General features: G+C 33.1%; 6 protein-coding genes across 11 annotated transcripts in view; 2 read left to right on the plus strand and 4 right to left on the minus strand.

The window, feature by feature from the left end:
- The first annotated feature begins 1,200 nt into the window (after positions 1-1,200).
- Positions 1,201-16,727, plus strand: LOC132755229 (uncharacterized). 2 transcript variants are annotated; one of them, XM_060746048.1, is made up of 4 exons: positions 1,203-1,554; positions 9,614-10,490; positions 15,229-15,299; positions 16,522-16,727. In XM_060746048.1, exons 2-4 carry the CDS (start codon positions 9,625-9,627, stop codon positions 16,584-16,586), a joined length of 1,002 nt encoding a protein of 333 aa, XP_060602031.1. In that variant the 5' UTR covers positions 1,203-1,554; positions 9,614-9,624; the 3' UTR covers positions 16,587-16,727. The 2 variants fall into 2 exon arrangements, with proteins under 2 accessions (XP_060602032.1, XP_060602031.1); XM_060746049.1 differs by lacking the exon at positions 15,229-15,299 and having other exon boundaries at positions 1,201-1,554.
- Positions 16,728-24,393: 7,666 nt separating this feature from the next.
- LOC132755217 (protein CASC3-like) lies at positions 24,394-41,529 on the minus strand. Its single transcript, XM_060746031.1, has 14 exons — positions 41,451-41,529; positions 40,058-40,079; positions 39,506-39,558; positions 38,633-38,755; positions 37,878-38,020; positions 35,363-35,533; positions 34,511-34,716; positions 32,667-33,655; positions 30,756-30,810; positions 30,034-30,291; positions 28,645-28,722; positions 27,151-27,470; positions 26,428-26,601; positions 24,394-25,326 (listed from the first exon to the last, which is right to left on the minus strand). Exons 1-14 carry the CDS (start codon positions 41,484-41,486, stop codon positions 24,442-24,444), a joined length of 3,513 nt encoding a protein of 1,170 aa, XP_060602014.1. The 5' UTR covers positions 41,487-41,529; the 3' UTR covers positions 24,394-24,441.
- A 3,279-nt stretch (positions 41,530-44,808) lies between these two features.
- Positions 44,809-50,382, plus strand: LOC132755220 (uncharacterized). Its single transcript, XM_060746036.1, has 3 exons — positions 44,809-45,116; positions 46,139-46,271; positions 49,583-50,382. The coding sequence occupies exons 1-3, from the start codon at positions 45,099-45,101 to the stop codon at positions 49,780-49,782; spliced, it is 351 nt and encodes a 116-aa protein (XP_060602019.1). The 5' UTR covers positions 44,809-45,098; the 3' UTR covers positions 49,783-50,382.
- Positions 50,383-50,739: 357 nt separating this feature from the next.
- Positions 50,740-63,063, minus strand: LOC132755218 (uncharacterized). Of its 4 annotated transcripts, XM_060746032.1 has the most exons (8): positions 62,783-63,040; positions 59,394-59,720; positions 58,885-59,037; positions 55,789-55,974; positions 54,661-54,846; positions 51,910-52,065; positions 51,630-51,672; positions 50,740-51,282 (listed from the first exon to the last, which is right to left on the minus strand). In XM_060746032.1, the coding sequence occupies exons 1-8, from the start codon at positions 62,850-62,852 to the stop codon at positions 50,868-50,870; spliced, it is 1,536 nt and encodes a 511-aa protein (XP_060602015.1). In that variant the 5' UTR covers positions 62,853-63,040; the 3' UTR covers positions 50,740-50,867. The 4 variants fall into 4 exon arrangements, with proteins under 4 accessions (XP_060602015.1, XP_060602016.1, XP_060602018.1 ...); XM_060746033.1 differs by lacking the exon at positions 58,885-59,037 and having other exon boundaries at positions 62,783-63,063; XM_060746035.1 differs by lacking the exon at positions 55,789-55,974 and having other exon boundaries at positions 62,783-63,043.
- A 10,566-nt stretch (positions 63,064-73,629) lies between these two features.
- LOC132755230 (neurotrypsin-like) lies at positions 73,630-85,846 on the minus strand. The gene is made up of 7 exons (XM_060746051.1): positions 85,711-85,846; positions 81,778-81,948; positions 79,196-79,363; positions 78,673-78,814; positions 75,943-76,115; positions 74,598-74,745; positions 73,630-73,860 (listed from the first exon to the last, which is right to left on the minus strand). The coding sequence occupies exons 3-7, from the start codon at positions 79,275-79,277 to the stop codon at positions 73,695-73,697; spliced, it is 711 nt and encodes a 236-aa protein (XP_060602034.1). The 5' UTR covers positions 79,278-79,363; positions 81,778-81,948; positions 85,711-85,846; the 3' UTR covers positions 73,630-73,694.
- A 20,929-nt stretch (positions 85,847-106,775) lies between these two features.
- Positions 106,776-144,179, minus strand: part of LOC132755221 (carnosine synthase 1-like) — a 48,197-nt gene continuing 10,793 nt past the window's right edge. Inside the window, exons 1-14 of one of the 2 annotated variants that reach the window (XM_060746037.1) lie at positions 127,757-127,891; positions 126,934-127,065; positions 123,986-124,166; positions 122,618-122,856; positions 120,492-120,758; positions 119,854-120,028; positions 115,705-115,805; positions 113,487-113,718; positions 112,254-112,711; positions 111,403-111,619; positions 110,386-110,548; positions 109,234-109,517; positions 107,760-107,846; positions 106,776-107,454 (exon numbers count right to left, since the gene is read on the minus strand). In XM_060746037.1, coding sequence (XP_060602020.1) covers positions 106,973-107,454; positions 107,760-107,846; positions 109,234-109,517; positions 110,386-110,548; positions 111,403-111,619; positions 112,254-112,711; positions 113,487-113,718; positions 115,705-115,805; positions 119,854-120,028; positions 120,492-120,758; positions 122,618-122,856; positions 123,986-124,166; positions 126,934-127,065; positions 127,757-127,876 — 3,138 coding nt within the window. In that variant the 5' untranslated portion in view covers positions 127,877-127,891 and the 3' untranslated portion in view covers positions 106,776-106,972. Of the gene's footprint in view, positions 107,455-107,759; positions 107,847-109,233; positions 109,518-110,385; positions 110,549-111,402; positions 111,620-112,253; positions 112,712-113,486; positions 113,719-115,704; positions 115,806-119,853; positions 120,029-120,491; positions 120,759-122,617; positions 122,857-123,985; positions 124,167-126,933; positions 127,066-127,756; positions 127,892-144,179 lie in introns of those variants that run through there. The other variant, XM_060746039.1, reaches the window with a different exon arrangement.

Here is a 144,179-nt window from a genome sequence, read left to right on the forward strand (position 1 = left end):
ACGGTTTTCATGTTTGTACTATTCTTAGTTTTATTTAGGCTGCCAGGCAGCCTAGGCTGCTAGGCTGCTCAAATTTCGAAGAGGAAATTAAAAAAAAAAGCAAAGTTCAATATTTAAAAAAATAAAGTTCGCGATACTGAAAAAAGACGTGGAATAGTCTAAGTATGTGCTACCGACTCATTTCCGTCGGTTTTCATGTTTGTATTATCCGTAGTTTTCTTTAGGCTGTTAGGCTGCCAGGCTGCTAGGCTGCTAGGCTGCCAGGCTGCTAGGCTGCTAGGCTGCTAACTTCAAATTTCGAAGCGTCAGAATGAAAAAAATATGTTACGATAAAGTTCAACATCTTAAAAAATAAAGATCACGATATTGAAAAAGGCGTGGAATGATCTAAAGAAGTGCTACTAATGTATTTCAGACGGTTTTCATGTATGTACTATTCTTAGTTTTCTTTAGGCTGCTAGGCTGCTAGGCTGCCAGGCTGCCAGGCTGCTAGGCTGCTAGGCTGCCAACTTCAGGCTGCCAGGCTGCTAGGCTGCTAGGCTGCCAACTTCAGGCTGCTAGGCTGCTAGGCTGCTAGGCTGCCAACTTCACGAACATTAGTTATATTTTATCAATGTGAAATAAAACTTGTAATAACAAATAACATAGACACGTCATGGCATTTAGAGTTTTAGGTTCGACAAAACTTAAATAGGAGCCATGCGATGTTTGGCATGGCTTAGCTCTACACAAAGGTTCGACATAACCGTTTCCAACAGGATTTACATAATTCATGTAAAATTTGATACATGTATTCATTACGTACTAATGGCCTATTCGACAGAGATTTATATTAATGTTGACATAATATTTTGCGACATGTATTAAAATGATTTCCCTAATAAGTGTTTTGTCGGTATAAAAATACTTAAAAGATACATAAATACATTGTATGGTTAAAATTACCATTTACAAATGAGACGTTACAAATTCAAAACTAAGATGCGCAGTTTAAATATCGCGACAAAGAATATGATTTTATCAACAGACACTTCCAAAATATCACAATGGTATGACTGTGAAGCATCGGCGTTCTGAAAGATTTTTTCTTCTTTATTTTTTTCACGGCAAAAATGTCGATTTATACGTTGCAGGAAAACAAAGTACTATTTAAGATATAAACAGACGCTAAGTGGTAACGGAAATAGATGTTCAAGAGACATTAATTCTTCGATCGATTGAACGACAGCATACAATATCTCAGAGCCTGTCATCTCACGCACTTTGGGCAGTAATTTATACCGAACCTTTGATAATTTATTGACGATATCTCATTGGCCAGCAGACTGACATCAGCCCGCGCAAAAAGTAAAATTAGGAATAAACGGAATTCATATATAGCGCGAATGAATAATGATTTCGGTGTAGAATGATAAAAAGGGAGATTCAATAACGCTTATAACAAAACAAAAAAGTAAATTAAATAAAAAATAAGATAAAAATAAAACATAAAGCAGCGCATAAAAGACGAAAGCTCTATTATATTTTCGGATTTGTAAATCTACTTGGAGAAAGGTATGTTGTTGGTTTATTTTCGTGATTTAATTTCAAACATAAGTCTTAAGATTTGAAACGTTTTAAGGTAAGTGAAATATTTCATATTAAATTTCTGATTTACCTTTTATTTTATTTTTTTTTATATTATTTTTATTTTTGTAGTTAGATGGTTATTGAATAATAAATTAATAGTAAAATGCGTTGAAACTGGAATATTTTGAATTACTTTTATTTCTTATTAGTGAAGATGTATAAATATTTTTCATCTGTTTTGATTTTAACTTTGGTAGAAGATAAAGATTCAAACAATATCGAGGGGATAATAGTTTTTTTTTAATTTGGTAATTTGGAGAAAGAAAGACCATAGGTAGATATATCTATCAGTATTCTTAGACATATTTTCATTCTTGAGTTTTTCCCCTATCTTTTATGTTATTTCATCTTTTAGAATAAAGTTTTTAGAATCTCACGTGTATATATACATATTTTGTACAACTCTTTGATTTAATAGTTTAGTTTATCAAATTATCCTGTAACTTGAAAGAAGCTGCTGTAAGAAATGTAAAATTGCACGTTGAAGGTTAATTATTGTAAATTGATTTCCCGTATTATGTTCTGTTCTGTAATACATTTATTAATATATTATTTTGTATTATAATTATCATAACATTTGTTTATCATACGAACCGCAAATGTCAGTTTTTCCATAATTCTTGTTAAATTCAATGATCGAACGTCCTTAGTAATATAAATATCAATATCATTGTAACCATGATTATTATCACCGATTTCATCATTAGCGTCATCATCATCGTCATCATCATCATCATCAACAACAACATCATCATCACAAATAGTATCATTAGCATAATCATTATCATCATCATTATCAATATCATCATTAACGTTATCACCATTATTATCACACTATCACCAGTAAATATTACCATTATCATCACCATCACCATTATCATCATCATCACCATTATCATCATCATCAGTATCACCTTGCTTATCTTCAATCGTTATTTCGTCAAAATATCAAATTTCTGTTTTTACACAGCGATTGCATAATATATTATTACGTATTGTGGTATATTGTTGTTTATTGTTGTTTACTATGTAACAACACTTGCTTACTAACAGGTCCGAGTTCACCGATATCTTTTTATCATCAGTTTATAATTTTAATGATAAAGATAATTTTCTACTTTTTCTATTTCGGACGTCTGCATTAAACTTTATGTGTTGGTTATAGTGTTTATTAGTAAGCATTTACAAAATTAAATTGGTCAAGAACGATCCAGCCGTTCGATCAATTTAATTTATCAAACGCTTACTAAAAATCACCAAACAGTTTATTGTTTGAAATTGTTTTTGGATAAAACTATCGATTTACTAGACTGATTAAATTTAGCCGATTTACCAAAGCAAATGTGTTAGGGTTCATTTGAAATACTGCAATCTTATTGAACCAAAATGTAATTTTAAACATTAATGCAAGGTTAAATTGCGATATCAAACGATTTTGATGTTTATCGTGCGTAGTTATTGAACGGCAATGATTCTTATCAAAACTATTAAGGTCTAAGTATGTTTTGTAAAATAGAACGCATCGTGAAAGATCAGAGATTTAATTTTAGTTTAGAAAGAAAAAACAAACAAACAACAAAAACAACAACAGAAATATAGCTTGTATAAGAATATAGGTCTTTTAGATAATCATTATTTTTTATACCAACTATTTATGTGTATTTCTTGATCATTACGTGTTGTAATCAGATTAATGTAAAATCAATCAGTCAGTCAATCAATCAATCAATCAATCAATCAATCAATCAATCAATCAATCAATCAATCAATCAATTGAAATTACAAATACTTTATTGGAATATTAAGTTTAAAAGAGGAGTAAAACATTTGTTTCTTCCTTTGATGATTATATCGTTTCTAACCAAAGACACAGTCTTTTCCTAATTCTTTTGCACTTCCGGTGCCATTCTGGATTAATACATCATTTTTAAAATGGACTGATCTAAAATGCACACATTTTTAATACTTTATTTCAAATATTGATAAAAACAATAGAAATATATAATTTGGATATCCTTATAAAAATGCTTGGAAAAAAAAATAAACGTTGCCAAAGTTTTTAGCGGTTGAATATGATGCATAATAATATTATGTTCTTGAACATTTTATTATCTGCTATTATATAGTTTATATGTACTATCAGATCATGTATCTCATACTTATCAATAACATGAATGTAAAATGCTTTAATTGTTTGCTGTTATGTCTTATACTAAATACTATGAAAGTAATTTAATGTTAATTATTTATTAATTTATTGTATTTAAGACATTTCTTTATAAAGCAATGCACTTTAATAAGAAATAAATATGATAGAATTAAATACACACAATTTAATACACAACTCATCGTCTTACCTCAGAACTCAAATTTAGAGTTTCAAGTAACACATACTATATATGCATAATTATAAATAATTGATAAATAGTCTTTTTGAGAAAAATAAGAGCAAACTATAGACCGACAAAGTTTTGATTTAAACATGTGTAACATGCCTCAAGTACATGTTTTGTGTATATATGTTAGAAACATGCATGTATTCGGGAATACTAATTGATATATGACGTTTTAATCACGATCTGTGGATTTCCGCTAGAAAATTCTTAAAATTCTATGTCAGCTTAATGATCTGCTGTGAGTTATTGAAACATTATCCGAGCAAAATGAGCGATATAAAGGAATATAAATTTTAAGAAACACACTCCCACAAATTTTCAGCAACTACGTTATGCTATAGAAAAGGAAACAAAACAAAGAAGAAGAAAAAACGATAGAAAAGAAGCCAAACTTAAACTCATAAATTTATTAAAGTAAAGAAAACAAAACTTTCCTATAAAACAGTCACGTTACGCATTTTTTATGCCTTGGCTTGATAATAAATACAAAAAGAATGATAGACGATGAAAGGCAAGTTTTTTTTCCTTATCGCTTGGCTTTGAGATACTTAGTGTGTTAAAGCTATTTAAATAGCTATCTAATGCTGTTGTACTTTTCTTAACGTTAAAAAGACAAATATTTTTTATATAATTATATGAAAATCAAATGTTTAAATAAATATATCTGAATATGTATGTCTGTGTGTAGGAAGTGTTTATGCTTAATAAAACCCGCTAAAAATAAATTTCTGCTAGATTTCCGCGGCGGTACGGCTTATTTAAAGTCTGCTTGAATTTCGCGGTAGTACGGCTAGTTATAAAGGTCTGCTGGGTTTCCGCGTTAGTAAGGCTTATTGAAAGTGTGCTAGAATTCCAAGGTAGTAAGGCTTGTTTTAAAGGTATGCAGGCTTTCCACGGAAGTACGGCTGGTTGAAAGTCTGCTGGGTTTCTGCGGTAGTACGGCCTGTTGAAATTCTGCAGGATTTCTGCGGTAGTGCGGCTTGTTGAAATTCTGCAGGATTTCTGCGGTAGTTCGGCCTGTTGAAATTCTGCTGGATTTCTGCGGCAGTGCGGCTTGTTGAAATCCTGCAGGATTTCTGCGGTAGTGCGGCCTGTTGAAATTCTGCTGGATTTCCGCGGTAGTACGGCCTGTTGAAATTCTGCTGGATTTCTGCGGTAGTGCGGCTTGTTGAAATTCTGCTGGATTTCTGCGGTAGTACGACCTGTTGAAATTCTGCAGGATTTCTGCGGTAGTGCAAACCTGTTGAAATTTTGCAGGATTTTCTGCGGTAGTGCGGCCTGTTGAAATCCTGCTGGATTTCTGCGGTAGTGCGGCCTGTTGAAATTCTGCTGGATTTCTGCGGTAGTGCGGCTTGTTGAAATTCTGCAGGATTTCTGCGGTAGTACGGCCTGTTGAAATTCTGCAGGATTTCTGCGGTAGTGCGGCTTGTTGAAATTCTGCAGGATTTCTGCGGTAGTACGGCCTGTTGAAATTCTGTAGGATTTCTGCGGTAGTACGACCTGTTGAAATTCTGCAGGATTACTGCGGTAGTGCGGCTTGTTGAAATTCTGCTGGATTTCTGCGGTAGTACGGCTTGTTGAAATTCTGTAGGATTTCTGCGGTAGTACGGCTTGTTGAAATTCTGTAGGATTTCTGCGGTAGTGCGGCTTGTTGAAATTCTGCTGGATTTCTGCTGTAGTACGGCCTGTTGAAATTCTGCAGGATTTCTGCGGTAGTGCGGCCTGTTGAAATTCTGCAGGATTTCTGCGGTAGTACGGCTTGTTGAAATCCTGCAGGATTTCTGCGGTAGTGCGGCCTGTTGAAATTCTGCAGGATTTCTGCGGTAGTGCGGCTTGTTGAAATTCTGCAGGATTTCTGCGGTAGTACGGCCTGTTGAAATTCTGCAGGATTTCTGCGGTAGTGCGGCTTGTTGAAATTCTGCAGGATTTCTGCGGTAGTGCGGCTTGTTGAAATTCTGCAGGATTTTTGCGGTAGTACGGCTTGTTGAAATTCTGCTGGATTTCTGCGGTAGTACGGCTTGTTGAAATTCTGCAGGATTTCTGCGGTAGTGTGGCCTGTAAAAATTCTGCAGGATTTCTGCGGTAGTGCGGCTTGTTGAAATTCTGCTGGATTTCCGTGGTAGTGCGGCTTGTTGAAATTCTTCAGATTTCCGCGTAGTACGGCTTGTTGAAATTCTTCAGATTTCCGCGTAGTACGGCTTGTTGAAATTCTTCAGATTTCCGCGTAGTACGGCTTTTTAAAAGTCTGTTGGATTTCCGCGGTAGTATAGTTTATTTAAATTTCCTCTTCTTTTTGTCTTAACAAACAGTCTTATTATAGAAATTGGTAATACATTCATTATAATCATAAAAAGCTAATGGTTACCATGGTAACATTGCTAATTATATAATTAATAATTTTACTGTTATTTGCTCTTATTATTGATCCGTGATTATTGAAAATTATGATTAAACAAATTAAAACAATCAACATCGGTCACGTGATCGTAATAAAGCTTGACGAAATTCATTGATGATAATATATATTTATAAGAAATATGTACATAATGAAATGCCTGAAAAAATATTTTTTTTCTGAGAAGAAACGTAAGATTATATCAATTTCATCTTATTGCCTCTGCAAATGATCAATTGTTTAAATAGTATAAAAAAAGAACAACAACAGTTTTTACAATCATCATATGGTATAAGAGCGAGTTTTCTTATGTATGGTGGCTACTTTGTGTCAAGTCGTATATTCGTACCGCAGGGCGCCGGACTTATTTTCGTGTTTTCATCTAGCGCCCCGAAAATACGACACCATATATTCTTATGTGATTTGATATACACATATGTTATAGCACATTTTGTACACATGTATACCACTATATAATCATAATACTAATACAGCCCTTATGTGATCAAATTCTTGAAATTCTTAAAAAAGTTTCAGTTTACTTCTTATAAATATCTACATTTTATATATTCGTAAATACAAGAAGGATACTAGTGTATAGTCATTTTAGCTTAAGTAAAATCACTGCTTTAATTACAGCCTTGATAAAATGTAGACTATCTTAATTGGACTTGTCCAGTTTCAATCGTGCCAAAACTATTTATCATTTCTTTTTTAGTGAAAAATCTTTGAAAAAACTGACTGAATAGCAAACAGTGCAGACGACACGGCTGATTGCGGTCTCCACTGGTTCAGACACCGCCTGTTGGTCAATTCGACTGTTATATCTTGAAAATGTAAAGAAGTCAGACTGTTGTCTGTTTTAAGTGATATTTTACATATAATTTCGTGTCATATGAAAATGTGCCCATTGTAGAGCAATCCACTTTAAACCTAACAGATTTATATGCAATAACTTTAACTCCAAGGATAAAAGCGTTACCTTAAGCGGCATATTTTGAACAAGTTGGAAAAAATGACAGGGCATACTAATAATTTCAGCATTTGTCATTTCCAAAGCTTTTAAGTGGCACTGCTGCTGTTCTGTATCAGTATTTATTAAAGAAAACTGCTTCGCAATACTTGATTCCAATACTTTTAGTGTTAAGGATTTAAATACAAAAATTCTTCGACTAACGCGGAGTTTTGAGTAAGGCGATTTTGACTTATTGAGAGTCAACTGGTTTGGGGGGACTTTCATTATTACTCATTACTAGACTCAAATTTACTAGCTTTTAAAATTTGGATTTTTTACGATTGCTCTCATGGGGCATTCCTCATCTCCATTCCAGAATTTTAATTTACTTCACTTAATCTCAAAATCTAATTGGTTGCTCACTAGGTGGAGCGTTTCAGCGTCTCGTGGCGTGACGTGTAACGACTCCCACTGCTAATTTCTGCTATCGCTACGAGTTTGAATTCCGCTAGTTGAAGATTCTCAACACAATCTCCCTTTTCTCTCCTAAAATCCAAACATGGGTATTATATTTTGTTCCTTCCTTTTAATTCGCCCATCCCCCAAAAACATGTTGTAAAATGCACTGCTCTGACGTCACAAAAAGACAAATCTGAGCAATCAGGCATGTTGACTCGAAGATCTATATTTAATGAGATATAAGTCTCTGGTCCACTGGAATGAGACTAATTATCAATTATTAACTTTTCATTGCATGACTGATTATAGTTAAATATCATAAATGACCTACATTGAGAATCATTTAAATTAACGGAAATGTTCAAACATGTAAATAATTGACAACATGTTTAAATAAAAAATGAGCCAAACCCATTGCTTAGATTACCTCAAAGATTTTTTATGCTCAGGACGATATAAGATTTTTTTCTAACTCAAGCATCGATAAATTTAATCAAATTAAAAGCAATTAAAAACTGATGCATAATTCAAAACGTGGTTATTTTCAAACTACTTTTTCCAGCTTTATCTGCTCGTAACGGATCTATGACTTTTGTGTTTCGTCGACATGACTGTATTAATACAATAACGAATTTACAATTTTTCATGAACAGGGGAATTGAGGGTACAAGTTGCTGGTTCGGATCTGAATAAAGGAAGTTAGCTCTGAAAAGGGCTGTTCGTAACATTAGTGCCTTTGAAGTCATTTCTTTGTAAAAGGGTCACCTGCACCGAAGTACAGTTGCTCGTCGTACCTGCCAATCGTTAGGGCCACTCGAATCGGCTTTAGGCAGATCATCAGCTAACTTCAAATAAACTCAGATGAGCGCCTTCAACGTAACTCAAAGCTATATAAAGCATGCGATCTTGCCGTCTCAAGAACACGTAATGCCATCTGCCAATATCCCGTTTCGGTAGCTTTGCACAGAATTGGCATTACTTTTGCACAAGTCGGCGTTACTTTTGCACAGACTCGGCGTTGGCGTTACTTTTGCACAGATTCGGCGTTATTTCTAACCAATTCGTGCGTTACTTGATTGCATACTTGATACATGTTGCGATTGTGCATTTTAATCGAAAACATACGGAATTTCAAATGAATCGTAACACATTTACTTTAGTAAATCTAATAACGTTATCAGTCTATAGTAAATCGTTTATAAAAGTAATTTCAAACACTTAATAAGTAATTGCTGCACCGTTCCTGACCAATTTGATTTTGTAAATGTTAACTAATAAACACTAGCCTATACTTAAACTTTCTTATTGTGAATATTACATTTTTTGTCAAAATACAAAAAAAGATTAAAAGATTTTAAGGACAATGAATAAAAGAGATTTGATTGACATGCAGTTGCCAATAATGTTTAAGATCAGGAAACGGGTTTGTTTGCTACATATTTCTAAATATACACTGTAGCTTTAGTGGATAACAAATAAGTGTTTATCACTTTATAGTTATAGTCTGAATGTAGAATTTGAAATTCGAAAAAAATCCACAAAAAACATCGAAATTAGTGCAAAAAGAAACTGATTTTCTACTTTATGTAAAATACATTCGATTAGAAAAGTACATGTTACGATGAAACGTAACATTAGTCTTATATCAGGCCATTTAAAATTTTAAGGTTTCTTTGTATAAAAGACATTCTGTATACATGGATAAGTATATTTCATAGTAATTATTTTTTATTGAATCACCTATACATGTCACTAATCTTTTTATATTTAACTTTACAGAAATCCAGATCATGATGAAAATGTGGAACTCTATGAAATTAACAATTTATTACAGTATCTGTCTGACAATAGTAAATGGAAAAATGTTCTCCCACAAACAAAGGTCACTTCCATTTAATCGAATATCCGCCGGTGTACCGTCCGAAAATTATGAAACTTCAATTACTAATCCGGAGCAATCCGATTATGCCAGTCATTCGGATATATCTGATAAAACGGTTCTGTCGAATGGTGAAGATACAAATGTAAGAAGCAATTTATATGTCCACAGAAATGTTTTCAACACTAATGCGAATCGGCGAAACGACAATTATAAAAAGATTGTAAACTGGCCTAATGGTGGGCTAAATGAACCAATTATGAATAATGGAAAACAAATTGGATTAAAAAGCGGAACATCACTCATTTCGGATAGACAAAGTTCACGAGCGAATCGTCTCCGAAGAAGTGATAATTCTAGATTTTCTGATAAAAAATTATCGCCAAATGACATCATCCGACTTTTATCAGCGACTGAGCAACTAAATGACAGGATGGTGGACATTTCACCTTATGATATTGATAGCAACAGCGCTGAAACTATTCAAAGAGATACCGATGCTGACTTGGACTTTCCGTCGAATGAACCTTCTTTCCATCGGGACAGGAAGGGTTTCCGCTCATCAGTAGTTGATAGGGTCGCACATGGTTTCGGCAAGAGAACATCAACAAGCGGTCATGGCTTGAACCTTGGGCGCCTTCATGATATTTTGAGTCAGTCACAACTTGGCCGAGCCGGGGAACTACTTTCGGTCCAACCAGACGATTCAGAGGAATTAGACTCTTTGCTGGCTCTGTATGAAAACTTGAAAGCGAGGCTTCAGTCTTCACAAAGCAGGTATATTCCATTATCCAATTTATGCTATTACCATTAAAAGCATTTTCACAAAAGCCAATTTACAAAGCTGCTCAACGTTTCAATTAAAGGCCAGATCCATTACATTACAAATACCGCCATTAAACGTTTAGCTGTAAACTTAACTAGAAAATCATAACCTTCTCAAGTTGCAAGATACAATAGAAGAACACTTGTGATATTGATTTAAAATGGGCGTTTTGACACTTGACAAAAGTAAAACAAGAAAAAAAATCAGACAAAAAGAGATAGCGATCGATTTTTTTTATCTTTTTAATTCATTTAGTATGATAACTGTAAGATTAAAAAAGATTGTTCATAAACTAATAATAGAATTTCAGTATTTAAAAAGTATTTAAAAAGTATAACATATCAGCATAAAAGTACAAAATAGAATATTTAAACATAATATACATTTAGATGTTGCTTCATTAAAGTAATTATAATATGTTACATTTTATTAACTAAAATTATTAATTGTATAGAATGGACTTCATGAGATTCTATGCCCAAAAGCTATGCACATACTGGCGTTCGCATATTTGTTTATGAAATAAGTCGCATATAGTTTAATTATCAATTAATTCTATTACTTTATTTGCAACAAATAAATGCGTTTTAATTTTACTTTGCCAAGACTCTTTTGATTTTAATTAAATTTTCCATTCTGATAGAAAAGCTTTTTAAAATATTGATTTCGGCTATCCAGTTTCTCTTATCAATAAATTTACGATATACATAATCGAAGTCTTAACATTTCAACTTTGACGGAAGATCATTGATGAATATGATTTGATGAAACTACTCACGATTTATTAATTATATATTTGCCATTAAGTTTGATAAAATGATTTCCCCATATACTAATTAATAACCTGATTATGTATATCACTTAAAGATTTAAGTTTGAATGTATGACTTTAGTTAAATTGAGATTCAAACCATATGATAATTGAGCCGGGCCATGACGAAACGAACATAGTGCGTTTGCGACCAGCATGGGTCCAGACCAGCCTGCGCATGCGCGCAGTTTGATCAGGATCCATGATGTTAGCTATCAGTTTCTCTACTTGTAATAGGGTTTGTAAGCGAAAAGCATGGATCCTGATCAGACTGCGCGGATGCGCAGGCTGATCTGGATCCATGCTGGTCGCAAACGCACTATGTTGGTTTTGTCATGGCGCGGCTCATATCTATCATGATTTTGTAAAAAAGTCGGTATCTGAATTTCTGTTGATAGGAGTGATTTAAATGAGCCTAGATTCATATTGAAAATTAGTAGATTTTTCACATACTGATGTATAAATAAATTTGGTATAACACCCCAGTTAGCTTCACCAGCATTGTTTAACTTCTTCACTCATGCACTTTTCATTGTCTTTGAAAATATGTTTATATCTAATATGTCTACTGTGTGGTTAATGGTAATGGTTCCTAGGAAGCATTGAACTGGCATAACTTAACGCACAATGTGCTAGGTCCCAAAATGGGGTGTGCCATAAATGGGAAAATACAAATTATAGTAACTATCTAAATTTTCTTGATTTCAATAAATTTCTGCGATAAAAAGTATTTTACCTTGAGACGAGCATAGTATATCTTCTTAGTATAATTGCAGAGTGAATTAGTAATTAAATAATGACTTTCTTTCTCATTTGTGAAACCATACTTTTCTGTTATTTGTTTTGGTTTTTTGTTTTTCACTAAATATTTAATTAACTATAATCAAGCGATGACTATCATCCGTACTTATACTCCATGACGTGTGATCAGCATTTCATGACGGTATATATAGTAATTGAAAATGTTGATTATCAGAAAGATCTACCCCGTAATTTACTTTTTTCTAAAATGTATATGCATTAATAATGAAACTATATACATGTACATCAATTAGTACCATGCACGTGCTCTTCCAGCTGTTAAGTTTGCTAGTCAGCATGGCCGCAAAAATGCCAAATTAAATATTACTTTATGCTTTTAACATACCTTGCGTTACTATCACGTCTATGATTCATCCTTAATGACGTAATTAAATTGGGTAAAGACACAGAGCGTGCGCGCGTGTGCGCGTGCTTGTGGGTTTTGCTTGAAAATGGACTAACTCTTACACTGAGACAGAAAAAACAACTTATTTGTCATTTAAAATAGATAAAAAACCAAGAGAATTCTACTGAGATACCACCATAATGGATTTGTACACACTGCTGCAAGCTGACACAAGACGCTAGTATCGGAGTTTGATAATTTTGCATGCTTCTAAACGTTATGTTGGCTACTATAAATATCCCTAAAATTAAAAGGCTGATACATCGGACAAACATGTGTTATAACTATAATTTTTACATATCCATATTTTTTTCTTCAAATAAGGTATTGTTCAGTATTAAAAAGTTGTCATTTGTAACAGGTTATATGGCTAATATATGAACAGTTGTTTGCAATAAATCCCTTTTATTATTGTCTCAGGTTACTGGACATTTAGGTTCTGATTAGCCGCCGTACAGTGATCAACTTTTGGCTCAAAATTCATATCTTTGGCTAATACTCCGTGAAAATTGCATGGAGGTAAATTATCAACACTAAGTGTTTCAGAATTAAGCCAAGGGCATGACTGGTAACATGTCCGGGGTCCGTACTCGACAGCGAAAGCTGCTTTTTGTGATGGACCCTTATTAAACATAGACTACATACATACATACATGCCTGCCTGCTGCCTGCCTACCTACCTACCTACATAGCTACATACATACATACATACATACATATCGCTACTAGCGAATCGTGTTATATATTTTTTTACTTGCATGTACAACCTGTCAACATTTCTTTAGAACTGTGAACATACACATAGATCTGAGAAATCAAATGCAAACAATTTGCTTTAATATTTGATGCAAAAACGGATATATCTAACAATTTGGAAAATCATTTTACCTTATGTTACACGGATGATTCCAGGCATGCAAAGAAAACTCTTTTTTATTAATTGATTGTCTTCGAGCAAGCGTAAAATAAATATAAAGCAGGTATTAATTCATTAATGACTCGAAAATAATTTGATAATCGTGATATAAAAAAAAATCCAATTAATCAAATAGCATAATCATGGTTCTAAATAAATGATAAACGTATAACATTTATTTGTTGATAAAGCACCTTAGAGATTCTTTAACAACTTCAGGGTAGTCTCACAATCCTCACGAGTCTGTGTGTTTATTGTAACTCCTTACTTGCTCGGTTGATTACTCAAGGGAGGTAATTTTCTTTATCACCAAAGTGGCACACGAGTTATCCCCCTAGCAGTGGAAGCAAATGTTTTGAACTCCTCCAAAGGCTCATGATGTTACAGTCGAATGGTGATGATCATTTAGCATTTCTAAAACAAGCCTTGCGGACTTATTAATTCAAACAATAGGTTTCTGTTATGTGCAGGGTTTAATTTATTAAGACAGAAAATCATCAGACATGGAATAAAGTAGAAGTGCATTTATTCTTTACATATAATATGAAAGATAACATGTAAAGTATTTTTGTGTATTACAATATATTTAAACCCTCCAGTCATTTACCTTTATATTTAATTTGTTTATTAGTCGCTGCAGCTTTATCGTCTTGCAAAAGCTGGCGTAAACGGAAGTGCACGAACTGATAACGTTTACTTTCGGTTTACGCGATAAAAAATAGTTCTCCATTTTGCTTATTTCCATCTAATTTCTGTATAAGACTAAAATTATCAAAATTATTAAAAGAAACACGTATAATATGTAGTCCAATAACGGTAATTCAGAATAATAAAACGGAAGGTAACGTCAACACAGTCTACTGTCTTCATTTACTACCTGTATTAATATGTTTATCAAAGTCACAAGGACTTACATATGACGTATTTAAAGCAAGTTACAATTTTAAATATAGCTTTGAATTTGAGATTAGTACTTCAATAATATGTGAGTAAAAGTGATAACAATCTGTATCGATGGAATAAATGAAATGTTACAATTACGACAGAAACGTCATGTAAATACCATTCACGTGAAAGTTATTGAAAGAAAACTTGCAAATCTTAATTTGTGATAAAAGAATATGTATAATTACCCTTTATTATCAATTTTAAAGTATTTCAATAACAACATAATAAAGGCAGAATAGAAAAGTTGAAAAAACTTTTATATAATTTGTGTTATTTATTTTTTTCGTATAATCACCAAGGTTGGTACATGTTTATTGAAGAGTAGTCGCAGTGATAACACTATTGTACTCCAGCTAAATGATTGGCAATGTCTTTCGGATAAACCTTTCAAATCAGAGGTCCCATTGTAAAAGTGGTTTAATCTTTCACAATAAAAACAGTTATTTTTCTTAGTATGGAATAACTTTTTTTATCCGTTGCACTTTCCTGTAAAAAGTGCAAATCAATAACGTATAGTCTTTTGGAGTGAGTCGCTCTTGGCAACTATAAATAAATGTACATGTATATCACACACGCGAAGAAGTTCGAACCTAGAGATAGGAAATAACTTAGTGCTTTCAGCACTTTGATTAAGAATCACAAAAAATATCTACGGTAGAGTACATCAGCTTGCGTGTGTGAAAGATAAATGCTGTAATTTCAATTATATACTTTTGGATATTTACGATTTTTTATTTATTCTTGAAAACTTAAGAACATATCCATTTAAAAGCCTAGAAAATTCACTAATGTTGTGAGTTGTTACAGGTATGGGGACTTGATGGAAGATGAAGGGACATTTGGTGAAATCTATCGTAAATTACTCAACGAGATACAAGGTGTTTTGTTGTTGTATGCTTAACTTTTTAAGTGTAAACCACATTGGCCGAACACGGTGCTTTGAGTGGTGTAGAAATAGTATAAATGGTCGTTCTAAGAACAAATATTTTATGTCAATTTGTAGTCTATAGATAAACAAAAGTTTTGGTTTATTTTCAACTGATTATAAAGTCATGTTGCACAGTCGTTTTATCTTTATCTTCTTGTTTTTAGTTATCATTTTCACTTCCTATACACTGTTTTAGGTCATTTTTTTTAAAGACAGTGTTCTAATAATTCCTGGATCGATTGCATGAATGTGTTGTACATGATGACTACGTGTCGCATGCGAAAATTAGGTCTCTAGCTAAGGTCAAGGTTACGCTTGTATTCCTACAGACATAATGTGATTTTGAAAGTGTATTGATGTGTCTGATCAACAATCTTGTCATGATTGGATTGATTTTAAGATAACTTGACATTATGATGTCGTGTCGCCCATAGGAGTCAGGTCTCCAGTACAAGGGTCAAGGCCACACTTGTATGTCAAGCGTGATGATTGTTAATAGATTGTCTTCTTTTGTTCATACCTCTTTGTTATTCATGGTTGAACTTTAAAATAAATATGCATAGATAGTATCAAGATGAATTATATGAGGTTTATTTTTAAATGTTTATTAAAGTTTTTTTTTATGTATTCGTGTAACACCCTTTTTCATAGAAGCCACGCGTTTGTTGTAGGTCAAATGTCAAAGTGCCTTAAGTAGGCCCTGCTTAGATGACATTTGTAAATTTCCAACAACAGGTCTTGTCTTGATAGTACTTTTTAAACCAATAAATATTATTAGTACTAGCAGTATTAATCCCAAATGTACTTATTTCCTGATCATTCTTGTCATTTTTTAAACATTTATAAACACATTGTCAGTCATATTCACTTCATATTTACAGAGAACATTTTGTTGCCTGATTTTCCCCATACGCTACGAATTTATAACATAAAATTTACACTTTAGTTCATTATAAATATATTTTTATACTTTGATTTAAATAAGGTGATGGTCGACATTATTGCTATATTTAAAATGCAATATAGGGCAAGCATGTTTTATAAATACTTACTTTGTATTTGTAAGAAAGACAAATCGAAGCATTGCTAATAATATATACGTACTCAAATATGATTTCTATTTTTATATGTATTGCTTTTTCAATCGAATTTTTGTTTTCGATTATTTTCAGGTATCCAGAGCGATTCATCGATGCCTTATCGTGACGAGACATTCGGCGGTAGAAAATATCGATAGTACACGATTTGATCGATATGCAGACAATTAAACAAATTTTAAAGAGAACTGACATCTTCTCTATCTTAAAAAATATATAAAAGACTGCGTGTGTGTATTTAATTTACATAAGTATGTAAAAATATCAATAAATTTTCAATTCTTGTTTTCTAATTTTTGAAAGTTCCCTTGTCTTAATGCGAGTTTGCAAGAAGTCCGTCATAAAGATGACCATGTGACGTCCAAGCCCTTTACTATCGAAGAAAAACTTCATAGCAGCCCTGCAGTTATAACGTATGGACTTAAAAAAGATGCTTAATATGGAAAAGAATCAATAAAGATGCCGTTAATTAAACCATTCCTTCCAGAAACAGTACACACATCACTGGGTAACAAATACTCTAAAAAAGTCTATGCCAGATACTTTTTTTTATTAAAACTGTTAATAAAAACTGTTTAAAAAACACACAAATACCAGTAACTGTAACACAAGATCACACTGTTTATCAAACCACTTAAAATGTATGTCAAATACTGTATATTTAATCGCTTATGTCAAAAACTGTACATTAAACCGCTTATGTCAAATACTGGATATTTAACTACTTATGACAAATACTGGATGTAAACCCAGTAATGACAAATACTGTATATAAAAACCACTTATGTCAAATACTGTATATTAAACTGCTTATGACAAATACTGGATATTAAACTACTGATGTCACTTATGTAAAAAAAAAGTTATATTAAACCGCTTATAACAAATACTGGATATTAAACTACTTATGTCAAATACTGTATATTGAATCGCTTATGTCAAAAACTGTATATTAAACCGCTTATGACAAATACTAGATATTAAACTACTTATGACAAATACTGGATATAAACTCAGTCATGACAAATACTGTAAATAAAACCACTTATGTCAAATACTAATGTCAAATACTGGATAATAAACCGCTTATGTAAAAAAAAATTATATTAAACCGCTTATGACAAATACTGGATATTAAACTACTTATGTCAAATACTGTATATCAAATACCAGTAACTGTAACACAAGATCACACTGTTTATCAAACCACTTAAAATGTATGTCAAATACTGTATATTTAATCGCTTAAGTCAAAAACTGTACATTAAACCGCTTATGTCAAATACTGGATATTAAACTACTTATGACAAATACTGGATATAACCTCAGTCATGACAAATACTGTAAATAAAACCACTGATGTCAAATACTGGATAGAAAAAAAATACTTATGTCAAATACTGGATATAAAACTACTTATGACAAATACTGTATATAAAACCACTTATGTCAAATACTGGATAGAAAAAACTACTTATGTCAAACACTGGATATAAATCTACTTTTGCCAAATACTGTATATAAAACCACTAATGTCAAATACTGGATAGAAAAAACTACTTATGTCAAGTACTGGATATAAATCTACTAATGTAAAATACTGTATATTTAAACACTTATGTCAAAGTACTGGATATAAAACCACTTATGGCATAAAACAACTTGTATATCAAATACTGTATTTAAAACCACTTATGTCAAATATTGCATATAAAACACTTATGTCAAATACTTGATATAATAACACGAACGACAAGTATTGTACATTTAACCACTTATGTCAAATACTGTATATTAAACCGCTTATGTCAAATACTGGATATTAAACTACTTATGCCAAATACTGGATAGAAAAAAATACTTTTGTCAAATACTGTATATAAAACCATTCATGATAAATACTATTTACAAAACCTCTTAAACTGTATGTCAAATACTTGATTAAAAACTACTTATGTCAAATACTGGATATTAAACCGCTTATGACAAATACTGGATATTTAACCACTTATGTCAAATACTGGTTATTAAACCGCTTATGACAAATACTGGATATTAAACCACTTATGTCAAATACTGGATATTAAATCGCTTATGTCAAATACTGGATATTAAACTTCTTATGTCAAATACTGGGTATAAAACCACTTATGACAAATACTGTATACAAAACCACTCATGTCAAAAACTGGATAGAAAAACCACTTAAATCAAATACTGTATATAAAACCACTTATGTCAAATACTGGATAGAAAAAACTACTTTCGTCAAATACTGGATATAAAACTTCTTATGACAAATACTGTATATAAAACCACTTATGTCAAATACTGGATAGAAAAAAAATACTTTTGTCAAATACTGGATATAAAACTTCTTATGACAAATACTGTATATAAAACCAATTATGTCAAATACTGGATAGAAAAACCACTTAAATCAAATACTGTTTATAAAATCACTTGTGTCAAATACTGGATAGAAAAAAATACGTTTGTCAAATACTGGCTATAAAACTACTTATGACAAATACTGTATATAAAATCACTTATGTCAAATACTGCATGCTGCTTTAAAATAATCTATTAAAAGAATAATGGAATAGTTTATTTAAGGCATTTGTACAGTATTTTAATATACATTTGTTTGCTATACATTATTTGTTATAAAAAGTTTTATGTACATGTACATTACTTTTAAAGTGGTTTTATATACAGTATCATACAAAGTCCATTCCATTATTCTTTCAAAAGATTCTTTTTAAGCAGCATGACTTTAGCTTAATGCTATAATTTACACGAAAATTTTGCAAATGTATCACAAATAGTAAAACATTGTGAAGTGAACAAAGAAAGTAATTTCCTTATTGCAAACGGCACTTATAATCCACGTAAATCACCAAACAAGAGGTCAAAATATGCAAAAGTAGCCATTAATGCGTTAGTCAGGCAGTAGAAATTTGGTGAAAAATACTGCAGTCATTCATCGCACATCACATGTAAATTGTTACTTAAATAACGAATATTTTTACTTTTCTTAAAATCTTAGTACGTTTTTCTGTAGTTTGATTTATTTTTAAATATTTTTGGCTCATCTTGAGGCATGCGCGCAGCTTAAAATTGATCCGGAATTTTCACAAAACAATAATCATCCTGGTTAAGAAATACAACAAACATCGCCCTAACACAGTGGAAATAGCGGATCCTACTTACGGTTTTTAGACAAGACACTCTTCTTGTATTGCAGTTTCCAGCATTAGAGCTATGTGCGTTAATGACTGGCCAAGTAAAAATAAAAAAATGTTTCCACCTCAGCGATGTTTGTGTCAATAAAGTTTTGTGACCTTGGTTTAGTTTGTGAAAAATTGTCATATTATTATTCAAAATGTTACTCTATATAAATCTATGGTGTTAAAGGCCACGCTTGTAGACATATAGTTAGCTAAATCAGGATCGGAAAAAAACAAAGATAATGCTCATGAAAACATCATTAAAGTTTTGATCCGTGAAAGTTTGGCTTAAATGATGGAGTGTTTCTCGATATGTTACATTTGGGAAGGAAAAATAAATGAGCCAAACACCTCTCGGAGAAAAAAAGGAAATCACAAACGCATTTTTGAAAGGGCGGTTTGTGAAATTAACTCTGTGATACTCGTATCTTGGTTGAAAGTCTTTAATACTGCAGTAGGAAGTGTTCCTTTATTCAACCAGACACGTTAAACAATACATTGTAGGTAAATATGTTGTATTTATGTTTGAAATTGAATTGAGAAAAAAAAAGATTTTATTTTTACGCATATTTACTCTTCTGAAATCAAGTGTTTTTACAAAATATGCCAGATTTTTAAAGTAGTTCCGAACGTACATAATAACAATGCACGTGTAGCCACAATATACTGTTTATATCCATGATACAGCAGGGAAGGTGAAAATAACACCGAAATGAGCAACAATGTAAGTATGTTAAATTTAAAGAAATGAATTAGTGCAAACGGCTCACCATATGGAGAAAGGTTAATTAGTGAATATTTGGTTGTAATCCTTTGAGTTGTCATAGAAGTTAAGAACAGAAGTTTTCCTTTATAGTACATACAAATTTTCAAAACAAAAAAGCAAACAAAAGGCCATACAATTCTATTCTGACAAAAATGTTCAAGTCACCAAGATGTGATAGGGCACTAGGTGACAATCCGAGCATTCCACTTTTTTTAATTTTGTTGTTTTGGACGTCAATACTAAGGAAAATCTTAAGTGCGTTTCACAAAACTTTCGAAAGTTAGTTCTTTAACATAAGTTTGAATAGTTCTTGACTCTCCATTTAGAGGTTTAAACAACTTTTCAATAAAGAAGGCGTTGCGGGAATATCTGCCAAAACATACAAGTGTCGTCTGTCAAAATGGAAGTGTGAGCCAAAGGTTCTAGAAAGCTGAACTGGGCCTCTTCAGAAGTCAATGACACCACAAAATTCCTACCTGGAATTTCGTGGTGTCATTGACAGTCGACTTGATTTCTCGCAAAAGAACAAATGTGTCGGGAGATTCAAGAATGGTAGGCCTATGGTATATCGATGAAAACACATTATTTTGTAGACCTATGACCACGGCATGTAACTATTGTTGTTTTATTTTCGTAGATGTAGATGCATGCTTTATCCGTATGAGTACCGCATTTTTTTGTTTAAATATTTTGTTTGTCAATCATGGTTAGTAAAACGTTACTCCTGATTGATAATTGACTGGCACGTTACCAGTACATCATGAACTGGTTCCAACACTGATAGTGCTCCAACCCACAATCTCAGGGTCTCGGTTAAGAACCACAATTTCTTTCCCATTATACCAGTAAACTTCCTTTTACAACTTACATGAGGTTACATATGAAAACAAACAACTTTATTAGAATTTAGTTTTACTTTAAATCAAGACATAAAATAATAGTATTTAAACAAATTTTCTCAAAGTAATTTCTATTCACTAACATTTACAATTTATCAGAAAACAAAATTGCATATAAAAACCAAAAAGAAATAATTTCCTTTTTTTATTCACATAAAAGCTATACTTATTTTGCAGTGAAATTAATTATTACATCTCAACCAAAATCCTCAGCAGCATTTAAAACAGCAATAAAAAAAACTTGCAACACTAACTTAGATATTTATATACATCGTGTTATAAAAAAATTGCACAAAATTTCAAAAGCTGTGAGTTCAGACACCATACTTGACTATTTATTTCCTGTTCTTAAAGGAACTCCACTGAGGTTTTTTTATGTGACGGGACTGGAGATTAATGTTCCATTTGATTTAGGTCTAGACTAATAACTTGTGTGCAAAATTTCTAATCATTCACTCACTCTGTTTTTCCAAAGTAACTATTTTCATTGTGAAAATGACCCAAAATTGAAAGGCGTTGCAACGCTTTTCACTCAAATCGGTTAAGAATAGGACAAAAATATCTTAAATTTATTTCCAAGTGTTTTTCTAAATTATCTTAAGCATATTGTTTTGTTTAAAGTACCCCAGTTCAAAATTCAATGTTATTGGCGAATTTGACCTCAGTGGAGTTCCTTTAAACTTTAATGAAAATACAGGAATTGTCAAGGTTCACAAATGGATGTAATCCATGCAATATTCATAATGGGTCATTTTCAGTGACCAACAATTATGAACACAGGTGACATTTATTATGGTTTTTCAAGTGAATACCTGAAGGGGTTTTACAGAAAAGAAATTGCATTAATTTGAAACCTTTTGAAAAAAGTTAAACCAATGTTTGCATATTAGACATATACAAGATATTATTAGATTTTACCACCTAAATTGCCGAGTTTTACAAGAGAACCATTATGGCTCCATATCACTCACCTGAGAAAAGTCAAAATATTCAGTGTAAAAACCAAGTTCATTTGGTCACATTGGGACAGGGTCATAATTCAGACTTTATAAGAGTTTTACTTCAGGCAAAGCTACATGTCAAATATCTTTGCTCTAGGTTGTGTAGTTTCAAGACTTTTGAGTTTATCTGTTCTAAACTAGATGTAAACAAATTGACTTAGTATGATACAAAAATACAATATTCAATTTATTTTTGAGTATATTTCTTTGTTATCTTATTCGTATCTTTCTGTAATAAGTGCCCGAGCTGATCTGTGTAGGAAATTCTAATTTAAAGAAATTCTAATTTTAAGTTTTTGGGCTTTTGAACATCTGTGGAGTTCCTTTAAAGAGAGAGTTGCACAATACAAATGGAATATTTAATTCCTTGTAAAAAATACTTTCTTTCCAATTGATCAAGCTTTTTGGTTTTGCACTGGAATCAAAAGAACAATAATATACAATTTACAAGTGATTTATATTAACATTTATCTCAATACTAGTATGTCATTCATGCGTGTGTAATAATCCACTCAAACTAACTTCCAATGCATTATCACTCAATACAAAATTACTATTTTTCCACAATTCATTACACACAAGAGATATGTAAGCAAAGAGATGACAAACTTAAGTTCAAAAATATCTTTAAAGGGGCTGTAACTCATCAAGACCTAATAGAAAGACATTAAGAGTTATTTTTCCTTTGTCATTTTTACAGTTTTATTGTGTTATAACAAAATAAACACTTTCAAGTAAGGGATATGGGACAAAACATCAATCCAGTAGTTTACATCATTACATACACAAGGGAAGACAAAATTGCACATATTAAGCATTTGATAGTAGCCAATACAACATATACTTGGTACTGATTATGAAACTAACTTTCACTGGTTTTGCGACCAGCATGGATCCGGATCAACCTGCGCATCCGCGCAGTCTGATCAGGATCCATGCTGTTCGCTTATCAACTCTATTACAAGTAGAGAAACTGACATCGAACAGTATGGATCCTGATCAGACTGCGCGGATGCGCAGGCTGGTCTGGATCCATGCTGGTCGCAAACCCATTATGTTGGTTTTGTCATGACATGGCTCATATGAAGTTCATAACAACAGGCAACTAATTAAATTGACATTATGCCATTGCAAGGGCATTTCGTGAGTGAACAAAGAAAGTTTTTTATTCTGCCATAATAGACATTATCCGAAATTGGGTTTTTTCCAAGCATCAGTATGTACAAACAAACTTCTACAGTAACAGCTTTGGAAAAAAAAGCCAAACAGTTTGACTAATCTATTGTGATGGGTACTGCTTTAATGGTAAAAGTTTGTTTGTACCTATGGATTAGCTGGGAAAAACCCGCATTTGCCGAGTTCTGGACTATTCCTTTCAATTTTATAGTTTACTTTCTGGAAATACTTCCGACATATGAAAAATAAAACTTAATATTTTTCACTCACATCAAGATATATAGAGCATTATTTTTTTGTATAAATAAATCTTTTTAATTTTTTTTCATACACCAAATTTTAACAAGATGAAATTAATGGAAATATGTATCAATGTTTTAATGTGTAGCAATATACAATTAACCGTGTATAGCTGATATAGGACCAGTGCTATTAGATTACATACTTTAAAGCTGCATGTACCTAAATGAGCACATTTTAATAAAATCAAACTTGAGAAAAATATACAAGGATTTTAAAACAACTCATGTTCGATTAATGACCGATTTTGCTGTATTTATCACCATTTTTCTAAATTCTACTGAGTTTCTACTGCAAAAGGGGCTATTTTTGCATATTTTGCCCTCCATTTGGTAATTTACAATGTGTGAATTAGAAGAAAATCTACTTTCTTTGTTCATTTCACAATATTTTACTTTTTTATACACAAGGCACAAGTCAAAAGTACCAGCTTGATATTTTCAAATTATATAAGCTTTAACGATGACTTGGTGAAGCATTGAATTGTTGAATTTTTTGCATAAAATTATCATAAACTTTCCATTTTTCTAAAACTGATGTAAGCTATCATTTAAAAAGCTATGACTTGTTAAAATGGATAGGTCTTTATATTACAATAAAAAAACTAGCATAGGGAACAACACTTAGTTAACAGTCTCAACAGCATCTTCAAAACTGTCCACACTTTCATCAGCATTTTCTTCATTTGTTGCAGCAACATTCACTTCTTTGTTCTCTTCAGTCACAGAACCAGTTTCTTCATTGCTTTCAGTAACTTTCATTGCACTTGCATCCGCATGGGCTACATCTACCTCTGGTTTGTTTTCCGATTCAGTCAGTACAGTTTCCGGTTCACCAGAAGTATCTGCCTCTGGTATTACCGTGGACACAGATAATGTTGGTGTTAACACATCTGTCTTTACTACAAATGTTGAACTTCTGTTTTCGTCCTCTTCATTAGTTTGCGTACTTGATTTTTCTAAATTATTCGTATTTTCATTATCTTGTTCTATAGATTCTGCACTAGGTTCTTCTTTTGTAACAGTCTGTTCCCCGGTATTAGTATCCTCTTCAATTTCTTTTACACTTTCACTTATATTGTCTCTACCAGGATTTTCACTACTCACAACTTCTTCACTTACATCTGGTTCTGGAAGACCAGGGTCACCTGACTCAGCACTATTTTGTTCAGTTTCATAACTTTCTGTCCTAACCTTTTCAGAATCAGTATCATCAGTCCTTTCTTCAGATTTAATTTCAGATAACCTAGTTTCCATTTCCAAAGTGTTAGATTTTTCTTCATTATCTACTTCTTGTCCAATATCTGTATGATCTGGCTCTTGAAATTCATCTTGGGTTGATTCAGTTTTAATTTCTTGTACAGGTGCTTCAGTTGTGGTGAATTCTTCTTCGTAATCGTCCAGATTATCATTGTCTACTTCTCCTGACTCATCTCTAAGTTCTTCTTGATATGGGTCTTCACTTTCATCCCCTTCCAAATCTTTATGTTCTGATGATTTTTTCACTTCCTTAAATTTAAAAGTTTATTTTTTAACTTATCTAATATGTCAAATAATAAAGAAATTTAAATTAAAAAAAAATATATCATTAAGAAAGATATCTCTGCTCCCCTCTTTCAATCCAATGTCAGTTTTGGTAGGGTAGGAAGGTAGATAAATATTGATCATAAGTTACGGTCAGAGACCACTTGATTTTTTGACAACCTGATTTTTGAAGAAGCTGTTCCATAGACCACTTAATTTTTCAGGCAAAATGTATCTTTTTTCAATTAAAATGAGAAATCTCTTCAATTTGATACATATGGTGTGTAATATTTTTAAAATCGTTCTGGAAACATTAAAATAATAATTATCAAGAAGATGTGATTTATAAAAATATATATATGATTCATCAGCGAGAGACAAATGACCACTAGTCTTTATATCCAAAATGAGCTGTAATGCCATTTCATCATGACTAAATTGTTCTCTATTCAGTAAGTACCAATTTTTAATTATTCCTAACATATCATGGACTTTTTTACCAAAATTGAAAGATAAACATGTCTACCGTTTAACATATTTTGTATAGTAAGGATTAATATTGCTTTTTTGTTGGGTTTAATGTCACACCAACACAATATAGGTCATTTGGCGACTTTCCAGCTTTACTGGTGAAGGACGACCCCAGGTGCCCATCTGTACATCATTTCAGTCATCAAAAGGCATCCTATGTAGAAGCACTGTCATTTCGTAAACTAGCTGAATAGCTTTCTCACATGAAGTATCCAATGATATTGCTTTTTGTAAGGGATCTTGGTTGTCTATATCTTAAATGTTTTGTTTTTGTTGTTTTTGATTGGGTTATACGTCACACCAACATAGTATAGGTCATATGGTGAGTAGAGCCATCGACGTTTCGTACGCTAGCTCGATAGCTTCCTCACATGAAAGAATTCAAAGTCCCTGTCAGGATTCGAAGAACCCACAGCGGTGAGGGGCAAGTGGTTTGAAGTCAACAACCTTAACCACTCGACCTCAGAAGCCCCATCTTAAATGGTGGAACAAACAATCTCTGGTTAGAGAAGCAGACTTATTCAGCATTAAGCTTCCTTTCGTCATAATACTTACCTCTGGATTGACAATTGGCAATGGAACTTTTGGTCTTCGAACTTGAACCCGGTTTAGTTTGGCTAGCTGCATTTCAGGAGAATAATAAGTGGTACCAGCGCTTGCTGACCCTCCCCCAGAAGTCTGGGAGTAGTAAGTTGTCCCTCCTCGAACTGTCTCGCCAGGATTGTGTGTCTAATAACAAAAACACAATAAAATAAATCAAATTTTTACACTCTTCACACCATTCCCCTTTCAAACAAATAGGACAAACAAGTGCATTATTACAAGATATATGCACAGCATACAAAAAGGAATGCTTATGTGTCATATGACATCAGAAATGATGTCACTAAACCAAATGATGTTAGGAAAATTTCTTTTTTGCTCGCTCGATGTAGTTCAACATATTTTTTTTTAACATCTCTTTATATTAACATGTTATAATGGAAATAGATAATAATTTTCTTGCATTATAGTATCATAATGCACAGTTTATCGTTCAAATGCCTTGTAATTCATCACCAAGGCCTATTGGCCTTCGTCATTGTATTCCTACACATTTGAACTTGAGCTGTGCATTTTAATACAACAATGCACTCAAAATCAACATTTTGTTTTACAATATGTGTAACTAAATATTTAAAGAACTATCAAAGCTTTTTTGGTACAGTGAATTGTCCGAAAACCCCTTACGCCAAATGTTTTTTGTTAGGAACATGTTCAAATTTCATGACACTTTACCTGTGGTGAGGCTGGAGGGAACTGAGGTACAGGAACCTGATATGCTGGGGGTGGTGCGGCATAAACTATGCCTGCAGGACTTATCAACGGTGCTGCTATCACGGACACAGCCGGCATGGCACTGGTTGGCAGGGTACCCGGTGGAAATACCGGTGGTGGTGCAACAATACCCTGGGGATTTGGACCTGCAGGTGGTGGTGGTCTTGGAGGTCTGACCTGTGGGGGTGGTACTTGGCCAGTGACTGGTATCATATTCTGGGGTGGAGGGCCACGAGGTATGACGAGCGTCGGGCTACCAACTGTCTGTTGTTGAGGTGGTGCTGAAATTAAAGTAGTTAAAATGTGAAATTCAAATACAACAATTCAATGCTAAAAGAATTTCTTCTAACAATCTATCTACAAATGTGTATTGTTATATAACATCATATCGTACACATACAGATCGAATAAAAAACATAACAGTTTAAACTTCTCTCTATCAATCTATAATGCAAGGCAGAGGTACTGTTCTTTGCACTGCACTTCTACTCAATGAGTTCTATCTACTTGACTTTGTTTCTTGTTGAAACTTTTTGTTGTTTTGGAGATACATTCAGACAAGAAATGCAGACAGACGGACAAAGCGGTGACTATATGCTCACCCTTTGGGAAGCATAAAAATTTTAAGTAAAAAACAGGCATAACTCCAAAAATATAGCTTTCAGAATTATGTTGATTGTCTTACAACTGCCTCTTGGTATGATAAGCAAGTATTTCTTTCATATAAGTTTCTCTAAAATTGTTTGAGTAATGGGCTATATTGAAAGTTTTTAACACAATGACAACTAAGCTACTGCTGCCAATCATCATAAAAGCCTGATTTTTTCTTCAAAACAGACGAGCTCAAAATAATACACAGAAAGCTTATTACTCTTCAAGATTCCCCCCCCCCCCCCCCCCCCCCCCCCCCCCCCGCTTTGATTGGATATTGATCCGCTGAAAGAAATTGATACTACTGAGTCAGAAAGGTAATTATACATATTAAATTTCCCCTTTCTGTACCCTACATTGTAAACATGCTCCGTGACAAGAGGTATCCTACAGGGAATCTTGTTTCAACATTTAAAACAGCAATGCTTTATTCTAAAACCATCTTATTTAACTCAATACAGGGTTGGAGCAGTACCTCTAGACGCTTGCAGAAATCATGATCACAAAATAGTCAATTTCCCCCCCCCCCCCCCCCAAGGCAAGATTTTAGCATTTTATCATTCAAGCGCCTTGTCTGGTATATACCAGAATACGGTATATAGTGTGGTGCTCCAATCCTTTTTTTAGTCTCACTCAAAACTGTCTTACTTAGCATGGGAAGGGTAGTCAAATTATCATTTTGGTTGTGGAGAGATATATGTGGATATATCACCTGTCAAGACAGAATATTGGCAGGTAATATATCCACATATATCACTCCAAAACCAAAAAAACATATAATATAACAAAGAATATCCCACTCACCAGTCATTGGAGGAACTATATTAGGTCTTACTATAACCGATTGTTGAATACTTCCCGCTGGTTTGGGTGGACTGAAGTCTGAAATTCAAATATCTGATTACACAAAGTACACTTTCATAGCAGTTTTCCATGGCACATTCTTTTTTGCATATTTTCAAAACGTCTTCTTTTTTTAACTAGTAGATGAAAATAGTAAAACAATATTAATTTACATTCTGAATTGAGCACCCCAATAAGTATAGGCCTAACATAGGCATAATTCAGCAGAATGTTGCTGAAAACATTACAAAAATAATGATTGTAAGGGACTGTAAAGCACAAAATCTTAAGTATGTTCATCTTTTGTTCTGTTTCAGAATGTTTAAGTTAACAACAACTGTCAATCTTTACCATATGTATACCTCTATCTGCTATTTCAGGCACTAGAGTAAATCCACTAACATTTCATAAGTTTGATAGATAACTTCCAGACATGAAAGAGTCTAAACCCATAAGCTGAATTCAAAACGACATTAGTTACGGGGAACTAATTCTATATAAGCAACCTTTAATTCTCAGCTCAACTGAGAGTTTGATATAATATTGTACAATTTTGAAGTATTTAAGACCCAACTTGACAGCAGCAAGGGGGAACTTCTGCCCCCCCTTAAAAATAACAGCAAGGGGGACTTCTGCCAGTCTTTAAAATAACAGCAAGGAGGACTTCTGCCACCCTTCAAAATAACAGCAAGGAGGACTTCTGCCAGTCTTTAAAATAACAGCAAGGAGGACTTCTGCCACCCTTCAAAATAACAGCAAGGAGGACTTCTGCAACCCTTAAGAATAACAGCAAGGGGACTTCAGCCATCCTTAAGAATAAGGGCAAGGGGGAACTCTGCCACCCTCAAAAATAACAGCAAGGAGGACTTCTGCAACCCTTAAAAATAACAGCAAGGGGGACTTCTGCCAGTCTTTAAAATAACAGCAAGGAGGACTTCTGCCACCCTTCAAAATAACAGCAAGGGGGACTTCTGCCAGTCTTTAAAATAACAGCAAGGAGGACTTCTGCCACCCTTCAAAATAACAGCAAGGAGGACTTCTGCAACCCTTAAGAATAACAGCAAGGGGACTTCAGCCATCCTTAAGAATAAGGGCAAGGGGGAACTCTGCCACCCTCAAAAATAACAGCAAGGAGGACTTCTGCAACCCTTAAGAATAACAGCAAGGGGACTTCAGCCATCCTTAAGAATAACAGCAAGGGAGAGTTCTGCCATCCTTAAGAATAACAGCAGGGGGGAGTTCTGCCATCCTTAAGAATAACAGCAAGGATGACTTCTGCCACTCTTAAGAATAACAGCAAAGGGGGAACTCTGCAACCATTAAGAACTGATCAAGATTTTTTCAACTCACTTGGTTGAAACTGCTGCTGTAAAGGTGCTGTGACAATCTGCTGTGGTGGTTGTGAAATCTGGGGCTCTGAAAATACCGGTCCTTCTGGTGCAGCTCTTTGTCTCTGTGACGAGTAACGCTTGTTTGATCTCCCTTGACCGCCATCCTGTTTATCTACCATGGGTTGTTGTTGTTGTTTTTGTCGTTTACGCTCTTGCTGTTGTTGTTGCTGCTGCAGACGAGGTGGCAATGTAGGCTGATGTTTAGAACTTGGAGGACCTACAAAAGATAAAAAGTTTTTTCGTACTTCTTAATCTTTTATCTGTCTATATATAGGAACACCCTCAAATTTTCAAGTATCACAGATGAAAATAAAGTGAAGGGTGATTTAAAATAATTTATCAATCAATTCATTCCCAGCATAAATTTTGAAGAATCTTTAAGAACTAAGGACAGGAAAGATCTAAGAGAAACCACACGTCACCACCTAGTAGGTTAAGACGATTTATTAAAGTTAACTGGTTTTGATCATAACAATGATCTTCATCAGGACAGAGTCTTAAAGAAATAAGTAAAACTCTAATACAGTTATTTCCTTCTAACTTTTACATTACTTCACTACAAGAAAAGAGATAAGCCTTTTATTTAATATAGAATAAGGTACATAGAAATTTAATAGTTTTAATTAAAATTTAATCATTTTAACTGGCTTTGATAACAGGGAAATATATGGACTAATTTACCATGAGAAGGGCCTGCATCTCGCCTATCTTCTACAGAACTTTGCTGCACATAATCCTGAAAGAAAAGTTTGTTTTAAGCTATTATAGATTCACAATATTCAAGGTGGAATTTATTTTAAGGAAAACAAATTATGTTAATAAATTGTCACCTCAGTGCAATAACAACTAGACCTATCACTGAAGGTGATTAATACCCCCACCAGCAACTTTTTGAAAAATAAGTAGTCTGAAGAAAAATTTCAACACAAACTATCAACTGTGTACAAAGAAATATTTCAACTAATTGTAATCCAAACTGGGGTCTCCAAATAAGCTTGCTTTCCACAAAGTTTGATTACAATATCTCATTCCTAACTCTAGTTATTGTCTGGAAACCATTTTTCTATTTTTAGTAATGGTGACCTTGACCCCAGGGGGTCCAAATGCAATACCAACTGGGGTCTTCATATAAGCTTGCTATACACCAAGTTTGATTACAATATCTCATTCCTAACTCTAGTTATTGTCCGGAAACCATTTTTCTATTTTTAGTAATGGTGACCTTGACCCCAGGGGGTCCAAATGCAATACCAACCTGGGGTCTTCATATAAGCTTGCTATACACCAAGTTTGATTACAATATCTCATTCCTAACTCTAGTTATTGTCCGGAAACCATTTTTCTATTTTTATTAACCATGACCTTGACCTTGACCCCAGGGGGCCTAAATGCAATACCAACCCAGGTCTTCATATAAGCTTGTTATACGCAAAGTTTGATAACAATATCTCATTCCTAACTCTAGTTATTGTCCGGAAACCATTTTTCTATTTTTAGTAACGGTGACCTTGACCTTGACCCCAGGGGGTCCAAATGCAATACCAACCGGAGTTTCCACATAAGGTTGCTATATACCAAGTTTGATTACAATACCTCATTCCAAACTGTAGTTATCGTCCGGAAACCATGATGTGGACCGACCGACGGACAGACGGACGGACGGACGGACCGACCAACCGACCGACAAGCTGACTCCTATACACCCCCCCTAAACTTCGTTTGTGGGGGTATAATTAAACTTCTATAAAATCATAGGAGTTAACCCATTATTGCACCAAGGTGACGATATGTTTATCAAACATATCCTATAAACAAAACTGCACAAGATGTTAAAACTAAATCAAAAATATTTTTTTAACCCATTCTTATTAATAAAGATATTTGAGGTACTGATTCTAGACATTCATCACAGAAGACATTCATAATTTGTCTCACCATCTTTAAAAGATGCTACCGTCTGACGTTATTTCAGGATAAAGTGTTGGTTAAGAATAAATGATCTAAGGATCATGGCTGCATGGTTCAAACCCCGTCCAGGACAAGCCACTCTTTCCTTGAGCAAGAAACTTTACACTCATTGCTTAGTACTGGTTGGTTCCAGGAACTGATTCGAGAGCTTATAGGTTCCAACACAATCAAACTTAAATGAATTTGTATAAACTATTTCAGGTTAATGACATCATATCCATCATATTAAAAATGTCTAAAGCCAAGATAAAATCCACAAGCAATATCAAGATACCCTTACAATGATCTAAATGTAGTGTAGACAATATACTTGACAAATATACTTGATTTCGTGGCAAACGATCAAAATGTGTGACCCTGACATTTTAGGTAGTGACAATCGTCTTGGACAGATGAACAGTACGATTTTAATATGCTACCCTTTTGAGGGCATGAAAAATCTCTAAGTACCGGTATGTTTAAATATGTCTAAAGCGAAAATGAATATGATGATATTACATGAAAATATTGGGTTAACTGTTACAATGCGACTTGTAGAAAAATCCATGCAAGCTAAATACAAGTTACAATATCATGATACTGTTAAACAATGATCTACATGTAGTATATGAAAAATAACCGTACCTGCGATCGAGGCAGACGAGGCCGATCCTTATTAAATGACCTTCTTTCACCAGTAACAGTAACATTAATATCTTGTACCGTCCCTCCTTTAGCAGGCGCAGAATATTCCGGTTCCTCCATTTCACCGAGTTTTTCATCATCTGTGACCGAGAGGGTGTAGTATGACTTAGGTGTTGGTTTTTCAAATGACCTCGGTGCCGGTCTTTCCGTAACATCGCTGCCTCTAAACCTGGTGTTTTCTTGCTGAGGTGAATCCGGTTCGTTCCACGACTGTCTGTTACTACCCTGTCTCCTGAACTGGTTTTCAGAATCCCGTCCACCGCTATTTTGACGTTCGTAATTTTGCCCATCTCTTCCCCCACTATACTGCCTGTCATATCTTGCATGGTCACGATTTGATCGGCCACTTTGTTGGTCAACATTGTCTCGATTACCAATGTCTCGCCTATTTTCTCTCCTGTTATCTTTGTAGCCCCCTCTTCCCCTCCCCCTAAAACCACCCCTACTTTCTGAACGATCTTGAAAGTCCTTACCCCCTCTCCCTTGGGAACTTTCATTATACTGCCCCTTATTTCCATAATTATCTTTGTCCCTATTTCCATAATTTTCTCTATCTCTATTTCCATAATTATCCCTATTTTCATAATTTTCTCTGTCCCTATTTCCATAATTATCTTTGTCCCTATTTCCATAATTTTGTCTATCCCTATTTCCATAATTTTGTCTATCCCTATTTCCATAATTTTCTCTGTCCCTATTTCTGTAATTGTCCCTATCCCTATTCCCGTAATTGTCCCTATCCCTATTTCCATAATTGTCCCTATTTCCATAGTTTTCGTTGTCAATATTTCCGTAACCCTCTCGTTTTCCATAGTTATCCCTGTTTCTATAGTCACCATCCCTGGAATCTCTCCCTCTGTCCGAAAAACCTTTATTCCTAGGAGATCTGTCCTCCTTTAAATCAGAGTACCCTCTTCTAGGGGCGCCACCTACAATAAATATGTGTACCAGATTAAATTTTCACATCTAAAAAAGCATTATGACCAATGGAAACAGGATGGCGGTCAAGGTCGATACAACAATGGTTCCACCCACTTCATTTACAAATTACAAGTCTAATTATTTTTGTGATGGAAAAATATCAATAACCAAACTCTTAAGTCAAAGTTATGTTCCATTGCCTACAAGTATAGGTGTAGGCCATTGTACAAGCATTTAAACTAAAGGTTGAAAAGCAACATTTAAATCGTTTCATGATTAAGAGGGTGGGGGGGGGGGGAATACGAAACTTGACAAAAGAGTTCCACATTTTCCTTAACAGTTAATATCTCAAAAAGCAGAAAGGTGCTTAAAGGTGATCAAAATTCCCTATCCTCAAATTCCAGTTTGTCTACACAATATTTATGTAACAACCTAAGTTTTTAACAGCAACATTTCTATATAGAAATTTTGAATGACAAAACTATTTAAAGCAGCATGCCTCCAGATTCATGCTTATTGTCAAGAAAATTTTGAAAATGTATTTAAAAGTATAATATTGTGAAATAACCAAAAGGAAAAACATATTACCAGTGATGCTTGCAATCCATGTAAATTACCAAAAAGAGGTCAAAATATGCAAAAATAGCACTTATTGCAGTAGAAATTTAGTTATAAAAACTGAAAAATCAATCATTTACTTCACATAACATTTACTGCACATAACATGGAAAATATTATTTGAATCTTGAATTCCTTTACTTTTCCTAATATCTTAGTACATTTTTCTCAAGTTTGACTTTTAGAAACAAATATTTTGCTCATCTGGAGGCATGTAGCTTTAAAACATTCTTTAAATGACTGACCTTCTGAGCGTCTTTGCCCTCTCCTCCCTCGGCCACCCCTATTGTGTGTTGTATCAGAGCTAGACTGACGGGGAACTCTATCATCGTACGTCTCTTCAATGTACTGGTCATTGTTAGACCGATAGTTAGGACCTCCTTTATCGTCGTCTGGTAGAAAATCTTGAAACTGAGGCTTACGATCCCTCCGCCCGCCACCACCACCACGCCTGTAAAGTACCAGACAGGTACAAGAAAACTTTGAATTATTCCTGTTTCAAATAAGTATTAGTCATTCAAACAATTTAAATATTCAAATTTGAAAATAAATCAGTTTTTAATCCTTCTTGGCTTTTTAATACAGATAGTAAGATTATAATTCAAGTGTCTATAAATACTATTGAAGCCCCTTTCAAATTCACCTTGATCCCCTTCTATACTAACGTTGAAGCCTTTAACAAACCCACCTTGATCATCTTCCAATCTCACCTAGACCAACTAGACATGCATAGACTCCAGTTGTTTGAACCTATTTAGTTGCCTCTTATGATTGCACAGGAATAAACGGTGGCTGATATACTTATGCCTCAATAATTAAAGGCAACGCTTAAGCTACAAAAGGCTTAACTCACCTTGACCCTCTTCAAATCTCACCTTAACACTCTTCCAAATTCACCTTGATCCACTTCACAAACTCTTGACCCCCTTCACAAACTCACCATGACCATTTTCCAAACTCACCTTGATCCACTTCGCAAACTCACCTTGGCCTCCTTCACAAATTCACCTTGACCCCCTTCATAAACTCACCTTGACCCTTTTTTAAACTCATCTTGACCCTTTTTCAAATTCACCTTGACCCAATTTTAGACTCACCTTGACCCTCTTCCAAACATTTTCGGAGGTTCATCAGGAGGCTGGTCATGTTGTGTGATGTCATAGCCATACATGGCAATCAGTTCTTGTCTAGACTTTGGCTTTTGATCAAACTGGTCAAATTTATCATGTGCCCATTTAGAGTCATCCTTCCACAGCTTACCTTTACCTCTGAAATGTCAAGGTCAAATATTTAAAACTTTTGAAACTTGTTTCAATTAATTGAGGTCCAAAAGCCTTAAAGTAGCATCCCTCCAGATTTATTCTAATTTTCATGAACATTTTAAAAATGTATCTAAAAAATAAAATATTGCAAAGTGAACAAAGAAAGTAATTTACATACATGTATTGCAAATGGCACTTACAGTCCACGTAAATTACCAACAAGAGCACCGCCAGGCGGAGCATTATATGCCCGAAAGTGTTTTTTTTTTAGTAAAGATGAAGCATTTGTAAGACATGGAACTAAAATAAAGTATTACCTCCTTCAAATAACAATCCTCCTTTGAAGTTTCAATATTGTGGTCCAAATGGAACTTTAAGTTATGTCCCAGAAACTGTTTTCAATTCTAAGGTAAAAGTGACCTTGACCTTTGACCTTGTGACCCCAAAATCATTAGGGGTCTTTTACCCAATATGGACAATCATACTATGAAGTTTAAACACAGTAGGCCAAATGATACTTCAGTTATATTCCGAAAACTGTTTTCAGTTTTAAGGTAATAGTGACCTTGACCTTGTGACCCCAAAATCAATAGGGGTCTTCTACCCAATATGGACAATCATCCTATGAAGTTTGAATATTGTGGGCTAAATGGAACTAAAGTTATGCTCAAGAAACTGTTTTCAATTTCTAAGTAATAGTGACCTTGACCTTTGACCTTGTGACCCCAAAATCAATAGGGGTCTTTTACCCAATATGGACAATCATCCTATGAAGTTTGAACACTGTGGGCCAAATAGAACTTAAGTTATGCTCCGGAAACTGTTTTCAGTTCTAAGGTAAAAGTGACCTTGACCTTTGACCTTGTGACCCCAAAATCAATAGGGGTCTTCTACCCAATATCGTCAATCATCCTATGAAGTTTGAACACTGTGTGCCAAATGGAACTTAAGTTATTCTCCGGAAACTGTTTTCAGTTTTAAGGTCATAGTGACCTTGACCTTTGACCTGTGACCCCAAAATCTAAAGGGGTCTTCTACCAAATATGGACAATCATCCTATGAAGTTTGAACACAGTAGGACAAATGGAACTTAAGTTTTGCTCCGGAAACTGTTTTCAGTTTTAAGGTCATAGTGACCTTGACCTTTGACCTTGTGACCCCAAAATCAATAGGGGTCTTCTACCAAATATGGACAATCATCCTAAGAAGTTTGAACACTGTGGGCCAAATGGAACTTAAGTTATGCTCCGGAAACTGTTTTCAGTTTTAAGGTCATAGTGACCTTGACCTTTGACCTTATGACCCCAAAATCAATAGGGGTCTTCTACCCAATATGGACAATCATCATATGAAGTTTGAATATTGTGGGCCAAATGGAACTTAAGTTATGCTCCGGAAACCAAATTGCTAACGTTTTCAGTTTTAAGGTCATAGTGACCTTGACCGTTGACCTTATGACCCCAAAATCAATAGGGGTCTTCTACCCAATATGGACCATCATCCTATGAAGTTTGAATATTGTGGGCCAAATGGAACTTAAGTTATGCTCTGGAAACCAAATTGCTAACGGACGGACGGACAGACGGACGGACGGACGGACGGACGGACGGACGCCAGGGGGTTTAACATAATATGTCCGAAATTCTTTCGGGCATATAAAATGGTGTCGAAATATGTAAAAAATAGCCCTAACTGCGTTAGTAACCAAGTAGAAATATGGTGATAAATACCGTAATCGCACATAAGATATAAATTATTACTTGAATCTTGAATCTATTTACTTTTCTTACAATGTTAGTTCATTTTCTCAAAGTTTTATTTTCTTGAAATATTTTGGCTCATCTGGAGACATAAGGAATGCAGTAGTTTGTGAAGACTAAAACCCTGAACTGTGCAACAATTTTCATTTTACAGTTCTTAATGACAAAACATAAGTTGCTCCTGAACATTTACTTAGGCAAAACTGATTTTGTTTGTTTGGTTTCGTTTTACAATGCACCAAGGCAATATAGGTCCTATGGCGCCAAAATAGGAAAGATGATTTTGGCTAAACTCAGGTGTTAAAAACTTTAAAGTAACATAACGGGTCATAACATTTACCTGCTAGAGCTAAAAGATGCATATACTCGCTAAGAGATTCATATAAACCAGGAATTCGAACCTATTTAATCGCCTCTTACAATCATGCATGGATAAACGGTGGCTGCAATTCTGATGCCTCAACCTTTAAAGGCAAACCCTCAATAACAAGGGGGAAGCAAAACTGGTCACCCAAGAAGAAAGCAGCCACTTGTAAAACCAAGCTAACACAACAACTAACAAGATACCAACAAAGTCAAAAACTACACACCTTCTCTCCTCCCTTTGCTGATCACCCCCTTCCTTTCCCACGTCATCTGGATCCAATCGCAAGTCATGCTCGTAAAACGCACCTCGTTTAGGAATATAAGCTGGATTCTGCCTATCCTCATCAATGTCTAGTTTTGGCTGCTCCTGTAAATCGCATGAATTGTCAGTTTGCTGTTCAACTTTGTCATGTTCACATTTCACACTATTAGCTTTTTTCTAAAAAAATTATTTTCAGTTCGAAGTTGGAAAATTAATTTAAACACTTAAAACTACTGTCAAAGAAACTATATATCAAATTCTTTATTGATATGCATTTTCATTTTTCATCTAAAATATTTTTAAACAGACTTGAAATTACTTTTTGTATATAAACAATAAGATAATTTCATTTTGTGTTTTAAATTCTGATTCGTCAAATCAGAATTGGCAAAATGAAGTGTTTACATTTCACACACACTTACTCTATACTCAAGAATTTATTTTCAGCGAGAAGTTGGAAGACTAACTTAAATACTTTAAATTGCTGTTAAAGAAACAGGTCTGAATCATCATCATGACTCAGATTGGTTAAATAGGTAGGAATACACAGTCCTAATCAGAAAGTAAAATTAAGAACGTGAACCTCTCCTTCACCACTAAGAACACTAAAACAATCTTTATTTCAATTTGTAATTCATGTCTGATATCATGAATCGGATTTCCGCCGAGGCCGGGAATACTCAGCCGTAATCAGAAAGAAGAATTTAGAACGCAAACCTCTCCGTCGCCACTCTGCCGCTCTCCGTCAATATCTTTTTTCTTATCACCAGTCTCATCTTCTTCTTCCTCAGCGGTTTCCTCGTCTTCTGTCACATAATCATCACTGTCTTCTTCTGTCTCCTGTACCAACAATTAAATCACTGAGTGAGACTACAAAAAGTGTTAGAGCACCACACTAAAGTGAACCATATTTCGATTCATACCTGTCCTTATAACTTAAACATTAGCTGCTGTATATTGCATATTAGCAGGCTGCAATGACACATGGATTTTGAATTTCTATGCGAATAAGGGACTGAGGATCAGATATTTTAAGCGTCCTTTTGCAAAAAGTACCCATAAAAATATGCTCAAATAAAAATTTCCGAGGCTCTGCACACAAGGTGCTTGAATGATTGAATGCTAAAATCTCGTCTTTTAACACGTAACAATGCTCTTTAAGACACCTACTTCATCTGTTTACACCGAAAAAAGCGTTGTTTTTCAACTTTGGAAACATAATTTCTGAAAGTGTCTAGAGGTATTGCTCCAACACTATTGTCCTAAATTAATAACTAAGAAAAGGGTTAAAATTTGCATGAAAAGCATTAGAATAATAATCTAGGGGTAATCTAGTTAAATCCTTGAGTGAGGCGAAATTTTTTCGTGACAAATGATGTTGAACATTGAATCAAATGGTCATTTGTCTCCCATCTTGGTTAATATCATTTCAGATTATAAATGATAAATTTAGCCAGAATATAATCTATCCAATTATAAATCAAGCCAGGTTATAAATCAATACAGATTATAAATCAATAAGGACTATAAATCAATTTAGAATATACATCATACAAGGATATAAATTAAACAAGGATATAAATTACATACCTCAACATCCCTGCTATCATCTGCTGTACTTTCATATTCTGATAACACAGGCTCTGAAGAGCAAAAATTTAAATATATTACTTAATCTATCGGTATTGTAAGACATAAAAACAGCAAGCTTGAAACTTAAATAATCTTCATCAGGGTTTTCACTTTTATCTGAGGCAACACATGCTCCAAAGAAAATAACCGATTTTGCCAAGGGTGATATACTTTAATAAACAGGCTTAAAATACAACTGATTTTAACAGCATTTTAACCAATGGTTTGGATCGCCAATAGGCTAATAATGAAAACCCTGTTCACTTATTCATTTGGAAATAATTGGGGGAAAAACAGTAATAAATTATAAAATTGTAGCATATACACAGTAACAAACTTTGTAATGTTAGAAAATTAACTTTTAACATGGGCTGCTTTATTTTATCTGGTGGAAGACTATCTATTCTTGAATCAGAATTCTATCAAGTTTATGTAAATTATTTATAAACTCTTAAAAAAGATTAACAACATGTGCAGACCATTTTTTATGACTAATTGATTAAAACATACCTGCATGTTCTGATTCACTTTCCTGAAACAAAAAATAAATAATTTAATATCAAAAATGCTCACTTAAAGTTTGTTAGTCCTTAGAACACTTTCTTTGTTAGCATGAAAACATGAGGAATTTACAAAAAAAAATGCTATAAACATATATATAGGTCACAAAGGTATAAAAGAAGCCATTTAGAAAACATATGCAGGCATCGACAAATCTTGCTCTCCTAATTTGGTTGGATGAGAAAAAAATTACCAAACTCGCCCGGCAAGATTCTCCCGATCCAATTAATAATTCTCTAAACATTTATAAATGAAGTTATATGTCAAACAATCAAACTGCAGACGCCTTTTCAATCATATATATATCTGTCAAATGAAAACCGGAAATCAATCTCATGGCCAAGTACAAAGTTTTACTGAATCGATTAACACCTCCTCCTTCGGTATCGACAGCAGCATTCGACAATGTTGTAAACATTCGCATTCCCTAAAATTTTATACTTATCCATAAGGCTGATTCCGTTAGAATTGAATAAAATAAGTAAACAGACTATGTTGAAGATTATATTATATGAAAAAGTATGAAAAGTATTATAAACATTGTGTAATTAAATAATGTAGTTAAATAAAGTCTGACGTATACATATATACAGATATAGACCGGTAAATAGTAAATTTTTATGTGTTTTTGGTTTTAACTATTTATGTTTGTCAAAATGCAGGGCGAGTACATTTTGTTAAGGGTGAGTAAATTATATTGTAGGGCAAGTGACCCTTGAAAAATTCTTTGGGGACTGATTCTGATTAATCCCTATGTAGAAACATTAAAAATGGAAGAGTTCTGAAAAGACCAGGGGCAGGCCAAAACACCAGGCCGTGTCAGTGAAACATCAAATCACCGACAAAGTGTAACTTCAATAACGACAGAAATGCTTTTGCTTTTAAAACTTAAAACAAACAAAAATTTAAGATTTTACTTGATAACAAATAGATGCAAATCAAAGTTTTACATTTCACTCACACTGCAAAAAATATCTATCATTCTCAATAAATTGTGAACATATCCCGGTGATGTAGACATGAAAAGTGAAAATACATCACCTATGTTCGGGCTAGAAACTGCTTAATATTTATTATCTTAAATATATTTCACTCTACTACCGGTAAAAATGACGATGGACAATTCCAGAAAAGTTGCCATATATATCCGGTCATTAACTTGTATCGCGAAAACTAATGACACACTTTCAGACAGGAATAAAATCGGTGCATTTGTAAGCCCTTTTTCATAAAATTTTAAAAAGTTAATGTATACAAATAGTTTACAATGTCAGTTATCTAATATATCGATAATTTCGAATGCAAATTATCTAAATAAAGGTTAATTCATGTTTATACTCACACATTCCGTACTTCGCCTTCGCCGTCTCTCCGCCATTTTGTATGTTAGTTTATAGTGCGACACTATGCGGTTCCATCTGGTTCTACTATTAACTCTGAAAAAAAATCAAGATAAATCTGTTTTCGTGTTATAAACTAGCAATTATATTCAAACTTCTTTTCAAATTCTATTCTCCCTTCATGTCATTTATATCAAATTAAAAAAAACCTGATCGAGCAACCCACATACCCTAAATACGAACGACTATTGCCGCCCCCCCCCCCCCGCCCCCATCCAAACCCAGCACTATCCGTTTTACAAGAAAGGCATAAAAACAAAACCAAGCTATGACAGGCCAGTCTCACTTACCTATATTGTGTCTTAAATTCATTATGGACCATATTGTGGTCTCCAGCTCACTGAATTATTATGATAAATGTAGTATACTAAGCCCCTTCCACCATCCAACAATTTTAGGTCAAAGAGAAGCAACTATAGCTAGTAAGCTTTTGCCAAGAAGTTTATGAGTTTATGACAGCTTAAAGAAAAAGTTTACAGACTGTGCGATGTTATTATAGTAATGGACTTCTCGAAAGCATCTGATAATTAAGGTAGACCACCATAAATTCATATGTTAACTATTAACATACAATGTTATTATTGTATTAAACTCCGAAACAATAAACAGGGTTATGTAATTTTTTCTTCACCGCTCTCAAAGAGTAGCCCTTAAACAACAAACTTGAAAATGTTGCAGTCTCGGTTTGAGCCTCTTCATAGACGATACTGGAAAATGAAAATTACCATCCACGCCCTAGCACCGGCTTATGCAAAATTCAGCATTTAAACATGACAAAATGATGAAAATTTTAATTTGGAGATATCCACACATGTGTACATACGTGCACCTGTCAAAGGAACTTCCCATTCTCGATCTCTTCTGTACCCTACCCCTGTTCCTTTCATACATCAACGGCTAAGAGTAAGGCTCATGACGTGATATGATGAAACCATAGTTTACGTAAAAATTCTTCTCAGCCAGATTCTCAACTCTTACAAAATGGGCCGTGGAATTTAACCCCGATATATGCAAAATACTAAGAATACCCCAATTCGATCCTTAGATAATACAAAATTAAAAAGCATCAAATTCTTCTAAATACGTCGGGGTGACAATCTCCAAAAATTTAAACGGGACGTACCCAGCATATCAAATTAATCCGACATCCAAAGCAACCGCTTTATTAAATGAAACACAAGAAACATCAAATAAAACTGTTCAGGAGGTTCCATATTCAACTTTTGTAAGATCACAAGTAGAACATCGTTCTATTAATATATTGTAGGAAAGCTGCGGCCAGGTATGTCTGAAACTACAACTATGATTTCGCCAGTTGGATCACCAGTATGTTAAACTACTTTATAACAAAGAAGGGTTTCACTAATATTTTTATATAAAATGTGCAAACATCAGCTAGTCTTTGTTGGTCTCATTCATTTAGTTTCAACTAGAAATTCAATTTTTCTCATACGCCAGTATCGTACCCAATATCACCTGAACCCCTTCTTTTCTAGAACGGTCTTGTTTACGGTGATTGTCGCTCTCCTTTGTTAACTTTTATCTATTTATATTGTCATATTCAAAGTAATGTAACAATTTGGAAAAGGAAAATAATGCATACATGTATGTTAAAATACTTTCTTCATATAATGTTTATATGAAGGAATTCATATGCTTATGATTCCGACAAACGGAGATTTTTTAAATTTCATTTTCTCACATTTATTTTTGAAAGAAGAACATTTTTAGTTTTCGCTATAAATTTTAAGTCTATTTTAAAAAACGAACAGACACTTATCAAAAGATATGGTCCTTAAAACGAATATTTTGCAAGATGGATAGTTGGCTTCGAAATTAATATACAAAATTGTCTCCTTGAGAAAATCGGCTAGCCGGAGTAGCCGGAACACCCGGACGAGACAAAAAATTGTTCCGGCTGTCTGGCTAACTTCACGAACATGGGACAAGTTGACCAAAAAGGTGACGAGTTGACCGCGGGACGAGTTGACTCGTATTCGTTTAAACTTTGTCAAACTTTTGTTAGCATTTGATATTTTTCTGAGATGAGGTGACACCATTATTTTACGTATTGGAATGGGGTAACAATCTTGTTTTGTCCATTTTTGATTGACCAATATGCTTGTTGTGTTTGGAAATCTGTATATTAGACAAACCGTGATTCACGTGGTATGCGAGCAACAATCCACTTCTTTAGTAAAAAAATGAAGTTGTATAATCAGTTTTTCTCTCCATAAAATCTAGACAAAAATGCCTGCAATGGCTTAAAGCAACGCCCAATACGTTCAAAAAATTCAGTAATGAAGATACACGAAAATAATATTCTATTTATCACATAGCAAAATGAAGTCTGTTCAAAGTGCAAAAGTATCATTTTTCATTGACGCGCCTATCGTGTAAAGCTAACATTTAGCCGTCTTTACATATTATGGTGGCTGATTTGGTACACTTTGCGCGTTGCGTTGTCGATAGCGACAACACAACGTATATCGTTATCGCCTTTTTGTGTTGTCGTCTTGTCACTAGCAAAACTCCAAACGGCGCGTTGTCGCACCGTCGTCTTGTAGTCCTGTCGCTAGCGAAGCACGCCAAGTTCTGCGCGTTGTCGCTTGTCGTTTGGCTTATATATACATGTATACAAAAAGCCAACCCTTAAGCCGAGCGACAATGTGACATCGCGACAACACGCCGCACGACAACGCACCGTTTGGCGTGCATCGTCAGCGACAGGACGACAGCGTGCCGTTTGACGTTTTGTCGTGCTGTCGATAGCGACAACACGGCACAAAAAGAGTTCCAAATCAGCCACCATAGTATATCGCAAATGACGTCACGTCAAAATATATGCACGGCCATGCAATACCATTTTTACGGAGTCGCAAAATCGGCACAGGTATGTGATAAAATCACGTATTGCGCCATGTGAAACAAGCATTTAACGTGATAAATAACATGTACACATGTTAATATAAATACATTTGTAGAATTAAGTTCCACCGTTAAGCAAGTATGGTTCCGCATGTAATACAAAATTATTAAATGTCTACTATATATTGATCCAGTATTTATTTTCAATGGATCATTGATCGTTTTACCAATATAATAGATATTATGTAACGTTATACACGTTCGTTTGTAGGGTAGCCAAATATTCCGAACCATTTAAAGCTTCCCTATAACAATTAGTTAAATTTTTTCACCTTCGATATATAGCTTTATAAATGAAAACCAAGCGTCTAAAGTACAGATCAAATCTGATTAAGGTTGAATAAATTTCCGCATTTGTTGAGCTACCAGACCTACCCGGTCAATAACAGTAGTTTGTCATTAATATAGAAGTTTGGAGTGTCTTTAAACATGTTATTTTACATCCTAGTTTGACCGGATTCATTAAAGGAAGAATGAACTGGCAGAATAAAGCTGTGAACAATAGACGCGTAGATTAACTAATTGATTGATTAACTGATTGACGAATTGATTGTTTAATTTAAAGGTTCTACAAGGCGACACAATATCAAATACTTATTTTTTTTATTGTTAACGTTTTGTATTGTGTGCGGCAGGAATTAAAGTTTGGGATTTTAACAAGTATGGCGGCGAGTTACCGTGTAAGTAATGCAATATATAAATATTTGTTTTGTTTTATTGATAATTACATTTTTAAATCTATATTAAATAATTGATTTAAATCTGCATGAAACATGCAAGGTTTTATCTACAATAATACACTTTGAATACAACTTTATAGACGAAAATATGTTTGTAATCAAATAAATATAATTGAAAGAACCCAAATCAAATGAATTGAAAGAACCTATACAGCCGATCTGTTGACAATGGTTATCTTTTAATTGACTGGCTATAATTTATTTTGACAACTGTAAGCACATAACAAGGAAGTTTAAATAACTCGAAAATACCAAATATGCTTTATGCTGATAACATTGAACTACTGATAGAAGTACAGATAAATATTTAGGATGAATATTATTATCATTGTATTATAGTAAACTAACACATTCATTGAACTAACTCCTACTAAGCACTTGACAGAAGCTCCTTAGCATCATGTACATCAAAGTATCATACTGATGCAGAATTGAGCATATTATGACATTATAATATTATTATTACATTAATGTAAAGTTAGAATTACTCCAGGTGTAGTAAAAGCGTGAAAAGTAATGCTCAAGCTATCAAATTCACTGAATGGCGATAGTTAAAAGTCTTTTTATAAGTGAACCTCATTTATGCACGTTTATTCTGTTAGCATGCACAGACACTTTATAATAACACATTATTATAGATGTTGAAATATGATTTTTTTTCAAAACGGCTTATATTAAGTTTTTTTGATATATATGATCAGTACATGTGCTGGGATTGACAAATATGCATTTTATTTGGATTTTAAAGGCGTTTTGAGCTCCAAACCCCAAGTGTCTGTGTTAGCATGGTTAACATCTACCTTACAACATATACATAATGTATGTAGCTTAATGTGGAAAAAGAATCTACTGTATATCTAAAAAAATTAAGTATACAAATATTAAGTGTTATTTAAAATACACATGTATCTTTATTTATTGAACACGACTGATGGTCTATTTTGACTATCTTTTATTTCCAGGTCGGAGCTTGGTCACATGACCTTTTTGGATGTTTTGATGACGTCAGCACGTGCCTGTCTACCTTGATTTGTCCTTGTATAATGTTTGGACGGACGGCAGAAACAATTGGCTCTGGAAATTGCGTAATTTGTGGTAAAACTTATACATATAGCTAATTTGAAACAAAATAATACGTAAATTTTATGCAAAACTGTATATAAAATTATTCAGTGCAAATGCTACACTAACGTCTTTAAAACTATGTAAAACCGCACGCTTTTTTGTAAGTGATTTTAACAGTTAAAATATCAGAGAAAATGTATAGATCTAGATCAATGTATTCCAATATAGATCGTTTTACAATACGATATTTCCATTGAAACGGAAGTATAATTCCGCGCATGCGCATTCTGCGCAGCACTAAAAGGCAATCATTTTACGAGTATTCAACAATTTCATAAACAATTTCACCGTAGGGAACGTGTTACAGTATCGCGTTTTCCGGTTACAGTATAGAATTTTAAAGATGGAGGATTATTTGTTGGGAGGACAGGTAGGTGATTTTTATTCCGGTCCATACTACAAGTAGTTTAGTTTCTAAAAGATGTTTTTGTACTTTGCTCTTAAGGAACAGAATCCGGTATCTAGTCATATATTTCTTCAGACTCTTAACCGCAGATTTATCGCTATATTGTCTCATAAATATGCAGGTTTGACAGTTTGAAAATTTGAATCGAGAGACCAGCCCATTTTTCTTCAATTTCGACATTATTTATGCATGCCTAGAAAAAGTAAATCTGCAAAAAGTTAGTCCTTTATGTTAGGAAATGTATATAAAAGTAAATGACCAGTTTGAACCTTTTTTCTGTTCGTTAAATGCGTTGAAAAAATAAACAATGTTAAGTATAGAGCGAAGGTGATTTTGTGTGGGGTTACAGCATAGACCTAGCGCTTTTTATCCGAAATTTTGTTACAGTTTATAACCCAGAATTTCGGTTACAGTTAGACTTCGATATTTTCTATATATACTAGGTACATGTATGCATGTTACATATATAGACTTTTTAAATCTCTGTGAGCGTATTGGGCCGATGGCTATTCGTCCGTCTGTCGTACACATGTGCGTGCAATCTCATCGCTCAGTAAGTACTTGACTAAATGTGATGAAAATTTACATGACTGTCTACCAATTAATTTGTTCAAATGGCCCTTCGGTTGCAATCGGGGATACGAAACCCAAAACATAGATTTTTGAAAAAAGCAATGTCTAAAAAAGACCCTTTCTCATCTCGAACCAAAAAAAGCAATTTAAATCAAATCATGACCATGGCGTCATTTCGAATGCTTCTTTTGTTGATGTTACGATTATTTTTGTCATTATTAAATTAAAAGTCGTTTTCTTTTCAGACATCCTGTATAGCATTTTCATGTTACTGAAAAAAGAAAATAATATTGAAAGTTAAAGAGTATAAATTAAGGTCAGACAATTACAATATCTTCCTCTAGTGGAGCCTGATGGAGCGGTACATAATATAGTGGCAGAGTCGGGATATAGGCCGTCGACTTCAAATCCATCTTTCATTTACTGCTGTAGTTGTGAAATCCAATCACAACTTTTGGATTCTTTGTATATGAGGAAATCCTATCAAGCTAATTTACGGAAGGTCGGTGTTTCTAGTCAGGTGCCCGCTCGTGTCTGAAATGTTTCACAAAGGGGTATCTTGGTCTTTCTCTACACTAAAGCAGGAATGTTTTCACATGACCTTCAATGTCGTTTAAAAACTTTAAAATCCAAGAAAGCCAAACGTAACAAACCATTTTAAATACCTACAAAATACATTATTTGGTAGATTTGGAAATTCCAACTTAAAAAATAAAATTTAAGGTTGCAGTATTGCTTCACTTTAAATACTTTTTAAATCATTCTTAGGGGTATTGCCTTGCTTGTTCATTGTGTCTTATGATAGCTTATCTAATGGTATGCAGGCTTCATAAACCTCCGATCCCCTCTCAAAAAATTCATTTTATTTAGTTTCACTCATTTGTATTCTCGTTTAAGGCACACGCAATTTTAAACCTGGGGGTAATATCCGCTTTTAATAGAATGGCAATAACGTGCCACATTGAATGTTCCATGATAACCGCCATATGAACACACCACAGATGTTAAAAAATCTAAAGTGTACCAGTTTATGTTTAATGTGAATTCTGCTGAAGCCGGTGCTAGGAGGCGTGGACGGTAGCTTGCAGTTACCAATACCGTCCATGAACAAGTTAAGTCAAACTGAGCCTGCAACATTTTCATGTTTTCCGTGTTGGACTTCTGTTAAGAATTCTTTTTTCTCTATTTTATTACTAATAGGCATTATTATAATGTGTAATAATCTTTCTTCTCTCAATACAATTCGATAACAGTTACTGTTGTTGTCGTGAAAACAGTCCTTACTTAGGACATTGCTTATTCTGCAAAAAGTTTCAATCTGAAACTTAAAGTAAGAAAAATAGCAAACTATAACTTTTTTTCTGCTGAAGAAAAAAAGTAATACAACCTTTCAAGTATGTATAGAAAAGTATGAGTTATTTCATAAAAATAATGGATACACGAACTTTGTTTGCAATTTTGCAAGTATCTAAACTGTAACCGACATTTGGGTATAAACTGTAACAAAATTGGATCAAAGTCGCTAGGTCTATGCTGTACCCTTAAAATAAACCTCGCTCTATACTGTAACATTGTTTATTTTTTTCAAAAAGCATTTTACCAACAGGAAAATAGGTTCAACTGGTCATTTATTTTTTATAAACGTTTCTAAACACAAAGGACTAACGTTTTGTAGATTTACTTTTATCTAGGCATGCTTAAATAATGTCGAAAATGGGAAAATGCGTTGATCTCTCGATTCAAATTTTAAACCGTCAAATCTGCACCACATTTATGAGACAATATCGAGATAAATCTACGGTGCAGGGTCTGAAGAAATATATGACTAGATACCGGATTCTGTTCCTTACAAGCAAAGCACAAAACATCTTTTAGAAACTAAACTTCTAGTAGTATGAACCTGAATAAAAATCACCTACCTCTCTTACCATAAATAATCCTCCATCTTGAAAATTCTATACTGTAACCGAAAAACGCGATACTGTAACACGTTCCCTACGGTGAATTTGATGTAATCTGAATGATTAACCATTAGTTTACAATAGATTATTTTGATAAATAACCGAACATAACGAAGAATCTAAAGAAGAGGTTCTATTCTCATATTTACTTCCATCTTCTAGGCTTGACATTGACTTTGAGGTGCACACGTATATTACAGTAATTTATTTCATTGTAACTGCTTTGCTTTGTCCGAAATACTTATTAAAGCAGCAAGAGATGTTCCAAGTAGTAAAATGCGGGTTTGTAATAATGAAAGTCTCTAGTCAAACAATTGTTGTACAAAACAATATTTTTGAAGGTTTATCACTGATGTTGCCGCCTCTCAATCTGGTGAGCAGAATGGTTGTGCGTGGCCGGATACGGGACAGCAAAGGGATTGACGGAAGTGGCGTGAATGACTTCCTCCTGATTGTTTGCTGCCCAATCTGCTCTCTAGTCCAGGAGGTACAAGAGTGCCAGGATATGACGCCGTGTGCACAGAGCATGTGCAGAGACTAACCGGAAGAGGATTTTGTACCGGGAGACAATTTTGTGACTTTACAGGAAATGACCTTTATCAGGGTTTTGTAGGAAGCTTTCAGTTGACTGTTGATACATTAAATTCACTCATTATGTTACGTATACAATTTTATACTCATCCATTAGTTTAAATGACAAATCATTTCAGTCAGTCACTGTACGTAGAACAAACACAAACAATGTTCTGTTCTATATTATACATGTATATATTGTAATCTATAATGCAAATGCATGTATAATCAATTTCCATTTTTGATGGTGTTAATTTAAATGATATCTTTCTTTACAAGAAACCATGTTTGGGAAAACTAAACTCCAAAGTTTACCTTAGGTAAACATATTTGTTCATATTCATCCGTTTTCACTCCACAGTTATATGATAGATGTCCACAGTTAATGTCTGTTACCAATTGTCTATCATGTAGAAAGTTCCCCGCTTGTTTTGTGTATGGGAATCTTTGAATTGTTATGTATCAATGTTGATACATATGTAAAATTATGTAATATTATATGTGTGATGTTTTGTTGAGCCAAACGCTAATTTACTATATCATCTCAATATAAAAATATTGTTCTGTTGTTGGTGTTTTTTTTATATATATTTTGTCCCTAATTTCATTGTATTACATACCATAAATATTCATTTGTTTGACAACTACATGAAATTGTAAAATAAGATGAAAATTTCAATCTGCATAGCTTAAATTTCTCTTTTGCACTTGTCCGATGCTGAATAATGTAGGAACTGTAATGTTAACTCTAAAAATCAATTGGCAATTCCATACACGTATTGCATTTAATATTCGAAATTATAATTTTCAGGCATAGCAAACCCAAAGAGATTGCCCTTTTATTACAATATTTATCTTTCTTATGTGTGTCAGCCACACGATCTATTGTGGTGATTGGCTTCAAATACAATCGGAACACCTCGGCTATTATTCATTATAACGTTTTTATCCGAAGTTTGACGGAAAGGGCCGAGAAGATGCGATTTCGTCAATTTCATTCACATTTTACACCGGAAGTAACAGTTACGAGGTGAGTTTGAAACTTCCGGTTAATTATTTTTCTTTGGAATATTTTTTGTTGCGTCTCGCTTGCGCCCGCTCCATTGTGGTTCCCGGCATTAGATACCCAGTACTATCTACAGACATATGTCTAGGGACCGTCAATTTATTACTGTCAAACTGATCCGGGTTACTTTCAGTATTCTGATATGCGCATGATGCCTTTCGGTTTTCGGACTGTCCTCCTATTCCACTGTTATCAAATAAAAACACATTTTCCTCAATATTACAATATGTGACCGCGTTATTTCTTGTAGCATGCTGTCCCCTTGGTGATTTCGGCAGTGTGACGTAAGGGTTATCAATTGTGACAACAGACATTCTCTGTGATTTGGCGTCGTCTATTTCGTCATACACGTGAACACCACTGATACCCTGACTTGAAAATGAAATAATTGACTCCTTCTTTCTGAAATAGATTTTGAAAAACCAAACAATATTTTACAAACTTTGATTATTACATCTTAAAATCGCGAGAAATATATACGTCACAGATTAAATTTATAATATATAATCAGCTGGCATCATGCCAACATCAATGCCGTCTGATCATGGTCTGCACTGTTTATTTTTTCATTGAAATTATTCGTTAAATTCTATGAATGATTTTATCCGGATTGAAAGACAAACCAGTGCATTTAACATAGTTTTCAAAACAAACTACTTTTGAAGATCAAAATCTGCTGGCGCATTTTTCTTTTTGATGATTAATTTAAAAACTTTAAATAATTGTATTTAAGAAATTTATAAACTCACGGTATGTTTGCCTTTTTTGATGGTTTACCTCTTTTAAAAGAATCTAAAAAATGAAAAGAAATAGCAGATTAGTAAAATAAATGCATTTCTTCCGTACTTTGTGGTACTTTATAATTTGAAAATTCGAACTCCGTGACCTCTTATCTACAATTTTGTAACTTTGAATATCTTTTTAAAGAAATTTGTAAAGAAGTTGAAATATCACGGATGGGTATCACGTGATTTTTATGGTTACGCAAAGAAAATATATAGAGTCTCTAATTAATCTGCAAAACTTTACCTCTCTTTTTAAGTTGCATCACCAGCACGCATATGACAATAATCAGAATGAGAATAAATACACCCGCACCGGCTCCAACAATGCTATATAACGGAAGTTGTACGACCTTTTCGTCTGCTCCTAAATTACCACTTCCGGGACTGGTTTCGTCAATGTCTGAAATTTAAAAATCGTGTGTCCGTCACTTTTTGCATATTACTCACAACGTGATTTATTCTATTAGCTTTGAATGACAGTGCTAGTTGCTGACTTAGAAGATTTAAAAGGTTATATGATAAACGCATCTATATCCTTAAGATTTTCTTTGAATCCTGTCTCCGACTAGCCAAATTCTAGGCTACTCGCTTAAGGTGACAACGGAGTCAATTATCACTGAAAATACCTAAAATGAGATATTTTGCTAAGTAGATTTATCAACCTTTTCTGAACACATTTGTGATTTAATTTTGGAAGCAGTTAGTCCAAAAAATGTGTTTTTAAACGTTTTTAAACGGTACCTATACTATTTGTATCGGCTATTCGCGTAACCTGTCAATTATCGATAACGCTCCGCCCCCTGTTGAGGCATCAATGAGGGAAATCGGTAGTTCCATATATCCGTGAATTACAGGTCCATACTGGTCCATACTTCTCGTAATACATGTATCGTACAACTACCGTACATCTTTTATGAATATCTCAACATTTAGCCTTTTTTATAAATTAAGAAATTGTCGGCCAATGTACGTAACATAATGTATGAAACATAAATATTTAAGCATAGCGGCAAATCGCACGACCACGGGGTTGGTTAAAAATGTAGCTAAAATATCCATAATGTGTGAAAATAATTTGTCTGTCCCGTTAATCTGATAGATATTACATTGAGTTGATAGACTTTTGTACGGATTCAAGGGCGTACTTTACATTCAACCTCGTTTTCTAACAATGTCAAGTAAAACAACAACAAAAACAGACAACATTTTTTATGTGAACGCCTATATGACTTGTGGTAAGGTGTCCCTGACAAATTTCTAAACCATTTTAGATTGTCTAAGGATGATTATTTCTCTATGAATTAAAAAAAGATATTAAAATATATTCTCAGTGAAAATAAATTGTTCGCTAGTAAATCGGACACAGTACTACAAAGTATGACATATTATTGTCTATCCCGGTAGAAAACTGGATCTCTATGCCGTGCATAGATGATATTCATAATAGAAGTCCAAGAAGGCCAGATCATAATGATCGAGTAATACTTTTTATTTCTATTAAAATATGTGAGCCTTATCAATTTGGTGGAAAAAATATATAATATCCCGTTCTTATTTGTACATCTACCATGGACTTTAAAAGACTGTCAGAAGCTCAGTTTTTTGTTATTTTTATTTTATATTTTTAACGGAATATTATACACGAATACACAGGCAGAGTGACACTGGTATAATACAATAATAATGCTGATGATAATAATAATAAACTTCAAAAAGGAAACAATTAAATACCCCGCTAGCCGGTGCGCAAATGCGTCCATTTCCCCCACTGAGTGCCTCAAATTTTACCGATAGTCACGTGACATGTGCGACAGATACCAGACGGAGAGTAAATCACGTTAAGAATTGAAGAATTTTCGGCTATAAACTGATATAAATCAGCAGCTTTTTAATTGGTCAGATGTCACTGGGTCATAAAATGTTGTAAGAGTATGTTACCGCAACTTGTGACCCTCTCTGGTGCGATATTTGTGTATTATGCAATTAATTATTTAGCGTGAAACGTAGGGGTCCGAGAGAGAACAGCCGATTTATGACACTTCGTTTGATGCGGGTCGGACTAACTTAGAATCGGCATAACTTTTTTAATAATCAAGCAATTAAACATGCGGTTTAAAGCACATGACAGGAAATTCATTACGGAGGAACCGTGTCAGGGATTTTTGTTTGCTCAATCAGCGACTTAATGATCTTTAATTACGTAATATGTATGGTGAAAAAAGTCGCCTAAAATGTTTGACGTTACGTAATATTTTTTTGAGAAAAAGATAGAAAAATTTGAGACACGGTTCCCCAGATAATATAAGTATGGTTATTTTCCAAAAAGTTTGATGACAAAAAAATAAAAAATGACTTTGATATGACGATTTAAAATTTTAGGATTTTTATTCAAAATCAATCATTTACAAAGGCATTTTTTTCAAATATGTTATTTTTTATGATGATCAACGACATTTAATGCACAAAGATTAAATAAATAACAATTATTACTAAAATAACTTTGTTTAAATGACATTTATGTGAGTACCACGGAAAGTGTCTGTTGTCACCTTAAAGGGGCTCCACTGAGGTTTTGACATGGCGGTGCTGATAATATTTTTCCCAAGATTTGTTTGCTAATCAATTATGTCTTATCCAATAACTTGTGCTCATTCCCTTATCCTGCTTCATCAGAACAATCATTTTTATTGTGAAAAATAGCCCCAAAACGAAAAGCGTTGCAACGCTTTTCTCTCAAACATTCGGCTAGTAATCACTTATAAAATCGATTAAAAATTTTTTCAGTCCAATATATCATTTGTTATCTTTTTTTCTTCAGATTTTTCGTTTTATGTGCTTCACTTGATATTTGTAAGATTTTCAAATTATATGTTTAAATTATGCCTTTAGACCACAGTGGAGTTTCTTTAAGGATTCTTTTTACACTTTACTTTATTATAACAGATATTTAAAATAAATCAAAAGTTAAATACACAGTGTAATATAAAGGCATTACGTTCACACTCAGAGATCGAACAGGTTGTGTTTTCTTTTGAACTTCCGGTACATCTCTGGTCTTCAATAATAGCTTCATTATCATGACACTGTCTTTCACGAGTCATCACTCCATATCCGCATGTTACACTGCAAGCTCCCCATGACTGCCAGGTTGTCCATTGATTAGCCATTGATCCTACTGTGGCTAAATTAAGGATAAATGACATATATGTATTGTTTGATTTTATTACTAGTAACCTGTCAACAGTCAATGTACATAATATGTTAATCTTCGATTGATTTCCGGCAAGTTTCGTATTGATTTCCGGCAAGTTTCGTATTGATTTCCGGCAAGTTTCGTATTGATTTCCGGCAAGTTTCGTCAGTTGTACGCTGTAAGATGTGATGAAATCTATTTTTATTTTTGTGTCTATAAAATGATTGTACTGATCGTTATAACGCAATAGGGTAAACTTCGTGTTTATAATTACTAAATGAAATGCCCTATGTCTGGTAAGATTGACACAGCGTAGTTCCATGTTTTTTCATCTTGATATTTTCAACATTATTGAAGCTATGATTGTCCTTTATGTTCGTTTTGTTTTAATATGTTTTTATACAAATCGGGACAGTGTTTCTAAGTTGCTTCATATCCGTGTAGACAATTTTGCAAGCGCTAGGCCATTTCCATTAAAATATACAGCAATAATAGGGAAAGAGTAGGTCTAAAGCAATGGCAACAGTGGCGATCGAACCACATACCTCTAACATATCAGGCAATCACTCAACAGAATGTGCTACTGCACAAAGCTGGTGTGACATTTCAAAAACATTTGTTACATGCTCAACATTAATTCTCGTAAACTACACGGACAGAACCGAAGTGGCGACGAATATATTCGAATGAGTGCTACAGTGTATTCATAATTGACAGGTCAATAAAATCAAACTGTAAAACATCAGATTTTATTCAGCATAACCACACATTATCAGTTTTTCAAAACCAGCTTACATTTAACCAATCTTTCTTAAAATTTTCATCAAATTCTATCTCCGACTGGTCAAAATCAAATATACTTGGTTAAAGCAAGCCGTTGTAACACATCACTTTATTTGACAATTTTTAAATATATCATAATGGTATTACGTTCACACTCGGAGATCGAACATGTTCTGTTTTCTTTGGAACTTCCGGTACATCTCCGGTCTTCAATAATAGCTTTATCATCATGACACTGTCTTACACGAGTCATCACTCCATATCCGCATGTTACACTGCAAGCTCCCCATGACTGCCAGTCTGTCCATTGATAAGCCATTGATCCAACTGTGGCTATATTAATGGATAAATGACATGCGTGTAAAACATTAGTTTTTAGTATAGGTACGTATTTACAAAAATTAAATTGGTCAGGCGCGGCGCAATCCTATTGGACAGTACTAATTTCAAACACTAATTCTGTTTAAATACACAAAATCAGTTTTTAGAGCCAACTTTTACCAGATATTACCTATCGTTCTTGGTAAATTTATCGGATAAAATATAATCGTCATATACGCTGTGCTGTTATTATCAAAACCATGATAAAATATGTTTTATTTCAATTCCGAATTGACATTTACAAATTGCACGAATAATTTAATTTTATCTGACATCATTAAATATTTTGGCAATAAATTTAGAGGTGTTTGTTTTAAAAGCACAACTGCTGATGTATACAATGGTACACTACTAGATGTTTGTACAACGTTATACCAGAAAATGTTTGCACAACGCTATACCAGTAGATGTTTGTACATCGTTGTACCAGCAGATGTTTGTACTACCAGTAGATGTTTGTACAACGTTATACCAATGGATGTTTGTACAACGGTATACCAGCAGATGTTTGTACTACCAGTAGATGTTTGTACAACGTTATACCAGTAGATGTTTGTACAACGGTATACCAGTAGATGTTTGTACCAGGTTATACCAGCAGATGTTTGTACCAGGTTATACCAGCAGTTGTGTGTACTACCAGTAGATGTTTGCACAACATTATACCAGTAGATGTTTGTACAACGTTATACCAGCAAATGTTTGTACCAGGTTATACCAGCAGATGTTTTACTACCAGTAGATGTTTGCACAACGGTATACCAGTAGATGTTTGCACAACGTTATACCAGTAGATGTTTGCACAACGGTATACCAGCAGATGTTTGTACTACCAGTAGATGTTTGTACAACGTTATACCAGCAGATGTTTGTACTACCAGTAGACGTTTGCACAACGGTATACCAGTAGATGTTTGCACAACATTATACCAGCAGATTATTGCACAACGGTATACCAGCAGATGTTTGTACTACCAGTAGATGTTTGTACAACGTTATACCAGTAGATGTTTGTACAACGTTATACCAGTAGATGTTTGTACAACGTTATACCAGTAGATGTTTGTACAACGTTATACCAGTAGATGTTTGTACAACGGTATACCAGTAGATTATTGCACAATGGTATACCAGCAGATGTTTGAACTACCAGTAGATGTTTGTACAACGGTATACCAGTAGATGTTTGTACAACGTTATACCAGTAGATGTTTGCACAACGGTGTACCAAGAGATGTTTGCACAACAGTATACCAGTAGATGTTTGTACCAGGTTATACCAGCAGATGTTTGTACTACCAGTAGATGTTTGTACAACGTTATACCAGTAGATGTTTGTACAACGTTATACCAGTAGATGTTTGTACAACGTTATACCAGTAGATGCTTGTACAACGGTATACCAGTAGATGTTTGTAAAACGTTATACCAGTAGATGTTTGTACAACGGTATACCAGTGGATGTTTGCACCTCGGTATACCAGTAGATGCTTGTACAACGGTATACCAGTAGATGTTTGTACAACGGTATACCAGTAGATGTTTGTACAACGGTATACCAGTAGATGCTTGTACAACGGTATACCAGTAGATGTTTGTACAACGGTATACCAGTAGATGTTTGTACAACGGTATCCAGTAGATGTTGTACAACGGTATACCAGTAGATGTTTGTACAACGGTATACCAGTAGATGCTTGTTACAAACAGTATACCAGTAAGATGCTTGTACAACGTATACCAGTAGATTATTGCACAATGGTATACCAGCAGATGTTTGTACAACGGTATACCAGTAGATGTTTGTACAACAGTATACCAGTAGATGTTTGTACAACGGTTCACCAGTAAATGTTTTGTACAACGGTATACCAGTAGATGTTGTACAACAGTATACCAGTAGATGCTTGTACAACAGTATACCAGTAGATGCTCGTACATCGTTATAACAGTAGATTATTGCACAATGGTATACCAGCAGATGTTTGTACAACGGTATACCAGTAGATGTTTGTACAACAGTATACCAGTAGATGTTTGTACAACGGTACACCAGTAAATGTTTGTACAACGGTATACCAGTAGATGTTTGTACAACAGTATACCAGTAGATGTTTGTACAACGGTACACCAGTAAATGTTTGTACAACGGTATACCAGTAGATGTTTGTATAACGGTATACCAGTAGATGCTTGTACAACGGTATACCAGTAGATGCTTGTGCAACAGTATAGCAGTAGATGCTTGTACAACGTTATGCCAGTAGATGTTTGTACAACGGTATACCAGTAGGTGTTTGTACAACGGTATACCAGTAGATGTTTGTACAACGGTATACCAGTAGATGTTTGTACAATGGTATACCAGTAGATGTTTGTACAACGGTATACCAGTAGGTGTTTGCACAATGCTATACCAGTAGATGTTTGTACAACGGTATACCAGTAGATGTTTGTACAACGGTATACCAGTAGATGTTTGTACAACGGTATACCAGTAGGTGTTTGTACAACGGTATACCAGTAGATGTTTGTACAACGGTATACCAGTAGATGTTTGTACAACGGTATACCAGTAGATGTTTGTACAACGGTATACCAGTAGATGCTTGTACAACGGTATACCAGTAGATGCTTGTACAACGTTAAACCAACAGATGTTTGTACTAACCAGTAGATGTTTGCACAACGGTAAACCAGGAGATGTTTGTACTACCGGTAAAATTTAAAACATTGAATATTTTCGCATCTGTATTTCTAAAATATCATAAAAGTTACATGATTTTCTAATTAATTTTGTCTGCTGTAGTTTATCATTGGTGTATAATACTTTATTTCAAAATGAAAGTGTGTTTAATTTACCGAAAACATCACATTGTTGGATGCCTTCACATATGGCTGTTTCTACCTTGTCTCCAAGCAAACACGTGGGTCGTATGCATTGTCTCGTGCGCGTTCTTTTTCCGGGACCGCAAGACATGTCGCAGGCAGACCATGCGCTCCACAACGTCCAGTCTGTAAATGTTAACATTTTTATCAGACTTTAAAGCATGTACTTGATATCAGGTCAGTGTTTGTTCTCAACCAAATTCAAGTGTGCGAATAGTTATGTGATAATGCATTGTTTTTCATTGGTATTGTTTGCCACACGTCTTATGCAGTATTTTTAGGGGAATGGGCGAGGTTAGGCCAAAACCGACACTGTAAAAAACATGGGGGACTTTTTTAAAAAAATTTTTTTTCACGATTTAGTAAGACATGTGATGCCACTCAATTGCGCGACCGGCCACCTGGTGGAGGTGGGGTGGGGGACTACCGACCTTCCATATAATCAAATAAAATACAAAGCCAAATAATTAAAAATAACTCACGAATATCATAGGTTGTCAACACATATATTCTCCAGCACAAATCCGGACTTTGCCCACTACTAGGCTTTATCAGAAATGTTCCATTATCACTCTGTAGAATGTTGTGCAAGGTGAGCACCCAAGTTCCGTTATCGAGCCGTCCTATAATACTTCTATCCACGTACTTTCTGTCGGTTTCTGTGTATGACATATTGTATACAGTGACAATAATATTGTCGAAAGGGTCGGTTAAGACGAATTTGGCACATTTTGACACGTCAGGAAGATGAAAATTCACGGCTGCACCAATCCTTACGTTGTAATGAGTTTGTGTTCCTGTAGCTGCAACTAATTTTAAAGATTCAATTTTCATTTTTTTCATATGTTATAAAAAAATAAACTTCATTTAACTGATATTACTTAAAAGTACGGTATCTGAAAAAGCGTTGTAATATATGAAGTAAAGTTCATATATTTATAAAGTTGTAGTCAGATACACAATGCAACTTTGTAGTTTTCGTTAGATATACAATGTATGTAGTTTTCCTAAAATATATTAGTTGTGGTAAGATATATGTAGTTTTCGTCAAATATATTACTTGTGGTTAGATATATGTAGATTTCGTAAGATATATATGTTGTGGTAAGATATATGTGGTTTTTGTAAGATATATTACTTGTGGTTAGGTATATGTGGTTTTCGTAAAATATATTAGTTGAGGTAAGATATATGTAGTTTTCATCAGGTATATTTAATTCTGGCAAGATATATTATATTGTCGTAAAATATTTATAGTTTTCGTAAGATAGATTAAGTTTTGTTAAGATATTTAGCTTTCGTTACAGAAACTAAGTTGGGTGTACGGACATAATCCCCTTCGGACAAAATCCCCTTCATGTATTTTTGTATATCTCGACATAATCCCCTCCATGGGTGGCCATAATCCCCTTCATGTGTGAAATTTTGAAGTGGACAAAATCCCCTTCATAAAATTGCTACCTAGGACAAAATCCCCCTCGAATGAATTTTCTTTAAAAGTGTTTATAAAGTTATAAAGTGGGTATTAGAGCGATATACTGCATTATGCTGTGTGGTAAATATCTTAATGTATAAATAAGTAGAAAATATTTCAGCAGAAAAGCACATTCAATTAGCACATTTTGTTCACATTAAAATTGCTTTGTTAAAGCATTCATAATCAATCAAGTATTGCAGTGATCTTGGTTTGATTCATTATTCATCAATTTTTTAGGGAGTATAATAATACATTAGAAACCTATGAAACAAGGGGATTTTGTTCGGGTAGTGAAGGGGATTTTGTCCAGCCTTGCAAAAACATGAAGGGGATTATGTCCACCCATGAAGGGGATTTTGTCCGGGTATGCGAAGGGGATTTTGTCCGAAGGGGATTATGTCTGACATTCACGAAGTTGTGGTAAGATATAAGTAGTTAAAGTAAGAGTTACCTCATTGTTGTAAGAACCAAACATAGTTTCTGCAATATGTATTTAGTAATGGTAAGATATATGTAGTTTTTGTAAAATATATTAAGTTATTGTAAAATGAATGTAGTTTTGTTAAGATATACTAAGTTATTGTAAAACAAATGTAGTTTTGGTAAATTATATTATGTTGTGGTAAAATATATGTATTTTTCGTAAACTATATAAAGTTGTGGTATATGTATGTAGTTTTCGTAAAAAAACATTAAGTTGTGGTAAAAATATATTTATTTTTCGTAAACTATATGAAGTTGTGCTAAAATATTTGTGGTTTTCGTAAAAAATATAAAGTTGTGGTAAAATATATGTAGTTTTGTAAGATATATTAAGTTGTGTTAAAATATATTTAGTTTTGTAGGATATATTAAGTTGTGTTAAAATATATGTAGTGTTGTAAGTTATATTAAGTTGTGTTAAAATATATGTAGTTTTGTAAGATATATTAAGTTGTGGTAAAATATATGTAGTTTTGTAAGATATATTAAGTTGTGGTAAATATATATGTAGTTTTGTAAATTATATTAAGTTGAAGTAAGATATATGTAGTTTTCGTAAAATATATTAAATTGTGTTAAAATATATGTAGTTTTGTAAGTTATATTAAGTTGTGGTAAAATATATGTAGTCTTGTAAGTTATATTAAGTTGTGGTAAAATATATGTAGTGTTGTAAGTTATATTAAGTTGTGGTAAAATATATGCAGTGTTGTAAGACATATTAAGTTGTGGTAAAATATAATTATGTAACTTCCGTAAAATATGTTAAGTCGTCGTGAGATATAAGTAGATTTCGTGGGATAGTTGTGGTAAGATATAAGTAGTTTTCGTAAGATATATTTAAAGCTGGTAAGATATAATTATGTAGTTTTCGTAAGATATATTTAGTTGTGGTAAGATATATGCAATTTTGTTGGATGTTTAAGTTTTGGTAAGAGAAATGTAGTTATTGTAACATATTTTTAGTTATGATAAGATAAATGTAATAATGTAGTTTTCGTAAAATATATCAAGTTGTTGTAAGATATATGTAGTTGCACACAGACAGATTTGTTGTACATTAAGCTGTATTTAGGTTAAGATATACTTTTGACGTTGTGATAAGATATATGAAGTTCTGGGCACATACAAAAATGTACATGAAGAAGTGATCAGATGTTTAAAACGCAAACAGTAGAAAGTTATATGAAGCAATGTCGTAATATATGAAACAGAAGTAATGTATTGAAGTAGTGATCTGCTATGGTATATGAATCAGTGATCTCATACATAAAGCAATCATATGATACGTAAAACAGTGTTCCGATACATGAAGTGGTGATGCGGTATTTGAAGCCGTGATCTGATATAAGAAGCAGTGATCTGATAGATGAAGCAGTGATCTAATATATGAAGCAGTGATCTGATATATGAAGTAGTGATCTGATAGATGAAGCAGTGATCTGATAGATGAAGCAGTGATCTGATATATGAAGTAATGATCTGATAGATGAAGCAGTGATCTGATATATGAAGCAGTGATCTGATATATGAAGTAATGATCTGATATATGAAGCAGTGATCTGATATATGAAGTAGTGATCTGATACATGAAGCAGTGATCTGATATATGAAGCAGTGATCTGATATATGAAGCCATGATCTGATACATGAAGCAGTTATCTGATATATAATGCAGTGATCTGATACACGAAGCCGTGATCTGATATTTATAAGAAGTACTGATATGTGTAGCTTGTTTGTGCAGCAATAGATAGCATGTAATACGCTCTATATTTTTCTAAGATCTATATTTTATCATCGTTGACGCCGCAATTTTAACTTACAAAAATATAGATAAAAACTGCAAAAAAAAACAACAAAAAAAAACAACACCAACACAAATAAGAAGAAAAACAATAAGTCTTATACCTCTGACGAATCTTGCGAAAATAAGGCACGAACATACGATTAACAACGAGTTACTATTCATTTGCTGCATAATCCAAAGTTAACTAATGTTAATAGAATGACGTCACTTAAACGTCAACGTCAAGTGCATCACATGTACACTGTTACGTTAAGGTTTTATATAATAGCACCAATTCAGTATTATAACAGTTCTTGTTTAATAAGATTTTTCTTAAACACCTTTTTAAATCCAGCCTAATTTATTGATAAATTTACATCATCTGATAAACAGACCACTTCACAATAAATGATAAGTTCAAATAGATGTAAACAATACTATCAAACTTTCAGCTTCCTGAAGCACTTTTCGAAGGAAGTGCGTAAACTTTAAGGTTTCCTTTGATTGTCCCGATCAGCGACATGTACAATTAACATGATTTGACCATTTCTGCCCCTACACCGCCAGCCTTAATCCAGTCAGAATCACATGTCATCAAAATAGACGACAGACAACAACAATTACAACAATAAATAAATAAATAGATAAATAAATAAATAAATAAATGAATAATTGAATGAATGAATGAATGAATGAATGAATGAATGAATGAATGAATGAATGAATGAATGAAAAATAAAGAAAGAAAAAAAGAAAGAAAGAAAGAAACTCCTCGTAGAACAGGAGCTTACGGGACCAGCAATCCGCTATATTTTTGTGGTGTTATCTATGTATAGAATTGTTTTCAATAACATCAGGCCTCGGTCAGCTCAATCGGTAGAGTGTTTGCCTGTGAATCGGGCGTCCCAGGTTTGATTCTCGGATGATGCAAGCCACTTTCGTTGTGATTGATAAGGAAATTATGTCTACCGTATTTAAAATTGTATTTTAGTATCTTAATAATAAACATATAACATGTTCCAGGAAAATAGCTGATTCCAATGGTATACATGTATACGGAATATTTTGTTGTAGTAGCTTTCTGAGGCTTTGTATTTTGCTGTGAACAGCGCCGGAAAATTAATATCTTTCAATTTTCACACGCAGCGAGTAGCAAAATGCATCGCCTCAGAAACTCACTACAACATAATTTTCCTTTTATTAGAAACCTACATTCTAAGACAAAAAGATATTCAATTTCTTGAACTTTTTTAAAAGTTATTTCACAAACAAAAATTAAGATGTCTAGAAGTAATATTCATTTATGACTGATGAATACACCACTTTTGTCAAATAAACATCATTTTTGTGATAAATAGAAAACACGTGACTATCTTATATCAGGCGATGCTGAGATGGGCAGAAAAAGCGGGGCAGACCTTGCCCCTTCGACCCCTATATCCGCCTCCCCTGATACAATTGATATCAAAGACATACTTAGTATCTTATTCTCTATTGATTGCTGTATCTGTTTTATAAGGGAATTGTTAGAATGTTGCTTTACGTTAAGATAATTGACTAAATTTTATCAATAAAGCGTACATTTTATTTTGTCAATATTTTGTTTCTTTTTGTTTCGTTGTAATAGTTTATGCTAATAAGTGACAGTCTGTGTTTATATTTGGTGGCGGTAATATTGAACTTCTTGACAAAACACTAGTCGTATTTAAAGTACCATAACAAAGAGAAAATCGAAGGGAAAGTTGATAAATCTATGTTCATCTATTCAAACGACATAATTATGATAATTTGTCCTTGAAACAGGGATTATTTTTAGGGCTTATCTTCTTAAAATACTTTTAAAACAATAATCAAATTTGTCCTGTTTGATTGTCATTCCAGTGTAAAGATTTTTTTCTAAGAAATTGTATTTTTCTATTGTAACATGTCGCGGCTGATATAAATTGGAATAACTCTTTGATGTAAATAGAATAAGGAAGATATCACATCATGTGGATATCATTGTTAAAGATAACGTGCACTCCAAATAAGAGTATATACGGTAATTAAGAGACTATTGTTCTATGGGTAATATGATTGGAGTTGATGAAATCCTGTCCTGCTTTTTATGAAATTAAGAAAAAAAAATTAAAAGTAAAATATTGTAAATTGAAAAAGTTAAAAAAAATCACATTGCAAAAGATACTAACAATCCGGTTAAATTACCAGAATGAGGTCAAAATATGCAGAATTAGCACCTAATGAATACGTCACGCAAGGGTCTTTCAAACAGAATTTGAAAGACCCTTTGAAAGACCCTGTCCACGCAGGAGAATATGGTGACTTTTTATTTTGTCAATATTTCGCGTTGTTACTTGAGATAAACTATGTCAAATCGTTATTATAATTTACACTAGTAAGTGAAAGTCAGGGTTTGCATTTGGTGAGATAAAATCCATTTTACTCATAGCATATCACACAAAGTGTTATTAACATCCTTGCCGAAATTTTGTGGCCTGCGTATTAATTTTTGATTCCTTCTTCTTCGCAATTGTATTGTGTATCTTGTTCTTTCATTCAATACAATTACTGCACCAAAAAAATTTTAATTCAACCATGCAATGTTCGGCGTAAATATGTTTAATTACATTATATACGAACTTTTCACCTTTAAATGATCAACATGCTCTATTTTGATAAATTTGAAGACATGTTCTTGTTTATGTTAGTGTGTCTTTCTAACCGTCTATTTATGTATTTGTAACTGCGAAATACAATTATGCCGCTGTAATAAAGGGTAATAAAACTTAATTGATCTTCGTAACAAAGGATCTTACCTCCTGTTGCGTAATATCTTACACAATTTACGACCTGTGATGATTATGTCTCACACGTTCAACACTTTAGGGGAAAATCAGACCTGCCATTTTGCAATCCTGTTGATTAATATTAAAGGCAACTTTATTAATGTCATTCAAAGAATGTATGGCAATGCAAAGTCCTGCGTTTCTGTAAATGATATGAAATCTGACTTTTTATATGCAATATAAACGTTAGACAAGAGGAAAATTTATCTCCCCCGCTGTTCTCATTCTATTTAAATGACCTACATGATTTTTTCTCATCTCTAGTAACTTTGTTCATGGCGTAACTTGCAGCAAGCACGGTCATGATGACTCAATTCTTAAATATCTAAACTATTTGTACTTTTATACGCTGATGATACTGTTATACTTGCTGAATCAATATTTTTGCACTTATATGAGCAATATTGTGATATTTGGAAATTAAACGTTAATATTTCAAAAACAAGTATTGTTATTTTTCCTAAGGGCAGACCGAGACAATTTACATTTACTTTAACAGATGAAAAATTGAAATAACAAACGATTACAAATATTTGGGTATTTTATTTAGTTGAAGTGGTTCTTACATAAATGCAAAGCGTGCTATAGCACAACAAGCTTCATGAGCAACGTATTCCCTCACAAAGAAAGCAAGAGATTTGTTAATGCCAATATATTTGCAAAAAGAGCTATTCATAAAAACTGTCAAGCCAATTGTGTTATATGGATGCGAAATATGGGGATATGGAAATTTGGACATGATCGAAAAAATTTATTATTTTGTACAGAGTTTGAGTTGTTAAATTAAGTAAGCAAGAAACAATACAATGATGCTGACAATTTGTTTGATTTGGGGTAAAACAAATGCGCCCAAATTCGCTCAAAAAGAAATCATTATTGTTTTAATGTCAACAAGGTTAGCTTTTAAAAAAGCTATAGTAGCGACTCGATTCGTAATTTTTTTCCAGGGGTGTGTTTAATGTAAAAATGACAGTTCTGTTAGCTGAAGAGACTTCAGCGAACATCAAAATAAAAGTGACATATAAAGTAATGGAAGCCAGTTCTCTCAGATTAACAAAGAGGAATATGAGTATATACGAAGATGCATGTAAACAGATAGAATGAAGTCCCTATGTCTATGCACATTTACTATAGGGCCTGTTAACCTTGACCAAAAATGTTAGCAGGTAAGACAGGTAGAATACATAAAGATGTCTTTATACGAAGTTAAGTTGTAATATGTTATTTAGTATTGGAATGAGTGACAGATGATATAAAACATGAACAAAATTTTAAAGTGGTCAACAAGGCAATACCACATGCCAAATATTTAAGGTTTAGGCATTAATAATGTATAAAGGTGTGCGTATGTGTTTCTATATAAGAAGTGTCATTGACCTATGTGTAGAACAATATGAACAACTATGAAAGAGGACTCCTGTAGTATGGTAAGTGTGCAGTCTTTGGTTTCATAGATATCATTTAAAGAGAAACGAAAGTACACATTAGGGTCAACAGATGAATAGGTATCCCAATTCCTGTTTATGCTCACCAGAGCACAACTTGCTCATAGTGCGCATAAAAGGGATTATATTGTAAGAGGGCTTGGTATAATGATCATCTCCTGTACAAATATTCAACGACAGTAATCAACACAAATATAGCTTATTCCTTTTCCCTATATATCTAATACAACCCCGGATCCCGGGCGCCCCGGATCCCGGGATTTACCCCCTCCCCACCCTAAATACCGGAAGGATAAAATGACCGGAAAAAAAGGAAAAGAAAAAATTGCGCAGAACCAGATGTACACTTATATTAATTAACCAAACAAAGACTTACTACAGAGAAAACAGGTGAAATCGCTATTTAAATCAAAAGTCAGTGTAAATATGATTTATTGAAAAGAATGCATGAAAACAAACATTTTAATCATCATTATATGTTTACGCTCAAAGTAATACTTGCTGCATTTTAAAAATGGCGTGAAAATTGAAGGTTTTTTTATGCTATGTAAGATTAAATTTGATTGGCTAAATAATTTTGGATTCCAGCCCTGACAGATAAATTCTGTAGAAAGCTGGAAGCCAAGCTCCGATTAAATTTTCGGATTGATTCGGAGTTTTAGGTTGTTTCTCAGCAAAATCCTAACGTAATGCGAGCCGGCATAACCAATGGTTGCACTCCAGTTTCACAATACATAATGGCATGAGGTGTTGTGGTTATAACATTTAAAACAAGTTTCAAATTGTACAAAAGAATAAATTTTTATGGTTAACAAATGTCAAAAACATTTTAATTGCATGTGGCTTCGAGTTTTTTTTATTAAGTACATACACAATATGCACGTAAATGCAAATCATATTACGAGAAACACAGCAAAATATCGTTATAATAATGAATTATCAATAATTTACATAGGGATATACATACGTCGCTAACATTTTCAGGTCGAAACTGCATAAAGGGTAGCAACTCTTACATATGTCCGATTATTTAATGCGTAAATGATGTAAAATAAACCGGGTGATGTCTTGTTCCGGTATAATTGGATGTTTAGGACTTCAAAGAAATATATATCGGAGAAACATGATAATACATAAACAAATATACACTGAATGGATATAATAAAATATAGGATATGTATCTTTGAAACAGTTGTTTCATATAACTGAACATACATGTAACTCAGTGGCTTGTTTTCATTTTGTTTTGTAATGCATGTATATGTGCAATTCCAAGTGCTTCTAAAGTGTTTTATATTATAAAAAAAACCAAATAACCGACTAAGTAAAAAGTATCATTTTAATTCAGACGTTTGATCAAAATTTATCAATAGATATTGATAATTATTATTAGGCCCAATTTTGATCAAACTTCTTAAATCAAATGAAATGATAAAATTGCAGTAGAAATTGCAGTTTTTCTGTAAATGGGTAAACTTCTTTAAATTACACATCTATAAAACATTGCAACGCACAGACAATTACTTCTTTATTGTGCAAGCGATCTCGCCACACCTTGGATCTGTTTGTGCCCAGAATGTCGCCGCGCCAGTAAAACCTACGAAAAACAAATAAAAACTTATAGTAAACAACAGGCCCCGTGTTCACAAAGATTTAAGGATCAGGATCAAGATCAGGATCAAATTTAAAAACCCAAATATTCTCCAGTATTTATTCTCTTAGATTGAATATTCAGTATTAACTTGATAAAACTGGACTTGAAATAGGATGTTTATGAAATTTTAGAATGAATTTATTGTTATTTTTACAAGAAATAGGTATTTTACAGTTGATCCAAATTTTGATCTTGATCCTGAAATTGATCCTTATTTTGATCCGATTATTTTTGTATTTGTTTTGTTATTTGTTGATTTTCCCCCAAAATAGGTTGGTTTCTTTGCAAGTAAGCAATTATTTATATTTCGAATATGTACCATTTACTTCTAGCATAATACCATCAATTTTAGTTGTATAAAACAATGAAAATAAAATCAGGATCATCTGATCCTGATCTTTTCTTTGTGAACACGGGGCCAGCGGTTCTGTCCGCCGTGATGCCATTTTTCGTCACAGACTCATGATACACAATCTATGACAACTCCCTGGAACGCGATGAACCTTATTTCTATTCCTGTCCACCGAAGACGCCACTTCGGGGTATTAAACTTGTCGTGTGAACCTAATCGCAGCGTTTCTCTAACTTGTTTGCAAGTTTGCGTGCTAGAGTCATGTAACATACCTCTTTGTATACGTTAGAACCTGTAGAGGGTTACTTCTTTCCATCATCAAAAAGCACCAACATAATATTCTGGTCGATATTTGACGTACTCACACAGCACCCACGATTTCCAGGACGATCATCAAAATGACACACCTATTCGCATGCATTGATCCGGCCACACCAAAGTGTCGCGTTTATAGCGCAGAAGTTCGCCACTACATTTAAACATACGAAAACAGGTATGGAAACTTAAAAATGAACCACAGCGGTTTTCGTCCCAGACTTATAAAAACATTTCTTTAGTAACTTTGGAATGCATAAAAACTTATTTTTTATCATGTGCAAGCGATTGCATCAATCCAGGGTATCGAACTTGCCATCTAAAGGTCAACACCGGTTTCTCTTACTTGTTTCTTGCAGTGCATCAACATTAACTGCCAGTTGAAAATTGGCGTACGCGCAGAACAACACTGATTTTCAGGATGAACTCCGTAAATGGGGTTTTAGTTCGTCTCAACGAGAGTATCTCTTATAGCTTTTGATTTTGAACCAGTATGTAGTCAAAAAGACGCTGTATTGAATAATTTTCACGCGCAAGTGATCCGGCCACTAAAAAGTGCCATGTTTGAGTTCAGAAAGCCACAGCGGCATAAAAACGTACTAAAACGAATATTATAAATAACAATGGTTGAGTCGGCCATCACTCATTATTTCGTCTCATACTCATGGTTCACACCTCTATGGAAACCTTTGAACTTACTCCTATTTTTTTAAAAACCATCGCGCTTCTCTAGGGTATCGAACTTGCTGTGTGAAGCTCGGCACCCCAAATTATATGCATGGGAAACGCCCGTTTCTTCGTGTTTCTCTTACCCTTTTCTTGCACTGCGCCGTCATTTTTGCCCAACACCCATTTAATATACCTCTTTGGAAACTTTGGAACCTGCAGGGGGTCACTCCTTTACATCTGAATCGACCGTTTATCATTTGAAAATGATCCGGTTACTCACAAGTGCCGAGTTTGAGTCCATAATCTCGCTGTACCATTGTAACAGACGAAAATTGTATAAAAACTTAGAATAAACAACAGGCTTTTTTTTTCGCCGTGACATCATTCTTAGTCATAGAAACCTCGTTGGAAACCTTGAACGTGTAGAATCTTATTTCTATTCATGTGCCAGCGATTGCGCCACTCTATGCTATCTAACTCATCCTCTAAAGTTCGCCGCCCCTAGGATAAAACGCTCGTTCCGCCGCGTTTATCTAACTTGTTTCTTGAACTGCGCCCCCAGTTTAGCCGTCGACTCATGTGACACACTCCGTTTGAAATCTTTGAACATAACCACAAAAAGCGCGGTCGACATACGCGCACACTACCCGCAAAATTTGCTCCTATAAACATTTGATATTGCACTGAACAGTGTTGATCGACATAATCACGTGCAAGTGATCCGGTCACTGCAAAGTGCAAAGCTTTTACAAAATCAATAGCTTATATGAAATTGTTTGTTTCTCTTGATGTTTGTGTTTTGATTTCCAAATGAACCACATCCTATCGTTAGTTTATGACTGGTTAATATCATTATTTCCTTAAAGAATTAAAGAAAAATAACTTCTTAAGTTCACGTATAACTTGTAAGGTTAGGACAGATGATTTATTGTTGCTCTTGGTTCAATTATGTTTAGTTGATTTTTTTTCCAGATCATTACAGTACAGGTATTTGTTCGGGGTAAAAAAATAAATAACACATGGGGGTGTGAGTAACAGTAAAAATATCATCCCTTTAAAAAAATACTGTTTCCCTCGGCTAGCACCTCGGGCAACAATATTTTCTTCGGTATGATGTTTTTACTGTTACCCACAAACCCATGTATTATTTATATACTATCATGGCTAATATTTCTTTTAGTTCTCTTTTACTTTTACATTATTACGTATGTCCGCTCGTGACTCTTTCTCCTTTCATTCATGTTCTTTAATGGGCGGTACTGGCCTTAAAAAATGTGTTTGCCGTAAGATAATCATATTTAGAAAAAAAAAACGGACTGAATCAGCCAACAGCGGTAAAACTAGCTGTAAACAGCTCGCCGCTATAGTAATAAAAGTAATGACGTCACGATAAAGTTAACAACAGCTTACTGGACCGGCAATCCAGAGACCCGTGATTCCAGTCCCAGCTGCGGCATGCAAATTTTGTGTGATTTTTCTCCGCGAACATTTGCATAAATAGTAAGTATAACGGGAAATTAACATCATGAAACAAGAGCACCCTGAAAAGCGGGGCAATATTCGCCCGAATGCAAATTTGTTTGAGAAATAAAAAATAATCTCAATCAAGGAAGTGACCCGATCAAGAAAATTTGTCTGAAAAAATGTTTTACTTTAATAATCCATAGATACTAGATGACCTCCAGGGTGGGGGTATTTGTCACCCTAGGTGCATGATATATAAACGTTGTATGAAGGTCTATTAGGCCATAATATGTGTCACTAGACCATGACTGAGTTTAGTGTTGAATGACAAATATATAAATAAAAAACTCAGTTAAACACAAACGATTTATCATTAAGAAACATTATCGGTGTTTATCGGTTATTAAACACCGATTTGGAGTGTTGATGCGTAGAAATTGGCCACGAAGGCCATAAGCTTTTCATACCATTTAAACTACATGTAAAATGGTTTTTGTATGCCTTGAGATTAAATAAAATGTAATTTAGTTTAAAAAGTGAGTATTCGGTTCGGATGAAGGTCACAAGTTCTATTTAACCTTTCCCTCATAAGCATATTATAAAAAATGGCCGTTTTCATTTAAAAGCCTCCTGTTACAAGTTCAAACTGCTATGAAACTATGAAAAATGCTTCAATACTGATGAAACTTGGCACAAATGTTGACTGGACCATAGCCTTTGTAACAGCATGCCTAATCTTAAATTTCCTGTTACCATGGCAACGGGGGGAGGGACGTCTCAAAATTGCCAAAATCAATATTTTGCATTGTTTTTTTTTCATCAAAACTAATTTCAAAGTGCTCCAACTAAAATGCTTTCTGTGTTGGTTACACGTTACCTTACGATCGACCTGAGGCCATTTTAGCCTGTCACATGTTCAAAATTTTCTTGGCGATGATGGGGACTACCACCCCATACAAAGCCCCAAAACAGAAGGGGGCACATCCCGTTAACCCGATCTATACCGCAAACAAGAATTATAGGGTCTCTCGTTATCACTTGCGCCGCCTCCCCTTAATCAGTATGATTTTAATTTCAATATGTTCTTACTATAACATAGAGAAGGTTTGCACTTAAATCTAAAAATTGAATTGTATTTCACAGAGTACAAGTTCACGAATGACGTGGCCACGGATGAAAATATAACAATTGGTGATTGGGCGACATGCAATTTAATTTTACATGTTAAACAAACAATTATTTTATTCATTCAAAGTTTTTAGAGCTTTTACAGTGTAGCAATGCGACGTAACCGTGACGTCATTTTTGGCATCATTTCCAAAAGTAGATAAATACAGAATCCCTAAAGAAAGCCCAACACGGCAAAATTGAAAATGTTGCAGGCTCGGTTTGATTGAGCCTGTTCATGGACGGTACTGGAAAGTGCAAGTTACCGTCCACGCCCCCTAGCACCGGCTTAAGCAGAATTCAACATTTAAACATGAAATAGTAAAATTTTGAATTTAGAAACATCCGCAGATGTGTTCATACGGCGGTTATCATGGAACCTTCAATGTGACACTTCCGTGCCATTCCATGAAAAGCGGCGTATGGTCCCCCATTAATAAAAAGCGTGTGCCCTAAACGAGAAAACAATGGGCGGAACTAAATAAAATGGAATTTTGAAAGGGGATCAGAGGTTATGAAGCCTGCGTATCACAGATAAGACGTCAAAAGACAAATTTAAAAAGCAGGCAACATATCCTAAGGGTGATTCAACATTATTCAAGTAGGAATATTGGAACCACCCACCTTGAAAATGCCGAAAAGTTGAAACTAAAAATACCACAAGCACAACAATAATGTCGTGCTGAACGATCTTCAAGGATCGAAAATATAACATCATTGATTAAATGTACGGGGAGACTTTTTACAGCCGCCACACGGCACAAATAACACGGATGTGATCTTAAAATAGATAAATACAGAATCCCTAAAGACTCTGAAATATGAAAACTCTAAATCCAAGACTCTGAAAGAGGAAATAGCCGTAAGAATTTTATTCTTGCACCAACACCTTTGGGGTATGTTCCACTCTACTTGTCATTTATGTTGCCACATATTTAGATATAACATATTAAAAAATAGTAGTCAAAAACTGTAAGTTATATAAATTTCTTGTTGTTTAACCATGTGTATGAGGTTATTAATTGTTTATTTGCAAATAGAACAAAATAAGTTTAAGCTTGACTTTGGTTTTATTTATAAACATCCACAGATATTTTCTCGATTTTATAACAGATAAACAGTCTATGCACATATGACGCCAACATCCTCTGAATGGGTGCAATCATTTACTCCCCATGTGGAGTGTTTGCAGTGATCCAAAGTACTTTCAGTACCAACACAATTAACATCGTCTAAGAATATCTGTCCGCTCCCATGACGGGGACTGGTATAAGCGCTTGCATTTGATCTGAAATGATTATAGCTATAAAAAGTTAGAAGTTTATATCTCACAGATGTTTTATTGAACAGCAGCATTATGTTATCATACCTAGCCTTTTCAAACATTTTAAACGATTTCTTGCATGACATTTTTCTAAAATAAACAAACCAAAAAAGAAAAAAAAAATAATAAAATAAAAAAAATAAAAAAAACCCAAAAACTCGCTAATGAGAATACTGAAGAGACTTCGCATATTTGGTTTAATAGCGTGTTGATCTCATTAATGAATTTGGTCGGACAGTTAACTAGGCAGTATGTTTTATAAGATTAAATATACATTGTGCATGTCTTTTTCTGAAGTAAACCACTGTAGAGGACATTCAGAATAAAAACATCTTCCTTGTTCAAACTTTTGCAATTTACAATAAACACTGTTACTTTAAATTCATTGCAGCAAAATGAATTTGTACAGATAGTGGATAAGTAATAAACGTTGGAAACATTGCAGAGACATCGGATGTAATTAAATATATATACATGTATGTAATGATGAAAACGTAACGCGTTATCATAACAACTGATTTTCATATGCTGAAACAAAATATTTTACTGCACGTTAAAGGACAGGGTCAGAAGGAAACAGCATATATTCAAACGCCCTTGAACCAAACAATTATGAAACACTCTGTAAGTCCCAGCATAAATGAATCATTGTGAAACGTGAACATCTATAAATTTAAATCAGTAGTCCTTATTTGACCTACGAGGGGTATCCAAGCATCCGGCAAACAACTTTAGCACCATTCGATGTAAAAGAATCATCACAAATTGTTCCCCACGTCGAACCATCGACAGATACCTCAACAAGTCCAGTATGTGAAGAGTTTCCTCCGGCAAGACGAGCTTCTATACCTAAATCATAAAAAATGAATGGGGTATCGGGTCTCCGTTTAAAAGCAAACGTCATTCGATAGTAATTCCTGTTGCAAATTGAACACTTTTAAGTCGCAACAATTAAAACATTTCAGATATATATGTGCTGTTACGCTTCACCTATAATATTAAGTTGCAAAATTATCTCAAAGAATGGATCAATGGCAGTCATTCATGTAAGTAAACTTAAATTTTAAAGAGATTAACTTGTCAACTATTTAAATAAAACATAATATTCATAAAATGTAAAATTGTATACCCTTATACACTGTAAGCAAATATATGGCATATATAAACCAACAACTTTTTACATGTTTACGTAAAGAGCTGATGAAAGCGCAGTGGTCCTATAATATAAGACGTTTTCGTTAGTACTATAAAAAAGAATTATATTTAATATTTCCGGGTATTTTTAGTAAAAATGAAGTACTGTTATTGAGTAATGTAGTAGTAATGAGTTTATGTAGCGCTTCAAAATCGCTGCGCGTTTTGCTAAAGGAACTTAAGACGTTTGAGTGTACGTTATACTAACGTTATAGGAATAGAACTGCACCTATTTTTATACTTAAAATAATTGGCGGCGGACATTATCTGTTGCCTGTAGCAAGTTTTCGGGAAAAAAAATCGTTATTTGCTAATTTGTTTATCGGCCGGTATAGTTGAAATTTCTTTTTTTTGTTGCATATTGATATAAAGTAAATTCTTGGGCGATCGCGTATTTGTTGCCTTTTACTCGCCGTTATTTTATATACGAATCAGAAACTCTCGAGCAACCATGCTTTCCTCTTATATGTCAATATTCAAATAAGATCATGTGACACTGCCTCCGTACTTTTACGGAACTCAGCGAACTATGTTCGGAATACTCTGGGAAAATTTCACAAGATTTTTAAGAACAAGAGTTATAATTATTGCGTTCGTATCTTTTACTAGTTCAGCCATTCAAATACAATTTTCTGACTATAATTTACAGACTTTATTTTTGCGTTGATTTTGACAGTGTTATTACTTTAATATGGTTATTTATTGAAAATGATAAAACATTTCAAAAACTACCACAATTAATAAGTGATATGTTTTTGTTTTATACACTTGTTACTTATAAAGATAAGATCAGACAATCTATCAGTATGTTAAATGTTACATTTACATTATAAATAATGTCATAAAACATACTTGCAAAACAAGACACGCCCACATCTTCGCCGTGACCGCAATTGTTTGTTCCCCATGTACTGTGTCGACAGTCGAACAAGATATTTTCGGTTCCATCACAGGTAACATCATCTAATAGGATTGGTAAGGATCCTGCTCCAAAATGCCCGCCAGTATATACTTTTGGTATTGCTCTAAATAAAATACATTTTTATTGTAATAGTCAAACATTTAAAAAAAATTTTTAATAATTCATTAATGGAATGTGTCAAAGATTCATTAATAAATGTTACAATATACTGATTAATTTGTGTATCTGAAGCTGCTCAACAAGTGTTATGAATTAGGAGCGTCCGTGGCCGAGTGGTTAAGGTCGTTGACTTCAAACTACTTGCCCCTTACCGCTGTGGGTTCAAATCCTGACATGGACTTTGAATTATTTTATGCGAGGAAGCTATCCAGCTAGCTTACGGAACGTCGGTGGCTCTACTCAGGTGCCCACTCGTGCCTGAAATAATGCACGGTAGGGCACCTGAGGTATACCTCCACCAGTAATGCTGGAACGTCGCCATATGACCTATACTGTGTCGGTGTGACATGAAAACCCAATAAAAAAAATAATAGCATTCTGATATCGCCATATCCTCTTATAAATGCCAAATATTAGCAATATACATAAGCGTAGAAAAAAGTAATAATGCCATTTCAATTGAACAGAACATAAACTTACAAAAACATATTCACACTTATCATTTTCAAAAAGACTTTATTTAAAAAACGATGCAGCGGAAGAGCTGATCAATAATATTTCATTCAAAAAAATATTTCCTCTTGTATCAAAATGTATGCTTGCATCAAGTTCAGATTTCAATAAATTCAACAGTTTCGGGTATACATGTACTTATAATTAGTCCCCTACCGGTTTACCGGAGGGGACTTTAGGTTTACCCTCCGTCCGTCTGTCTGTCCGTCCGTCTGTCCGTCCGTCAGTCCGTCCGTCCACAAAACTGGATCCCGCGATAACGCAAAAAGTACTGAAAATATTTTAATGAAACTTGATATATGGATAGATGGCAGTATGGAGATTATGCACGTCTTTTTCTTTTCTTCCTATGTTGAAAATTCTGGTTGCTATGGCAACAAATAGACTGAAAATATGGCAAATTTTACACATAACCTGGATCCCACGATAACGCAAAAAGTACTGAAAATATTTTTATGAAACTTGATATATGGATAGATGGCAGTATGGAGATTATGCACGTCTTTTTCTTTTCTTCCTATGTTGAAAATTCTGGTTGCTATGGCAACAAATAGACTGAAAATATGGCAAATTTTACACATAACCTGGATCCAGTGATAACACAAAAAGTACTGAAAATATGTTTATGAAACTTGACATATATGTAGATGGCAGTATGGAAATTATGCACATCCTTTTCTTATCTTCCTATGTTGAAAATTCTGGTTGCTATGGCAACAAATAGACTGAATTTCAAGATTTCTGATTCTAGTTTTTAAGTTTTTTCACTATAAGTTCTTTATTTCTTAAGGTATTTTCTTCAAACTTTAAATATAAGTTGCTTGTCATCAACCACATCATATGTGACAAGGTTTACAACTCTAGCACAAAATTTATCAAAATTACCTCCCTTGAACTTAAAATTTTCATGAAAAAAACATTGTTTTTTTTTAATAACTTCTTTTTCTGAATGTATCTACTTCAAACTTCATATAAATGTTTCTTATTATCACTCAACATTTGTGAGTGTTCAATACTCTAGCAAGACTATTTCCAGAATTATGCCCCTTTTGAACTTAGACTTTTTTTTGAGAAATTGGTAATTTTTACTCCAACTTCTTCAATCATGATAGGATTTTAAAAATGTTATATTTTGATAACAGGGATGTTTAAAAAATAACTTTAGAGTGTCCTTCAGTCTGTCTGTCTGTACATAAAAACTGTTTCCTGTGATCATGTTCTTTTTCAACAAATTTACTTAAAATAGGAACCTAAGTGAATGGCCAATGGCCCTTCAGAATGTTGCTTGGGCTTACTTTACCGGCAGGGGACTTATGGATTGCTTGCAATACTATGATAATTGCTTGTTATTGAAAATTTTCATTGACTTTGGTAAAATGACGCAAACATTTAAAAAAAAAAAAAAAAAAATAACAGTAACATCGTAGGAAGTTGCTTTACATCATTGAGTTGAATTCCTATCATAAAAAGGTAGTTATATCAGTTTTTTAGGATTTAAGCGGAAAGGAAAATGTTAACTGGGAAGGAAATTGTAATATGATGTCATTTCGACGCTTGTTTATAGAAAACCTCGAAAACTGTATTTTTTTAATTGTCCGCCACTTTTTGATGAGAATTGAGAGTTTTCATTGGCTGGCAAGAAAATCCATAATTTCAAAATGGTTGACTTGACACAGGAAATTAAACAAAAAATGAAAAAACTGCTGTATAAAAAAACTGTTGACATTATCATTTTTTTAAAAACAATAAAATGTTTTGTTTTTTTTTAAAAATAAAAAATAAATCAATCAAAGACAACATGCAATATTGTAAAACGACATTGAACCTCAGTGATCGACAGTGAATGTTTGAATGAAACTAACCATAACATAATGCATTGAAAAAGTATGTTTTTCTCGTGGTTGTTATAATATTAGTACCACTTGTTATGTTACAAATCTGTTAATATAAGAGCAACAATATACATGTATAACATTTGAATGACATACCCTGAAACGTTAAGCATTTTGCAAACTAAAGTGGCTGCCTTATCATTGAAACCGTCATCGCACACTGTTCCCCAACCACCATCATGATACACCTCTAGTCTTCCTTCGTAAGCGTTGGAGCCATCGACCAATCGAATAACAGCTGAGTTGTTTGATCAAAAAATACAATAAAGTTAATGAAACTAGAAAGGTGCGCAATATATAACTTCGGAAGTATGCACTGGTTATCGATGCATATTGACATTTCAAACCAAAATTAAAGAGACAAAGTGTTTTAATTATACATGCTGTTCAATGTTGTTCAATTTCTTCATAGTAACATGTTAATCGGTTCTAAATCATAATGAAAAGCATAAAGTCTACAAAGTCTTAAACGAATCTTAACATAATGCAGTTTTATCTCTCTTTGTACTTTAGCTTAATGCTGAACTGACCTTCTCTGTGCTACGGGAATACATCAAAATATTTTGGGGATAGTATATTTCGCAACAGCAAAGACAAAGAATACATAATAAAAAGTTACCTGGACAGGGAAATGAATTACATTGTTTTGTCTGTTGACTACTTCCAATGCAATCAGGGATGACTGTTGAACACCCAGGCATTTTGCAAGTCCGTATTCTTTTAGAAATACCACTGAGACATGAAGCTGAACATAAACTCCAAAATGACCACGATGACCATACACCGTCTGTAAAGGAGTAATATTTAACCACTTTTAACCACTTGTATTAGTTTTAAATCAAGTGATTGAAAACAAGTTGTGATACTTGGGTAATGTAATATATATTTATCATGTTAAATATATAATTTCATATTAAGTAACTTCTCCTGCATAAAGTAGCCAGTTTTTGCAGTTAGTCATCTGCATTTAAAACGACCAGCTGTGTTTTTACTCACGAGAAGCAAATATACTTAAACTGTTTTAAATGTGATAATACGAAAGTCACACGCGCACTCTTGTTTCAGCTTATGCAGAGCTAACAGTAGTTCAAATGATAATGCCATATGAAAATAACAAAATGATGATAATAATAATTATGGTTAATCACACGCCTTGTCTTAGTTTACTTTTTCAACACCAACACCGTTTAGGTCATTTGGCGACTTCCATCTTTACTGTTGGAGGAGGACCTCAGATGCACCTCTGTACATTATTTTAGGAAAAAACGGGATAAGTCTACAGTACATAGTCATATATAAATGACATACTACTGAACTAAGCTAAAATATGTAAATTAACAAAATGAATAATAAAAAATTGGATATAAGAATATTGGTTTAAAAATGACCATGGTAGAAAAATGTAAACAAAATAATTGGTGTAATGAATAGGAGTAAGAAATTCGAAAGCTTATTCCATAAATTGTGATGATGTTCTAAGCCGAAAAGGCAATTTTGTCATGAATGTAGGTAAATATGGTCTTTTCCTTGTCGTAAAATATTCGGTAAATGCTGAATTTTTTTTATCACTTTATAAAATACATTCTAAAAAAAAAAAAAAAAAGAAAGAAACCAGTCATCTTCGAATTTATAATCCACATTGATGTTAATTTTCATGAAAGTTTTAGAAATGTATTTTATAGTAAAATATTGTGAGGTGAACAAATAAAGTAATTAACATATTGAAATCGGCACTTGCAATCTAAGAAAATAACCAAAAAGTCGTCTACATATGCAGAAATAGCCTTTACTACGTTGGTAACGCAGTAGAAATATGGTTATAAAATACTGCATAATTAGTCTTTAATCGCACACAACATGTAAAATATAACTTGCATCTTAAATATATTTTAACCTTTCTTAAAATTTTAGTACATTTTTCTCAATATTGATTTTCTTGAAATATTTTGGCTCATCTGGAGGCGTGCAGCTTTAAATTGAATTTGGCCAGGATTTATAATTTGTTTTCTTGTGACGCATAAGACAGCGTGAAATCGTAAACATTTTTTGTTCAAACGAGCACATGTTGAACCTTAATGATTGATAGTGTTCCCCCGTACAATATTGCTTTAAACATATGCAACCAGAAATATTTGACTCTGATTGTATATAAATAGTTAGTATTTGAAAAATAAACGTTGTCTCTGAACCCATATAGACTAAAAACATTGGAATTTGGTACGAAACTTTGTGCGATGAATAGCTGTCAAAATTGCTCAAATTATAGCCTTGATGTCATTTTCTTTAGAGTGTTGATGTTTTGTAGGGCCACAACAACCACCGAACGTCTTAAGCAACCAGTGATTCACATAGAAACAATTGATTTTCCATACCGATTTGTGATTAAGATAGCAACTTTTGAGTTTTAAAAGCAACAAGTAAACCCCACAGCAAACATTAACTTTCCTTGGTAACCAGTGACTTTCCTACCAAATACGGAAGACATTAGTTAAAGTAAAGGTCGGATAAGTTTAAGAGTAAAAATCTTTGTTAGAACAATGGTGAACTTGAACTCAGTGATCCAACATTCACTTAAAGTTTGTCCCTACCACAAATGAAAGACATAGTCATAAAAAAGGTTGTATAAGCAAAAAAAAATATATTGTTAGCAAATGTAGCCTTACCATTAAAACAAGTGACCCCAAACTCAATCCAATATAAAAGCTGTATGAGAAAATGATTAAAAAACGTTTCAACACTCTTGACCTTGATCCCACTGACCATTAACTCCATCAAAAAGGAGAGTGCCGCCAAAGGTATGTTTTTACTAAATACTAATACTGAGACATTTGTCAATAAATATAGGATGTATGGGCAAAAGTGTAAAAATCCGTTTCAGCACTTTAAGAAAATGTGAAATTATGAAGCCATTAATACAGGTACAACTTGAGATTTTATCAATTAGCCATATTTATGTTTAAATTGATAAGAAAAGGCGAAATCGCTGGGAAAATGGATATCACAGTTATTTACCTTAGCAATATCATGTACTTTGTATTTATAAGCTGGTGTGTAAATTATAAAGCGATTGATATAGGTTCAACTTATGATATATCCAATATGCCAGTGAAGGTTTAGATCGTACAGACAGGTGGATGGACGGATGATTCAATTAGTGTATGCTCGGGAGCATACAATTAAATTAGATAAGTTTTACTTTACCAGGACAGGCAGTTAGATTACATAACTTGCTGTCAGTCGAAGGCCCCACACATGGCAATCCTCCATTTTGCGGAGCTGGGTTGTTACAATATCTGTACCTTGATTTTGTACTTAATCCACAAGAAGAATCACAGGAAGACCAGCTGCTCCATGTCGACCAATTACCAGGTACTGTAATAAATCGCACAATAAAACAAGTAAATATTTTGCATTCAAAAAAAAAAAGCTAATCGTTTAAGTTGTAACGCTTGATTTAAAGACAATGCTGTAAATTTAGTTTTTTCTTTCAAATGGAGTTTAAATAAACATCTAAAGGGATGAGAACAAAAATATTCTTATTTTCATTTCGTGTAATTGTCGTAGGATAGTAATCATCAATAAATAAAATGCGAATTGATACCGATTGTTGAGCTTTTTTTCAAAAGCAAAATTGATCTAGTAAAAGGAAAAACATATACTTTTCACACACATTTGGCAATACATCTGAGACCCAATCTAGGACATTGATGGAGATATAGACCTACGTAAAGGATTCATTGGAACAAAATTAAAGATTGCAAAGGCTCTAGAGGACTTATTTCAGTTTGAGCGAGTACATCGGATGAGCGCAAAAACAAGAGAAATATTGTTTCAAAGTTAACGTTGTTTAACGAACGCAAAACGGTAAGAAAACAATGGAAATACCTCCAAGGTACGAACTTTTAAAACCACGAAAAGTTTCCTTAGGAGGTAACGACAAGTGGATGTTGCTGTTAATTTAAATTCAGACAATGACATTATTGTTTTATTTGAGTCGTGGACTAACAAACATAGCCTCGATGAAACGAAAATGTTTTTCCCTTTTCTCTGGCTAGGTCGTCATTCTCACGAAAGATCATGAAAAGCAAATTATTTACGTGGTAATATTTGTTAATATGGTACAAATGAATTGGGCAATAATGGAAAGTCTAAAGAACTAATCATAATAATAATAATAATAAGTTTGCATCGATTCAAAGAAAAGTTGTCTGCAAATTTCGTTCCACAATACAATACATAGTTACAGTTATTTGTTTGCTGTTTTAAGCTCCATTTTCGAAGAAAAAAGGTGAAATTATTGTCATGACTCGCTCATTGGCTCTACCGTTACAAATAGTTTTCCAATATATCTCTTGTACTATTTTCTATATGCTTGCCGAAATTGTGCTAAAATGTTACGGCATGTTTTGCTGCGCAAACAACGTATTGTTGTTTGCGCACTGACGGAAATACCGAAATACATTTAAATCCGAAACAAGCGTAAGTGACCTACTGTGCAATCTAAAAAATAATACTTTTGAAAAAGTATTACAATTGACGATCAGGGTTATGAAAAATAATTTGTGGAAGGAAGCATGGTTCCACAGAACTTAACTATCTGAGAAACCTAATTGAAAGTGAAAAAAATAAAAACTAAGAAAGTTAAGAAGAAAGTTCTTTTCTGAAACTCCTCTAGATCATTTATATTATTTTACTTATTTTATAGTGGCCAATGAGATTCCAAGATTTCAGTTTTTAATTAAATAAGTAGCAATGAAAATTCCATTTATCCTAAGTTCCTCCCTGTAAATTTACAGTCAATTTATAAAAAAACATACTTCAGAAAATTGTAGGAGAACCAAACTTGGTACACAAAAATCTTTGCCTAAGATAGGACCAATTTCTGAAAATCAAATAAGGCCGGAAAATCCGGAATTGCAACCATACATGATTATAATTTTAAAAAACGCTTGCATTTTACTAAGATGACAACATAATTCATAACCATTTACGGTATGATTTGTATGAAATTAGTTGTAATCAAAATTGTCTTCTGGAAGCCGTTATGTTTGGAACATTAATTATTTCCGTTCGTCATTCGTTTTTCACGACTCTGGATTTCAAATGAAAATTAAAAACAAATGTAATGGTTAGTTATCGCTTTCTCCTAACAAGATTTTTATAAACATCAAAATCGGTAATTTTGCGTTTCATTTTTTGTATTTTGTATTTACATTTATAACAATTGCTTATGCCGTGTTTTCTAGTGATTGTCCTGTCTCATTTAACAGTTATTTTTTGATAATATCAAGGGCCGTCATTGCATTAAGCTGTTTAACATTGTGCTTTGAATGACGCATTTAAAAACGTGCAAGAACGGCACGTGGTCAGTCACGAGAATCCACTTTAAGACACAAACCTTTTTTTTAAAATACAGCAGCCATGAAAGACCTTGATAAAAACAATAGCTCATGCACCTTTTACTGTTTGAATGGATTGACGTAAGCTTGACAATGTGCCGCACTGTTATATATTTCCGAGTTCGTTAAATGCTTTAAACTAAAGGTAGGTTTATTAAGCTAAGCAAGGGGTAACCAATATAAATGGGCATAAACTAGAAGGATACAAGAGCAGAGAAAATGGTGCGGTATTGAAAATAATGAACAAAGCAATTGTTGTTCATTAAACATAAGACAACTCAGGTATTACTCTCAATCAATGAGTTCTAATCACGATCAATCTGGTTTATTGAAAATCCTAGTCAGTAAGTTTGAAGAATTGCAACTTAGATGATAGATTCAACGATGACCAGCATATGTTGACAAGCTAACACAAGAGAGCAGAGTTACAGGATTTGATTTTAATATCATCAGCAACAAAGTTACGTGTGATTTTCCACGCGTGACCGGTCCTTTTATGACATTCATGAGATAACATAGACATTCATAATATGAAAGATGAATAAAAAGAATTCATTAGCCAGAACATTTTGAGAATATGATTGAGACAGATATACAGTTTCAAAGTAACTTAGAGGATAATCCAGAATAAATATCTAAGCAGCAAGAAAACCCCCCCCCCCCCCAAAAAAAAAAAAAAAAAAAAAAAAAAAAACAGAAAAAAACTACTGTTTGAAAATATTGAGTAAATATCATATTTTAGGCAGGACTGTTCTTTTCAATATTTTATTTGCACTGTCAAACATGCTAAGTAAGTTCCTTTCATATCCCAGTTTAGTAATTTGCTTTGGAGTAAACCTTTGTTCTTTTATCTTGTTTTAAATTTTATTGATGAGCGAAACTAGCACCGTTTGAGCTGTTATATGCAAACAAAATCCTTCCATTGAAAAGTGAATTATCTAACGTGAAACATTGTTACATTTAATATTAATTATAAATATAATTGCTCAATGACAAACTAAGTAATGTTACGGATCATGGATATAGACGTTCTTGTTTTTTTTTTGCCCGTGAGCTTTAAGTTATATTTGGTGCCAGCAGAATAGTGTTATTTGAGCTTGACAAATTGTTAAGGACTGAAAGATTTTTCAAACTTTCCAAGCATTACAGGAATGTGAGATATATCCTTCCTATGCTTTCAAAACTTCGGAAATCATGACTTAAACAGTTTGAACGGGAAATATAATCCATTTGCTAACCATCGATACTGGCAGCATGATGGTGAATATCTCGTAGTTATTTGACATGATACGCTTTTGTCTTTATAATGAGGTGTCCTTAACTACAAATTGATAGTTTGATCACATAAATATACATTTCAAATGATCCAAATTTTATAAGAAATATTGCTGTCAAATAGAGACAAACGGAAAGTTTATCAAGATTATTTTACATTTTTTACTACATTTGGACATATTATAGTCTAAATAGGATGATATATGAACTTTTACATTTTCATTGATCATATTTTTATTCAATATATATATGATCAATGAAAATGTAAAAGTTCACGATCAGACCGCTTAAAATGTTGTTTTATCATTTCCCTGAAAGTGTCGTGCTAAAACAGAAAACAGTAAATTTTAAAACAGTTGTTAACACGTGTTATTATCAGTATAGTACGTAATGCAAAATATTCATGTTCAGTAAAAACTGAGGTATTTTTAGTAAAATCATAAGTATCATACCTTCTTACCTTCTATTGGAATCTTAAGGTGTTGATATCATGTCATGGCGGCCATTTTTAAAAAATGTCTGCCATGGAAACCATACTCAAAATGTTTCTTTTGTCTTTATATACATCTCTGTCAAGCAAATTTGAAGCCTTTTCCATTTTCTGAAGTGATTTGTTTTGTTTTTTTTAAAAAAAAAAAAAAAAACAGAACTTATGAGAATTAATCTTTTTATGTTCGTTTACGCATTTGTCAACAAATGCAAAAAACATACGCCAGCGTATACAAGTGACGTCTCTCATATTTTAAAGTTAAAAAAACCAAAACTCATTGAACATCCTTTAAAAAGAAACTAGTTGTGAAATAACTGATGGAATTTCATTGAGTTATTTGAAAAGTTATTAACAAGCTTTAGTGGACCGTAAAATTGACCTACTTTTAAAAAAAAAATTCACAGTACACTTTACATGACATTTTTAATCTGGCTTGGTTCTACAAAGCTATCAGCTTGTCCTTGAAATAATGTTTAAGAGCTCTTGTGGTCATAAATCACCATTTAAGATCGATATTCAGCTCGAAACCCAAACAAGATACTATGCTACTACTCAAATAATTTGTTACCCAATTTACCTTAACCCACTGACTCCTAATTCAATCAAAAGAAAGAATATCACGAAAGTTATCTTACTTCTACATATGACAAATGATAATAATTAAAGGCTGTATGGGCAAAGTTTATATCTCCAGTTTTAGCACTCACCCCCTTGAAAACAAATGCCCTCCATCCAAAGGAAAAAGTTTCTCATTTTTTCCACCAAGCAAAAAACATCATCAATGGGAGTAAGTAACACCTGTAAAATGAAAAAATTTTTGAACAATGATGACTATTTCATCGACCTAACCGACCCCTAACTGAACCTAAAAGAAGAAGACCTCCCTAAGAATGTCTGTATTTTACACGAAGGATATCCATTTAAAATAAAGGCTGTATGAGCAGAAATGTTTAAATTATTTTTTTTACAACAATAACCTTAACGTTGTCCCCAATGACCCTTTTATCCACAAAATTTAACCTACTTAATATGAATATCATTGAAAAAATAAAGTTATTATGTGAAATTTAAGATAAATCCAACTTCCTGAAATAAGTTAATCATACAAGGCCCTATTTTAAAACAAAACTTAACAGGGAAATGACATATTAACAAAATGGGTAGCACAATTATATAAATTGGCAATATCATGTACTTTGTATTGATATGTATGTGTTGAAATTATGAAGCCATTAGTGCAAACAGAACTTAAGATATATCCAACTTGTCAGTGTACGTTAATCATATCCATTAAAAAAGCTTAAATGGGCAATAACCTCGAAAAAATGGAAGCCATAGCAGAACATAAACTTTGTATTAATAAGTAACTGTGTAAATTATGTAGCTATTGGTACTTGTACATGGGAAACTAAAATAATCCAAATTTCCGTTTAAGGTCGACGTCGCACGAACAGACTTACGGGCGGTTCAATTTCTATATGCCTGGGGGCATAAAAACGATATTGCACTTTGACGGTACGTCATTTGTATTTAAGGTATTAGCACCCTAATGCATTACCTCCGCTTTGAAGAGTATTCAAATAGGCTTGAACTACTGTTAACTACATTGAAAATGAGGGCCATGGGTTCAATCCCCAGAAGGGTCAACTTTTTTTTTCTTTCTTTTTTTTTCTTTTAACATTATTTATGTATCTCTCATGTCCCAATTGGAAAGAAAAAAGTGTTTAATTTTGATTTTTTAATTTATATAGGTATTTATTGGCTAAATTATGCTAAATCTAGTAATAAATATGGTACCTGATATTTTCAAAGTGTAATATAATCAAAACTAGACGGTAAAAGTATTTCATATTTTACAAGATCAACCAATATACTTTTTTAAAATTTTAGGGAAACTTTGAAAACAGGCACTCATTTGGGTAAATTTTAAGATTTTTTTAAATTAGGCTCCCTAAGTAGAAAAATGGTCAGACACGTGGTAAAAATGGGTGGGGTAGGGTTACATTTTTATACAGTTTTCATAAATTTTAAGTAGAAACTATAATTTTGCTTATTTGGATTGTTAGCAGAATGATACTATTTGTTTCTTACCAAAAATTAATGGAAAAAATTTTTCATTAGAATGTTATTGCAGATTATTTAAAGGTTCCTACTTTCTAAAAAAGGGCCCTCATAACATCCTAGCTTGAGTTCAGAAAAGTGGCCATAACTTGATTTCCGTACGGTAAACTTTGTTTGAATTTTGCATACAGGTGTACTTTAAGGTATACATCTGACTTATGATGTCAATTTTTTAGTTCCTGATAGTGCCCATTAGGGTCCTAATACCTTAATTAATACAAACATAGCGTTAAAGCGCTCTAACTACAGGCTCATCAACGAAAAATGATTCTTTTAAACAGCTAACCATTTCTATTAAAAACAATTATATATTAGTTTAGTCTCTTGCTCGCATAATGTTATGATTTTATTCAACACTTTCAATATATTTGATATTGAATTTTCACTCATGCAATTTCCTCTATTTATTTCTTGAGGTATTGAATTGGACTCTTCCAGATTCACTAAAAAACCCTAGTTAATTGAAGAGTGAGGCAAATTTACTGATCTTTTAGTATTTGCTATTGTATTTGATTTAGACAAAACAAATCGTCTAGGTATACTGCTAGACGGGTATGATAATAATATGTTGTGTTCTTAAGTGAACTGCAACTACTGATATAGTTTTTATAAATTCTCTTGGTGCTACAAGTGGACATAAACACATTACTTTCCACTGATAGCATTTTCCTTGGCATGCAAACCAAAGGTAATAACGGTGTTTTAGACAAAATAAAATATACATGTATTCGTCGCTGACATCTAGTGAAAAAAATCCAATCATTTGGCTTTACTAGATTTATGACTTGATTATGTATCCATTTTAAAATGTTTCTTGACCAGATACATGTTCATATGTCACAGATTTATGACAAGACTTATCTCCCCATTTTTCTTAGGGACAACAAATAAAGTACTGTAGAAACCTTGATTTTCGTTGATTGAAAAGAACTATTTCTACGGCATTTTATAAATTATGATAAAGATTTCTTAACCATCTCTGATTACTTAACTTGCCCATTGATCTGAGGTTATCTAATTTGACATTGATGCAAAAAGTAGATACAAGGCCAGTGCTTCTAGGTTTGATACTTTGAGATTTAAATATGTCTGCCTGTCTTTTGTCTTTGTTTCCGAAAAACCCTATGTGTACATGCTTTTAAATGGAAAATACTGTATTTGCCGCCCATTATGTTGTGATATTCTATAAATTTCTTACAAAGTATTTAAACAAGAATCTGATACTGCGGCTTTTCTACGAGAAAGATGAGGTACGCCCCCATCTACCGGCTTGATCCAAACCATTTGACAACATGTGATAAATATCACTTTGTAATGCTTTTTTAAAATAAATTTATGTATGTTTTTAAGAAACCGGAAAAATGATTTTCTTAATTTTAAAAAAATTTAAAATTTGTAAAATTTTTTTAAAATAAAACATTAGTTATAACAGACAAAAAATATACATAAAAAAAAACCTTTTTACCTAAGGGGAAAAAAAAAAAATATTTCTTTAAAAATCTCTTGAAAGTTTAAACCTTTTTTTTTAAATTTTACATTTATTTACTTTATAAAAATTCTTTTTTTTTTTTTTAATATTTTTTATTTTTTTTTTAACCTTTTATTTAAAATTTTAAAAAAAATTTCATGTTTCCATATTAAAAAAATTTTCCCATTTACAAATCCCAAAAACCACAAAAAAATTTCAAGGTTTTGGAAAAGCTAAAAATGAACTTATTTGTAACAATTTTTATCATCTTGAACATAGTATAAAAATAATTAAAAAACCCTGTTTCCAAAAAAACCCCTTTTTTAAAATAAATTTATTTTGTTTTTTGGGGTTTTTTTTTATGCGTTAAATTTTTAAAAGTACGGGAAAAAATTTCAATTTAAAAGTAAAAAATTTTTTGTGGGAAATTTTTTTGCAATAAATCGTTTAAAATTTTAACCCAAAGGGAATGAATTTAAATGAAAAATTTTTTCAATTGGAAAAAAAAAAATTTTTTCGGCGGAAAAATCCAAAAAAAATTTGGCAGAAAAGGGCCTTTAGCCCCATTTTTCGGGGGCCCCCGGGGGGAAAATTTTGGGAAAAAAGAAAATTTTAAATAATTCGTTGATTTTTCCCAAAAAATTTTCATTTTAAAATTTAAATTTTTTTTTTTTTTTATCCAAAATTTTAAAAAAAAAGGGTTTTTTTTTTAATAATTAAATTTATTCAAAATTTGCTGATAAAAAAATTAATATTTCCGCCAGAAAATATTTTTTGCAAACAACAACGCAACATTGGTCATTAAATTTTGAAATTCCCCCTTTTTGGATGTATTTGGTTATTAAATTTTTTTAAAATAATAAAATTTTTTTTCCCCGAAATTTTTTTTAAATTTTTTTTAAATTTTTTTTAAAAATCCAAAACACATAAACCAGGGCAAACCCTTTTTCAACTTAAAAAAATTTTTAAAAAAAAAAAAAATAAAAAAAAAAAAAATTTTGGGGCCCTTTTTTATTAAAAATTTTTTTGGTTTAATTTATTTGGTCACTTTTTTTTAAATATTTTTTTATTTATTTTAAAAAATTTCTGGGGTTTTCTTTAAAAAAAATCTTTTTTTGGTAAGAATTCATCAAAAAATTTAAAAAAGAAAATAAAACAAAAAAACCCCCAAAAATCGATAAACCCCCAAAAAAAAAAAAAAATGTCAAATTTTTAAAATTTTTCAAACGGAAACGGTTTTTTGAAGTTTTTAAAAAATTTTTAAACAGGGATATTTTTTATCCTTTTTTTAAGGAAAACAATTTTTTAATTTTAAACAATTTGAAAAGGAAAAAAAAAAAAAATTTTTTTCCAAAATTGAAAAATTTTTTTTTTTTTATACAAAGTTTTTTGGGTTTTTGAAACTTTTAAAACCCCTTTAAAATAATATTTAAATAAAAAATTTTTTTGAAAATTAAAGGGTTTTTCCCAAAAATTTTTTTTCCTATTTTTTTTCCTTAGAAAAAAATAAATGTTTTAAAATTTGTTTTTATTAAAATTTTTTTGGTTTTTTATTTTCCATATTGTCGAGTAAAAAGGGGTTTAAAGTCATTTAAAAATTTTAGTTACCATTAAAAAAAAATTGTAAAAATTTTAACTTTGAGAAAAAAAAAATTTTTTTTTTGATTTTCAGATGGGGAAAAAAATTCGGGAAAAAAAACCCTTTTTTTTTTTTGGAATTTTCTGGGTTAAAGGTTTGCTTAAATTTTTAAAACCCAAACCCGTTTCGAATTTTGGGTAAATTTTTGGGATTTGGTTCCGCCAAAAAGGGGACCCGAGGTTTTTCCCCCAAAAAAAACCCCTTTACCTATTAAAAAAACCCCGGGGCTTTTAAAAAAAAAAAAAAAAAAAATTTATTTATATTTTTCCTTAAATTTGGGGTTTCTTTAGAAACTTTAAAAATTTTTTTTTTTTTTTTTTTCCCCGGGTTTCAAACATTTTTTTTTGGAAATTTCCACGGGTTTTTAACAAAAAAAGGGGGAAATGAAAAGTTTCAGTGGTAACGTACGGGCGATGAGGTTTTATTCAAATTTTCTTGAGTTTTGCGCCCCCCTTTTTAAAAAAAACCCGGCCCCCGGCCTTATTCTAAAGATTAAGGGAAAAGTGGGGTCCCACTTTTTTTTAAAATTACCCAAAAAAAGGAATAAATTAAAAAAATTTTTTTTTAAAAAAAAAATTGAAAAGTTTTAAAAATGAGTAAGGAACCAAAAAATTTTTTTCATTTTAAGTGAATTTTTGAAAAATCTGAAAAAAAAAAATTTTTGAATTTTAATTGTCTTAAAACCCAAAAAAAAAAATTCTTAAAAAATCGGAAAATTTTTAAAAGTAAAATTTTTTTTTTTTCCAAAAAAACCTTTAAGGGCCCCAAAAAATTTAAAATTTCTTTTGAAAAACCCCTAAAACAAAAATTAAAAAAAAAAATAAAAATTTAAAAAATTTAATTTTAAAAACAAAACCCCGGGTTAAAAAAGAAGGGGTTTTTCCTTAAAAAAGAAATTTTTGGGCCGGGGGAAAAATTTTGCGTTTTTTACAAAAAAAAATGGGTCTTTTGGACAAAAAAAATGTTTAAAAAAGGGGAAAAAAAAAAGAAAAAAAACAACCCACAAATTTAAACCGTAAAGTTTATTTTTGGAAAAAAACGGAAAAATAATTTTTTTTTGGGTTTTTTAAAAAAATTTTAAAATTTTTAAAAAAAAAAGGGGGGTTTTTTTTTTTTTCTCTGGGGGGTTTTTTTGAAAAAATAAATATTGTTAAAAGGTGGTATTTTTTTTTTTGAAAAAAATTTTAAAAAAAAATTTTATTATTATTTAAATAAATTTTTTTTTTTTTTCCCTTTGGGGCCCCAAAAAAACTTTTACTTACCTAAATTTTTATTGGGTTTTAGGTTTTTTTAAAAAAAATTTGGAAATTTTTAAAAAGAACCAAATTAAAAAATTTTTCTTTAAGTGATTGTTTTTTTAATTTGAAAATTTAAGGGGAAATTTTTTTTTAAAAAAAATTTTAAATTTTTTAAATTTAAAAAAATTAAACCAAAAAATTGCCTTAAAATTTTTTTTTGAATTGAATTTAAAATTTTAATTTTAAAACTTAAAAACTAGTCACATTAAAAAAAATATTTTAAATTTAAAAAAAAAAAAATTTAAACCCATTTTTCCCCTTGGAAATATTATGTTTTTAACCATTTCATGGAAAGGTAAACTCTTTTAAAAAATTTTCAAGATTTTTTAAATCGTATTTTCAGGGACCGAAGAATTTTAGTTCTTTAGGGGGGGAAAAAAAATACCCCAAAATAAATTTTTCCGAATTTTTTTTTAATTTTGGAAAAGGGGTTGCCCTTTTTGGGGTTTTTTGGGAAAAATAAGGGAAAAAGGTTTCTAAAATTTTGGGAAACCAAAAAAATTTTTAAAAAAGGGAAAAAAGCAATTTTCCTGAAATTTCTATTTCCCCTTTTTTTTATAAAAAAATTTCAATTTTCTGAACCCCCTTTAAAAAATCTTTTTAAAAAAAAATTTAAAGGAGTTTTTGGGGTACGAATAGTATCTTGGGTTTTTTTTTTTTGTTTTGATTTTTTCGGGTTTCCCCCATAATGTATTAAAATTTTAAAAAATAAAATAAATTTTTTATTTTAAAGTCTGATATGTTTCTGACATTTGCACAGTTATAACATTGAAGGGAATCTATCAAATATATAAATACAAATTTTAAAGAACTAATATTTCCCAACAGCCTGGTGAACGACCGGTGGAATGACTGGCTTGAAAACCACTATATTGTTTTGGTGGAAGTTGTAACTTGTGAGCACTTTTGCTATTATAAAACACTTCCATCTACAACATGAAGTCACATAAATAATATTTAAATATATTGTATCTATTGCACAAACTTTATCATTCTCCATGCACCCATTTCGGAAATTGATTAGGTGTTTTTATACCATTAACGATGGACGATCGGATAAAGCCTCTATCACATCAGCTTTACGACAGCCGTACGAACGCATTTTTCAAAATCGATATGTTTCGTGCGGCAGCCGCAAGACAGTCTTACGAATTCTTTAGGTCGCAAGGTTGCCGCAGCAACGCAGACTGATTTCTCAACATAGACATTATTTCTGCGATTTTTTTGGTCAGATTTTGGACTGGGTCTGATGCCAATTAAGAGCCTTTAGAGACAACAAGTGAACAGCAGGTTAAAAGGCAATCTGCACAGGAAACTTCACAGGGAGCTTCAAAAGAAAATTCAAACTCCGAGGAAGACAGCACGCACATTTATCGCAATGACAAGTTTCTATGTCCGCTAAAACAGAAAATATATTAGTGCAATGGTTTACTGAACACCCAAAATTTTATGTAAAGAGTGATCGTCGGTACTCTGACAACATTTATAAAGAGAAACGGCTATTGGAGATATCCGAGATAGTCAGTGACATAGGTGTGTAACAATTTTGTTTGCATTTTGTACGAGTATACCTTATAATGTATAATATTATAAGCAAATTGAACAATATTAAACACAATTTATCTTAATACATAAGTAAGCTACTTAAGTACAAATCATATAAGTAAAGCCATCCCAGTTTGATTGAAACAATAGGGGCGCTCTAATGATGGTGTTGCATCCAATCCTCACTTTCGAATTCGTACGATGAACGTTCAAACATCGCACGGCAATCGTGCGGCAGCCTTGCGGATTCTTGTGCGTCGTGCGGTGCTCATGCGATTTTTGTTTTAATTTTGTAAGATTGCCTTACGACTGTCTTAACAGTCGCACGTCTGTTGCATTGTCATTATGCGACGACCGTAAGAAATATTTTTTTTTGTCCTACCGTCAAGCCTAAATATCGTGCGAGCCATGCGGCCGACGTACGAACAGCTTACGTCTGCCTGACGATCTACAAATCTGTCTAGATAAACTGCGAAATTACCTGCGATCTTTCTACGCACAGATTATTTCTCTCAATCGTAACGAACCAAATTCCGTGCGGCTGATGTGATAAAGGCTTTTAGATATAACAATAGTGCTCAATCAATATATAGAGTCTGCAACGTCATCCTGAAAACTATCGTATTGAAAGGCCCGCTGACACTACCATAAATAAATAAATAAATAAATAAATAAATAAATAAATAAATAAATATAGGTAATAGAATACATTAATGAAAAGTTAAATAAGGGTATAACAAATTGACAAAAGTTATGAAAATTACGATAATGAAAACGAAACATTTGCAAAAATATTACTTACACACAGTTTTGAAGCTCAAGACCACAAAAACCAACACAAACATCATGTTGGCCTGAAAAAGAAACAATTATTCAAATTTCTTCAGTTTTGAGTATGCCAAAAGAATATGTCTATGTTTTGAATCTTCGCCATTATATCTAAGCGAGAATACTGAAGATAATAGATTCGACTTTAGCTGACTGTTTTTCACGATAGTGGCATTCATGTCATTTCCTTAATCATAACAGTATATATATATGTGTCTTTAGGCATTCTTAAGAGCCCTAAAAGGTCCAACTTCGTATGATTTGCTGGCTTAATTCGTGGTAACCAGAAAGAGATCGGTTTGAGATGAGTTCGCGATCTTTGCGATGTAAGCGACAAACATGCGAACGGCATTCGCGAGATAGTTTAAAAAAATGTCTCGATTGCAAATGAATAAGATATAAGTACAATTTACCTTGTGGACTTTAACAGTAGTCATCAAGAATGCCTTACTGAATGTAAATTTCAATATACCTGTCATTTTATTACGAATATTATCAGTGAAGCACCTGATGTTTTCCCAACCCGGACAGTTTTTGGATAAACACTCCCATAGTACAGTTTTTAAAGGTACTTGTTCGAGTTATAGCGAACACTTTCAACGAACCAGTTGAACTTGTGTTGCCACGAAACATATAAAAGGAAGCATTATACTTTTAAAGTTAAAACTTCCTTATAACATATTAATAATTTCAATTAACACTTTCACTTTCGAAAATTTTCTTCAGAGTAAGACGAATTTAAAAATTATACGTGTTAAGATTGCAGCTGTAAAAGGTAGCCCCTTTCTTCACTTCAGTGTTTTTAACCTTTGGCATCATTCATGCATGCACTTTCTTGTGTTGTAGTTTGAATATCACTTGTCAATGTTCCACTATCTCTCAAGATTAAACTTAGTAATCATTGCTCTGGATAGATCTCCCCTTTTCAGGGTTTTATAAGTGACACATATTTCTACTTTAAAGTATGGCCACCCTTACTAGCACGATTAGGAACTGAAACATTGACAACAGATAACATACATATACCTCAAAGGACACATGTATGCAAAATTAAACAAACTTCACCGTATAGAGATCGAGTAATGGCCTCTTTTCTTAACTTAATATTGGATGTAAAAAGGGCCTTTTTCGGAAATAAGGAACCTTTTAAAAAATCTACAATATCATCCTTATGACATTTGTTTGGTAAGAAACAATAAATAATATTCAGCAAATAATCCACACAAGCAAAATCATTGTAACTGCTCAAAATTATGAAATATCCCTACCCCTCCCATGTTTTTATCACGTGTTTGACTATTTCCCTACTTTAACAGCCTAATTAAAATGATCTCTTAAATTTACCAAAATGAGTGCCAGATACCATACTTGTTATTAGATTTAAGTATTATTTAGCAAATAATACCTATATTAATTAAATTATTTAAAAAAAATCTTCCCAAAAGGAATATAAGAGATACACGAATAATGTTAAAAAAAAAAAAAGGAAAAAAAGAAGAAAGAAATGACCCTTCTTGGGTTTTGAACCCACGGTCCTAAATTTCAATTGATTAACAGTAGTTCTAACTTATTAGAATAAAGTCATCCCCGAAAGCCTCCCTGTCTCTTGTTTTATTGGACGTTTTAAGCGAGTTGGCTTTTAAGAAATAGTCAATATACCAATGTTTTGCTTACCAATCACATCAAGGTATCTTGGTGGGGGATCAAATGTAACAGCATCTAAAAAATCCGTAAAAATGATAACTTTTGTTCATAATATTTTGGCAAAAAATCAAGATCACTGTTTTATTAATGTTTTCTAGTGTTGTCTCAGCAAACGTATACTTTTCATTTTTCATTGCAATGACTGAGAAATGGAATAAAAGGACTTGAAGATGAGCTAAATAACATATATAATGCAATATAAAAATGCTCGAACAACAAAAACACAACAATACAATATGTGGGAAGCGTCCTTTAACGTTCCCGTTTTCTTTTTCTATTCCTTATCTATACAGAACATCATAAGAGCATGTCTCTAGAGCATGTCTCTGTTTGCTATTTACATAAAGACTCCGTTTTTGGTTAAAAGGTTTTACATCTTTAGATAAGACTGAAGACCCCTTTGAACTATTTACTTGCAGGATAAAATGTGACTACGATATAAAGTTACTGATAATAATTATCATTAATAGCAATAACTTATGCATAAACAACAGAATTAGGCTTTACATGTTCTTTGTTAAGTTTATTAAGTTTCTGTTCATATATAAAAATACAATTTATATTAACATTGCTTCTGGTCAACTTTCTTCAGGTTTACTATAGTTGTCCGTTCCGAATCTCCTGGTTATACATGTATATATTTAATTTTAAAATAAATATAACTATATGGGATGTCCTTACGATTTGTGAAATTTCCGTATATATTAAATTGGCAAAAAGTCAAAATGATTTGTGTCATTATCGTATCATTGAATAACAGTGCAGTTATTAGTAACCCGCACTCCAGAGCATTCCCATTGATTGGCTCATTTTTGCTGGGGTTTACTTATTGTAACGACAGAGAAAGGGAAAGCGACAGAAATATCATATTCAGATGCTCATTCATTGTTAACCTTTTTTCTAGGTTTTATATTGTCACAACATAGAACGTGTTTTTATGTTTGACTTTGATACAAAAGAGAAAGAACATTAAAGCACTCGGTAATCTCATTTATACTCGAGTGCTACGCCTCCTCGTACAAATCAGATAGCGTTGTCCTATTACGTATGCCATTGCTGATAATAAATCTAGCTTAAACAAACATCACACTGAATCACATTTCTATATACAGTCATATAACAATGCTGTCTAAAGGATTTTGAGTTTATTCGAAAGTGACACCGTTATCAATCAAATTTCTTTAACCTATCCACCTATAAAATTTTGAAACATTGAAAAAGATGTTGAACTTCCATCAGATGTTGAAAGTAGCCTATTAAATTGTCTAAAGCAGACAAAACAATCTCTTGATATTTTTGTGTGTGACAGGTTTGTTGTTGATAATTGTAAACCTTCTAAAGTGATTCTTTGATCCTATGCCAAAATCTAAAGTCCTTTCAATCGGGTCAGTAAAGTCCAAAGGCAGTTTTAAATTGAGCGCTGTTTCTATTGATGGTAAAGTGATGTATAATAAAAACCTTTAAGAAAGTGTCATTAGAAAGGGTTCTATCATTTAAGAATGTCCTTTAAGAATGTCCCCGTTCCTTTAATGTTGTTCACAGATGATGGTTTGTTTATCTCAACAAACAAATCTGATTTCTTTGTAAAACATTAACATCTAATAATGTTAAACAATGATGAGTTTAATGCTTCGGATAAAGACGACATTTTTGATACTATGGCGTTTGTTCAGATGCTGCAGCCTTAATCTGGGATAAAGACAACATACCAGACGATGTTCAGCCCTTTTACAGTTGGACGCTACGCTTTTGATTACATCTGACGATAGGAGTGGGAGACTCTATGATGGACAGGAGATAGGGCACAAAATGGGCGCAATTTAATGAAACTCTTCTAATATGTTACAAGAATAACTCTAAGTAACATGTACGTAACATCAATGTAACACATATAAAGGCTGTAACACTTTAGGTCCTATATTTAAATGTGTTTTGAAATCATTGGTAAAAAGTCAGTAAAAATGTTCATTACAATCCTAGTTGGCGTAACATTTGTAACAATGCTGTAACATCTATGTAACAACCTTGTAACATCAATGTAACCTTATTAATTCCGATATTTGGCCATTTTCAAGGCTTGTTCTGTAACATTTGTGACAATGCTGTAACAACTACGTAACAACCTTGTAACATCTATGTAACCTTATTAATTCCGTTTTCTCACCATTTTTAAGGCTTGTGCTGTAACACTTGTAACAAACTGTAACAATTGTAACAATTATCTGTGAAATTTTCATTTCATTCTCATCCTTCGTAACATTTGTAACAATGCTGTAACAACTACGTAACAACCTTGTAACATCCATGTAACCTTATTAATTCCGATTTTTTGGTCATTTTCAAGGCTTGTTCTGTAACACTTGTAACAACCTGTAACATTTGTAACAATTATCTGTGAAATTTTCATTTCATTCTCATCCTTCGTAACATTTGTAACAATGCTGTAACAACTACGTAACAACCTTGTAACATCCATGTAACCTTATTAATTCCGATTTTTGGTCATTTTCAAGGCTTGTTCTGTAACACTTGTAACAACCTGTAACATTTGTAACAATTATCTGTGAAATTTTTATTTCATTCTTATCCTTCGTAACATTTGTAACAATGCTGTAACAACTACGTAACAACCTTGTAACATCCATGTAACCTTATTAATTCCGATTTTTTGTCATTTTCAAGGCTTGTTCTGTAACACTTGTAACAACCTGTAACATTTGTAACAATTATCTGTGAAATTTTTATTTCATTCTTATCCTTCGTAACATTTGTAACAATGCTGTAACAACTACGTAACAACCTTGTAACATCCATGTAACCTTATTAATTCCGATTTTTGGTCATTTTCAAGGCTTGTTCTGTTGCCTTGAAAATGACCAAAAATCGGAATTAATAAGGTTACATAGATGTTACAAGGTTGTTACAGCATTGTTACAGCATTGTTACAAATGTTACGAGAATTGAGATTGAAATGAAAATTTCACAGATAATTGTTACAATTGTTACAGGTTGTTACAAGTGTTACAGCACAAGCCTTAAAAATGGTCAGAAAACGGAATTAATAAGGTTACATAGATGTTACAAGGTTGTTACAGCATTGTTACAGCATTGTTACAAATGTTACAAGAATTTGGAGTGAAATGAAAATTTCACAGATAATTGTTACAAATGTTACAGGTTGTTACAAATGTTACAGAACAAGCCTTGAAAATGACCAAAAATCGGAATTAATAAGGTTACATAGATGTTACAAGGTTGTTACAGCATTGTTACAGCATTGTTACAAATGTTACGAGAATTGAGATTGAAATGAAAATTTCACAGATAATTGTTACAATTGTTACAGGTTGTTACAAGTGTTACAGCACAAGCCTTAAAAATGCTCAGAAAACGGAATAAATAAGGTTACATAGATGTTACAAGGTTGTTACAGCATTGTTACAGCATTGTTACAAATGTTACAAGAATTTGGAGTGAAATGAAAATTTCACAGATAATTGTTACAAATGTTACAGGTTGTTACAAATGTTACAGAACAAGCCTTGAAAATGACCAAAAATCGGAATTAATAAGGTTACATAGATGTTACAAGGTTGTTACGTAGTTGTTACAGCATTGTTACAAATGTTACGAAGGTTGAGAATGAAATGAAAATTTCACAGATAATTGTTACAAATGTTACAGGTTGTTACAAGTGTTACAGAACAAGCCTTGAAAATGACCAAAAATCGGAATTAATAAGGTTACATAGATGTTACAAGGTTGTTACGTAGTTGTTACAGCATTGTTACAAATGTTACGAAGGTTGAGAATGAAATGAAAATTTCACAGATAATTGTTACAAATGTTACAGGTTGTTACAAATGTTACAGCACAAGCCTTGAAAAAGGACAAAATTCGGAATTAATAAGGTTACATAGATGTTACAAGGTTGTTACAGCATTGTTACAGCATTGTTACAAATGTTACAAGAATTTGGAGTGAAATGAAAATTTCACAGATAATTGTTACAAATGTTACAGGTTGTTACAAATGTTACAGAACAAGCCTTGAAAATGACCAAAAATCGGAATTAATAAGGTTACATAGATGTTACAAGGTTGTTACAGCATTGTTACAAATGTTACGAGAGTTTTGAGTGAAATGAAATTACACAGATAAGAAATTCAAGCAACAAACTTGTTACAAATGTTACGGAATTCACATGCGTTACGTAGGAGTTACTTAGTGTTACGCTTGTAACAAATGGCAATAGTTTCGTTAAATTGCGCCCATTTTGTGCCCTACGTGATGGACAGTTCTTAAAGCCTTTTGGGACTGAATATTTGTTCGTCTTCTGTCCCTTCGTCGGGCCCTTGTCGGTGATTTTCATGTTGCTTTGCCTTCCTTGAAGGCATCGAGTACTTTCGAAATTGTCATTAAGAAGTACATTTTTGTACATATTTACACGATCATTTCAGTGATGTTTTTTTATTTCGTCTAATGTAACAAAGATCATTATTAGAATTTCACTTAGCGGGAATTAATTTTATTCACACTGTCATGTGAAGTAGAAACATATTAGGGGCTAAGAATGAGATTTGGTGCGCCTAAAACCGGTTTAAACTCCCCAATGGTGTAACTACCACTGATCGTCTCAGGGTACCCCTTTGTGTTCCTTCACGTGTTTCACATGTCTGTATTGTTATTGTTTTAAATGTTTGCATGTTTTGTGATGTCTATCTCATTGCATTTTTGTTAAAGGTAAGTATTTTCTCATCCCCTTCTCCCATTTTGACCCCCACCATTTTCACCCACATAGCCCTTGTTTCTTAATTCCCATATGGGCCCGTTTTAGTTTTTATTATTTCAAACATAACGTTTCCCTTTCCTCCATTCGCCGTCCTTATGTCCACTCCTGGTTTTGGTTTGGTACCTTCTGTGTGCCCTTCTGTGGTAGCCTGGGTGTATTGGGGGCTGCGTCCTGTGAACGTTGCCTATACCTTGTTGATCTCGTTTTTTATCGTTTTGGCAATACATATTTTCACATAGTCAAGATTCACTGCACATACTCGTACATGTAGGTATATTAAAGGTATATTTTAGCTAGCCTTAAAACACAAACACGCATAAATCGAGGTGAACATATTTCCGCTTTCCAGCCAGTCAGTCAAATACGGTGTTAGGTGACTGGAAGAAAATTATACAATGCTTTTCAAGGGAGTAACTTGAAATGTATTAAGATAGTTTTATTTACACATCACACAGTGATGAAGACCGGGGAGGGGATGCAGGCTGTCTGCTTCCGTGTTTGATCTTTAATAATATCCTTTTATAGTACTTAATAATGCTTGTTACAATTTTGGTTCAAATATATTGCATTTATTCATTGACTGATGTATTTCATATTTTGTAGAAAGATACCTCAGATTGTCTTCTAAATTTGGTCCCTTGACTTAAGGTCAAGATCATTTAAACTTAAAATTGATTTATACACTGAAGCTGCTTAGACAACTTTTGTTTATTTACTTATGTCTCTCAGATGTAGATACTTCGGGTGGTCCCCTGATTTTTTTGTGAAGTAATAAGGCAGTCCAACACTTAGCACAAAGTCATTACAGTCCTATTAATTCACCCAACGTTAGAAGACCATACAAAGTATCCAATACCTACCAAATATGAAAGAAATTTGTAAATACACAAAAGCCGTATGAGCAAAAGTGTACCAATGACTTTGGCATAAAGAGAGATAATAAAAATAATAAGCTAGTTACAATTATAATTCCTTGCCACTGCAATTTCCACGATTAGACCCCAAAATTGTGGAAATTTTCATTTAGATAGTTTTGAAGTAATTTTATTACTCCAGACAAGTATTACTTAGTATGTTTGAGTAACATTAAGGGAGATCATTTGAAAGATAAGCAAAGTAGAATTATTGTACTTGGCCATAACATTTTCCTCTTATTTGTGAAGTTTGATTCAAATTCCTTCAATAATTATTCAATTATTTCCAAGTTATTTTCTAGACAAGCATCAAAAGTATCATTAATGAAATGAACAACAAAGTAATGTTATAGTATAGTTCTTTGACACTGAACTTACTCCTACTAGTTTTTATTTTGTTTGTTTGTTTGTTTCATTTTACGCCCTTTTCCAACAGTATTTCAGTCATATAGGCGGGTAGTTTCCTTACCAGTGTCCATCCCTACACCACCTTCCTCCGCGCACTAGTTTTTATAAATGTGCAACGTTTCAATGAAATAGCAATGATTATTTTGAAATTATACTCCGGACAAGCATTTTTTTTAAGTATCATAAAGAGATAATAATGAAAAAAAAATAAGACAAAATAGCAGTAAGTTTTTGTCACTGCACTTCCTTTATCTTGTTTCTATAATTGTGTGAATTTTCAATAAAATATCATTGATAAGAGTTTATACCAAGGGCAAACACAATAAATTTAAGGGAGACAATAAAAAATAAGCAAGGTAGGGTTATTATCCTTGGACACTGCATTTTCTCTCAATGGCCTCTAAATCAAAACTTTTCACTAACACTAGATAATGACGGATTCTGTTTTAAAGGGATACTCAGGCAAAATAATGGCAAAAATATAAAAATGATGTTCTGTACTCAAATCACCCTAAAATGACATTTCTTAAAGTCCCAACATGAATTTCTGTATAAATTCTATATATTTTGGGTTTGAAGTTTAAATATATCTATATATGTTGAACGAAATTTTGACGCGAACAGAATCACCGAATAGTTTAAAAACAAGTCATGCGATTTGAACAAACCCTGGAAAGTACAATAACAAATATTGTGGATATTGTATGATTGAAACAAGTCTTAGTAATTGATTTGACATGTTTTTTAACGTTTCCAGAGTACAGAGTGACAACTATTGTGAAATTTTAGCGCTCTAACCTGACCCACGCGGGTCAAGTTAAGAAAACACCATTTTATTCTTTATATGGAGAAAAGTTTTGTTCCTTTGACTGTTTAGTGTATTCATTTTGAGGACATTTACAGAATAATGAATGAAAATTTCAAAACTAAGAAATGAAAATTTTGCCTGTGTCTCCCTCTCTGTAAATGTTTTTATATCAATTTGTGAATCTTATACTTTTAAGAAAGTTTTTTTTTGAAATATTTACACAGGTTCGATTTTGAATATGTATAGACTATTTTTAAAATACATTTGAATATGAGAATTACTTAGACTAATTACTGAAGAAATTACCCACTAATTAATACGACTTAGACCTTCTTACGTTGCGGTCCGTTGCTTTTGTATTATAAGTCCCGCATATTTTCGTATATCTGTTTTAAATATCAACTCACGTTTTAAGTACTCAACGCTTTAAGTCATACCAAAATTACTGTTTTTAGAGTTATATAACTTGAAAACACGTCTATTAAAGCCTTTAATGCGGCGTTACCACAGTGCCGATTATGGCTCCCGTTTGAGATCATACAGCGCTACGACACGAAAAGAGAAAAAGTCGGATTACTATCCTCAATGATCTGGAATGTCCTTTCATTGTCTGAACGCAGTCGTATATATTCGTAACAGAGTCCTACGGATCGGGAATGGTCCGGAGAGGTCGGCCAAGCACTCCCGACAGTTAGGTGCGTCCCGTAACATTCAGGAAACTCAGCCGATTTTGTCTAGCCGGATTACAAACGTGACTATGTCGTGACAGATTCTGCTGAATCGGATAAAAATCGTGACAATGTCCTGTGTTGTCTGGTCAGTGTCCTGTGGAACGGGCATGATCTGGAGAAATTTTGCATTGCCGTTTCTTGCCGATTGAGTCCAGATTGCGTCCAGATCTTGCCGAATGCGAACTGTCTTTGTCGAATCCGTTCCGGAACAGTTCTGTAATTAAAACGAAATTCGGCAATATTACCCACGTCAGAGTCACGACAATTACAGAACACGTATAGACTGAGTCCAGACAAAGGCGTGTGCAATGCGGTACAGCAGACTGTAATAGGATTGCGTTCCGGCATTGTCCCGATCATCCCGAATATGGCGACAGTTGTAGGATTTCAGATGCGTGGGAACACAGATTCGTCTGAACTGCTCATAGACGGAGACTTCTGCAGCAGGTTGCTCTCATGGAAATGGAAGAAGAAGAAGAAGACCTTCTATTTGCCAATTATTATTTGAACAGAAGGGCACTGCAACCTTGTAGAAGTAGAAGATACTGGGTCAAGCCCTGGATATACAGAATTGAGCAGCTCGGCCAGTATGACACATTGATGAGGGAGCTGAGAGAAGAAGATCCAAAAGCTTTCATCAACTACATGAGGCTGCCCATAGAACTATACGATTAAGCCCTGGCTCGGATCACACCCCGCATCACCAAACAAGATACGTGGTGGAGGCAAGCCCTTGATCCAGGACTGAAGTTTGAATCCGCCGTCGAACGATTCTTATAGGACGGGACCATCTAGGGACTATCACGTGAAACGGTTTACCTAACGGATGTCTTCCGTCAGAGTCGGTTCATTGTCTGATCACTGTCTGATCTCCGTCGGATCGCATTCGGGAGAATCGGGACGCTGTCGGGACAGAATCGGTCGTTTTTTACCATGACAAAGATACAAATCGGATCAGAATCGGATCGAGAACGGGATAATCGAGACGAATTCTGCTGGAAACGGCTGGATCGGGACGCCTCCTGAACAATATCTGATTGTTGTCGTGATTAAATAAATGTGTTTACAAATTTGAATAAAAATTTGAATTTCCAGCCACGAATCACAGGATCTTGATCAGACCTTGGACACATTTTAATCGGGAATGGTCCTATCAAGGACGGCAGTAAAAATCCTGAATGTGTGACTTAGGCTTAAAGTATAATAAAAATGTAGCCTTTTCTTATTGCGTTTTTGCCCTAGGCCGAATGCGCATGCGCACAATGCAACATCCGTTACTATGGAAAAATCTTATCGTAAACAAGTCTATACAAATCAAACTTGTAGGTATGCCGTAAAAATGATCGAGAAATAAGCGTTATTATTAAGTTGTATGAGATATTAAGATGAGTTTCACTTTGAATGTATATCTCTTCCACTGACAAATAATAAAGACATAATTACAATAAACGTTTTTATTATGCTGATGATGTCATCTTTGTTTAAATTACATGATTTTCTAACTTCTACAAATGAAATACAATATTGTAACATTGTGCTAGCATTGTAACTCAAAATTAATTGAAAAGTAATATGACTTAAAATGTTGCAATAGTTATTACACTTTACAGTCTTTGTAATATGTAAATATATGAGTGCTAGATATGTGACATGATAAACATTGATGTTTATGTATTACAATGATACACTTTTGTGTAAGTCTAATAAAATGAAAAGCCGCCGTATGTCCTCTGCAGTGTTGTTGCGACGTAAAACCCAATTAACCAACCAACCAACCAACCAACCAACTTAACCAACCAACCAACCAACCAACCAACCAACCAACCAACCAACCCAACCAAACCAACCAACCAACCAACCAACCAACCAACCAAACCAACTTAACCAACCATCACTCAAATGAGATATTAAATGTTTCACACTTTAAATAATCAGTCAGTCATATAGGTCAATCAAAGCGAAATAAATATTTAATACAAATATAATGAAATACGAATTATTAACCCAACGAACAGTAAACAATAAGTCATAAAAATGTGTATGATGATCAACTCAACATATATAAAAATTCACAAACGCGTGCGCGCGCAAACGCACGCACGCACACATCCTAAGACATCACTTTTCAAACCATGTAGTATGTTGTAAAAAATTATGCAATTGTTCATACAAAAAAGGTACAAAAAATACAAGTAGATATTATAGATAACAGCAAATTATACATTTTTAAAATAAAAAAATCACTTAATAATATATACTGCAATATTTTAAAGCCATTACTAATATACCAAAAAAATTAAGAACTTTATACTAAATTTAACATTTAAGTAACATTCAAACACACATTAATTTACAGCAAAAAACTAATTCTAAACATTTTTTAAATAAAAAGTTCACATAATAATATACACAGCAATATTTAAAAGCCATTGCTAATATGCCAAAAAAATTAAGAACTTTATACTAAATTTAACATTTAAGTAACATTCAAACACACATTAATTTAGAGCAAAAAATTAATTCTAAACATTTTTTAATAAAAAGTTCACATAATAATATACACTGCAATATTTAAAAGCCATTGCTAATATGAAAAAAGAAGAACTTTATACTTAATTTAACATTAAGGTAACATTCAAACAAACACTCAGAACAATATTTAGAGCAAAAAACTAATGCTAAACAAATTACAAAATAAACTACAAAAATTGCTAATGTAATACATGTACTGTACGACGGGGCCTAATTTTCACGTTCTTGTTTTTGTTTTTTTAATAAAAAAAGCACTTATTCGTGGTGTCTTTAATTCGCGGCGTACTGTTTTCTGAAATGTCATTTCATATGATGACAAGTGTTTTGTTATCTGTTTCTACAACAAGTTTACGTTGAAGCTTTTGTGTGATGACTGATGAAATCAAACTGCTGAAATGTTTGTCAAGCGAACCGGATTATATTCATCCAGTTAAAGTACAACTCCTAGAAGTATCTAAGAAATGTGTGCACTGGGTATTTGTCCATGATTACTTCTAATTTATTACAGATACGTATTAGATTCTCCTTTGCCTCCTCCGCAGTTTCTGCGCCCACAGCAATGTTTCCAAAAGGTTCTTCATAGTCTGATGACGTTGACTCGCCAAGTTCGCCAAATTGCGTGAACTTTATCTCATTCTTTTCTATCATTTCGTTCAGTTGGGTTTTATACTGCACTTCCTGTAAAACGTGCGCATGCGCAGAAGGAATAAGCATGATACCCATGATACATTTGTTGGCTGGAAGTTTCGGAATATATGGCTTTAAACCACATGATATCATAAGGGAGCACAGAACGAGGTCGACGCCGTAAATGTCACGGATCCATTCACGTAAGTAAAATCCCCCCATTCTGGCGTTGATTTCGATCAGTTTTGGTCCGGTTCCAGTCATAAGAAGTTCTACATTGAATGTTCCGCTCGACAGCCCTAAAATAAGAAATAAAATGATAAGATAATGACATGAAGTTTTACTGAAATGCATGATCAGTACTATAAAGCTTTTATCTGATACATTTGCCATTGTTTATATATAATATCTATATCTATAATATAACCATATAATCAATCAAATCGTAGCATCCAGAGAATGAAATTTAGATGACAACTTTTTGTATATATTTGCTTTCTTTTTATTCAACTTTAAATATCATTTTCATAATGAAACTATGGCCAAGCAAGAGCAGTAAGTAACTTTTATAATCTACATAAACATTAAATATATTTATTTTTACCTATCTCTGTGCAGCACTGATATGCCGCTGCAATGAGTTGTGCTTGCTTATCAGCCGGTAAACACGACGGCATGACCGCAGCTGTTTCTGAATATAAAGAAAGAAAATACATAATCAAACGAGCATATATATATGTATATCTCACATATTGAAAACGTGAATAAACTGTTGCACTGAAAAAAGAAGAGAAAACAATAGCAAAACAACGCATTATGCACATAGATCTACGAAAGACCGGTAGGGACATTTCAATTTCATGAATTCCCCATTTCATCTTCATGAATTCACAATTTAAACTTCGTGAATTCCCGTTTTCAATATACGGAATTCACGAATTCACGATTCAGCTTCATGAATTCACGACTTCAACTTCACGAATTCACGATTTCAACTTCATAAATTCACGATTTCAACTTCACGAATTCACGATTTCAACTTCATGAATTCACGATTTCAACTTCAAGAATTCAACATCGTGAATTCACGATTTCAACTTCACGAATTCACGATTTCAACTTCATGAATTCACGATTTCAACTTCATGAATTCACGATTTCAACTTTACGAATTCACGATTTCAACTTCACGAATTCACGATTTCAACTTCACGAAGTTGAAATCGTGAATTCGTGAAGTTGAAATCGTGAATTCATGAAGTTGAAATCGTGAATTCATGAAGTTGAAATCGTGAGTACTTGAAGTTGAAATCGAGAATTCATGAAGTTGAAATCAGGAATTCATGAAGTTGAAATGTCCCCACCGGTCTTTCGTACATACCAATGCTGCTTTTCACAACTCCGTAAAATCGGAATTCCACGGTCGTACATAAAATTATATAGTTTTGATGTGACGTCATATGCCAAAATGATGTAATTGTTCAGTGCAAAAATAATTTCATTTCTGTATGTAAAATGTCCTGTGATAAATTCGTATAAATTCATTGTTAAATTTTACTTAACCTATTCAACATAATCGGTAAGAAGCCTTAACTTATTAACTCCATGTACGAACCCTGATACATTGCTTAAATTCCTATAAAATATTCCTGAGTAATCTTATTTCTTTATATATTTATGCAGAAATACGCCCGGTTAGCTCAATAGGTAGAGCGTTTAACTGTGAATCGGGCGACCCGGGTTCGATTCCCGGACGGCGCAGGTCACTTACGTTGTGATTGATCATGAAATCCTTTCTACGGTCATTCGCACTGTACCTCTGCTCTGTCATATATAGCAGTTTCAGTTCCTTGCGAAAGTGAAGGCAACTAGTACTGGTAAACGTTGCGGTGGTTGAACTGTGCTCTGGTTAATACAATGTGGGCTACTGCCGTGATCCGGAGTGAAAACTACCAAAACCACTACCATTATTTCTTTATATAAAGGTTTCACAATCAAAATATCAGCATAACTGTTAAAGCTATTTTACTGAGTATCAAATTATTATTTCAAATACATGTATCACTAATGTTTAATACCGGTAAAATACGGATATCTCGTCGGGCCATTGTCAGAGATGAACGCGCCAACAAGCTTCCTGTCATACAGTATCACATCGACATCATGTTCAGAGCCTTTGTGGTACTCCATCGCCACCATAGTGTTATCATGACCGAGTCCTATTCCGGGAAAGTCCGATTCGTCACGGAAAAGTTCGGAAATGTCCTGATACTTCTTCCGGATTTCGTCTTCATTTTTAACGACAGAGACACCAACGGCGCTGGAACCGTGCTCAAGCTTCAAAATTGCTGGGAACTTAAAGCTGAAATATTGTAATAACATGTTAGTTTAATCACATTGTATTGTTTTTTCTTTCTATAGGCTACTTGTAAAACGATATTCAATTTAATTCTGAGTATATTTCTTTGTTATCTTTTTCAGACTTTTCCACTGCAAGTGATTCATTTTCAATTTTTATGGGCATCAATGCGGTTCCTTTAATAGTAAATTGATACAGATCTACGTTACGTATGCATTTTTATCACACACCCGTGCCGATTTTGCGACTCCGTAAAAATGGTATTGCACGGCCGTGCATATATTTTGACGTGACGTCATTAGCGTTATAGAAACATAGTGTAAAGACGCGCTAAATGTTAGCGTTATACTATAGGCGCGTCAATGAAAAATGACTCTTTTTCCACTTTAAACGGTCTTAATTTTGGGTATGTGATAAATAGAATATTAAATTCGTGTAAGTTCATTACTTATTTTATTGCACTCGTTGAATAAAATAATATAATGCTCGCCAGAGGCTCGCATAATATAATTTATTCAACTCGTGCAATAAATTCAGTATTGAACTTACACTCATTCAATATCCTCTATATATTAAAGGTTTTCAATTTAATTACTATGTTGATTTCTCACGGGGCAGCCTAAATTATGTCAGCGTCACATAACGTCAATAACGATGACGTCAAAACGTGACGAATACATTATATTTGTTAATATGAAAAACTTTAAAATGATTAAATAACAAATTGACATTATATTCAAAATAAAGATGTTTTATACATTCTTTTGAAAGTGTGCTAGTAAACTAAGTTTATTTTTTATCTAAGAACAGCACTAAAACAGCCAACAAATGTTGTTTAATGTGTTAATATTTACAAGCTAGATATACGTACTCTTTTGGGACTAAAACACTGTCATCTTCAGACTTTATATGAACGGATTGTGAAGAATACAAGTAGGTTCTTGGCCAATGAGGGATATCGGCTTTGCGCATATTGAGGACATTTTGTGTTCTGCTCTTCTTTTTTGCTGTAAGTGCCGCCTTGTGTTCAGAGCCTGTGAAATGAGGTAAATGAATTATACAGGTATGAATACATATTTGTCCATTCAAGAAATACACACTTTTTGTTATATACCTATAAATTTTCTCCCTAAAATACACGCAAATCTTGAAGCGCGAATACTCTTCAACGGATAAAAAATTCCGTATTATGTTAGTGACAAATACGGTACCATATATGGAAGTGCCGGACTATTTTTGACGTTGGTTCCGATCTTAGCTGTGTATAACGTAACATGTGGAAACGGGAACCAAAATTATTAAAGGCGTGACCGGTTTGCAAAACTAACGTATTTATCCGTCATTCATGAATTAATTTCTCGACAGCTACATTTCATTTCCCGAAATTACCAATAGAAGTGAAGTTTATTGAAATTCTTTTTTACTTAAAACGATAAGGTATACATGTATAATAAAAGGAAAACTATGTTGTAGCAGCTTTCTGAGGCTATGCATTTTGCTACTTGCAACGTTGGAAAAAATCTCATTTGACCTTCAGTCTCGCGAGATATCAATATTTTCCAACACTGCTCGTAGCAAAATACAAAGCATCAGAAAGCTACTACAACATAATATTCCGTATTCATTGTCTGTATAGAATTATTGATAACACCTATTGGACTGAAGACATTGGCTTATTATGCAGAAAATATCAAATAGGCCCACAAAGTTGGTTTATATTTGAAGTTAGTCATATTCTCGTTCTCCATAAAAAAACTGTTAGTCGCCAATAGAAATAATACCTATTTTGTGGTACTTTAACACCGAACAAAAGTCTAACTTTTAACAGTGTTTTTTTTTAACGGAACTAGTGTATATAAAACGTTTCATCGGAAATGTTTAAGCAAACCTTTTGTGCCGGCCATTTCCTTCACAAGTGCTGCAAGAGGTACGCAATCTTCCCAAAATGTCAGACAACCGTCGACCTGTATATCTTTAGCTTGTAATATATTATAGATATTACACGCATGCGCAAAGTCCTTCTTGTGGTCATCGAAGTCGTAGTGTACAAAACGATGAACAAGATCTTTTGCGAGATGATCTTCATCCGAATCGACTAAAGTTATCTGCATGAGACAAAGAAAATAGGTACACCAATATAAACAAAAGTCATTGTTACATGCGAAGATCGAACCTTATAAAGAAATATCCTTCCAATTTCAATGATATATAGTATGTAAACACTCGACATTCTAGAGCAAATGATATATAGGTATGTAAACACCGGACATTCTAGAGCAAATGATATATAGTATACTAACACCGGGAATTCTAGAGCAATTGATACATAGTATGAAAACACCGGTCATTCTAGAATAAGTGATATGTAACATGTAAATTAAAGCAAATGATATCTACAATGCAAACACCCGGCATTCTACAGTAAATGATATATAGTATGTAAACACCGGTCATTCGAGAGCAAGTGATATGCAGTATGTAAACACCCGACATTCTAGAGCAAATTATATATAGTATGTAATCACCCGAAATTCTAGAGCAAATTATTCTAGAGGAAATGGTATATAGTATGTGTGGTCATTGCCCTTGATTCGTGTTATATATTATTTGCTCATGACAGCTTATGCAAGTCATTAATTCACTCTAGTTATGTATACATTGTAGTCAATTTATCACCTTTTTATACTTTTATAGGAAATAAGTATCATACTATAATAATACTTATAAATAAGCTCTTACATGTATGCCGTATTTCTCAGCGTCTGTCCAGATGTTTCGTTTGCTGTAGCCGCCTCCACCAATCACAATAATCTGCTTGCCCCTTACCATGTATTGTTGGGAACGTACAATCATATTGCGAACCAATGGACGGACACTTTTACCGACTGTGTTCCCATGATAATACCTACTTTCAAGGAGATTTGCTTTCCGGTTTGATTTCAAATGGTCTTCAGTTCTTTCATTTGACTTTCCGTCACCGTCTATATATATGTCAGAAATCAATGGTATAAGTTCAGGTTCATTTTTCTTCTCAGTAGGTCGTGGACACGAATTTGTTTTGTTTGAGACGAGCATGCTCTCGCCAAGGTTCATCATAAAGTCATATAGCTGGGTGTTAATGGTACAGTCGTGGCTATTTACTTCTATTCCGACGGGGACTAACTTTCCAGCTCTCTCTGTAACTACCATATCGATTCCTACAATAAGAAATTACCATGATTTTCCATGGAGTATAAGAATACATTAATAATGCATTAGAACAGACTTTGAACTTTATACAAGATGCATAGAACTCTTAATTGTCAAAATCAAAACAAATGGGAAACGTTTATATAAACTTAGAAATGATTTTTTTTATTATATCTACTTATACATGAAACATTGAGAAATATTGATGAAATAAAATACGACTAAATAAACAATAAAATGTGTTGAATTTCTTGGTTAGATCAGCTGGGGCACTTCAAACAGAAAGATATGCAAGAGGTTATTAAGAAATATACCTGGAAATACATTGAAAAAAAACAAACAAACAACGTATGCTTGTACTATTCTCAGCCGGACTTGAGTGAAAAGCGTTGCAACGTTTTTCAAATTTTGAGGTTTTTTTCACAATAAGAACAGTTATTCTGGAAAAAAAGAGTGAGCTGATGGCCTGAAATTTTGTTGGTCTAGACCTACATCAAAATGTAACATTAATCTCGAAATATTATTTCCAGGCCGGAAGGTTATAAAGAAATTCTCCAAGCTAAAACACAGATATTTTGATTGGTCAGAAACTGTCACAGAATGTTCATTGACCAATGAAAATCCTGAGATTTGAGACAGAACTTAAAAAAAAAAGTTTTATGTCCTCAAGGCCATGTCCGTCATGTCATAAAACCGCAGTGAAGTTCCTTTAACAAACTCTGTATATATTATTCATTTTGCTGATCGAAGTAATATGACTAAATTATACAAAAGATTGCTAACCGATTACATCTGTTTGTCCCCTGAGGGCGCCTTTTTCCTCATCACTCAACAGGTTTTCTCTTTCAATTATCTTTTCTAGAACGTCAGCTGATTGAACTCTGATGGTTCTTTCTAACTCCTTCCTTTCATGCTCGCTCAAAATGTTGTACGCCAATAAAGTACTGTTAAGTGACTGGCAAATAGTGTTGTCACCATTTATAGGCAAGCGTTTGTTTGCAACGGAGCAGTTTATCTGTGAAAACAGTAAAATGCATTTATATTATTCGAATGACAGTTTCAACTCTAATACGTTACGTTACGTTAACGTAAATATACAATGTCGAATGACAGTTCCAACTCTATAATACGTTACGTTACCGTAAATATACAATGTCGAATGACAGTTTCAACTCTAATACGTTACGTTACGTTAACGTTAGTATACAATGTCGAATGACAGTTTCAACTCTAATACGTAACGCTACGTTACCGTAAATATACAATGACGTTACATTTATCACATAAACCGCGGCTCAGGAGTGTAATAAAGCCATTTAATAAAAACGATATTACACTAGACGATATTACACTAGTGTAATAACACTTTTTATTTCATGTTTTCCAGTGTTTTATTGTAATATATCAGATGATTATATTCTGATAAACCACTAGTGAAATTTATAAAATATAATTTTCACTGTAGCTGGACTATATCTGAATGCGGATGAAAAGAAAATCATAACTAAATGGAATAACAGGCAAAAATAAATGCCGACATACGTAAATTTTGCTCCTTTAGGAAAAGAAAGTCGATGTCACCATACATCATGTTAAAAATGCAACAACATTAGAGAAATTTAACAGAACTATATTTCAAAATTGATGATGTTACGTCATCATGTGATGACGTCACAAAGGAGAATGCGCGACGTTACGCGGCAAAAAATCAGTAAAAAATACTTAAAATCACTTAAAAAGCATGAAATAAAAAGAAAATTTATTTGTTTTACATATAAGATTGAAATATATTTCATTCTTGAACACCAGCTATAATATTGCATCTGGTGTTCACTCAGTGAAATTATATTTCAATCTTACATGCAAAACAAACAAATATCCTCTATGACGTGACATCATTTGCATTATAAACATAACGTTAAAGCGCGCTAATGTTAGCGTTACACTATATGCGCGTCAAATAAAAATGACTCTTATTCACAGTTTAACGTTCTTATTTTATATATGTGATAAATAGAATATTATATTCGTGTAGATTCAATACTAAATTTATTAAACTCGTTCAATAAATTTAGTATTAAACCTACACTCATTCAATATCCTCTATAAATATAACTGAAGAAAGTAATCGCTTAAGTCTGTTACTATTTATTTACTTATATTTAAAAAACTTTTAAATAGCGGAAAGTGATGGAAATGGTATCATAGCTACTGTGTATTAATGTATTTTCAAAAATTGTAAAAAGTGAAAATGAGAAATTTTTTGCACTATATGTTGGTTTTTTATTTTTTAGTTTAGTTTTTAATTTTAAGTACAAAGAAAGCACACGAAAAAAAGAGAGAAAAAAATCCAATTGTTATTACTAACCATATACGTAAGAACATGTACTTGTGTAATTAAGTTCTGGCATAACGGGAAAATGACTTTAAAAGAGAAAAGAATATACAGACTAACTCTGGAATTAAGAATATTTGGTTTTTTCCCCGTAGGTACAAACAAACTTTTACAGTTACAGCTTCGAAAATAAGCGAAACATGTTGACTTATCTATTGTGATGGGTAGTACATCCCGAAGCTATAACGATAAAATACAGATTAGCTGAGAAAAGCCCACATTTGCCGAGATCCTCACATCTGTTTTTTTTTTTTGGTTTTACGTCACACCGACGTAGTATTGGTCATATGGCGACGTTCCAGGAAGACCTCAGGTGCCCTTCCGTGCATTATTTCAGGCACGAACTGGCACCTAAGTAGAACCACCGACGGTCCGTAAGCTAGCTGGATAGCTTCCTCACATGAAAGAATCCAAAGTCCCAGTCGGGATTCGAACCCACAGCGGTGAGGGGCAAGTGGTTTGAAGTCAACGACTTTATCACTCGGCCACGGACGCCCCCTGTCTATAACAGTTGATATTTAACAGTAAATGTTAAAACCCCAAGCGTTTACGAGCTTTAAGTCATAATATATTTCGGATATCATTTTCATTTTAATGTGTTCTTACGAGCGTTGTAACGGGGGTGCCATCATGATCCCTGCAGATAGTTGAACGTACTCTGAAGCCTAATTCGTCATTTGCAGACCAAAGTCGTACTCCATGTGTACCTGAACAAATAGTAAGATATTTATTGGTTATTAACTTATTATACAATATAAATAATCATTCCCTTCATTTACATTTTTTTCTTTCAGTCTTGTCAACAGCATGAAGGTTTTAAAGGATAAATACAAGTCTTTTAAACTGTCCGGTTAGCTCAATAGTTAAGGTGTTGGAATGTGACTCGGGCGACCAAGGTTCGATTGCCGCACGGTACATTTCACTTTCGTTGTGATTGATCATGAAATCCTCTTTACGGTCATTAGCGCCGTACCTCTGCTTTGGCATGTACAGAAATTATCAGTTAATGAAAGTGAACGTAACTAATGCTAGTAGACTCTTCGGCTGAAATGTGCTCTGGTAAATTCACAATGCATCCTGGCTCGCTATAAATGAGAACAAGTTAAAAAGGTTTCTTGCGGGTGAATATTTTAATAATTTAAAGATATTTCGTTTAACTGTTTTCAGAATTATTTGGAAAAAATAGAAGAAGCCTTTGGAGACCGGAGACCGTCGAAGACCGGAGACCGGAACGAGTCGATTAGTTGGGCACCCGTCTGCATCATCCATACCTTTGTGATTTAAAAATATAAAAAAATGCGACGTTGATTAACCAATCAAGTGCGGTCTACAGATCACGTGCTCCTCCATGTACCGGAAACAGGTCACGTTCTCCTCCATGCCTCATACCAATTCCATGCGGGCTGCAGCCCATGTCGCATACCAATTCCCTGCAGGCTGCAGCCCATGCCGCATACCAATTCCCTGCAGGCTGCAGCCCATGCCGCATACCAATTCCCTGCAGGCTGCAGCCCATGCCGCATACCAATTCCCTGCGGGCTGTAGCCCGCTGGGGAAAAAAATAATCCTCGTCATACCTGAGAGAAAAATTAGTGCGCCGAACAATTACTGATTCAAAATGATACAGAAATGCGACAACGATTTTCCTTCTCCAATAAAAATAAAACATAGCTCTTATGTTTTTCCCTAAATGTGTGGTATTTAATTAAAGTTACATCAACAAATCTTGTTATGATATAAGGTATGAAATGTCATGTAGATAATCTGACGTAATATACTTGATTATATATAAAAACATGTTCAAAACAAAATGTTGGACAAACTAGTCAACAATATTCACATCATATGAATAGTCATAAATTTTATATAAACCATTATCCTGAAACAATTACAAATTTTAATCCCCAAGTGCATACTATCAAGCATTTCTGTTTTATGCCTATTGATAAAGTAACACCTTCTTTTAAAATAGATAGATTCTTTTATTCCTCCAAATTTGAAGTACAACATATATACATGCGAAACAAACAAGTATGAAGACACGGGCATAATATACAGCGTACCTAAACCACGTTCAGGATTCCTAATAATAGACCCAACGGCCGTTCTAGTAAAAACACATGTATAACTATTATGGGCATAAGCCATCAAGTGTTTGAAACAGATAAATCTTCTCTCCATAACTCGTAGTTGAACTTTAAGCATAGAGTAAGACAATTTCTGGATATATCACTTAGATACTTATCACCAAATGGAATGAATTCCAAAGTCTTGTTTTAATATCTGTCAATTACTAAAAATATTTTATATATCTTATATATCTTAGTCAGTTTTACTGGTTTTTTTAGTTAATATTTGCACTTTAACTGCTTTCTTCACTAGTATGATGCACCAAATTGATCCTGTCTATTATTACGCCAAAATCTTTGCTCGTGTTGACGTCGTCACTATTGACGTCATGTGCCGCTGACATAATTTGGGTCACCCCATGAGAAAATCAACATAGTGCAAAATTTCACATTTTTACTTTTTACAATTTCATGGAAATGAAATACAATAATTCTCACTTACTAATGTACAATTTTTACATCCTTTTGGTATTTAGAAGCTTTTAAAATATTAGTTCTAAATCGACAGGTATATAGCCAGAAAAACGCATTTTTGACGTCATGATATTATAAGTAGAACGTTATGCTAAAACGTCAAAATAAGGTAAATGAAATGGCAAAAAGATCAAACAAAGTGCTGCAGACATTGCAAAATAGTACATTTATAATAATTTGTATACAATTTGCATACGTTTATTTATTAAAAATGTTGTATAAAATTGCTCAATGAAAATTAAACAATGAAGATTTGTATTATCACGAGCATTGTTTTTTTGTTTTTGTTTTGTTTTGGGTTTTACGTCACATCGACACAGTATAGGTCATATCGCGACGTTCCAGCTTTACTGGTGGAGGAAGACCTCAGGTGCCCTTCCGTGCATTATTTCAGGCACGTTGTTTTTTTGTGGTGATGGACTTCATATGCATGGTTTTCTTCTCTCATCTAAAAATCATTTATAAGTTAAAATGCTCTTTGAGGTTTTGCGAGTGGCAATGACCAAATGTATCTATGTAAGCCGGGTATAGCGTGTTCCAGCTTTATTGCTGTAGCTATGTATTTATTTATCTTCTTTACTTTTTACATGTTCTGGTTGTTTACGTGCTTATAGCTGGCTGGACAAAAACAAATCAGTCAGTAGTTGGTGAAAAAACGCAACAACAATTTATGTTGAAAGCATTTTGGTAAACCATTTTGAAATCATTCTGATATAATCAATACGAAAATCTAACAGTTTAAGAGTAAATTATTTGCAAACTGTGCGATGTAAAAGATAAGAGGCGTATACATTAAAATTTATGAAATTTAAGTTAAAGCTTTATTTATGCATGAAAACTTTCATCTCCAGCTAAATGTATAAAAGCACTAAATTAAAGTGAAGTAAGTCATGCGTTTTTTAAATACGAAACTTTTTTGCTTTCTTTCTTTCTGTATATGTTCATATTTTGCTGGTTTTATTGCTTGCATAATATCCCCAATATGGGTTACTTGTCTACTAAAATCAATATTTATTCTAAAAAATAAGTTAAGTTATCGCATACAAACGAACGCATGATAGAGCCACACTTTACTGCTTAGACGAGAGCGGGCGGGCATGACGTTTCAGCTCGTAAATTTAAATAGAGCTGCATGTAATTTGAATAAATTTAATAAAATGGTTTGATCTTTTTCAGGGACTTCTGTCTCAAAGCGCCATAGATATAGTGACGACGGGCACTGGCAGTGGTAAGTAGAAATTGTGTACGCGGTAAATTGATAAAAAGCAGCATATTTTGACGTAAGATTCAAATAACGTTTTCTCGGTGACGTCATAGTCTGCACTTTGTTGGTTTTCTCATGCGGCGGCTTATTTCCTGATTTTTGTTTATTATGTATGTACCCTGAAGAAAGCCGTTAAGCTGAAACATTGGTATATTAAAGGGAATTATATAATTTGCAGTTGACTATTTATTTTTTTACTATTTAATGGTAGACGCATGCCATCTTGCATGGACCTTAAAGGTATCATAAATGCCACGCCGGATTCTATTTTTAAAATGACTACAGTAAAACAAGTAAGATAGTATAATACTAAAGGAATTTCAAAAATCCATTCTTATAAAGGATTTCCTTACCTTGTCAAAATAAATTTTACATATAAAAAACACATATTATCCATTCTAAGTAACCATATCTGTACATAACAATAGACTCTAAATCAATTATCTAAAACAAATACTGTCAAATGCTATATTATTATACAGAAAATTTTGAATTTAAATTTTAACTCTGATTGTATGATTGAATGATAGAGACTGTCCCTAACATGTTCTTTTATATGTTGGTATATCAAGATATGTATAAATAGCATACGAGAGAATTGCTATAGTGTAAAGAAAAATAAAGAATACATGGTTGATGTCGGGATGGAGAAGGTTTATCCGGTGAGCGAGAAAGTGTATCTTGGCGAGCTTTACTGTAGCGAGCCATTCACTTTCCCAGCGAACCGGATTATCTGGAGGTAGATAGGTTTATTCGGCAAGGCTTTATCTAGCTTATAATATAGACAGTAGCAGGATAAAGAAAAACTAAAAATCCAAATAATATTTTTTTTCTTTTTCATTATGAGTGATGGAATATTTTTCAAGAAAAAACACTTTATAAACTTGCCTGTATTTCGAGGTGAGATTGGTTCTATGAACTCCTCTATAAGCACGGAACTTCCTTCATCTATTTCCTGTAACAGATCGTCTGCGGCTTCAATGATTGACGTCACATTTGACGCACTGTGAAAGGATATTCCTACGCTCCCGAGGTACTTTGGTCCTGATGGCTTGACTACAATCTGCAATGTGTATAATTTATCTTCTACTTTTAAAATTTGTGTGTCAAATATTAGTTTAACAAACAAAACATCTTTCACGCTTATTTATTTTTATTTATGGGCGAGTATAATTTGACACCGACAGCAATATGTAATGATATGGCAATTTTCATCTTTTACTATATTTCCATTTTTATGAGATAGAACATTCAGGCACTTGAGTAAATTTAATTTAATTTTTTTAATTTAACTCGAAAGCTATGATTAAACAAAAACCCTTGAACTTATGAAGGAACATTTGTTATAAATATATATTTGATTAAAATTTCTTATATATCTGTTAAAACTATTTGTATTACCGTTTTGGTATCTAAACCTATAAGGAAACATTTGTTATAAAATACATGTTTTATTAAAATTTCTTATAAAGAATGGAAATACTACATTTCTGTTTAAGAGTGTTAAAGAAAAATATGTGTATTACCGTTTTGATATTTAAACTTTGGAGACGCTTTGCAAACGCAGATATTTCATTGCCGACGTCTTTAATGTCTAGACAATTATAACAATCAAAACTCAAAACTGCCATTTTCTTTGTTGCAGACGATAGTTTCCTAATCGGTTCTCTTCGAATTGCAAGTGTTTCCGGTATTTCCATGCCAACATCCGCCATGACGTCACGCGTCCATACTTTGTCGTCAACAAGTTCGCAAAGTTTTATTGAACTGCTCATGGGAGAGTCAAGGTTTTTCTTAAATATAAAACATGAATTAATGAGCCGCGTCAGGACAAAACCAATATAGTGGGTTTGCGACCAGCATGGATCCAGACCAGCCTGCGCATTTGCGCAGTCTGATCAGGATCCATGCTGTTCGCTTAAAACCCTATTACAAGAAGAGAAACTGATAGCGAACAGCATGGATCCTGATCAGACTACGCGGATGCACAGGCTGGTCTGGATCCATGCTGGTTGCAAACCCATTATGTTGGTTTTGTCGTGACACGGCTCACTTGTTATTTTAAAGGCACATTATGCCTCAGAAATGCTATCATTTTTATTTCTCAATTTATTTCTTTAATTTCGGTATATTGTTAAAGTATCCAAACAAATACTCATTTTCTACATAGATGAATTATCTTTTTTCTTTTGCTCTGTTGACAATGGTTATAAACATAGTAAATGTGTATTTTGAATGGATGCCTTACATTTAAAATTTTGCTACCTTTATGACACATTACTGCACATTCAGCATAAATTTCTTCATTTGTTAAACATGTAATATGCTCTAAATCCATTATTATAACATTATAAAACAAATGTTTGACATTTCTTAAGAATTAAAAATAGGATCCGAATCATAATGTGCCTTTAAGTTTTAAAACCAAATAAAAAGCCCTGTTTGTTTATGATTCAAGCATATAATCTTGAGTTTGTTTGTTAATTTGTTTGTTTCATTTTACTCCTATTCCCAACAGTTTTTCAGCCGTATTGGCGGGCAGTTTCCTAACCATCGTTCCTGGAGAGTTACACCAGTACTAGACTACCTACCTCCGCGCTAAACTACCAAAGCATCTCCGGGGGATCGAATCCACGCCAGAGAGGTAACTGGATTAGAAGACATCGACTCTAACCCCTCGACTAAGGAGGCGGTCATATAATCTTGAGAAACTCTCATTTTAGTAATTTGGTACATATATATTGCGTGAAATAAATACACTCGAATACGTAAACAGCCGTACGTTTTGTCACATATTAGGGCGTGGAACTTAATATTGCAGGAGAACTTAATACATGTAGTTTAGTTTAATTATATTTTATTTAAACTCGTTTGCGGAACAAGTTCTTGCAACTTATATACTGGTCCCTCATATTTCCGTGGTACCCATATTTCCAAGGCATTATGCATAAACAGTCTCAAGTGCCTCACAGACTTCATGCACCTGTCAGGAATTTTATTTTACTTTCTTATTGTATTTTTATTGAAATGTTACATATTCAACTGAGAAAACTTATTATATTATTCAGATTAACAGCAAAGTGAATTATTTCATCATTTGACTTTCAGTTTTTATACCTTTTAAATCAATTGTCTTTGTTATACAACCATTGTAAGATTTGATAAATGCTATAGAGATAATCCCCACTTTCAGACAAGGCTAGGTAATATAGATGTCTTAAGAAATAAAGATGACTTTTGGTTTTGATTTTGGAACTGTTTAAATGTTATTGCCTTGGAAATATGAGAAGACAACTTTACTCACTAGGCAGCAGATGGGTATTAATTGCCATGTTGTCATGCTGTGTACATAATTGCTTACTTGCAAACATTAAAAGGAATACGCTATGATATAACTGACATGCTTTTCCTACATTATTCAACATATTTTCAAGAATTTATTCTTCATACTTTTGTTGTCTGTGTTAAAAGTTACGTGCCACGGAAATATGCGGCACCTGTATATTAATCACCTTCGAGTCCGCTTCCTGGAACTAACCAGTACCAGTGGCATATGAGGAATCATGATCGTGACCCGAGTAGGGCTCGATCCTATGATCCCTGGTTTGAGAGGGGACACCTTAACAACTAGGCCATCACTCCCCTTTTATACCTCTATGTCGACACCATCACTGCGGTGGCCACTTGTAATTGTATCCGTAAAATAGTTCACGAAGTAGGTCACTTTTCTCGGAGGATCGTACTCGTCAATATACGATGCACCATTCTCGTGAAATGATATTGACTTGTGCATCATCAGTGAACTCAAAGCTGGATCGTCTGCTGACTGAACCTTGGACAACCACGAGGGTGACATGACCAAGTGAAAACCGTCTGGTACTTGTTTCCCACCTTTAATAATGAGATTATATACATTTATCTTCATTGCTTGTTTGTTTATCTGTGTGTTTTATTGGTGGTAAGTCGCACATATACTATAAATGAAATATAGGGCTTTCTTACTTCATTCATTGGTGGAAGAATAACACACAAAATAACCTTCGATTATTATATCGGGCACTAGCGGGCACCCGAGTAGAACGACCGCCCTTTTTGCAAAAAAAGTGAAAGTTAGAACAAAACATTGACTATGAATGGATTAAATGTCAAATATTGTGCAGTATGTGGTTGGTGATAAGGTTTTCATACATTTTTTTTAGTTCAGTACAGATTTATAGTGGATGATAACAAAGCTGTCAAATCTATATTGGACGGATGCTTGCCAAGTCTGGTATAGGTTTTTCAACCGTGTATGAAATATTTAATAAGTATTGTTCTCAACAATGTATGTTCATTTCTTTATTTCACTCATTTGACATGTTTTACTTGAACATCGTTGCAACGTTTTTCACTTATGGATATTTTTTCACAATTAGAATAAATGTTCTGGACAAAACGGGGTGAGTGAATGACCTCAAAGTTTGGACATACTCTATAAGCTAGAACAAGCATCAAACTCGAACAATTATTTCCAGTCCCGTAATACCAAAGAAACTTAGTGGAGTCCCTTTAAAGTTCCTGTATGTTGTAATTAAGGACGTAACAACCCATAAGTGAAATCTTATATATGTATATAATCATTTTTATAAAACATTTTCAAACATCCAAGAATATGTTAATTAAAGATGTACTGCAAATATTTGAACGGATTATATATAATCATTAAAATATATGCATTCATTTCTTATTGTAAAATTTGGCTTAGACTTTATAGAAAATAAATTTTAATTACCTCCCTTTATTTACATGTAATGTTAATTCGGTAATATCTTAACAAATAAATGTCTTTTGGAACATACAATATTGATAAATCTCCATTTGAGCACCGTATTTATAATATAAAACAATAAAATATTGAGTAAACAGATCTTTAATTATCATACAGGCGCATCATTGGGGATAATCTTGCGCATGCGCACTGAGTGGCCCTAAAGTGACCCTTAATGCTGCTAATAGGATCACTATTCTGCAACTACATTACCTTCCAAAAGAACGCCAATACATTCAACAGGGGACGACAGTAGAACAACATTCACTTGTTCTTTGTTCGAGTGACCTCTCGGCACAGATGTTCGGTCGACAGTTTCCGGATGTGCTGTTTCATACAACGTGTACTGTAAGGAGTTGTAGTAGTCCAGTAGATAACTGTCCTCTTCCGGTGCCTGGCAATTATAGGCAAGAAATGGCTTTCTAACGACACAAAATTCGTGTTCGAGTACATTACGTCATAATATCGAACGCTAGCGCAATATGGACTTTAAGGTAGTCTTACTGTAATGCACTCTCGCCAAAAAAAATTCTAACATCGGCCAACATCGTAAAAAATCGGTCATTTCCGGACCTTTATTTTTCACAATCTTCGGTATTCGTTTATAACCGGAATTTTGTACATAGTGATAGCGATAAAGGAAGAGTGATTGTACCAAGATTATGAAAAATAACATTCCGGAAATAACCGATTTGCTACGATATTGTCCGATTTAAGACTTTTTCTTTCGGCGGGAAAGCATTACAGTAAGACTACCTTAAAGTGAATTGGTCAACACTGGGCACATGTTCTTTAATTTTTTCAAATATTGATAAAATCAATAGAAATGCATCTTTAAAAAGTTGTTTGAAAAAAACAAAAACAAAAAAAAAACAAAAAAAAAAAACAAGAGGGCCATGATGGCCCTGAGGTCGCTCACCAGTAAAGAGGCCCCCGGAGCGGGGCCAGTTTAAACCCCAGGGCTTTTATTTGAACAAACTTTGAAGACACCCATTAGAAGATGTTTCATGATGTTTAGTTTTTACTACACACATATAATGAAAAACAATGACCTGCCCCCCCTCCGGCGGGCCAATTTTAACCCAAGGGCTTTTATTTGAACTAACTTGGTAGACACCCATAAGAAGATGTTTCATGCTAAATATCTAAGCTCTAGCTCATTGGGTTTTTTAAAAGAAGATTTTTTATGTTCTTACTATACACATATAAGGAAAATCAATGACACAGGGGCGGGGCCAATTTTGACCCTAGGGCTTTTATTTGAACACACTTTGTAGACACTCACTAGAAGATGTTACATGCTTTTTATCTAAACTCTAGCTATTTGGGTTTTTTCATAGAAGATTTTTGAAGTTTTTGCTATACACATATAAGGAAAATCAATGACCCCCGGGGCGGAGCCAATTTTGACCCCAGGGCATTTATTTGAACAAACTTGGTAGACACTCATTAGGACATGTTTCATGCTAAATATCTTATCTCTAGCTCTTTGAGTTCTTTAAAAGAAGATTTTTTAAGTTTTTACTATATGCATATAGGGAAAATCAATGACCCCCCGGGGCGGGGCCCATTTTGACCCCAGGGCTTTTATTTAACAAACTTGGTAGTCACTCATTAGAATATGTTTCATGCAAAATATCTTAGCTCTAGCTCTTTGGGTTCTTTAAAAGAAGATTTTTTAAGTTTTTACTATATGCATATAGGGAAAATCAATGACCCCCTGGGGCGGGGCCAATTTTGACCCCAGGGCTTTTATTTGAACAAACTTGGTAGACACTCACTAGAAAATGCTTCATGCCAAATATCTAAGCTCTAGCTCTTTGGGTTTTTTAAAAGAAGATATTTAAAGTTTTTTTCTTTCGGTTGCCATGGCAACCAGAGTTCTGCATGTAATTAAATTCTTTGAACAATTTTTAAAGGTGACCACCAAAGGAACATTCCTATGAACTTTGGATGAAATTGGCTTTGTGGTTTATGAGAAGATGTCATTTAAAGTAAAAGATTACGGACGGACGGACGACGGACGGACGCCAGACGAAAAGCGATCACAAAAGCTCACCCTGTCACATTGTGACAGGTGAGCTAACAAAACAACTGTTGATATACTTCTAAAAATGGCCGACTTTATATGATAAATGAATAATAATATTTTGTTCTGGAAACCTTTTATTATCTGCTATATAAATATATGAGCCGCGTCACGACAAAACCAACATAGTGCGTGCGACCTGCGACCAGCATGCATCCGCGCAGTCTGATCAGGATCCATGCTGTTCGCTATCAGTTACTCTACTTGTTATAGGGTCTTTAAGCGAACAGCATGGATCCTGATCAGACTGCGCGGATGCGCAGGCTGGTCTTGATCCATGCTTGTCGCAAACCCATTATGTTGGTTTTGTCGTGACGCGGCTCAATTATGTAAGCTCGGATCATGTATCTCACACTTGCCAACAACTTCCATATATAATTCTTTCGTGGTTTGTTATTATGTTTGATACTAAATACTTTCAACGTAATTATTTAATCGTATTACAGACTTTCCATCTTTACGGACGAGCATAAGTGCCAGGTGTAAGTATTTTAGTAACTCGAAATTTCGAGTTTCTAACTCGAAATTTCGACTTACTTATCTCAAAATTTCGAGTTACTAACTCGAAATATCGACTCACTCGAAATTTCGAGTTAATTTACTCGAAATTTCGACTTACTTACCCGAAATTTCGACTTACTAACTCGAAATTTCGACTTACTAACTCGAAATTTTGACTTACTAACTCGAAATTTCGGCTTACATTGCACGACTTACATTCGTTGCCGGTGAAAGCAAGGATTGTAGTCAAGATACTTTTTTTCATGTGTAGTTGCACATTGACAGAGGTCAAAATTTCGATTTAATAAGTCCAAATTTCAAAATACTATGTCGAAATTTTGAGTTACTAAATCGAAATTGCGAGATAAGTCACTCGAAATTTCGAGTTAGTATATCGAAATTTCGAGTAAGTAAGTAAAATTTCAAGTTAATAAAAAAAACTCACACTTGGCACTAATGCTATGCCTTACATTTTAGACCAATTTACTTTACAGTATTATTTTATATACATGTATGAACATTCTCATTTCTATTTACGAAAGAGCAATTAATTCAAACAACATATTCTTACCGGTTTTCCCCAAGATTTCGGCGGATCTAAATTCACATCTGTATCCCAAGTTATGTACGAACCATGCGCTTTTGAATACCCGTCGCATATTTTAGCAAGACCCTCGTTAGCCATGTCAGTACAGGAACCTTCCTAATGTATAAAAATAAAAATAAATAGAGATACTCATGCCTGTTTTAAGATGTTACATATGTTGTTGAAAGTATCATGTAAGGTATAGTACCAAATACCTTTATATTGCTTTTGCTAAACGAGTCACAAAATCCGAGATATCCTACTAAATGAGCAAAAGTTAATGTTCACCACGTTATAGCCTTGGTTTCAGTCTGTCGATTTTTTATGTGCTTCTTTTCGGCAAATCAAAACACATAGAGCGTATGTTATGAATAAGCAAAAAATATCAACGCCTGAATCCCAGGCTAACCACGTTGTATTATGTTGAAAAAATATAGCATGGAATGGTATTCTATATACTATATATGTATACTGTACAATACGTCATCTACATATAATCGTAGAATACTTGTAAATGTAATATTGCATATGATATAAATGCTTTAAATCCTTTTAATTGTAGGTACAGAAAACCTTATTTTACGGGTACATTTGAATCAACATAATTATTGCAAAATAAAATTTATAATATACGAGTTTTAAATTTTTACAACATAGTAATACTATAACCGAAACAGAAAAGCGTTAAATTAAATAATTTGTTTAAGAATTATGCAAGTGTTAAAACAGCAGTTTTTTTCATTCATTTTAAGTAAAAGTGTGGATGTTTTCTAAAATAGAGGAAGCAAGAATCCCCAAATCTCTAAACCTTCTTCGTTAAGTTGTTATAATACTTTTCACGTTCATATTTGGATCGTGTGCGTGCGTGCGTGTCTGTGTGTTTATCAAAGTACAAACACGTATTGTGTCCAATGAAGTTTGATACCATTTCACTAAAAAAAAATAAATCAATCAATAAAAAAACTTTCATGTATATGGAAGTGACAGAGCGGACACAACAACCACCATTTATATGTATATAATATAAATATCGAACAAGTTTAAACCCCAGCAGTGACCTTGCCTTGAACTAAGGCATAGGAACACGGGTCTTAAGAGCAACTCATCATACATTTATGATGATTTCATATGTGAAATAAAAAATATAATCCTTTCATGCATATAAGTTTCAGAGCAGACACGACCATCTCTGCCTATATGTATATTATCATCAAAATTGACAAAGTTTAAACCCCGCAGTGACCTTGACCTTAGTCGTAGAAACATCGAGTTTTGTTCACGACACACCATATATCTATGGTTAATTCACGTGTGAAAGAAAAATTAAAATCCTTTCATGCATACCTAAGTTTTAGAGCGGACATTACCACCACCTCCTACATTTATATAACATTAAAATTTATAATGACAAAGTTTGAACCCCCAGAGTGACCTCGACCTTAGTCAAAGAAACAAAGGTCTTGTTTGCGACACACCATACATCTATGGTTATTTCATATGTGAAAGAAAAATTAAAATCTTTTCATGCATACAAAAGTTTCTGAGCGGACACAACCACCACCATCTATATTTATATAACATAAAAAATGACAAGTTTGAACCCCCACAGTGACCTTGACCTTAGTCAAAGAAACCAAGGTCTTGTTTGCGAGACACCATACATCTATATTTATTTCATATGTGAAAGAAAAATTAAAATCTTTTCATGCATACTAAAGTTTCTGAGCGGACACAACCACCACCATCTATATTTATATAACATAAAATGACAAAAATTTAACCCCCACAGTGACCTTGACCTTAGTCGTAGGAACCCGAGTCTTATTCGCGACACACCAAACATTTATGTATATTTCATATATGAAAAAAAACTAAAATCCTTTCATGCATACTTAAGTTTCAGAGCGGACACGACCACCACTGTCTATATGTATAAGCCTGACGGACTGACAGTCAGTCAGACAGACGGACGGTTTTATTTTAATATGCCACCCTTCGGGGACATAAAAATACAATTGCCAAGCCATCTCCTTTCATAGGTCTTACGTTCGACTTTATGGCATAATTTAAAAATAAATAATTTTGACAATTAACAAAAAATTTAATTTAAAGGAAAAGTATAGTTTGACTTAAAAAAAAGGATGGTCTTTGGGTAGAAAGATTAGATTTATTACTTTTTTTTATCACATTTTATGATTTTTAATTCCTGATTCAATATTGTTTTAAATGCGCACACCTTTCAGATTAACTTTTAAAAGTTCTTGTCGAAAATTTATCTATTATGCTTATTGATAATAAATTATATATAATGTAAAATGACTTATCATTTTAAACTTTCTAACCATTACAATTGTCATTCTTGCCTGAAATAATGCACGAAAGTCGGTGTGGTGTAAAACAATCACACTTTCTGACAACTGTCAGATGTTTTAAAATTATCAAGAACGTTTTGTTGGTTTTTTTAATTAATACAACTAGCATTCCTCATTTAAATCATTTTTTTTTCAAAGCTAGTCTAGATATATGTGTGAAATATTACGATTTATATTATATCAATCCAATTAAATGGACGTATAAATAAATAAAATTGTCTGCGGAAGAGCTTTGATTTAAATATAGATGGTCAGACTATAGTATTGTTACATGGCCATCTATTGGCTAATTAAAGTGCAGGAAAAATTGAAAGATTCAATTGGGCATCAGGTGATTGGATGAAAATGTAATGTGTATAGGTACAAAACTACTTTAGAAACAAACATTACATTCTTTTCTAAAAAAAAAAGAAATATTTCTTAAGTCTGTCGAATAGTTTTTTTACTCGGATATTTACGTTTAAAAAATTATAATTATGTCCGTCCTGTGATGGTTGGGAAATCCTCATTGAAGTCATTTTGCGAAAATTTTGGTTTTCTCCCAGAAAAATCACAGATGAAAACTCAATTCTAAGGTCTGTTTTAGGGGTCATTTCTTATAATGAAAGTCGATGTGAAATTAATATGTAGTCTGACCATGTATTGTGTTGTAAAACTGATGTTAATTATACCTGATATATATATTTACCTATGAGAATGCCACTTCTATTTTAATGCTGCTAAAATGCATGTTGTGACGTAACAGTTGGCAGCACACAAACCAGCAAGAATGTTCAAAATAACATTATTAGCACATCATCAACTAGGTATATGTTTAAGAAATAATCTATCCAAAACAGTGATTTTATCGCTGTTTGGAGTTCAGATGAGAGGAATTATTTCACGAGGGCGTAGCCGGAGTGAAATAATGATGCGCATCCGAACGACCAACAGTGATTTTATCAAGCTTTGGATATATTAGTTCGATTCTAACACGACATCAACAAATAAATGCTGCGTACCTGATATTAATCTATATTGCGCCTGATTTGTTTCCGTACTTATTTTCATAGCGTCACAGTTTTAGTGGTTACGTCACGTGTATATGATTACGTCACATGTCTAAATATAAAACGTCAAACTGTGATTTTATTGCATAATATTAACACACACTTTGGTTCTTCGATGTTCAATGGGGAAAATGCGGGTCGTGTTAGAATAGTGTTTATTAAATGAAATTTTAACAATTAAGAAACCAAAAAGGAAGCAACCGGTAGGGGGCGACCGTGGGCTTGCCCGTGGGTTCTCAATTGTTAAAATGTTCACTTAATAAAAAACTAACTTACTTAAGAAATAATGTATCCCAAACAGTGATTTTATCGCTCAATAACATCACTGTTTGGAGTTCGGATGCGATGAATTATATCACGAGGGCGTAGCCCGAGTGATATAATGATGCGCATCTGAACGACAAACAGTGATGTTATCAAGCGATAAAATCACCGATTTGGATATATTATTTCGATTCTAACACATCAACAAATAAATGCTGCCGTACCTGATATTAAGCATAATTGCGCCTGATTTGTTTCGGTACTTATTTTCAGCGCGTCACATTTTTTTGTGGTTACGTATACGTCACGTGTATAATGATTACGTCCCATGTCTAAATATAGAAGTCAAACAGTGACTTTATAGCATAATAACACACACTTTCGGTTCTTCTATGTTCAATAGGGAAAAATGCGGGTCGTGTTAGAATTAGTGTTTAACTGCATCTGACCCCGCTGGCATATACTATGTGTTTTCGCATTTTTGTATTTTGAACGCGAAAAAGCGAAAATACGACAGATGGAATGCAAATAGACGACATATTTTATGTGTCGTATTTCCGCCCTCCTTCTGTCGTATTTTCGCTTTTTTGCCTCGAAAATCAGAAAAAGCGAAAACGCAAAGGGACGACAAAGTGAAAAAACGACATGGCGTAAATCAGCCACCAAAGGTTGCACACTTGGTTCAAGCGAGAAAAATCGTTGCAAACTTGAAATTGCTACCGAGTCATGAATATTTACAACACAGGCACGCATTTTCTACAGGTAAGTGGGTTTGTATATATATTTTTTAATTTATTATAATGCCCATTCCTCAAGGCAATGTTTATGGTCGGTTTTGGGCTTCTGATTTGACGAAGATATTGAAGATATAAACTGGTCATGTACCTATTTAGCGATTTGAAAACTGACAATTCTGGTCGGATTTTATACTCATGTATTCAAATCTTTGAGTTTTGAAGTTTACTAAAACAAGACAAAGTATATTTCTGTCAATATTGGGTGAATGTTTTAATTTGCATGTTCCAAATAAAATTTCAGTAGATTCTACACAAAAATATCTTGTTCAAGCACATTTTGTTTACAGTACTTCAAGAATTTCTTGTTGCAAACTTATTCTTATTTTTATTCAAATATAATACTGCAAAAGGATTCACCGAAGATCCTATTTTGGCAAGTGGGGCAGAAATACTAACTTGTCTATGTAAAAATCGTTGGCCATAATTTATGTTCAAACCCTTCACCTCATATAGACGAGTTTTGACGACTTTTCGAGCCCCCTTTTGAGGCCTCAAACAGTGAAGAAATACCCTATTTAGGGCCCAAACACTGTTTTTATGTTTGAGAAAAGGTACATCAGGGGGTTGCTAGAAGGGGGATGTGCCCCTTTCTGTTTTGGGGGTTTGAAGGGGGCGGAAGCCCCCTCATCGCCAAGAATGTTTTTGGACATGTGACAGGCTTAAATGGCCTCAGGTCCATCAAAAGGTAACGTGTAACCAACGCTGAAAAGCCCTTTACTCCATCTTAATCCATTGGGAAGTTGCAGCACTTTGAAATCAGTTTTGATGAAAAAAACAAACAATGCAAAATAGTGATTTTTGCAATTTTGAGACGTCCACCCGTTGCCATAGTAACATGAAATATTAGATTGAGCATGCTGTTACAAAGGCTATGGTCCAGTCAACATTTGTGCCAAGTTTCATCAGTATTGAAGTGTTTATCATAGTTTCATAACAGTTTGGACTTGTAACAGGAGGCTTTTCAATGAAAACGGCCATTTTTCACAATATGCTCATGAGGTAAAGGGTTTATTAATAAAAATGTAAAAGCTACAAAACAACAATTGTTCACCAAAATTAGGTTAAAGGCCACGTGTTAACATGGAAAAACTAGATTTTGGGTAATTCCAAGGTTTTAGAGGTTTTGTTAACCCTTACGTGTATTGACGGCTTTTCGACCCCCCCCCTTTTAGAGGTCTAAAAAACAGTGAGGAAATACCCTATATAGGTCCCAAACACTTTTTTTCGTATAAAAAATGTTGATAAAAAAGTGATCACTTTTTCGGCGCCACCCCCAATCAAAAAGGTTCATCAGGGGGTTGCTAGAAGGGGGATGTGCCTCCTTCTGTTTCGGGTGTTTGAAGAGAGGCGGAAGCCCCCCTCATCGCCAAGAAAATTTTGAACATTTGACAGGCTAAAATGGCCTCAGGTCGATCGTAAGGTAACATGTAACCAACACGGAAAAGCCTTTTACTCCATCTCAATATATTGAGAAGTTGCAGCACTTTGAAATAATGGGGATTAAAACAATGCAAAATAGTGATTTTTGGCAATTTTGAGACGCCCCCCGTTGCCATGGTAACATTAAATTTAAGATTGAGCAAGCTATTACAGAGGCTATGGTCCAGTCAACATTTGTGCCAAGTTGCAACAGTATTGGTGAGTTTTTCATAGTTTCATAGCAGTTTGAACTTGTAACAGGAGGCTTTTCAATGAAAACGGCCAGTTTTCACAATATGCTCATGAGGTAAGGGTTAACAAAATTAATAACTTTCATAGGAAGTTGTGAACAGATTTCCCTATGTAATGTCCAAACTTCATTTCTATAGTTTGAGATATTTTATAAGGTAATGAATCATGCCCGAACTATCATTCTTTTGGTACTTACTGAATCTTACTGAACATTATAAAGTTGGAGATTATCGCAATTCTTTAAATGTGTTCAATTGTAAAACTAAAAAGTGGAGCCAAAACTACTTTGCAGTTAAAACTATTGCATTGTGCATATTAAAATTTACTTTAACAAGTGGTTGCTTCCATATCAAGGAGCTTGCTTTCATATGACCTTCCTACAGGAGTTCTCCCAAGAGGTGAAATTTAAAAATTGCCGCATTTCTTATGCCCCTAGCCTCGGCTTCAGCGGTACTCTATTTTACTGGAGAAAGGATCAGATATATATAACAACACTGACGCGAAGTACGGGGCAAATTTTTACAGTTTCCACGAGGCACGTGAAACCAGCTGTTGTGAGGAATAAAACTCTGGACCACAAAAAATGTAAAAGTGTTTCTTTTTCTTGTCAGCAGTCCTTATTTACTTACATTCTGGGTTGAAAATAGTGCATTTGATATTCACTATCGCTCGCATTGACACAAAACAAATGATATATTTTTATATTTGATTAAAATGAGACTAAATACCAAAAGAAAAGAGAAAAAAAACCAAAAAAAAAACAACATAATATTAGGAATAATTATTTCAACAAAAGATAGTTCTGTCCACGCAATTACGAACAATAATAGTGACGCATAAGTTTGCAACCAGAAATGCTTGAAGTACAAGTTTACAACCAAAATGCGCTTGAACAAAATATTTTTATTTGGAACATGCAAATTAAAACATTTTCACAATATTGACAGAATTATACTTTGTCCTGGTTTAGTGAACTTCAAAACTTCCAGATGTGAATAAATGAGTAGAAAATCAGACCAGAATTGTCACTTGTCAAATCGCAAAATATGCACATGACCAGTTTATATCTTCAACAACTTCGTCAAGTTAGAAGAGCTTAGACCCAAAACCGAAAGTGTCATAAATATTGCCTTAAGGAAACGGCAAATTAATTAATTTCAAACTTACATACAAACCCACAACCTGTAGATAACACGTGCCGGTGATGTAAATATTGATGAGGATCTTTCTCGCTTGAACCAAGTGTGCAACCACTTTACGTCCTGGCCCTTGGAATACAATAATGACGTTTTCCGGAGTTTTCATATAGACATATAGGCAAAATTTAAACTGTTCAATAGAATTTTTGTAAACTTGGAATGTTGTTTTAATATGATAACAGAAACTTTTAAACAGAAAAATATTTGGGATCACCGTTCTTATTTTCGAGTTATCTGCCTTTGAATTGGACTTTTTCGTTAAATTCAAGGGTAAATAATTTACAATGAAGCGAAACAATACATTTTTTCTTCTTATTTTCATGAAGGTTACCTTCGTCTTAGTCAATATGCAAAATTTCAAGAACAAATTTAGAGTGGATAGTTTTTTCCCCTCTTCTTCTCTTAACCTGTGCATTTTTTTCTTCTTAAAAATTGGCCTATTTGTTATGAATATGAATTTAAAGTACCTTTATTTTCATTGAAAAAAATTAACAGAAACGATATAAGGCATTGCATGTTATTATGTATTGTATTCAACGATAAAAAGAAAAACATTATCCAGAAGTATCAACAAGAATGCATTTACGTATGTATAAGTTATCTGCCCTTTAAATGACCTCAAATAAGTAAAAAATTCTGATTCAGAAGCAGATTACTAAAATACGAGAACGATGACCTCAATGTATTTTTTTCGATTAAAATGTTTCTGTTGGCATATTCTAACAACATGCCAAGTTTAAAGAAATTCTATAGAACAGTTTTAATTTTGCCTAGACTCACCGGACCTATGCTCGCCCAGGCGCATGCTCGCCCAGATTTTTATTTTTTTGATATAAACTTATGAATAAAAATATTATCTGAATCATGTGTTGTTGTTTCTTGATGCTGCAAGTGTCCTAGTTTCTCACCTTGTTTTTGAAGAGTTTAACGGAAGTTGTTAGCATAATAAAGCAGACGAAAACGAAAACCTAAGTACAAATGAAAGTCTGTGATGCTAATAAAAACAACGAATCATGTGTGACTTTTTAATAAAATCTTAATAAAAATCAACTTAAAATAACAATTAAACATTGTTCTTACTTTTTGTACAGTTTATGTCGTTCTGATATATTTAAAACAGTCGTAAACTGGTATTGACACCAGCTGTCATATTGTTTTTTACATGCAATTTCTAGGCGCCACAATAGTCAGCGTTTTCCATTTAAATCTGTCACTTGTTTATGGTGTATTTTTTGGTTAGACATTGATTATTAATAACTTAGTAGATAACTAACGAAGACTGCAGCTTTAATAAAAAAATTAATTTTTTTTTTCGTTTTTTATCAGAAGATACTAAAAATAATATAGGTCTTACACCACTAATTTTCCCCATATCCTCTTCAGAGTGATCAGTATGCTTAGTATGCCCAGGCAAAAAAAAAATCATGATCCTGAGACATTTGGAAAAGGCAAGAAAGCTTTTAGAAGAGGGATATGACAAGTGGTACCACTATGAGTGCTTGCCATCTAATGTGCAAACAGATGTAGATCTGAGTTTAGTTACCAGCACAAGGTGGTTTTGTAGATATTGTACAGAGTAGTAATTGTTGAAACTGTAGACCACACACTGTTGTTTTTGTTACAGTTTATGTTTCTAGTTAACTTATTGAATTTGAAAAAAAACTTATGTACATGATATTTAGTCACAGAAACTGTTTAGTCACACTCTACCAACAGCGGTTGACTATCTTTTGAAAAAATGAAGTCTACATAGTAAGTATATCAAAATTCGATTTTCTCTGTAAAAATATAATTATAATGCAAAACATAAATACCTGCTTTATATTAACAAATCAGTCTAAAAATATGATGAATGATTTTAGGTAATATCCGTTTTACATTCGTAATAAACCGGTGGGTGAGCATGGGTCTCCTCCCTTCAACATTTCAGAATATTAATTTGGTGGTGTTTGACCTAGCAGACAGTACCCGGATGTAAGTGTTTATGTTTTAAATGGGTTACATTACGTACCAAATATGACCAGCTATAAAACAAATTCGAAAAAGTTTTTTGAAAGTCAAAGTGTATTAAATAGTAATCAAATAATTGCCTTTATTGGGCGAGCATAGGTCCGACGAGTCTATATGTCTATATGAAAACTCACGAAAACGTCCTTAAGGTGCTCTTATATGGAAAAAACATGATTTAGAAAGTCTTTTTTATCCGGAACGCGATCGGTAATTTCCAACGCCATTTTCACTGATGACGTAAGGATATCCAAAGAAATGAAATATTAGCATGAAATACTTACATAGACATTTGCATGAAATATCAACATTTGTTTTTAACTGTTTACAAGAAATATTCACATTTTAAGTGTATATGTTATATATAGACATTCAAGTTTACATGAAATATCAACATTTGTTTTTAACTGTTTACAAGAAATATTCACATTTAAGTTCATATGTTATATATAGACATTCAAGTTTACATGAAATATCAACATTTGTTTTTAACTGTTTACAAGAAATATTCACATTTAAGTTCATATGTTATATATAGACATTTAAGTTTACATGAAATATTTAAAGTTGTAGTTAACATGTTAAATCAGCAGTTAAGTGTACATTTTATATTAACATATGTAGTTTACATGTTGAAATTTAATCAACATATAAGTTTACATATAATTATATATATTTGTAGTTTACATATTAAATAAACATATATAAGTTTACATTTTATATTAAAGTATGTAGTTAACATGTTAAAATTTAATCAAAATTCAAATTAACATGAACTATTAACATGTGTAGTTTACACGTTAAAACTCAATCAACATTTAGGTTTACATAAAATATTTACGTTAATAGTTTATTTCAATATTTAAGTTTACATGAAATATTAACATTTGAAGTTTACATGTTAAATAAGTAGCTAAGTTTACATTTTATATCAAGGCATGTAGTTTACATGTAAACAATTAACCAATATTGAAGTTTACATGAAATATTAACATATGTAGTTTAGATATTTAATAAACATATAAGTTAACATGAACTATTAACATTTGTAGTTTACACTTTAAAAATTATTCAACATTTAAGTTTACATAAAAAATAAACATTTGCAGTTTACATGTTAAATCAACAGTTAAAGTTTACATTTTATATCAATTATGTAGTTAACATAAAAATTTAATCAATATTCTAGTTTACATGTAATGTTAACATATGTAGTTTACATGTTAAAATTAAATAATATTTAAGTTTACATGAAATCTTGACGTTTGTAGTTTACACGTAAAAATTTATTAAGTTAACATTTAATATTAACATTTGTAGTTTACATGTACAATCAGCAAGTAAGTTTGCATTTTATATCAAAGTATGTAGTTTACATATAAACATTTCATAAAAAATTTAATTTACGTGAAATATTAACATTAATTTTGTAGTTTACTAGTTAGAATTAAATCAACGTTTAAGATTAAAAGAAAAATTAGCATTTGTAGTTTGCATGGTCAGATTTAATCAACATTTAAGTTTACATGAACTATTTAAATTTTGTAGTTTACATGTTAATTCAGCAGTTAAGTTTACATTTTATATCAACATATGTTAATTACATGTAAATATTTAATAAACATATAAGTTTACATGAAATATTAACATTTGTAATGAACATGTTAATATTTAATGAAAATATTTAGGTTGACATGAAATATTAACATTTGTAGTTTACATATTAAATAAACATATAAGTTTACATGAATATTAACAATAGTTGTTTACACGTTAAAATTTAATGGACATTTAAGTTTACATGAAATATAAACATTTGCAATAAACATGTTCAAATTTTATCAAAATTTAGGTTTACATGAACTATAGACATATCTAGTTTATATGTTAAAATTTTATCAACATATAAGTTTACTTGAAATATTAACATTTGTAGTTTACACGTTTAATTCTAATCAACGTTTAAGTTTACGTGAAATAATAACATTCGTAGTTTACAAGTAAAAGTTTAATCAATATTAAGGTTGACATGAAGTATTAAAATTTGTAGATAACATTTTAAATCAACGTTGAAGTTTACATGAAATATTATCATTTGTAGTTTACACGTTAAAATTTAATCAACATGTAAGTTTACGTGAACTATTAACATTTTAATTCACATGTAAAATCAGCATTTAAGTTTACAATTGATATCAACATATACATGTTAAAATTTTATCAACATATTATTTTACGGGAAATATTAACATTCGTAGTTAACATGTTAAAATTTAATCAATATTTATGTTGACATGAAATTTTAACATTTAAAGTTTACATATTAAATAAACATGTAAGATTAAATGAAATATTAACAATTGTAGTTTACACGTTAAGATTTAATCATTATTTAAGTTAACATGACATATCAACATTTGTAGTTTACATGTTTAATCAGCAGTTAAGTTTAGATTTTATATTAAACATTTGTAGTTTACATGTAAAAATTTAACCAATATTAATGTTGACATGAAATATTATCATTAATAGTTTACATATTAAATAAACATGTAAGTTTACGTGAAATATTAACGTTTGTAGTGTACATATTAATATTTAATCAACATATAAGTTTACGTGAAATATTAACTTTTGTAGTTTCCATGATAATGTAATCAACATTTAAGTTTACATGAAATATAAACATTGGTGGCTTACATGTTAAAATGTAATCAACATTTAAGTTTGCATGAAATAATAACATTTGTAGTGCCTATGATAAAATGTTATTAACATTTAAATTTACATGAAATAGTAAAATTTAAGTTTACATGTTAAAATGTAACCAACATTTAAGTTATGTAACCAACATTTAAGTTTACATGAAATATTAACATTATATTAAATTATTATTATGATGCAAGGCATTTGGACCGCCAAAAGAAGAATAGATATTAAGAATATTGTAAGGTTTTTGAAATATCAAATTGTCCTATATTAAGAAACGGTTGTTTGAATATATAACCCAAGTCACTAAGTGAGGATCCGTAAGGTAATCTGAAATGAATCTTGATATACAGATATCTTGAGGAAAAGTGAAATAACTTCATAAATTGACAGCAGCCGCCATAAAACAAAATGAATATATCAACTTAAATAAACTTTTTTAAATTAGACAAAATATATAAATGTCTTATGAATGTTCTGTTATAAAATAGATTATTTTATATAATATGTTGCACACTAATACGTTGTAAAAATGTCACTTTGTGGAGCATCATGTACAAAATGTTGATAGGCAATGAAATAATTGAGCCACGCCATGACAAAATAATATAGTGCGTTTGCGACCAGCATGGACCCATACCAGCCTGCACATCCGCACAGTCTGATCAGGATTCATGCAGTTCGCTTACAATAAAGCCTATAACAAAAAGAGAAACTGGCAGCGAACAGCATGAATCCTGATCAGACTGCACGGATGAGCAGGCTTGTCTGGATCCATGTTGGTCGCAAACGGACTATGCTGGTTTTGTCATGTCGCCGCTCATACGTATATTTTTGCTGTATTTAGTAATTTGAAACATATTGACAGAAGGGGTGGTCTAGTAGTTAAGGTGTCTGCCTCAGAACCAAGGGACCATAGGTTCGAGCCCTAATCGGGTCACCACCATGTCTTTTTTCATATAATTCCAGTACTTGTTGGTTTCAGCAAGCGGACTCGAAAGTGATTGATATAAGTTGTAAGAACTTGAGAGCTAAAATAAATATATTCAAACCATAATATAAGGATTTTCTTTCGTTTGAATGAAATATGGAATATATTTTCAAGAAACATGATAAAAGTCCATATAACGGAACGGCGAGTGAAAATACTTTGAATTTTATCATGTTCAGTGAAAATATGTTCCATTTATTACGAAAAGAAAAAACAATATTTTTTTAATGTAACCAACGAGAAAAAAGATGTTCACGAAAACCCTCGCTGATTGTACAGCGCGACACAGTAATATTTTGATTGGAAAATCAACATTTAAGTTTACATGAAATATTAACATTTGTTGTTTACATGTTAATTCAACATCTAAGTTTACATGACAATAAATTGACATATTAACATTTCGTGGTTAAGGTGTCTGCTTCGCAACCCAGGGATCATGTCTTTTTTCATATTCATGACACCAGTACTGGTTGGTTCCAGAAAGCGGGCTAGAAAGTGTTTAATATAAGTTGGAAGAACTTGTTTCGCAATCGAGCTTAAATAAATATATTTAAACCATATCATTATAAAGGATATTTGTTTGTGTGTGTGTAAGATGAAATTTTATCTTTTAAAATAGTATTTTCACGTTTGGCTTAGCCACGAGTGAGAATACTGTTTTTAAAGTTCACAAGAAGAAATAAAATTACATCTTACACAACAAATAAACAAGTTTTCTTTTTATTTTATACTTAAAAATAGGTTAATAAGAAATTTCCTTAAAATTAACTTTCATATTAAAATCTGTTTTCCCCACTTGTAACCTCTATTAGTCGAATTTCTCATAAAATACAAAAAGTCTTGGGCTGAAAAAAAAGTTCGACAAAATCAACGTTAAATGGCGGTGATATTATTCATTTTATTAAAAAATATGAATGATCGCTTGTTTCAAAAATAAAAACAAACAATTCTAGTAGAAAAAAGTCATCCGACCTTATTTCTGTTACTTACTGTGAATTTATATTAGACCTGTAAGCTGACGCCATTTTTTAAAGTTGTGAATTTCATGGGAGGAAAATAATTGTGTTTGATTCAGAGTGATATCATTTGGATTTGTTAGTCCTACATCTCTTTTAGAAGAAAGAAAACTAATTTGAGGATTTTTACAGACAATAAAATTTTAATAAGTGTTGACAGATGTGTAAACATTATAAAAGCGGCTAGGAAATTTGAAAACATAGAATTGTCGAAAGGCTGCCTTACGAACGCTAGGTTGTTTACGATAATTTGATTGGTAATTTGATTGAAATATATTTCACCGAGTGAGCACCAAAAGGTATATTTCACGAGTGGCGCAGCCACGAGTGAAATATGAACTTTTGGTGTTCAAAAGGTGAAATATATTTCGATCTTACACTTAACTAAACAAATTTTCTTTTTATTATATGCAAAGAAAAGTTTTAAAAAGACATAAACCTAATACTGAATGAAAAGCGCGCCATATAATAATACAATGTGACGTCATTAACGACGTCACGTCATTAAGTTGGTTCCCAGTACTGTGCACGCTGGTATTTCATTGAAACAACGTAAGGGGCTTAAATTCAAAAAAGTGAAATTATCAAATTGAAAATTTCACTGTTTAAAACAGTGAAATTATCTGTTTTATATCACTGATATATTTCTATAAACCACCGAAAAGCATGTAATAAATGAGGATATTCTTTCGTTTTAGTGAAATATGGAATATATTTCAAGAAACATGATAAAAATCCATATAATGGAACGGTGAGTGAAAATAATTTCAATTTTATAATGGTCAGTGAAAATATGTTCTATTTCTCACAAAAACGAAAAAATCATTTTTTTAAATGTAACCCTCGGGGGAAAATAGTTGTTCATGAAAACCCTCGCTAATTGTACAGCGCGGCGCAGTAATATGTTGATTATTCATCAGTGAGTGATGCGGTCCGCTACTAACCAGTTAAATGCAATGCTGTCATCTTACACTGTTGATATAACATAACAGAATTACTATTAAATTTAATAAAATGAATAACTGAGGCTATTGACTGTCAAAGGAAAAAAATATCCGAAAATAGTACCTTAAAGAAAAATGAATTTTGACTCCGCCCACTTTCATATATATTTTCATATTCGCTTTTAAACAAATATGAAGTATATTTGACTGACACAGAACGATATTCTATAGGTAAAATTAAATAAAAATAAGATAAATGACTCGTTATAGAAGCACCGTGGAGTGATTGTTGCAAACTTTTTTTTTCAAATATCTGAAATATAATATGTGCAAAGCAGATATTTTTGTACGGGAGGTAATCTATAGAATATTCCCAACACTTTCGAACAGTAAGAGTAGTCATTTTCTACAAATATTTAAATTTGATTTATTAATTAAGGTGTTCCTTTAGAATCATCTTTTCTTTTCACTAAAAACCCAAGCCAAACCGAGAACGCCAAAGAATTGAACAATACACGGAAGCGACGAAACGGTATGCCAAAGCGACAAAACGATACCCCAAAAAAAAAACGGAAGGATACAAAAAAAAAAAACGAAATGAATTGTGCATCCTCTCATCGTATTGTCACTGAATCCTCTCATCATTTAGCTTCGGTGTATCGTTGCGTTGCTTTGGCAAATCGCCCCGTCGATTCAAGGCTTCAACACTTAGGCTATTGTCTTGTCGGTTTAGCTTGTCATCTCTCTACTACACCTTAACATGTTCCCGCCTTATATCAATAGTTCATATTAACACAAGATTAGAGACAGAATAAGTTCAACATCAGCATTGATATACAATAGACCAGTGGTGGCTAACTTTCATTTCACAAATTCACGATTTCAACTTCACGAATTCACGATTTCAATTTCTGAACAAAAATCTTGACTTTAACTTTTTAGATTCATAAATTCAACATAAAAAGTTAATGTTTTCACAATTTTAGCTGTCATTTATTCACGATTTCAATTTTATGACTTGACATTATTTTAAGTTCATAATATCATTAACTCGTACCAACTTCGTGAATTCACGATAAATAAATTGTGAAGTTTAGTTCGTGATGTTAAATTGTGAATTCGAGAAGTTGAAGTAGTTTGTATATGAAGTTGAAGTTGTACGTTCTTTAAATATTCGAGAAGTCAAAGTTCATGAATGCAAAATGGAAAAATCGGTAATTCGTGAAAGTGAAGTAATGAATTTGTAAAAGATGAAATAATAAATTTGAAATGACTTCAGGTCTGTGTCATTTTCTATTTTTCATCAAAACATAAGAAGTATTAGAAACAAATTTGAGTATATGAAAAACAGCTTTCTCGACTTCGACGTTTTATGCTTCAGTGAACCTAAGTTTGTCTCCAGATATTACCGACGACATTATAACATTAGATGGATATAGTTCATAATACAGAAAATATAATTCTTCGCAATCCGGTGAAATATCAGTTTATGTGTCTAACAACTTCCCTTCTAGAAGACTATTTCCTTAGAAAATATTTTACCAGAATCTATTTGGGCTATTCTGATTAGAAGATTTTTTTATATGCAATTTCTATCGTCCTCTACAAGAGCCGATAGACTTATAGGAAAGGCTTAATATATGCATAAATAGCTCAAGATTATTTTGTTTGGAGATGTAAACGAGGATCAACTTAACTTGAATAATCACAAGTTCCCAAATATATTAATGCTAAATAATATAAAAACAAGAACCGGTTGAACCGGCTGATGCTCCCCGAATAGGTTTTGGACACAGGTAAGTATACCTCAATCATGTAGTGTCAGAGTTATGTCACAGACAAAGTTCAAAGCGTAAAAATGAACAAAGGACAATAACCAAAATTAAGCAAGGCAGAGTTATGGTTCTTTTGCACTGCATTTTTTTAATTAGACCTATCTTCCTTCAAAGTTTCATGTTGATACATCTTATGGTTTCAGAGTTATGTCCCGGACAAAGTTCGAAGAAGTGTAAAATGAACAAAGTGCAATAACTCCAAAATTAGGCAAGACATAGTTTGATTCTTTTACACTGCACTTCTACTAAATGAGATATATCTACCTACAAAGTTTCATGTTGATATCTCTTAAAGTGTTAGAGTAATGTCCCGGACAAAGTTTAAAGTGTAAAAATGAACAAAGGACACTATTTACAAATTTAGGCAGGACAGA

Source organism: Ruditapes philippinarum, unplaced genomic scaffold (genome assembly GCF_026571515.1).
Source record: "Ruditapes philippinarum isolate M1 unplaced genomic scaffold, ASM2657151v2 ctg3107_1_1_1_1, whole genome shotgun sequence".
In the NCBI taxonomy this organism is placed as follows: domain Eukaryota; kingdom Metazoa; phylum Mollusca; class Bivalvia; order Venerida; family Veneridae; genus Ruditapes; species Ruditapes philippinarum.

Coding starts and splice junctions, on each gene's coding strand:
- LOC132755230 (XM_060746051.1), bottom strand. CDS start 79,277: ATGCCTGGGTGTTCAACAGTCATCCCTGATTGCATTGGAAGTAGTCAA. Junction 78,815..79,195: donor TAATTCATTTCCCTGTCCAG/GTAACTTTTTAT, acceptor CAAACAACTCAG/CTGTTATTCGATTGGTCGAT. Junction 73,861..74,597: donor CGGATGCTTGGATACCCCTC/GTAGGTCAAATA, acceptor TAATCATTTCAG/ATCAAATGCAAGCGCTTATA.
- LOC132755217 (XM_060746031.1), bottom strand. CDS start 41,486: ATGGCGGAGAGACGGCGAAGGCGAAGTACGGAATGT. Junction 34,717..35,362: donor ATGTTTGGAAGAGGGTCAAG/GTGAGTCTAAAA, acceptor GGTACTTTACAG/GCGTGGTGGTGGTGGCGGGC. Junction 33,656..34,510: donor AGGGCAAAGACGCTCAGAAG/GTCAGTCATTTA, acceptor TATTTATTGTAG/GTGGCGCCCCTAGAAGAGGG.
- LOC132755218 (XM_060746032.1), bottom strand. CDS start 62,852: ATGCAGCAAATGAATAGTAACTCGTTGTTAATCGTATGTTCGTGCCTT. Junction 51,673..51,909: donor GATGCAACTTAAAAAGAGAG/GTAAAGTTTTGC, acceptor TTCATTTTTTAG/ATTCTTTTAAAAGAGGTAAA. Junction 51,283..51,629: donor TCAAAAAAGGCAAACATACC/GTGAGTTTATAA, acceptor AATCTATTTCAG/AAAGAAGGAGTCAATTATTT.
- LOC132755220 (XM_060746036.1), top strand. Junction 46,272..49,582: donor TGGAAATTGCGTAATTTGTG/GTAAAACTTATA, acceptor ATATTTTTGAAG/GTTTATCACTGATGTTGCCG.
- LOC132755229 (XM_060746048.1), top strand. CDS start 9,625: ATGATGAAAATGTGGAACTCTATGAAATTAACAATTTATTACAGTATC. Junction 10,491..15,228: donor CTTCAGTCTTCACAAAGCAG/GTATATTCCATT, acceptor GAGTTGTTACAG/GTATGGGGACTTGATGGAAG. Junction 15,300..16,521: donor ATTACTCAACGAGATACAAG/GTGTTTTGTTGT, acceptor GATTATTTTCAG/GTATCCAGAGCGATTCATCG.